Source organism: Pinus tabuliformis, chromosome 4_1 (genome assembly GCF_031772625.1).
Source record: "Pinus tabuliformis cultivar Carrire ecotype Pingquan chromosome 4_1, CPIR1, whole genome shotgun sequence".
NCBI lineage: Eukaryota > Viridiplantae > Streptophyta > Pinopsida > Pinales > Pinaceae > Pinus > Pinus tabuliformis.
Window position 1 is genome coordinate 902,363,944 of NC_142303.1, and position 144,179 is coordinate 902,508,122.

Sequence of the window (144,179 nt, forward strand, 5' to 3'; positions counted from 1 at the left end):
ATTGTAGAGAATTTACCGTAAGAACTAGTTTATCTCAGAACCAACAGTGAGTGGTTGTTGAAGATGAGTGAAGAATAAGAAAGAATTATTAGAGACCTAATAGAAAAGTCCAATCATGAGATAATAGAAACAAGAGAGGATGGAGAAAGAAAAAAAAATCTTGAAAAGAAAATGTATGGAGTTTGAAATAGAAATGTCCTAAAGTGGGGATGATTCAGACAGAACTTATCCAAAAACAGAAAAAAAAAAGGAAGCAAAAAAATAAAGTTTCAAGGGGAGTTTTTAAAAATAAAACTCCCTACTTTTGGTGGCGAAAGGGGGACGATACAGAAGCATAAATCCTCAACGTGACCACGTACTTCTAAGTTTACGAGTATGAGAGCAATTTGAAGGTTAGATTGTCCATTTATCAGCTGCATGGCAAAGCTGCTCTTTGGTGGGAAGAGGTCAAATGTGTGCATACGTTGGAAGAAATGACAGTATCCTAAGAAGAGTTCCAGAAGAAATTCAAGTCTAAATACTTGAATAAATGATATTATGACGATTGAGGAAAGTTGTTTCATGAGTTAAGACTGGGACAATTAACTATGGATGAGTCTATGGCTAAATTCACAATTTTTTTAGGGTATGTCCCTTATATTAAAGAAGAAAAACCAAGGTACAATGATCTTTGAGCTAGCTACTAGTCCCTTACGAGGAAAGGATTGAGCTCGATAATCCTAAAATAATGGACGAAGAAATAAGAAATGAAATATTGTGTTATCAAAAATTTAAGAATAGGGGAGAAGGTTCAAAACCTTGGCAAGGTGAGGATAGAAATAAATATGCAATGGGGTCAAAAAGATAGAAAATTGATTATCTTAATTTTTTTTGAAAGGGTCACCAACAGTAGAAATTTGGTAATGGAAATTCAACCGAGTCGACACAATCTCAAACTACATCAAAACCCATGGATTTTAAGATTAAAAATACAAGTGGGGTCAAAGACAGAGAACCACTTAAGTGTTAGGGGTACAGTGAACCCCATTTGTTGAGGGATTGTCCACATAAGATGAGTTATATTCAAAACATTCAAGTTGTCCATGAGGAAACAACTGTGAATCATATTTCAAAAAACATACCAAGAATAAGTGCAACGCTGAAGGATAGATAGCTGAAACACTAATCCACTATAATCGAAATTGAAGGTTCCATTTCAAGCCAATATTTTTCTACCTTAATTAATCTACGGGGTAGTTTAAGTCACATCAGTCCTAATATTGTAGAAAAATGTAAACTAAAAATGGAAAATTTTAAGACTGCAATGTTGGTACAATTAGCAATTGACACAAAGAGTAGGGTAACTAGCCAAGTGAGATAGTGTCCCATCGATTTAAATTGTTGTTCTGCATAATTAAATTTAAATATACTTCCCTTAGGGTCCTACGATGTATTAATAGGCATGGTTTGGTTGGAAAAACATCGAGATCTCATAAACTATTTAGAGACAACAATAAGTTGTGTAAGGCAAGGGGGACAAACATAATTAATCAAAGGCATACCAAAACCAATATCAGTTAGATAGATACCATTGTTACAAATGAAAATTAGTGCAAGGAAATGGTGTTAGTTGTTCATGGTTCAGGTTGAAGCCAATCAACAAAAAAAATAAAATTATAGGACCTGCCCATCCTTAGGGAATTTCAAGATGTTTTTCTAGATGAGATCATCGGTTTACCTCCCCATAGAGATATAGATTTCTCCATTGATCTAGTACCATATGCAACGTCAGTGTATAGAGCCCCTTATAGAATGAGTATACATGAGTTGCTAGAGTTGAAGATGTAGATACGAGAACTACTGGATAAAGGCTATATTAGACCCACTTTGTCAACGTGGGGGGCTCCAATGTTATTTCTAAATAAAAATGATGGCATGTTTAGAATGTGCACCGATTATCAAAAATTAAACCAGAAAACCATTAAAAGTAATTACCTGGTGCCTCGTGTTGAAGATCTGTTTGATTAACTAATGGGGACAACCATATTTTCAAAAATTGATTTGACGACTAGGTATCATCATTTGAGAATAAAGGATGAAGACATTCATATGAAAATTTTTAGAAAAATATGGTCGCTACAAATTTGTAGTGTTACCATTTTTCCTTACAAATGCACCAACAACCTGTATGTGCTTAATGAATGGTGTACTCAATAAGTACCTTCATAAATTTTTGTTAGTATTTATAGATGACATTCTAGTGTATTCCAAGAATGAAAAAGAACACAAGGATCATATGAGATTGGTGCTACAAACTTTAAGAGAACATCAATTATATGCTAAGTTTAGTAAATGTCAGTTCTATAAGGAAAAAATACAATATTTTGGGACATGTTATTTCAAAGGAAGGATTGTTTGTTGATCCTGAGAAGGTCAAAGACATTTTGAATTATCCCATACCTAAGGATGTGTTATTTTTCCACTCATTTATGGGAATCACAACATATTACTGAAGATTCATTGAAGGATTCTCTAAACTGGCCTATCCTGTCACATCCTTACAAAAGAAGGGAAAAAAATTTGAATAGACAGACAAATGCAAGGAAAGCTTTGACAAATTAAAAAAATTACTTACAGTGGCAACTATTTTAAAAACTGTAGACTTGGATAAAGAATTTTTTGTTTTCACTTATGATTTTTTGGAAGGTTTAGGAGGAGTTTTAATGCAGGAAAGTTCAATAGTGGCTTATGAGTCTAGAAGGTTGAAACACAAATGGAAAAAATTATGTTGTATATGATTTAGAATTGGCTATTGTAATACAAGACTTAAAAATGTGGAGACACTACATATTGGGAAGAAAATTCACCTTGGTAGTAGATCATACTAGCTTGAAATATTTTTTCAGCCAACCAGATCTTAATGATAGATAGGCTAGGTGGATGGAAATATTTGTTAGTAGTCTTAGCACATATTTCATCTAGCATATCAAAAATTCAATAGAGGAGAATCATGATTATTTGGAAATTGACCATAAATTACAGTAGACAGAAATCTCAGGTTATGCTTAAAACTCAAAAACGTTGTTAACCTATAAAAATATATTGTATGTTCCAAATGTGAGTGCTCTAAAATAGGTAATATTAGATGAATATAATAAGAAACTAGATGTTGGACACCCAAGATATCAACATATGATAACTGCACTAAGGAAGGAATTCTACTAGTTTGGCATGAAAAAGGAAGTAGCAGAATATTTGTCTAAATGTTGACAATGTCAATAAGTGAAGATATAACACCAACATCCAACAATATTGTTAAACCCACTACCCATTCTCGAATGGAAATGGGAATTGATTTCATTGAACTTTATCACACTAAGAAAAAAAGAACACTTTATACCAGTACAATCTACCTATGGAACAACTCATATTGCAAACATTTTAATGAACGATATTTTCTGACTACATGGAATACCAAAAATCGTAGTGTCCAACATGGATGCTAAACTCACTTCCAAGTTTTAGAAATCTTTGTTTGGGGGTATGGGGATATAACTAAATTTCAGCACTACATATCACCCCAAAAATGATGGGAAAATGGAGAGAACTAATGAGGTTTTAGGGGACATTGTAAAAATGTATTACATGGACAAACCTGTTAAATGGGAATATTTTATGTATTTAGAAATTTTTTCCTATGATAACAGTTATCAAGATTCAATAAAAATTAGTCCCTTCAAAGCCTTTTATGGAAGGAAATGTCATACACCTCTTAGTTGGCTCTAGACGCTTTATAAGAAATAGAATATGTGGTGTGGAAAATTAGATAGAGCATAAAAATTGCACAGGACACCCTGAAAATTTATGTTGAAAAAAAGAGAATTCACGAGGAATTTAAGATTGGAGATCATGTATACTTAAGAGAGAAACCAAGAAAAGGTACCTTAAGGATCGGAACTTGTACAGAACTAAAAGCATGGTTATGTGGGACTTTTGATATTTTGGACAAGGTTGGATGAGTAGCATATAGCTGGAATTGCCCACCCATATTAAAGTGCACAATATTTTCATGTATTTTTGTTAAAAATTATATCCATGATAATTCTCACATAATTTATTAGAATTTGATACAGGTGGAACTAGAAGGATACTTCTTGGAAGAGCCACTTCACATATTAGATCAGAAAGAGATCTTGCTCTGAAATCCAGCCATTGCTTAGGTTAAATTCTAATGGAAGCACTTTACACCTACGGAGGCTACTTGGGAGCTAGAGGATAAAATGCAAGAGATCCAACACTATTTCAGAAAGGAAGCAATTGGATAATGAGCACCGAGGAAAACCATGTTGGGTTTGAAATGAGTGTGAACAATAAAGTTGCCATCATTTAATAAATAGATTTTTATTAATAAATAAAAAGTTGGAAATTACTTGGGAAAAAAACACTAGAGTTAAGAGATTCTTTCCAAGATTTTGGAAACCATTATTGGTGGATGAGATAAATATAAAGCTACAGTTAAATCACACCAAAAAATCCCTAGGAGGTAATAAATAATATTTAATATGACGGAAGAGAAATATCTATTTAATATCTTAGTTAGAGAAAGACACGAAGTATGGGTGGAATAAAGTTTCACAAAAGAGAAAGGTGGGCTTTAAATGAAAAAAGGAAAAAAAAACCTTTTTCAGAAAAAAAAAAATAAAGAAAGAAAGCCTACGAAAGAGGGTGAGAAGACCCAAAAATGGGACATTGCTAAAATCTGGTAGGGAATAATATTTATAAAATACATTCCTTAAGATCCAATAAGTTTTTTATTCCACTGGAAAGCATATCTTGACTCGAGGGGAACTCGTGGATACAGTTCATGGTTTGGAGGATGGTGTGTTCTTCCCAAGTGTTCTGCAATTGACACGAATAGGAAATCTGATTACATCTACATTATAAATGTATTGGTCGAACTAAATTCTTATATAAGAATTCAATAAATGCATGTTTGCAAGTATACAATAATAGAGAGTGGAACAACATGTGACTGATGAATATGTTTTGTTATAGGATTTTATTCTTGGTATTTTGTCTGATCAATATGTAGATCTACTTAGCCAATCTATGTTTATGTTAATTAAATGCTTAAGTTTAATTCTATATTCTAGTATTATATATGATGAGGCTCATCAATGGGTAAAATATATGGACCTTAATGCGCCTCCATATTACTAAAATCATCTCTTCTCATAATTTTTTACATGTTTTAATTACATTTTTCTTAATGAGGTGAGTAAAAGTAAGATGTCATGTCTAGTGGTCTAATGTGCATTGGTTGTAGGTTTTGGGAGAAAACTGTGGCTAATTAGGATGCAGGAATTCAAATGAGACAATCAGGAGAGATTATAGGAGGTAGGATCTCCCTCCTCAACTCCTCACTCACTTGAAGATCCTTCAATCAAATCAGACCAACTCGGAATTGCAAGTGGTTGAGTCATTAGGATCATTGGAAGCCAGTTAAGAACCAATTGATCTCAATGTTGGGAGCCAAGCCTCCCTAGATTTAAGGAAGTTCTTGGCAACTTCAATTGTATAAATAATAAGGCCTAGAGACTCATTAGGATTTGGATTTTTTATGTAAGATAGCTAAGCAGTTTTCGAGTTGAAGGATTGTGACCAAACACTTTTATGTATTTTTGATATGTTAATGAAAATGAGAAGCATTCCCTTGATCCCGCACTAAGTTGACTCAAGGGGCTAAAGCTCTTGGGTTAGGGCCCAAACCTAGTAGCAGAGGTTCCTCTTACTGTATATGCATGCTTAGGTTATCTAATAGTTAGTTGTTAAACTGATTTTGGTGTTGTTAATTTCCAAGTACTGGTATATTTGATTAGTTTTCTTCCATTTGTAAATAGCTCTAACAGTAGCATTATAGAGATAAGATAATATTTAAAAAAGGCTGACAACAAGTGGATCCTACCTCATTCATCCCTTCCAGGGATCATGGCTTGAGGAACATTTCCCATTCAACCCAAAAAAGATAGAATTATGGTTTCTTATTAAATTTAAGGTTTTTCTGCTAATTAGGTCATCATCTTTTAGTTTTATAAGCTAGGTTGCAATCGAAATTTCTGATAACTTAGGTTTTGCATTGATTCCATGTTTTCTTTCATAATTGTTTCAAGCATTCTCATGGATGAACTTGGCAAATGAATGATGGAAATTATGATTTCTTCTATTTAAGTAAACCATTCTTGTTTTGAGATGAATTTATGGATAAATCCCAACAATGATGTATATGTTGTAGGAGTTTCTACATTGCAAGAAGACCTCATATCATTAGCCTCATCCAAACCATATCCACCCATCATCGCCAAAATCCACTAAGGTCTCAATTTGAATCATCGTTTTACAAGGAAAACTTGCCATGCTTATTGAGAAAATTCAACCATCGTAAAGTTTTTGTTTGAGTTCTGAGTGAGTGCCTACCACTCCCTTGCCTTATGTCCCCCTTACTCACCTCTTCCAAGCTCCATCCCACCTTTCAAACCACTCCCTATACTTTCATACTATTCTTGTAGGAAAATAAGAGATCGTGTAGATGAACTAGGACATCTTGTAGAAATCCTGTAGGAAAACCTGTAGTGGCTTCTTTTGAGCCCGAATTGTGAAAAAAGCATCACTAAAGATAAGAATAGACCCCTGCTTGTCTTCCAAGCCATATGAACAATTCCACTCATCTACCTCCACACCCATCTCACCTGCCACGCAACCAAGAAGTATCAGCATTTACATTTTTACAAAAAGATAAAGATAAAAATCTCTTTATATTTATTCATGCATACAATAGTTAAGTGCTTGTTTAGATCATACTTCATGCTTAGACTAGTTAAGACTTCACATGTGTTAAATTAGAGTTCTTTTGCAAGCAAGGTATGTTAACAAATAACTAGATGAGTTATGTTGTTTTTGTAGGCATTTCTTTCAGTCTTTCATTACTGCACTAAGTAGCATTTCAATTCTCTCAATTAGGGTAAAATTATCCTCTCTAAATTGGTAATCAAACTTCTTCTAATCAATAGAAAGATGGTTTGAGAAATCCTAGTGGTCTACACCCCAGGTTAGCAGTAACAAAGAGTGGAGCCATTACATTTATTTGTGTATACAACATTATCACCTCCAAGCTTGTACGAACCTCGGGTTGATGAAGTAAAGTCGGTAGCCCCAGGAGTTGCAACTTCCTTGCTGCAATATTGGTTCTCATCACTTTTTGAGAAAAAATATGTAATGGGTCATCAACTTTAGTTCATCAACCCAGGGTTTGTACAAACATGGAGGTGACATTGTTGTATACACAAATAGATGTAATGGGTCCACTCTTTTTCACTGTTCAGCTGGGGCGACAGACAACTAGGGTTTCTCAAACTAGCCTTCTATTGATTAGAATAATTCTAATTACCAATTTAGAGAGGAGAATTTTACCCTAATTGAGAGAATTGAAATGCTATTTTACTGCATTAATGAAAGACTTAAAGAAATGCCGACAGAAACAACATAACTCATCTACCTATTTGTTAACATACCCTTCGTGCAAAAGAACTCTAATTTAGCACATTTTAAGCCTTAACTAGTCTAACCATGAAGTTTGATCTAAACAAGAACTTAACTGTTTCATGCATGAATAAATATAAAGACCTTTTTCTCTTTATCTTTTTGCAAAAATGTAAATGCTAATCCTTCTTGGTTGCATGGTAGGTGAGATAGCCGTGGAGGGAGATGAGTGCAATGGTTCAAATGGCTTGGAAGGAAAGAAGGGGTCTACTCCTAGCTTTAGTGATGCATTTTTCACAATTCGAGCTTAAAAGAGACTACTACATGTTTTCCTGCACGATGTCTATACGATGTCCTAGTTCAACTACAGGATCCCTAGTTTTCCTACAGGTATAGGCTGAGAGCATAGGGAGTGTTTTAAAAGGTGGGATGGAGCTTGGAAGAGGTGAGTAAGGAGGAAATAAGGCAAGGGGTTGGTAGGCACTCACTCAGAAATCAAACCAAATCTTCAAACTATATTTTCTCTATAAGCATGACAAGTTTTCCTTGTAAAACGATGATTCGAATTGAGACCTTAGTGGATTTTGGCGATCATCGATGGATATGATTTGGATGGGGCTGATGACATGAGGTCTTCATGCAATGTAGAAACTCCTACAACATATACATCATTGTTGACATTTATCCATAAATTCATCTCAAAACAAGAAGGTTTTACTTATATAGAATAAAATAGATTTTCCATCATTCATTTGCCAAGTTCATGCATGAGAATCTTGAAACCATTATGAAAGAAATAGGGAATCAATGCAAGACCTAAGATATCAGAAATTTCAATTGCAACCTAGCTTATAAAACTGAAAGATGGTGACCTAATTAGCAGAAAAACCCTAAATTTCATAAGAAACGAGAATTCTATATTTTTTGGGTTGAATGGGAAATGTTCCTGAAGCCATGATCCCTCGAAGGGAGGAATGAGGAAAGATCCACTTGTTGTCAACCTTTTTTTAATATTCTCTTATCTCTATAATGCTATTGCTAGAGTTATTCACAAATGTAAGCAAACTAATCAAATCTTTCAATAATTACAAATTAACAACACCAAAGTCAGTTTAACAACTAACTATGATATAACCTAAGCATACATATATAGTAAGATGAACCTCTGCTGCTAGGGTTGGGCTCGAACCCAAGGGCTTTAGCTCTCTCTATGAACTTAGTGCTGGATCAAGTGAATGATGCTCATTTTCATTAACATATCAAAAACACATAAAAGTGTTTGGTCGCAATCCTTCAATAGGAAAACTGCATAGTTATCTTGCACAAAAAATCTGAATCCTAATGAGGCACTAGGCCTTGTGATTTGTAAAACTGAAGTTTCCAACAAATTCCTTAAATCTAGTGAGGCTAGGCTCCCAATATTGAGATGAACTGGTTCTTAACGGTCACTGGCTTGGCTGCCAATGATCTTCATGACTTGGCAGCTTGCAACTCTGAGTTAGTATGATTTTATTGAGGGGTCTTCGAGTGAGTGAGGAGTTAAGGAGGGAGATCCTATCTCCTATAATCTCTCTTTCTTGTCTCATTCAAGTTCCTACACCCTAATTAGCCACAATTTGCTCCCAAAACCTGCAATCAATGCACATTACATGAATATACATGAAAACTTAAGTTTACTCATCTCACTAAGGAAAATATAATTAAAATATGTAAATATTTATGAGAAGAGTTGATTTTAGTAAGCTATAGGTGCATTAACGTCCATATATTTTACCCATTGGTGAGCCTCATCATCACCCCCTACTGAAAGTGTTTCCCTTCCTCTGAGAAACTCAATCTATGTCCATGTCCTTCATTTCTTTGGTGGCCTCCTTGACAGTCCATGCTTCTTCTATAGTCTCATCCTCCTGTGAATAAAACCATGCATTCTTCTCTATCTCCTCCCACTGATTCCTTTATTCTTCTTCTTTTCTTCCTTCCAACATATCTAAAAGCAATGGTGCATTGAGCTTCAAGCCAATCCAATTGAGTCTGAGTCTTTGTAATTTTTTCTTATATGTTGGGGTTCTATTTATTTCCTCTCTCATTTCGTCAGGAGAATGATATTCTCTGATTTTTAGGTTGTAAGGTAAGGTGTTCCATCTCCTTTGGCAGGCTTTCTAGCTATCATCTCCTAGAAATATTAGCATGTCTTCAAAATGAGTGACCTTCGTGTTCTTGTACAACAAGGTATCTTGGTGCAAGCTTGGGATCATTTTCAATGAGGTTGTGAGTGTTGATGACATCCATTGGGTTAGATTGTTCTTCTCTGATCATAAGGGGTTCTACTTCTTCTTTTTCCAATACCTTTTTCATTTCTGTAGCTTTATCCTCCTCATGACTCATCCAAGATGCCAAGGCCATTAATTGTAAGTCTCCTAGCTTTGGATTTGGGTCCCGCATATCTAAATATTTCAAAGCTAAATTGTGTTGGTAGAACTCAAATATATTTTCTCTAGACTCCAAGGTGCTTTCGTCACAAAGTTCAACAAATTGTCTATAGTCTTGGAAAGGCATAGTTCCTCTTTGTGCAAGGGTCTTTATCTGGAATTGTAGCCATTGTTCCTTGAGGTATATTGCATATGATTTTGCTGGAATCTTGCATTAGATTGCATCCATGGATAAACTGGCCATAGTTCCCAATTAGCCTTCCTTTTCTTGTAGATTTTTCCTTAGCCATGTCTCTCAGCCTCTAACTCAGATTTCATTATTGCTTCCCTGTCTCTTATGCTACTTAGTTCTTTGCCCATTTCTTGCAATTTTTCTTCTAGGTGGCCTACATCCTCTACCCCTTTTGATTTACAAATTTGCATCCACCTATGTGTCCTTGCCCTCTCTTTTCCAAGTTAAAAGAATAGAGGAATGGAAAAATTTTGTGGTATCACCTTACCTCCCTCAATGAATATATAGGAGGAGTTGAGGTTTTTCTACGCACTAGGTTCCTTCAGTTCTTGGGCCTCTTCCTATATTGCTCCTTGAGTAATTCCTTCTTGGTCTCTTTTTTGTGTTTCCTGTAGGTTTAACAAGGTTTCCTGTAGGATTGTTTTTGCTTCCTGTAGGTCTAACTGTGTCTCATGTAGGACACCTTTTCCTTTTATTGAGGTTTACCTAGTCACAGGCCTCCTAACATAGGTGATTGGAGACTTGGGAGAAGCTTCTTTTGTTGTTCCTTCTCCTTCCTTTTTCCCTACGGGGACTACTTTCTCTTATTGTTTTGGTGAGTCCTCTATGACAATTACAGTTTTTGTAGGGGTTTGAGGTCTCCTTTGTCTAATCCTGGTGCTCTTTCTTGACCTGGAGTAAAGTGGAGTTTGTCTTTGTCTCTTTCCATTTGATTTGATATGTGTACTTAGGGAAGTTAGAGCAGTTGATGCCTCTTTCTCTGTAGGCTCTGGAGACAGTCTTGGTGATTCTACTTCTTCCCTACTCTAAGTTGCAGACTTCTGTTCATCCTTCTATCCTTCATCCTCTTTTAGACTTCCTTTTTCTTCCTCTTCTTTGTATCCTTTTTCTTCTTCTTTGTCTTCCTCCGTTCCTTCATTTTTCTCATTTGTTTCTTCTTTTGTTTCCTCCTTTGTTTCTTCTTTTGTTTCCTCCTTTGTTTCTTCTTCATTTTCCTCCTCTATTTCTTCTTCATTTTATTCCTTTGTTTCTTCTTCCTTGTCATCCTTTGTTTCTTCCTCTCCCTCACTATCAGTAGGGCTTCTGTAATACTCAATGGCTTGAATTTCTCCTTCTTCCTGCATATCTGCGGATGTTGAACATGCAATAGGGATTCTTAAATTGCTTAGAGCATCTTCAAGGATGAGTTTTATCAACCCATGATGGTCTAGTTGCTAATGTTTCCCTTATTTTACCTTGATGCTCATGTCTATCATGGTTTGTAATAGAAAATAGAGTATACTAAGTCTGTTATGAGGAGGTGTGTTCTCTCCAAATATCAATTCCTGGAGGAGTCTAAAGTGGTATCCATACACTACACTATATCTACCTTCACATGAAACATATTTGATGATGTGGTAACTGACTTCATTCCAAGGGTATGGAATTATTTCCCTTCTAACCCAATTTTTTTCTTCAATTGGTGCTTCTCCTTCCAAAAATATTTTTTTCTTTTCAAGGGTATTGTTAGTCTTGTCCTATTTTCTCCATTGCAATCCTAGGGGGAGTGTAGTTACCCTCCTTATAACGCTAGGGGTGATTTCTACTAACAAACCTTTCACTACAATAGTGACACTGGCTCTAGTGAGGGGTATGAGTGACATGGAAATTTCTCTGGCCACATCATCATCGTATCCTCTCATCTTCTCAAAGAACCCCATACATTGATGCCTTGTATAAAATTTCACCACAGAAGGATGTTGGTGGATTCTTGTTGTGTTGGTGGGTTCTATTTTATTGAAACCTCTTATCATATTTCCCTGGTAATTCTTGAGGTTTTGGTGGATACAGTTCAAGAATTCTGGTAGGTGAGGAAATTTTTGAGTTTAACCTTTATTGAGATGCAAATAAATCTTTCTATCCTTATATTCACTGCAAATTCTTAATCAAATTGAGGATTTATTATTTTTAAATTGAAAACATATAAGGTATGGAACCTACCTCTCTTTTCTATGTTTTGGTGATGATAACCCTTCACTCAATTTCGTTTAGTGCCCACTGATAGCTCTGTATGCTAATCTCCCTGTATCTTGTAGGTTTCTTGTAGGTTTCCCGCTTACTGTAGTTGCGGACTGTTTCTGTAGGTACTATTTCAGGAATGCTGAGAGTAACCTCTTGTTTTGATGACTCATCAAAGTTTCCTCTGCCTTATTCATATGGGAGTCAGTGTTTATTTCTATTTATGGATGATTATGTTGGGTGATGTGCTGGCTAGATGAGTACGAGTTCCTTCTTTTGGACATTGGTCCCACTATCAGTTCATCATATCACCTAGCTTCGTAATCATCTCCCACTCTTATCCTATGTAACTTAACCATTTTTGGATGCATTCCCATTTTCCCTTTGATTTGACCTTTCCACATGTGTAGTGGACTAACCCTTTTCTTCTCGTTATCTGACTGAGGGTGGCCAAGTTAACTGGCCACCTTCACTTATAAAATCAACTCCCACATTATTCCTATAGTTTAATCATATCATACTTATGAGGGAGTATTGGTAAGATGACATACCTATGGGTACTTTGCTTCGTTCATGATGCATGCTGGAGAGTGGTGCAAATTTGATGTTCTTTTCGAGCTGCATATTTTTAAATGTATATTTCCTCTTCTGATGACTTGTTCCTTTGATGATGTATAGGTGCTGAACCTTGTTGCTGCTAATCTTCCTATTGTTGTTGAGCTCTAGAGGAGCTTTCTCATCCCTGTAGTCCCTGTACTGAAGATGGTTGCAGTTTCTGTGGTCTCTTTTGTTAGATAGGCTGCTACACGATTTCCTACAGGATGTCTATAGGATGTCATATAGTTTCCTTTTCCTTAAACTTTGACAATTTTCCTCAGCTTTGAAGTAGAAGGGGTGATGAAATGAGTCGAAGATGGGTTTATGGAATGGAAGGTGAGGGATGCTACTTTTGTTATGCCTCCTCTTTCCATTTTTTCCTTTATTTTCTCATTTTTTTTTTATAATTTCTCTTCTTTGTTTTTTGAACTTGATTTCTTTGATGGATATAGAGGCGACATGGTTATGAAAGGTAGTGGCTAAGGTTCGGTGAGGTAAATGGTTTTTTTGTTTTGTTTTCTTTACATTCAAACACAGGCTTGTGTCACCACGTCTCCATTGGACTCCTCTTGTTGTAGTTTTCAAGACCTCCTGTAATTGCTACAACAAACTCTTGTAGTATTACAGGGAATCCTGTAGAAAACACAAAACTGCTTGAAATGATCTAGAGTGGAGTATATATGGAAGACTAGGGGGATAACAGAGGATATGATATGCGGGAAGAAAAAAATATGTTTTGTACAACCTATTTTCCTCTATATGTTGTGCTTATCTACCTCTTGTAGACCTTCAAAACAAAATTGTCATTTTTATATCTTCTTCTCTTTTCTCTTTTTTTTTATTTTATTTTTTTGAAAAACAACTAGTCTGCCTCCAAGGAGGTTTTCATCCTAGTTTCCTTCCCTAGGTGCCTCAAAATAAATTTTCACCCATATCTATATATATATATATATATATATTAACACTCTTGGGCTGCCTCAAGAGGTTTTCAACCCAACAGTTGTACTCAGGTGCCTCATGGAGGTTTTCACCTTAGTCTCTTTATTTTTGGTATTGTTTTCAAGGACTTGGTGGGGTGGAAGCTAAGACTTCCTCAACCACCATCACCATCTTTTTTATGTTATTGATGAATTCCTGCTTTGAAAAGGGCTTTTTGTAGATTTTAAATCTGTACCCATTGATAACCAAAGGGATAGCCTCTGCATCAATGGTTCTTATTTGAACAACACCATTATCATGACACTTTTATATTACATAGGGCCTTAACCATATAATCCTTAACATGCCTTTGGAATCTTTGTACTTGGAATCATACAACAGGGCCCAATCTCCTTCTTGAAACTGCTTTTCTTTTATACTCTTGTCATGACAGATTTCCCTTTATACTTGAGTCACTTTTGTGTACAGGAGGGCCTGCATCCTCAATTCATCTAACCCATTTAGCTGGAGAAATCTTTTCAGTTGTGCCCTTGTGATATCTAGATCCAGTTGTGATTCCATCCTTAAGGTGTTGTATTCAAATTAAATGGACAATAGGGCTTTCTTCCCATAGGCCAAATCATAAGGAGTGAAGTCAGTGGTGGTCTTCCAGGTGGTATTGTATGCCTAGGTGGCCTCATCTAATATTTCTACCATCCTTTTTGTTGTTGCTAATCACCTTGGTGAGAATGTCTTCCAATGCTTGTTTGGTTACTTCCACTTTCCCATTAGCCTGTGGGTGGTAATGGGTGGATTTTATGTTCTTGATCTTGTGCTGGCTTAATAGATTTTCAATCATATGAGATGTAAATTGATTGCTTGATCAGTGACCAACTCTCTAGGGTACCCAAACTTATAAAACACATTCTCCCTTAAGAATTCAACCACTTTTTCTTCTATTTCTACTTTTACTGCTTTGGCTTGAACCCATTTTGTTAAGTAGTCAGTTCACACATTGATGTTCTGCTTTTGTCTGGATGGAGGGTCAATGGGCTCAATGAACTCCATGTCCCACTTGTCAAATGGCTCAAGATTCACTTGAAGTTGCTGAGACATTTCATCCCTTGGGGTAGGTTTCCCCATCCTTTGGAACCGATCACATTGGTTGGTATACCTCCTTACATATTGGTAAAGAGTGGGCTTGTAATAACCATATTGTAGTACCTTGAATGTTTTTATTTTGGCTGCAAAGTGACCTCCACAAGGCTCATCATGACAGGCTAGAAGGATGTCGAAGACTTCATCCTCCCTAACACATCTTCTTAGAATTTGATCCGGACCTAGCTTGAAAAGATTGCCCCCAGTCCAAGTGAAGGGGGAACTTTTTCTTATGATTCTGCTCTTTTCCTTGGAGAACAAATTTGGAGGGAACTGTTCAGATACCAAATAGTTTGCTATATCAGTGAACCATGGAGAGAGAACTACAATGGCGAATAAATGTTCATCTACTACCTGATTGTTGTTGGGAAAAGTATCCAATACGGAATGACCCTATCCCACTCTAAGGGTGATAGTACCTCAACAACAATCAAAGCAAAGCTATTTGAGATTACTTCTTTATGAGATGTAAAAGAGAGGAGGAAGAGATCCACTAACCGATGTCTTCCGCTAATGATTGATCCAATCTTCTCTCTTTGCTGCTTGCTCCCAGCTCCTTGCTCTTTCACTGGCCCAGCTACACCGAGATCCTGCAAAATAACAAGAGAGGGAAACTACAAGAAGCATACATTCATAATTGATTCAAGGATTAGAATAAATCAAATACACAAGTATAACAACACATCATTGAGACACATGCATATAGAAGAACCTCAAATGCTTTATTAATGGAAGAAGTAAAGTTCAGGAAGTGATACAACCATAAAAGGCCCAATCCAGCATCACCTCCCAGCAGAAAGAAATCTCCTCTTCACCTCCTTCAAAGCAAATCACCCAATAGTTCTATACTCAAACCAATAGCACTTCCTTACATTCACAAGATTCCAGCCTCCTTAGACCTCATGAGAGAGCTCTATATATAGGAGATTTGGAGAAAGGATGAGTCAGCTTGTAGCTGGCATGAAGCTGACTAGTGTCCTCTCCAACTTCAGTTATTCTTCAGTTCTTGAGTCCACTTGGAGGTTCTTGCTTCCACTTGGAGATCTAGACCCTCTTACTCATCACCAGTCGAATTCCCTGATCCAAGTGTCATTTTGGAAGCTTCCTGGGCATTGACACCTTGAAGAATGACTGTGCCACTTGTCCCAACTCGCCCAGTGCAGGTAGCCTTCCTTGCAGTTGACATTCAGCGCAGGTACACAGTGGAGCAGTTGACATGATCCAGAATTAGCTTGTTTTTGAGTGTTTTCAGGTGGAGAACTGATATTCAGTGTTGTGGTTTGCTGACCTTGTTCCTCTAGGGGTAGGAACAACATGTTTAGGGACTTTGGATCCCTTAGATTATTGACATTTCATGCTTCATGCTGTAAGGCACAAAAATGTCTATAACAGTTGCCCCCTAAAGTATGAGGTCGTTTATCAGGTGAAATGCTTTATCAGGAGGATCCGAAGTTCATTCAATCGTTGAGAGGTGACCTGTAATAAAATACAATACAATACATTATTTTTCATTCTTCTTTCATGATCTAGCTGAGGCGGGCATTCCCATGCTCAACTTTATAAATTCATTTTGGTACATAGATCAGACGATCGTCTGATGGTAGACTGATAGTTCTCTGCTGAAATTATCATCCTTTGAGCAGGATGATCATCTGCTGCAATGATGTACATGTCAAATGTCTTTATATTTCCTGAATATATATCGCAGCCCGGATGGATGAAACTAGATCCGGGGTCTTCAAACTCGTTCGATCTTCACTCTAAGTACAAGTCGATCCATGTGAGAATTGCGCTGAAGTCGAACATGGAAAGACATCGCTTGATTACTGGTCAATAATGTAAACCGTTAACAAGTGCGAGAGGAATCACCGATAATGATAATGACCCTCAAGGTACTGCAGTACAATTCACGTGGTGTGAATAAAGGACTTGGCGTCTAACACCACGCAAAATCTTCTGGTCGAAGGTCATTGATGTATACATGTCGCCGGAAGTGAGAAACTTGCCATTGAGGCATGCAAGCTTCAAAGTACTGAGGGGGGTGTTCCTAGATCAACTTCTTGGATAATGAGCTGAAGTCGACAAGAAGCGATCCGTCAAAGGAGGGCCTTAATGAATCCCACATCAGTGACACGGAACGGAGCTAATGATTTTAGTGGAGGTGAAAACAATCTGTGAAATATGATTCAGGGTGGCGATCATGGGTGGATGAAGGATAATGTATGGCAGTGGATGGGACACGGTTGACTCTTTCTGAACGACATCTCTTGAACATATAACGACACTGATGCGACGGATCGGTAGCATTACCCCAAATGTGGATGGTTTGGCGAAGACCATGGTGATGAGACCGGTGAATGAAACAACCCAACCCGATGTGATACGGAAGAAAAGTGTCATGTTCAAGAGCGACTTGCTACCATTAAAGCTTTGAGGTTCTCCCAATTTTTCCCCAGTCATTTCTGACCAGTACCTCTTTATTTTTGTCACACTTGAGGAGGATAACATATGCTTGTTCTATAACCTGCCCTTCGGGCAAGCCCATCGCTATGTTTTAACGAGCCTAGCGATAGGGAAACTCGTTCTCGTCTAAAGACAAGTTTGTTGCTATTCAATCATTTTAACGAGTCTAACGACAAGGAAAACTCGGTCCTTTTCATTTTTATAGAGTCTAAAAAGGTACATAAAGTTAACTCCAAAATTCCTTTTTCGTCATCTAATCCCTTAAGTCCGAAAAAGTATAAAACAATACAGAAGGGATGAGTTTTCGATAACTTTAACGAGCCGAATAAAACAAGTGCTCGACCTTTTTGTGTAATAATCCCTCAGGTCCAAAAAGATTAAAATCTAAAGGAGGGATAGCTCTTCCGGTCCTTTTAACGAGCTGGCAGGCCAGAACTCGGAAAACTTTTCATATTTTATGAGTCAGATGAAAAGAGCTCAAAGAAGACTCGTCTTTTGAGGAACGAGTGATAAACAGGGATAGCAGGAGATTCCAGGTACAGGTTGGAATTTTCCAATCACGGCAGTGTCACAAGGATGGCTAGGTGAAATCACTCTTCGCAGCTGTTCCTCAAAATGGATAAACAATCATATGGAGGTGAACGATTGGCCAAATGGAATGGAGGTGGCAAGTGCAAAACACGACCAAGGCTTTTTATGGCTAATAAATTTACGATCACAGAGATTATTTACCAGGGTATGTTCATTTTTTAATGAGCTTGAATGCTCAATCTTATGTTTATTTTTTAACGAGCATGAACTATGTACTAAAACTGCTCGGATCTCACTTTTCTATTTTTTAACGAGCATAAATTCCGCGGTAAAACTGCTCGATATACCAGTCATAAGATAAGAATGTCTCCTGTAAGATCCCATTTTTTATAGAGCTCGCGCCTTACATAAGCTATTATCCCTCTCATCCTTTCTTTATGCAAGTTCGGAAACGGCTAATCCCAAAAAACAGATAAATAACCGCTCTTAGCTTGCACTCCAAAAGGTTTGCATGCCCCCAGGTATAAAGTACAATTTCAAGGCTGCCCCTACTTATCCGTTAAAACATTTGTTTTAAAGGGTGAGGCTTGCCTCTTTCTGGTTACCCAAAGATTGTTTCATTAACACCTTCAAACTAAAACATTTCCTCGGCACTGTCTACTGAAGTAGACAATGGTGAATGACCTTTGTCAAACAAGTAACCTTGACAAAAGAATCCTATTCTAGAACAACCCCTCTTCCATCCACGGACGGGGTATGGACTAGTCATATTCTTTCGCGGAAATTCTACCTTATACCCAGGGTTTCCTCTGCCCGAAGCAGACCAGGATGCATGCCCCCTGGGTTCCAGTCCTATATTTCCGAATCACTCGCACTCATCGGGAAGGAGGACTGGGGGTGGAGACATTTCTTGATTGAATAGACCATTCAGGGTTGGTATGTGACTATTTGCGATGCGTGATCCTGGAAATGAAAGTTGGTCTACGAGCTTGACCACCCTTCCTTCGTGTGGAAAACACATTACTCTAAAGAGTGAGGAGACTATAGCTCCCATGCAATATATATAGTCTTGTCCAAGGAGTAGGTTATAATCCAAGGGTCCTTGAACGACCATCACGTTCATTTGAACGGTCTTCCCTTTCAATGTAACAGGCACATTGGGGAGGATCCCTAATGGTCGACTGGTTCCTTTATCAAAACCCGAGAGATTTCTTATCTCAGGCAAAAGCGCCGGGGAACCCAGTGCTTTCCAAGCAATAGAGGAAAGGATACTCACAGATGACCCTTCATCAATGATAGTGCCAGCCATTACCATTCTATAAATTTGGACTATGATTCTGAATGGTATACTGGCTGGCAACCGGGTCTGCGTAGTTGGTTCCAATCAAAGGAGACAACCAGGTTGCTTGGTGGTGGGACCGAATACACGGCCGGATATGACCCTGACGATGTTCCTTCCTGCGATAAAGGAATGGCCGCATTGCCCTGATGCTCATCAGAGTCGGTGTTGATGAAAAGAATCTGGATGGTGTCATCCTTATTCTCTTCAGTGAGGGTGTCATTTGAAGATGAATCTTCATTGACGGTGTCATTTGAAGATGAAATCTCTGAAGGCAGAACCGGGTCAACTGCCATTTCGACCTTTGGACTTTCGTCCAGTCTGGATTCAGTAGGTTCATTTTCAATGACTGACGCTTCAGCTGACCACTTGAGCGGGCCAGCTGTATTTTCAACCAACGAAGGACTTGGCACGAGTTTTTTGTATCCAGGAGGAAGTCTCAACGGTGAAACCGGACGATCTTCCAAAACTCTCTTCGCTTCGTCTAAGAAGGGACAACGGTGGATGGCGTGATCGCCTTCACACAGTCTGCAGGGGGATCTTGCTCCCCCTCTTTGTCTTGAACCTTCACTTTCGCTGGTTGACGGTAAGCATTCAACATGACTATCAGAGGTTGATGCTCCCGAATTGTGCAAACGAGGGGACCAGTCCCTTAGTATCTGAGGAATACAGGGACAATCTCTATGGAAGTGGTCTCCTCTACATATGACACATGGCGATTTAGGCCCGGTCTGTGCTGTGTGTGTATTTTTGTCAGATGTCTTTTGCTTGCCCCCAGTCGCCTTAGGCTCCTTCTTCTTCTTCTCTTTCTTCTTCTTTTCCTTCTTCTCCATGGGAGCTTGGCTTTTGCCGGCTCTACCTTGCGAAGATGAAGGATTGGAGAAAGAGTTATAGGAAGTAGAAGGCTGGTGGGCAGCTCTAGACTCATCTAACTGTTGACTCGACTGTTCAGGAACCATGGTGTTCTGAACTCCATTGGTTGAGAATAGCCAAATTGGCAGGCCAATCGTCAATCCTGGAAGCGACAATGTGGCCATGTGGGGCGCACCAACTTCTCCCCAAGAGGAGAAAGGACTAGGATTTCCATCATGTGGAATTCCTTGGTTGGGGCATTCCATGTTCTCAACTTACAGATCAACGCAGGAATAGGAGGTGATTATGTTCCGTTTAAAATAAATTTTATAACGACGCTTTAGACACAACTTGCTTTTTCACTTTTTAAGAGTCGAGAAAAAGATAAAGATGACTCTAGTCTCCTTCGATGTTTTAACGAGCCCGAAGTGACAAATGCTCGGATGGACTTTTTCAGTTATAGAGTTTGAAAAAGGCCAAAAGAAACTACTCTGGAGTTCTAGGCAGAGGGTGTGCCAAACTTTTCGCAAAACCACAGAATACGTTTTACGGTACGAGTGGTCGATCTTCGTGAATGCTGTGTTCACTGCATTGCGATCAGTAGGGCGGCCGACACGGTTTCCTATGGATAAAGGCTTTGTTCCTATAGGGGTCTCCCAATATATACGCGACGATACGTGGGAGCACAAGTCCATATTGATACTTATCGCTTCACCGTGGAGGAATCACCCAACCACTCAACGCTAAGATATCACGTTTAACGACGCCGGAACACGTCTCTAGCTTAGAACTCTATGTGTTTGCGTTATGTTTCAATGCGTTGTTATGTAAATTCAATTTATTTTAAGGTTGATCTTGTTTAGCAGCTTGCCTTTATGGATCACCACGAGATGTATAGTAACACTCCTAAATGCAGTCTAAGATGATAAGCAAGCTTTTCAATCTTTCAACTTTGAAAATCTTAACTACTGAGGGAAAAGAAAGACATCATCTTTTCACACAGATCATAGAGCACACACTAATGCACCTTTTCCTAAATCAACATGCAAGCTGTCAAAATGCACATGCACAATGCAGGTATTTCTTTTCTCTTTCTTAATGTTGATGTAATACAAAAAGAAAGCTGTTGTATAAATTTGAATTCGATTTCAAGTGAAAGCAAACAAGCTTGTCCAAAATCAAAAGACAACTTAAGATTTACTTGTTTCGACACTAGAAATATATAAATTCAAACCATACGACGAAAGCAAAAGCTCAATCAGCTATGAACAACAAACAAACTAACTCTTAAGATCAAAACGACACTTATCACAGGTCTAGATCTAAGAGGTCACAGCAAGACTAGTTCACTTTTCGTTATGGGAAACTGCAAATGATATAAGAAATACACAAAGAACAAATACAGTTTCTTTATACAACCGAGGCGGAATAGTGGCAAGGAAAGTTGGTTTCAGATAGGTACATTGACTGATAACAGGCTGCAAAAACAAGGGTGAAAACAGGGCAATAAACAGGAGGGAACCCCAGTAGCACTAGGCAAAACTGGTTCAGCGCAAGTAGTACATTGGCAGTTTGACCTTCAGCGCAGGTAGCCCCTTCGGGAACTGCACTGAAATGTAGACTGCCTGCACTGAAGAGATAAACTTTCGTTTTTCTCAGTTTCCGGGTCACAGATTGCTTAAAAATTCACAGTTTTTGGCCAAATTAGAAGCTATCAATCAAGTACACACTAAGGGATGAAAAGGAGGATGAAAAGCTATCACTAAGAGCTGTTCAGAGTCCTTGTGGATCAGCTCTTCAAATCATAAACATGCCCAGAAACTGAGCTAGAGTAGCTGCCCTCTACTTTGCATCTGAAAGATTCAAATGCAGTTTGATTCGGTACTCCCTGTGTTTATGAAATGAATAGAAAAAACACAAACAACCAACAAGATACGATCCCCAGCGGAGTCGCCAATTTGTTGTTGGGAAAAGTATCCAATACGGAATGACCCTATCCCACTCTAAGGGTGATAGTACCTCAGCAACAATCAAAGCAAAGCTATTTGAGATTACTTCTTTATGAGATGTAAAAGAGAGGAGGAAGAGATCCACTAACCGATGTCTTCCGCTAATGATTGATCCAATCTTCTCTCTTTTCTGCTTGCTCCCAGCTCCTTGCTCTTTCACTGGCCCAGCTACACCGAGATCCTGCAAAATAACAAGAGAGGGAAACTACAAGAAGCATACATTCATAATTGATTCAAGGATTAGAATAAATCAAATACACAAGTATAACAACACATCATTGAGACACATGCATATAGAAGAACCTCAAATGCTTTATTAATGGAAGAAGTAAAGTTCAGGAAGTGATACAACCATAAAAGGCCCAATCCAGCATCACCTCCCAGCAGAAAGAAATCTCCTCTTCACCTCCTTCAAAGCAAATCACCCAATAGTTCTATACTCAAACCAACAACACTTCCTTACATTCACAAGATTCCAGCCTCCTTAGACCTCATGAGAGAGCTCTATATATAGGAGATTTGGATAAAGGATGAGTCAGCTTGTAGCTGGCATGAAGCTGACTAGTGTCCTCTCCCACTTCAGTTATTGTTCAGTTCTTGAGTCCACTTGGAGGTTCTTGCTTCCACTTGGAGATCTAGACCCTCTTACTCATCACCAGTCGAATTCCCTGATCCAAGTGTCATTTTGGAAGCTTCCTGGGCATTGACACCTTGAAGAATGACTGTGCCACTTGTCCCAACTCTCCCAGCGCAGGTAGCCTTCCTTGCAGTTGACATTTAGCGCAGGTACACAGTGGAGCAGTTGACATGATCCAGAATTAGCTTGTTTTTGAGTGTTTTTAGGTGGAGAACTGATATTCAGTGTTGTGGTTTGTTGACCTTGTTCCTCTAGGGGTAGGAACAACATGTTTAGGGACTTTGGATCCCTTAGATTATTGACATTTCGTGCTTCATGCTGTAAGGCACAAAAATGTCTATAACACTGATCATCAACCATTCCTTCCTCCCCTACAGGCAAAGTCAATCTAGGTAAAAAAATATACAACTACATTCTGGTTGCCAGGCTTATCAATAATAGTAAATCAAATTGTTGCAATAAAAGTAACCATCTAATAATTGGGGAATTTACATCAGGTTTATTCATCAATTATTTAATTGCATCATTATCGGTATGTAGAAATGTCTGATAACGAGTAATGTATTGTCTAAATTTATTCAATGAATGCACAACAACTAGGAGCTCTTTTTGATTTATTGTGTAGTTTAACATGACTTTTGACAGATTCTTACTAATGAAGTAAATTTCATAAGGTAGTTTGTCATCTATCTGGCCTAGAGCTGCACCTATAGCTTTGTGAGAGGAGCTGCTCCTATAGCTTTGTGAGATGCATCGGCATTGATTATGAAAGGGAAGAGCCCAATTTGTGCCTCGGAGAATAGGTGCAGTAGTCAACTTGTCTTTTAGGATGTCGAGGGCTTCTTGGTAGCTTTCTGACAATAAAAATTTGGAGTCTTTGGCCAATAACCCAAATAAGGGAGAAGCTAACTTGCTGAAATATTTTATAAATCTCCTATAGTATCCGTCTAAACCTAAAAATATTCTGACATATCTCTACTTCTATTGAGTCGAGATCATTTTGATGATGGCTATCTTATTTGGGTCTACCTATAGTCCTTCCTGGGATATTGAATGGCATAGAATAGTCCCTGGAGTCATCAACAACTCACATATTTTGGGACTAAGGGATAAATTCATTTTAATGCATTTGTTTAGCATCTTGCCCAGGTTAGAGAGAGCCTCCTGGAAATCACACCCATATTGTGCGCAGTCATCCATATAAATTTCTCCTACAACATGGACTAGCTCTGCAAAGATACTTAGGACTGCTCTCTGGAAAGTGGTAGGGTGATTCCATAAATCAAAAGGAAGGACCCTATAAGTGAAATTACCCAAAGGATAGGTGAAGATGGTTTTATTCTGGTCCTCTTGGCTGATTTGGAGCTTATTTTACCCGTTGAATCCATCCAAGAAAGAGAATAACTTCTTTCTTGCCAGAGCATCTAACACTTGGTCAATGAAAGGTAGAGGACAATGGTCTTTCTTTGTGGCTTTGTTTAACTCTTGATAATTCACAAAAATCCTCCACTTTCCATTTTTCTTTAGAACTAGTACGAGAGGAGACACCCACTAACTGTTAGAGATAGGGTAAATGAATCATGCATCCAACAGCTTCTAAAGCTATTCTTCGACTATATCTTTAAGAGCTGGATCCATTATCCTTTGGGGTTGTGTTGTGGCCAGCAACAACCCTCCTTCTTATTTAGTGTTATTACTAATAGTAAATAAGTGGGCACCCTTAGTCAAAAAATTTTAAAAATCAATTAGTTCTTGAATTTCCTTTTTCAATAAAACTTACCTTCATAAACTTAGGAGAATACCCTTGGAAAATCTAAAAAATCTTAAGTTTTATGATAAGGTAGAATAAAATCAGTCCTTAATAAATATCACTTCGCAAAAAGGATAATGGATACCTCCTTACAAACACAATTCTAAGGTTGCGAGATCGCGATGCGAAACTTCATCGCATTGCATGCATCAAATATCACTTACGCTGAAAGACCTCAAACTGTCGATATGCGATGGTGCATATCGCAAATCGCATTTCACGGAAAACACATTAACGAATGATTGTCATATGTTACACTCCAGCGATGTTGCGATATTGTGATATTGTGATAGAGCGATATTGCAATGTTGCGATGTTGCGATCTGTGATATTGCGAAGAAAATCACAAAATCGCTTCATCACAAATCTTTCAGGCTTGTTGTTCAAAAAATTATTTTCCATAAACTGAGACCTGATTATGCGCTTTAATGCTAATTAATAAGTTAGTTTGCAATCATTAATGAAATAGGGTTTCGTGCTTATCGAAGAGCCATTTCACGTAAGGTGGTATATTTTATATGTCTTCGGCATTTAAAGCTTTCATGTCACCTTTTCCTTATCATGATTCTCACCTCATATGTAAACTGTAGGAACAAAGAACAGAGAATTATAAAGAGCAGTATTCAGGGTACTATGGGAAAGAAAGGCAAAGCTCTGAGTTCTGAAGATCAATAAATGACGTCGTTGTATATAGACACCGCCTGTAACAAAGATGCTGGTATTACTACTTGGGAAGGCATGTATAGTCTACTTGAGGAAGAGAATCCCAAAGTAATGGAGGTTACAGCTACTTCAGGCTCACACGGGTCTTCTGAGGCGTCTATTATAGAGCTAGCTTGCTTATTCGTACACCGAATAGCGGTGAGGCCCAAAATTCTTCCATACACGGACATGGTTAAATGGGTACTGAACAGCGCTGACATCACAAATAGACAACTTAAGACTCAGTGTCAACAACTTACGGAATCATTATTTTCACAAAATTTAAGCTTTATATCCACTAACAAAAAACACGCAAGAGGCAAAAAATTGCACTAGGGAAGCCAAAATCAAGAAACAGAGGCAGTTTCTGATGCGCGATTAGTGCCTAGCGCTAATCGTGCATCGCTGAGCAAAACCTCTTGAAAGGGAAAACCTCTAATTGCTCAGTCACCTGTAAGCCCAAAAATTTGTAAGAAAGCAACGCTAGAGGTAAAAATAAAAAAAATGGTAAAACTTGAATCCTAAAACCAGTGGTATTTGTTAGAAATATCTTCAAAATGGTATGTATATATGCTTGGAAACTACAGACAGGTTGGAGACAGAAGGCTCAAGAAAAGGCAGAATCAATCAAAATATTGACTAAGTTGAATTGGGGTTCTTACTGGGCATATTTGGTAAAACCACACAGTCAGTGCATGACTCTCAAATGTATCATCAACTCTGCCGAGAAGATGGCGCCAGCTCTTGCTGATGTCGTTTTTGTAGGATAGTTAAAGTCAGAAGTTGGCCAGCCGACTCTTCTCAAACAAATGCTGAACGCTTGCAATTTGAAGGAACAAATATAGAAATAGTTAGTTGTTAGTTTTAATTTTAGATTCAATGTTAGTATTAATTTTGCTTTATTTTTGCCTGAAATGAGGACGATCATTTAAACCGTATCCTACATTTTTGTAATAAGTTATTTTTAGATTTAGTTAGTAGTATTTAAACCCTTCTCATGCATTTAGAGAAGGGTCCTGAAATTTGTCAAAAACTTGTCCTCAGAACATGCACTTTTGCACCCTCCGAGGAGGTTTTGATGAATGAATGGAACAAGATTTATTGATATCTACATTTAATATCTCCTACTGATGTTGCACTTATGTACTCTTAGTGGATGTTGGATTAAGAATAGATAAATCATTATTGCTTGAAGCTCATGAGTAGAACTAGTTATAAATGGTACTTCTATCTCTTAACTATTTCTGCCTTTGTGTTAAAGTGGCATTTATGTTCAGTTGTTTATATATTGATGCGTGAATGCTTGAGTTATCATTTGGCACTTATGTACGGTGATAGCTATTTATTTATGCTTAATGTATCAGTTGCTTATTATGCGATATTTTTTTCACAACTGTTTCGCCTAACTTTTTATACGAAGTGGTTTATCTCTATTGAATTATTTTCTCATAACAGTTGAATGATCTTTATTACCAATTGTTATTTGAAATCATTTTAGATTGCATAACGGAAAAATTACACCACGGGTTAGTGTAGAATTAGATATTTCTGTTTATTAGAATACAATTGCATGTTATTATATTAGAGTTAAAGTAAAAGAATTTCATTTAGGAACTTTTAGAAAGGAAATATCAAATCTCAACACACACAGACACACATAAATTGGAAAACTGGTCCCATATCCCCAGTCGGACCCACTATACCAAACGGAAAAGGAGCTGCTAACCAAGGTCCAGACCGGGTGGGTATCCCCCTTTTTGTAGACCCGATTTTCAGGGCTTCAACATATTTGGTGCTAGAAGGAGGGCCTTGAACTGTGAATGGAAAGTAAGTCTAAATATAAATACCATTATGAGTGTAAATTTCCTTCACCATCTCCCCCGACTTCTCCATCGCACTTAGAATCTTTAAATCTAGATCCAGAAGTCAAAAGAACAACAGCCGCTGCTACAAACCCTGACATTTCAGAACAATCTACTATTGAGCCTCTTGAAGTTGACTTCGCAATAAATCTCAAGGCAGCATGACTTCGTAATATAACCCTGCTCATCCTCTTACTAGATTAAAGAGTGAAAAGTTTGGTGTTCAGCCAACTGAGTTACCTCTACCTACAAGAAAGAGAGAAAGGAAATCACCTAAAGGGTTCGATAGCGAGACTCTTTCATCATCATCATCCATCTCCACCTCTCCACCGTGAAGTCAGCCATCCACTCCTACACTTCAGATTATTGTCCATCGGTCCACAGAAACTTCCAAACCTTTTTCTCAATCATCTGGAATCGTAATATCCTCATCTTCTCAATTGCAGGGATCACCTTATGCACTTTCCTCTGTTAGTAGTTCAGCGATGGCCCAATCTCCATGGAATAACCTAGGGGTAGTCTTAATGCCTGCGCCCTTGAGTCAGATACTGGCCCATCCTGAAAAATGGCTGCCTAAGTTTAATATTGAAGCTAGCATGCTAGCAGAAAAACATATAAATAACTTTATGTTATCCATAAATCTCAATGGAGTTACCAACGAAGATGTTGTCGTCCGACTTTTCCCTTATACTCTGCAAGGAGCAGCCGGATCATGGCATTTCTCATTACCATATGGATCTATCACTAGTTGGGATATCTTCCAAGAACAATTCTTGACTAAGTTCAGTGATGATAGGTCTAAAGCGACACTGATCAATGACCTGTCTAACCTTAGGGTCGAGTCAAAGGAACCTATCAAATATTTTAACTCACGTTTCAATAAACTGTTAAATAAAATTCCTACTGCTTCCAAATCTAGTGAAGAAGTGCGATGTGAGTGGTACATCTCCGCTTTACCGTCAAACATAGCAATCTTCATTGATAGGGCTAATAAAACAACTTTAGCCAACAATATCAAAGAATCAATAGTGGTAGAGAAATGTATCATAGCTCTAGAAAAGAAAAACATGATAGAAGAACAAAAATCCAAGAAGGTTACTTTCAAGGAAGACCCCAAGAAAACACAATCGAAAGATCTGTTCGATTTAGAAGGATTACAAAAATTTTTGAAAACCATGTCTAACGAAATGGTTGACATTAAGAAACAAGTGGAAAAAACTTCTTCTAAAAGGTCATACAAGCCTTATAGAAGAAACCCTCCAACCGATTCAAAACTGCCAAAAGCTATCACAAGTGCTGAATCGGAAGAAGAAGAAGAGGAAATTGCTACTGAAGAACATAATGATGAACAAGAAGTTGTAGAGGTACAAGGCATGTTGGACTTCATCCTCCCAGATGAAGAGGATCAAGAGGCATCCCTGGTTAGTACTCAAAGTAGAAATCAACTTGATCCTCCTCAATCTACTCCTAAGCCAAAGTGCACAAGCTCAATGACTAAGGATAAAGTCGCATCTAAGAAATGACACCTAAAGTGACTCAAACCGGCCCAGTCCAAACAGATTCATCAACTCCATAAAAAACGCTAATCGTTTCAGATGAAATGGAGTATAATATCATAGAAGACATGAAAAAGACTAAGGCTAACATCACTTTTTACGAATTGAGCAAGTTGAAACACCAGCAAAAGGTACTTTTGAAAGAATTACATGTTGTACCAGTTGCACCTTTGCCCGCCGCTGTAATCTCTCAAGCTTCCCATGAAATGGGAAGACCTCCAACTAACGTGATTAATAAAGTTGATCCAAATGACATCACTTTAATTGGAGGAAGGTCGAGATCTCATACTCCCCAATTTCTTCTTACTTATGAAGTTTTCAATAAAAAATTGCATAATTTCTTAGTGGATTCTGGAGCTTCATCTAATATTCTACAAAATAAATATGTGCAAAGTTGAACATTCAACCGCAAAAATCTGCTGTGTGTATAGTTCAGCTAGATTGATCGCAAGTCGAAGTGATCGGTGAATTAAATTAGGTTACCATAAGGCTGTCATCTAATCCAAAGGTATGTCAAGTTATTGACATTTTAGTTGCTAATATTCTAGAATTTTATGGCTTAATATGAGGCTTTAGTCCAAGGATTATACAAAGCAATCGGATTAGACATCAAATATCTTCAAGTTTTTGGAGATTCTGAAATTGTAATCAGACAGGTACGCAATACTATACATTGTTTATCAGGTCATTTAAAGCATTACCAATCTTTAGTTCAAGATCTAACTGAAGACTCTATAGCATTCAATATTTCATCAATTCCCAAACTCCAGAATGCTAGTGCAGACCTCCTAGCTAATGTAGCTTCCAAGCTCATTCCTTCAGAAGACTATAGCCCTAATTGATTTTCAATCGAATTAATCTTTAGACCTTCAATTCCTGATAACATTACCAATTGGAGGATTTTTAACGACGATCCTGATATTGTGAGCTTTCTCACATCTGAAGGATCTTACACCAATTAGATAATTGATGAGCACCAACATGACAAACAATTGCAACAAGATAGCACTAATAATGCCATGCCAAAATCAGTAGTCAAGTTAGAATACCTTTATGATTTGAAAGATTGATTCAAAGGATCTACCAATTCAAAACTGCAAAGTTCAACTTTGAAATATGAATTAGTAAATCTAGGAACTGATGCCAAATCACAGAATATCAACTTAGGCCTTGGCCTAGCTCCTGAAGAAAAATTAGCATATATTCGTCTCTTGAGACAATACAAAAGTGTCTTTGCTTGGAACTACGATGAACTCAAAACTTATGAAACTTCTATCATCCAACATACTATCCCAATGCTAAACAATGAAAAACCTGTCCAACAAAAGCTGAGAAAGATCCATCCCAATCTAGAAAACCAGATCAAATATGAACTCAATAAGTTATTGAAAGCCAAAATCATCTTTGCCTTTCGACATTCCAAATGGGTTTCCAATATGGTTCCCCTTAGAAAGAAAAATGGAGTCATTAGAATTTGCATTGACTTTTGAAACCTTAACAAAGCCTATCAAAAGGATAATTTTCCTTTACCTCCCATGGAGCAAATACTGTAGGCAGTCGCAGGATCAGAATTAATGTCCTTCTTGGATGGATTCTCAGGATACAACCAAGTGTTGGTTCATCCCGATGATCAATTAAAAACCACATTCAGAACCAAATGGGGCACTTACGCATATCAAAATATGCCCTTTGGTCTGATCAATGCTGGTGCCACATTTCAGCGAGCCATGGACATTGCATTCTAGGGATTAGTTAACAAATAAATGGTAATCTACTTGGATGATATAACTGTATATTCCAAGAAACGAGGAAAGAATCTTAGAGATTTAAAACAAATCTTCCAACGTTGTCAAAGGTATGGAATTTCACTTAACCCGAAAAAATCCTTTTTCGCATTAAGTGAAGGAAAACTTCTTGGATTCATAGTGTCAAAATCTGGAATTGATATTGATCCTCATAGAATCAAGGAGATTTTTGAAATACCCCTACCTCACACCAAGAAAGCTATGCAATCTTTCCTTGGCCAGATTAATTTTGTAAAGAGACTTGTTCCAGATTTTTCAAGAATCGTGTCTCCTTTACAAGAAATGATTAAAAAGAACTCAAACTTCAAATGGGGCCAAGGTGAATATGAGGCATTCAATCTAATCAAACAAGAAATTGTTAACGCTCCATCTTTAGCAACTCCAAATTTTTCTGATCCTTTTATTTTATATACATTTGCCTCTGATAGATCATATGTTGCGATACTCGCTCAAGAAAATCAAGACAAGGTAGAAGCTCCAATTGTTTTTTTAAGTTCAAATTTATAGGGTGTTGAGTTAAGTTATTCAGATGTAGAGAAACAAGCTTATGTTGTTTTCAAAGCAATTAAATATTTCAGACCCTTTCTACTTAAAACCCATAAAAAAATCATAGTATCGTTTCCAACAGTAAGAAATCTCTTAGTACAAAAAGATGTGGGTGAGAAAAGAGCCAATTGGGTTACTGCATTACAGGAATATGACATAGAAATCAAGCCAGCAAGTATTGTAAAAGGTCAAGGCTTTTGCAAAATGCTGGCTGGAGCATCGCTTATTTCCGAAATACCATCTATAGAGATACAAATGTATGAGGTAAGCCTAAATGATGTTGAATCATTATACGCTGATATCATATTTTATCTAAAGAATGGATATGCTCATTCAAACCTTGATCATACCAAGAAAAGAGCTTTAAGGTTGAAGGCTAAACAATATCAGCTCATGAACAATGTTCTTTTTAGAAAAAATTATGATTCTGTTCTCCTTAGATGTCTTCAGAAATCTGAAGCTGAATAAGTCTTGCAGGAACTCCACGATGGGCTAGCCAGAGGACACTATGCTGGAGACGCTACTGCACATAAAATCTTACGCGCAGCTATTACTGGCCCACATTATTCAAAGACTCACATCACTACGTAAGGAAATGTCAAGTTTGTCAAACCAATGCAAGGAGACAAAAGAAACCATCATTGCCATTGCAACCAGTCAACATTGACCAGCCTTTTGATCAACGGGGATTGGACATAATAGGTGAGATCGTTCCTCACTCCTCTAAACAACATAGATATATCCTTACAACAATAGATTACTTTACTAAATCAGTAGAAGCAGTTCCTCTCAAGACGGCTAATGCCGAACACATCATTGAGTTCACAGATTAGTTCATAATCACTAGGTTTTGGTTGCCTTCTGCTTTAATGTTTGATAATGCATCATATTTTTCTGGTAATGCGATGACTGAATTTGCACTCAAAAGGGGTTTCAAGCTTAAATACTTTTCCAATTATTACCCACAAGGGAATGGGTTAGCTGAATCTACAAATAAAAACTTAATCAGAATCATTAAGTGAACCATTGATCAAAATCATAAAAATTGGCACAAGTCCTTAATATATGCTTTATGGGCAGATCGAATAACGCAGAAAGCCTCCATTGGCACTTCTCCCTTTAATTTAGTTTATGGGAAAGAAGTGGTTCTTCCAACTCATTTAGTAATTCCCTCTTTGGCCTTAGCTCAATATATCGATGAAGCACCAACTTCTTCCTTAAAACTAAGGCATCTGGAAATAATTAAGTTAGAAGAGAAACGCGAACAGGCCAAAATAACGGATGCTCATCACCAAGCATTAGTAAAAGCTTCTTTTGATTCAAACATAATATCCAGGAAGGACTTTCAAATGGGAGATCTAGTTCTAAAATGGCACAAGGTTCATGAGGAAAAAGGGAAACATACAAAATTTCAACAAATGTCGCTTGGCCCTTTTCAAATCGCAGAAGTCATAGGTCCATCTACTTTTATGTTACAGGATTTAACAGGAAAAAGAGAATCTTTACCTATTAACGGACAGATCCTCAGAAAATATTTCCATAGGAGATCATTCTTCTATCTTGAGATTAGTTTTTTTATTTTACTTTTTATTTTCGTAATAAAACCAGTTGTAAATGGTTACACTTGGAATTCACGAAAAGGACACAAATTCTCTTTTAGATTTTGTTTTTTCACTTGTATAAATAGAATTCTTTTAGAAAATTGATCGTTATCACTGAAAGATACAGTCAAAGGCTCTAGGCCTAGAAATGATACTAGTTTGAACCTTGTAAATTTTGATGAAAAGTGACCTTTAGTGGGAAATTGTTTTATATGAGTCCAATGAAAGGTATCAATAACAAAACGAAGATTCTCTATAGAAGAGCTCTTTCCAAAAACTCTACCATTATCGTCCAGAGCTATCTTAAGGAAACAATTACTTCCTACCCACCTAGGAAATTACATCGTTCAAGGAATAATCCAATGATGCACTTTAACTTAAAGAGTAAGAGGTCTCACCACGAGCCGACTTATCATGATCATAGATATTATAGCTTGCTGACTTTGCCTATACTGCGTATCACAATATGGCAATGACTCAAAGATTGTTACAATCAGAAGACAAGGGGTCTCATCATGAGCTAGCTTGTTCATCAAAGTTATACATCAAGTGAATGACACTGTCATAAATTGGCTACCAAACCAAGACATTGTTCTTTAAGGGTAAAAATAAAAATGAAAGCAATAAGTGTGAATATGGATTTCTCTTTGAAACTTGTATATTTTTCTAAGTGGGATATAGGATCATTGCTGGGTAACAGGGAACCCTGTCGAGGCTATAAATGCATGCTGGCAGCAGAGGCTCTACCTACAATAAATGAGCATATTTAAAACCGATTTACAGAGAAGGCTTTATTTTTATCTTTATAAACCAAGTAGTGACTGATGTAGATACAAGGACTAGCTTGAGGGAGTAAATAATCAAAATTAAAAATAGAAGGAACGAAATATCATTGATAGGTAAAAGCATAATGTAATTTGTCTTTCTATAATAAAGTTTGATTTTTTGGAAAATTTTCTGTTTTGGAAGTTTAGAAAATACAAAAGAAAAGTAGAGATAACTGGTTCTTCCAAGTGAATCGCCAATTGTTGTGGCCAGAAACAACCCCCCTTCTTATTTAGTGTTATTACTAATACTAAATAAGTGGGGAACCTTAGTCAAAAAATTTAAAAAAACAATTAGTGCTTGAATTTCCCTTTTCAATAAAACTTACCTTCATAAACTTAGGAGAATACCCTTGAAAAATCTAAAAAAGCTTAAGTTTTATGATAAGGTAGAATGAAATCACTCCTTAAGAAATATCGCATCACAAAAAGGATAATGGATACCTTCTTACAAACACAATTCTAAGGTTGTGAGATCGCGATGCGAAACTTCATCGCATCGCATGCATCAAATATCACTTACGCTGAAAAACCTCAAACTACCAATATGCGATGGTGCATATCGCAAATCGCATTTTGCGAAAAACACATTAATGGATGACTATCATATGTTATGCTCCAGTGATGTTGTGATATTGCGATATTGCGATAGTGCGATATTGCGATGTTGTGATGTTGCGATCTGTGATATTGCGAAGCAAATCGCAAAATTGCTTCATAGCAAATCTTTTGGGCTCATTGTTCAAAAAATTATTTTCCATAAACCGATACTTGGTTATGTGCTTTAATGCTAATTAATGAGTTAGTTGCCAATCATTAATGAAATAGAGTTTCGTGCTTATCAAAGAGCCATTTCACGTAATGTGGTATATTTTATATGTCTTCGGCATTTAAAGCTTTCCCATCACCTTTTCCTTATCATGATTCTCACCTCATTTGTAAACTGCAGGAACAAAGAACAAAGAATTATACAAAGCAGTATTCAGGATACTATGGGAAAGAAAGGCAAAGCTCCGAGTTTGAAGATCAAGAAATGACGCCGTTGTATACAGACACTGCGTGGAACAGAAACGCTGGTATTACTGCTTGGGAAGGCATGTATAGTCTAATTGAGGAAGGGAATCCCAAAATAATGGAGGTTACAGCTACTGCAAGCTCACACGGGTCTTCTGAGGCCTCTATTACAGAGCTAGCTTTCTTATTCTTACACCAAATAGCGGCAAGGCCCAAAATTATTTCATACACAGACATGGTTAAATGGGTACTGGACAGCGCTGACATCACAAACAGACAATTTAAGACTCAGTGTCAACAACTTACGGAATCATTATTTTCACAAAATTTAAGCTTTATATCCGCTAACAAAAAGCGCGCGAGAGGAAAAAAATCGCACTAAGGAAGCCCAGATCAAGAAACAGAGGCAGTTTTTGATGCATGATTAGCGCCTAGTGCTAATCGCGCATTGCTGAGCAAAACCTCTTGAAAGGGAAAACCTCTAATTGCTCAGTCACCTGTAAGCCGAAAAATTTGTAAGAAAACAATGCTAGAGGTAAAAAAAAAAACGGTAAAACTTGAATCCTAAAACCAGTGGTATTTTTCAGAAATATCTTCAAAATGGTATGTATATATGCTCGGAAACTGTAGACAGGCTGGAGATAGAAGGCTCAAGAAAAGGCAGAATCAATCAAAAGATTGACTAAGTTGAATTGGGATTCTTACTGGGCATATTTGGTAAAACCACATGGCTAGTGAATGACTCTCAAATGTATCATCAATTCTGCCGAGAAGATGGCGCCAGCTCTTGCCGATGCCGTTTTTGCAGGACAATTAAAGTTGGAAGTCAGCCAGCTGACTCTTCTCAAACAAATGTTGAACACTTGATTTCAAGGAACAGATACAGAAATAGTTAGTTGTTAGTTTTAATTTTAGATTCAATGTTAGTATTAATTTTGCTTTATTTTTGCCTAAAATGAGGACGATCATTTAAACTGTATCCTACATTTTTGTAATAAGTTATTTTTAGATTTAGTTAGTAGTATTTAAACCCTTCTCATGCATTTAGAGAAGGGTCCTGAAATTTGTCAAAAAATTGTCCTCAGAACATGCACTTTTTCACCCTCCGAGGAGGTTTCGATGAATGAATGGAACATGATTTATTGATATCTGCATTTAATGTCTACTTCTGATGTTGCACTTCTGTACTCTTAGTGGATGTTGGATTAAGAAGAGATAAATCATTTTTGCTTGAAGCTCATGAGTAGAACTAGTTATAAATGGTACTTCTATCTCTTAACTATTTATGCCTTTGTGTTAAAGTGGTATTTATGTTCAGTTGTTTATATATTGTTGTGTGAATGCTTGAGTTATCATTTGGCACTTCTGTACAGTGATAGCTATTTATTTATGCTTAATGTATGAGTAGCTTATTATGCGATATGTTTTTCACAACTGTTTCGTCTAACTTTTTATACGAAGTGGTTTATCTCTATTGAATTCTTTTCTCATAACAGTTGAATGATCTTTATTACCAATTGTTATTTGAAATCATTTTAGATTGCATAATGGAAAGATTACACCTCGGGTTAGTGTAGAATTAGATATTTCTATTTATCAGAATACAATTGCATGTTATTAGATTAGAGTTAAAGTAAAAGCATTTCACTTAGGAAGTTTTAGAAAGGAATATCAAATCTCAACACACACACACATAAATTGGAAAATTGGTCCCATATCCCCAGTCAGACCCACTATACCAAATGGAAAAGGAGCTGCTAACCAAGTTCCGGACCAGGTGGGTATCCCCCTTGTTGTAGACCCGATTTTCGGGGCTTCAACAGGTTGTCAGACTGGTTTCCAACCTTCCTTGATGTAAATGTGGTGAGTAAACACCTAGGGGTGCACTCCCTTCATTTCCCTTTAATTCCAAGCAAAGGCATCCAAATGCTCTCTTAGTATATTACATAACTCTTCTTCTTGGTGTACAAAGAGAGAGGGATTGGTTTTAAATGCTCTTTCAGTGCTGAACTTTATTGTCTTGGCACAAGTAGGGTTTGAGTCAGCTAAGCATAGATCGATCTGATGGTTTTCCTTGGTTTCGTTCACTACTTCCTCCAAAGACATGGTGTTGAGAGTTTGATTTTGGATGATGTGTTCAACCAAATCATCTTCATCAGGTTGTCATCCGCCTATGGAAGTTTCTAGGGTATAGATTTGGGAGGAGTAGACTTCATTTTCTTCCTCCTCTTCTAGCCACAAAGGTAAGTCATGTTTTAGATATGTCTGAGAATGAGGGTATAGGACCAACTGCTTGTATATATGCAAATTTTTTATAGTCATATTTCCAGCCCTGCAGCTTATGTATCGGTAGTGGCTAAGAAAGGCCTCCCAAGGATGAGAGTATAAACATTAAATTTGGTCTTAGGCTGGAGAACTAAGAAGTTCGCAGGGTACACCCAGGAATCAATGGAGACCATCACATCCTCAACAATCCCCTCATGGGCTACTGTGGATTGGTCTGCAAGTTGCAAGATTGTCATGGTCTTCCTTAATGATCCCTGGAGATTCAGCTTGAGCATAGTGTCCTTAGTCATTATGTTGATGGAAGCCCCAAGATACATCAAGGTATGGGAGACAATGGTGCCATTGATGTGTACATCTACTACAGGGCTCCCAGGGTCTAAATACTATGGGCAAACTACCCACCCCAGTATTAAGTCAGACATCTACCCAATGAAATTAATGGTAGGGGTGTCTCTTTTTCGCCTTCCTGGATGTTTGAAACAACTCTCTTTAATCATCTTGTTGTAAATAGGTAAATTTTTAATAGCTTGGAGAAGTGTGATTTTGACACATATATTTTCCAACTCACCTAGAAGTGTAGTCTCTTCTATGGTATGGTGGACTGGAGGGGTTAATCTTTTAGGAAAGGTGGAGATGGAAGAGGGTTATCTGGGAGCACTCTCCTAGACCTAAGGTTAATTTCGTTAATTTCCACAGCTTAAGTAGGGTATGGTGTATCTCCACTATAGGCCTATTGTGCATGTCTGTGGTTCTCGTTCGGGTTTGGTTGGGCAGGCATATGAGGTTGTTTATGTGGAGCAGGGTGCAAAAGTTGTGCTTGATATGGAGGTTCAGGCAATAAAGCTAGAGCATTGTTGTATGGGTCCTCCACCCTTGGGGTGGTGCATTCCTTTGAGGTTGTGGAGGAGTATATGGCTGAAATCGTTAGTTGGCCAACTAGGAATGCTATTGAGGTGAAAAATACCGGGGAGAAGGTGTAGACCAGGAGGGATGAGGAGGGGGGCACAAAGAGGGAATGGATGTGTTTTGATTAGGGTTGTAATATGAAGAGAATGAGCCTCACATGCCTTGCTAGTATGGTCGAGGCCCATGAGGCCTCCTTCAATTTATGTAGCATAGTTGTTCAGTCACCCTTTCAATTCCATGATACATAGCTTTTAATCTAGGTAGAGAAGGGCACTTATCTGTGGAGTGGTTTTCCTCATAGATCGAGTAGATTTCTATAAGGTTAAATGGAAATTCATTCCTAGGGTACCTCCTTCTGCATCTAGGGTAGAATATGGCTAATGCTCTCTCTTCTTCCTTCTGCTTCCTCTCAATTTGCATAGTGTCCATTCGCAGGGAAAGGATTTTCAACATTTCACTCTTAAAATATTCCAACGTGTTCCCAATTTCACTTTTTATAGATGTGTTCGAAGAGGATGAGCAGGCCAATATTTGACTAACCCTACCCCTTTTTCTAACTTCCCTAGAATGATTCTAGAAAACTTTCTTGATATCATCATAGGGTAGTTGCTAGATGTCGTCTCCTGATAGTAGGTTTAGGGTTTCTAGGAGATCATCCCTAAGCCCCATAAGAAGGACTAACTTAAGTGACTCAAGATCAAGTGTGTACCTGGCCCTTTTATAGCTGAGCTGGAATCTTTCCTCATAATCCTCTAAGGACTCATCATGTCCCAAAGTTATTCTAAAAATTTCCTCTTCGGTATATTTGGACTTGCAGTATTCCCTATACTTGTTCCTGAAAGCTTGTTGCATCTAAGCCCAGGAGGTGATATTATCCCCAGGTAAACCCATGAACTAGCTCAGGGCTGTGTCCTTCATAGTCGATGGGAATAATTTCAACTTATGATCATTACAGGTGTAATCATAACTTTTGCATATGGCAGTAAATTCAAAAAAGAAAGTATCTAGATCTTCTGAGGTCAAGCCATGGAAGTGAGGAAGAGCAGAGGGGCTTACGTTTCTCATCTTGCATCCCCATTAGTTTCTCTGATGGGAAAAACACCCTCAATTATTTCCCTATATCCCATTTCATTTCTATTTTCACCCATTATGTCAATTGGAATGCTTTCTTCTTCTTCCCCTACAGACTCTTCAAAAATCTCTAGTTGTTCACCTAAGGGGTCCTCTAACTCACAACCATCGAAGAAGAGGGAAGGTTGGTTGTTTGAAGTGGTGGTGGTATTTGGTAGAAATTTTCCTAAGTTATCCATATTCCTACGAGTCATGAAAGGAGTGATTTTGTTCTTTTTTCCGATATTTAAGAATGACTATAAAATTGAAAAGACAAACTAAATTGAAACTAACTACTGAATGGGATCAATTGAAAAATGGAAAGGAAAGCAAACCAAATTATAACTACTTTGCAGAATGGAACTAATAGAAGAATGAAAGAGATAAGAAATGGAAGAAATAAAGCAGATGTCACATCTACTCAAACACCTCCCGAGCAACGACACCAAAAATTTATGAGCACTCGTATTGCAGCAAGGATGTTGCAACTCCTGGGGCTACCAACTTTACTTCATCAATTCAGGGTTCGTACGAACTTGGAGGTGACAGTGTTGTATACACAAACAGATGTAATGGGTCCACTCTTTGTCACTACAGAGCTGGGGCGAAAGACCACTAGGGTTTCTCAAACCAACCTTCTATTGATTGGAAGAATTCTGATTACCAATTTAGAGAGGATAATTTTACCCTAATTGAGAGAATTGAAATGCTACTTATTGCAGTAATGAGAGACTGAAAGAAATTCCTACAAAAACAACATAACTCATCTAGATATTTGTTAACATACATTTCTTGCAAAGGAATGATAATTTAACATATGTGAATTCTTAACTAGTCTAAGAATGAAATTTTATATAAAGAAGCACTTAACTATTGTATTCTTGAATAAATATAAAGACCTTTTTCTCTTTATCTTTTTGTAAAAATGTAAATGCTAATTCTTCTTGGTTGCATGGCAGGTGAGATAGGTGTGGAGGGAGATGAGTGAAATGTTTCAAATGGCTTGGAAGGCAAGAAAGGGTCTACTCCTAGCTTTAGTGATGTTTTTTTCACAATTTGGGCTCAAAACAAGTCACTACAGGTTTTCCTATAGGATGTCCTAGTTCACCTATAGGATCCCCTTTTTTCCTACATGAACATGCCGAAAGCATAGGGAGTGATTTGAAAGGTGGTATGGAGCTTGGAATAGGTGAGTAAGGAGTAAATAAGGCAAGGGAGTGGTAGTCACTCACTCAGAACTCAAACCAAATCATTACGATGATTGGATTTGCTCAATAATTATGGTAAGGTTTTCTTTTAAAATGATAATTCAAATTGAGACTTTAGTGGCTTTTGGCGATCATGGATGGATATGGTTTGGCTGAGGCTGATAATATGAGGTCTTACTACAATGTAGAATCTCTTGAAACATATACATCACTATTGGCATTTATCCATAAATTCATCTCAAACAAGAAGGGTTTACTTAAATAGAAGAAAACAAAATTTCCTTCATTTATTTTCCTAGTTCATGCATGAGAATGCTTGAAACCATTATGAAATCAACATGGAATCAATTCAAGACCTAAGATGTTAGAAATTTCAATTGCAACCTAGCTTATAAAACTAAAAGATGATGACCTAATTAGCACAAAAACCCTAAATTTCATAAGAAACCAAAAATCTATCTTTTTTGGGCAGAATGGGAAATGTTCCTCAAGCCATGATCCTTGGAAGGGAGGAATATGGCAAGATCCACTTGTTGTTATCCTTTTTTGAATATTCTCTTATCTCTATAACTCTACAGTTAGGGCTATTCACAAATGGAAGCAAACTAATCAAATCTACCAATACCTGCAAATTAACAAGACCAAAATCAGTTTAACAACTAAATATGAGATAACCTAAGCATACATATATAGTAAGAGGAACCTCTGCTTCTAGGGTTGGGCCCTAACCTAGGAGCTTCATCCCTCTGAGTCAACTCAGTGTCGGATCAAGGGAATGTTTCTCATTTTCATTAACATATCAAAAATAGATAAAAGTGTTTGGTCACAATCCTTCAACTTGAAAAATGCTTAGCTATATTGCACAAAAAATATGAATCCTAATGATTCTCTAGGCCTCGTTATTTATACATTCTTAAATTTAAGGAGGCTTGGTTCCCAATATTGAGATCAACTGGTTCTTAATCATCATTGGCTTGGCTGCCAATGATCCTCATGACTCAGTTACTTGCAACTTCGCACTGGTGTGATTTGATTGAGGGGTCTTCAAGTGAGTGAGGAGTTAAGGAGGGGTATCTTATCTCCTATATTATCTCATGCTTCTCTCATTCGAGTTCCTACACCCTAATTAGCCACACTTTGCTCCGAAAACCTGTAATCAATGCACATTAGACCAATAGACATGATATCTTACTTTTACTCATCTCATTAAGCAAAATATAATTAAAACATGTAAAGAATTATGAGGAGAGTTGATTTTAGTAAGCCAGAGGTGCATTAAGGTCCATATATTTTACCCATTGATAAGCCTCATCAATATGACTATGACTGTGCATCATTAAAGAAAATATAAGAAGAGGTTGTACTATTAATTATATATTATTCCTCTAGAAAATTTCGAGTGTTAGAAACAGATTGAACATACCAAAACTAGGATGAGAGTGTCTAGTATAATTTTTTTTCAGTATTTATTCTTGTTAGGCTGTATTCACTATCTTGAATTTTTTTGTGTTCATTGTATAATACAAAACGTAGCTGAAGGACCAAATTTCTAACCAGTAGATTGGCATAAAGAGTTGCGGAAAATGACCCTGGTAAGACCACCTAAGTTGAGTATATCTAGGCAAAGTATTAACTGGGATATTGGAGAATAAATCTTGAGTCGTAGATGAGTTTGAAATGTGCCCTTCCAACATATATAATGGACTTCTCACTAAGTGAGAGATTATAAACCTGGTGGATTATGTGAAAAATATATATATCACTAGGGATGGGTAATTATATATTATTTACTAATCAATATTAATTATATATGATCAAGTACTTTGAATCTCAGCCTGAAAGAATTACAAAGTCTATGTGAAGGAGTAGTTAAATTTGGTTGCAGACAAACTTAAATTCAATACAAATAGAATACAGTATAAAGATAAATTTTTTTGTAAGTTGAATGGCCTCTCTAAATTCATGGATGATTACGAATAATGAGAAATATGAAAATTACATATTTAGAGTAAGACAGAGTTGATGAAAATACTCTCATAAGTTAAATACATGATTACTTCATTATAGCATCACAAACTTCAAGAGCTAAAGCTTGTAAAAGCTCGGACTCTATTGACAAGCTAATATCAGAATATAATTAATACAAATCAGTGGGTGGAGTAGATCAAAACACAATGTCCAATTTGACAATAAAATAGTCGATTTCAGTTATACACTCTAAAATTTAAAATACAAGAGACAAAACGAGATGTATGGGCGAAGCCCTTTCAAACAGAATGTTATACCATAACAAAGGTATTCACACATATAATTATACAAGATCTTGCCACCATGAAAATCCAATCATACTAACAACATATTCAAACTAAATATAGTAGCCTATGTATAGAGTCCCAAAAATAAACAAAATCAAACATTTATACATTCAAGAGGAAATTTGGACCTATGATTTCTCATAGGTGGGGGGGGGGGGGGGGGGGGTGGGGGTGGTATATCCCAATAAATAACACCTACAAAATTAATTGGAGATATAAGTAATTTGCTTAATATGAGTTCCATTAGGGAACCAAAATCGAAGCAGTGACTAGTCATCATAGAAAATCAAAAAGGTGAATGTCCAAAATGTGATTTCTGACCTAAAACCTACATCGAGAGGAAATAAATTACTCCACTGTGAAGAAGCAAACAACTCTTCAATGCACATAATTGTGAACCAAATTATCCAGTGTGTACTTGAAAGAAGAAACAAAAGGAATGAGGGTTACATAAACTAGTATAGGACAATTTAATTCAGAGAATTGGCAAAAGTATTGTAAATAACCACAAGTTACATTTAAGGTCTTCTTGGTGATCACTCCACAAGGGTTGTGAAACACACTGAAACCATAGTCAACATAATGCATAATTAGAAGGATACACTCCTTCAAATTTTTACCTATAACCTTGAATTATCATAAATAAATAGGAGTACATATTGATAAAGGAGCACCAAAACATAATAGATATGTTCGACAACAAAAAAATAAGGAGGCAACATGTAGCCTCCTACATCCCTACAGGGAGTAATTAGGATTGGAAATGTCATATAAAATAATTCGAGTAGCACATACGAGTTGAGTAGGTGAGAACAATAAAAGAAGAGAGGTTACTTGAGGGGAGCAACCGAAGAGGCATGGCCTTGGAAAACTTCTACTGAGATTCCAAACCTTCCCACCTACTCTGGAGAATAGGTGTACCAATAAAAAAACAAAGTAAGTACTTGTAGGCTTCGAACCTTTCTATCTCAAATAATATCATCATTAAAGAGTCATACTAAATAATGCAAAACATATAGAGTCACAGATATCAAAACAAAAAAGAAATACCTAATGGGTTAGGAGACAAGAGAAATCACAAGAATGCCTTCCTTAACAAATAGAAAGGAGAAATTTGGTGTGAAGATAGAAGCTTGATAAGAAAGAAAGAAAAATTTGTCAAATCCAAAAGAAAAACAAGCAGTGTGGCATTAGCCTCAAAGGCCCTAAGAAAAAACCTCTTGAGGAATCTCTATTATGAGTAGAGAGGATCTCTAGACTTCATAATGTTACTATAAATAAATAGAGTATAATAAAAGAAAAAAAAGAAAATTTTTCATCCAATACTAACAAACCTAAGGAGAGGTGAAAGATACTCCTAGGGGTATAGGTGTTGGTACCAATATCTCTTTCCAGAGGGAAGAAGGCGAGTGTCGATAGACCACCCCATAGTTGAAAGAAACCCTCGTCAATAGTAATGGTTCTCTACATAAAAATAAGGTTGGACAAAGAAAAGTATGGCAAAGAATATAAATTAAGGTTAATTGAAACGCCAAAAACATTCCCATCCATTAGATTGATGTTGATTAATTTCCAATGTCATATGGGAACCAAATTAGCAGAGAAAGTGATGGTCATGTGAAGAGCAATGTTATTCCTTATGAGAAATCAACATGGGTTATCTCATACTATGGGGGGGTGGTGTTTACTGTAATCCATATAATGTCGAAACACAAACTCAATGTCAATACTAAATATGCCATAAATATTCTAGAACATGAGAGGTGCCAAACTCTTGGGACATAAGTTAGGTCTAGATATAATTCAATCACAATGAAACACATTCCAAGGTCCTCATAACATTAGGCTAGTGGTGATAAATTAAATTTTCATGACATAGGTTCACTATGGATAATGAAACATGTTACTAACATTTTTTCATACAACTAATTAAACCATCAATTATTCACCATGTTCCATATTAGGCTATTGTATGAGGTAGGAATTATGTAGGTATATAGTTGGAAAACACAAGTACCATGGTATTCAAAGACATAATAACAACCACATTAAGTGTATTCAGAATGCGAGCTAGATTGTAAAGGATTGTTGAGCACTTCAAATAGGAAAAAGAGTTTCCTTATTGTTAGGGAAAATTTTAGGGGCTAATATTCATAGGTGGGCTATTTTTCCATGTTTTTTCCAAAGGAAAGATTTTCCAATTTCCATTTGTTTTTAAAATAATTCACCCACATTTTATAGTATAGAATTGTTTTAGCTTAAAAATTGCCAAAATTTTATATAGACTTATATAAAATCGTTATAAATCTAAATATTTTCTCAAAAATAGTTACAAACTTTTGACAATTTTCATATTATGGACTAGTAACATTCACCAAGGTTTCGAAACTTTAAGATAAACTTCCACCCTTAAATATTCCCTTGCTTATTGTACAAAGCGAGGGTAAAGCAATGAACACAATTAGTACAAAGCATATATATATATATATATATATATATATATATATATATATATATATATATATATATATATGTATATGTATGTATATGTATGTATATGTATGTATATGTATGTATATGTATGTATATATATGTATATATATATATATATATATATATATATATATGTATATGTATGTATATATATATATATATATATATATATATATATATGTATGTATATATATATATATATATATATATATATATGACAAGTTTGTGACAATTTCAAACATTCCTTCATCGTTATGTGCTTTATTCTATCGTGAAAAAATTTAACACATTTTAGAACTTATTGATTTTATTATCAGAGTACTACCTTCCTCCCTAGGTATGCTCGAATATGAATTAATCCATATTTCTTTACTCTATATTTTAATCTTCACCACCAAATAAAGAATGAAATGTTGACATTTAAACTTCCCTATTGTAATTAATAGGTTTTTGTTCCATACATATTATATATCTTGTACCATATTCTTTGTTACGAGACTTATGTCACCACTTACTTCAATTACATAGTATTATGAGGGAACATACTTGTTGTAACATCATGTATAACAAAGTAGTCGAATGATAAATTCTCATTTTATGCATATATATTTTTTACATCAGCTAGAGAAATCTAGTATAGTAATAATTTGATATAATAGTAGGTCTTAAATCACTTCCAACTTATAGACTACCTGATACTTAATTTTCTAACAAACTGATCTTATACCCCTTCTTCCTCCCTTGTTTGGATTTTAGGTTGAATTCATTCAATAATATATTATCGCCAACTTATATGAGCTTCCTTGGATTTCCTTCAACAACTTGTATTTGATTGTTCTTTGTACTATCGTTACATTTAGAATCAAGATTGGAATCACTTCTTCTATTCGTTAGGGGAATTTTGAGGTCCAAAATGGACCTCCTAAGAAAAATTTACAACCAAAATAAACTTTATAAAAACCAATGAGCTTTAAGATGATGATGTCAACCATGGGGTATGATTCACCATATTTGGAGTAAAAAAGTAGAAAGATAAATAAAAATAATAATAATAATAATAATAATAATAATAAAACTCCTTTTTCAACTCGTATTTTCAACTTATCTCCTTAAGGTTTTACTCAAATTTCAAGTGGGAGTACTCGTTGGATGAAAAATTTAATTTCTCATCCAAGGAGTACCCATGTTGCATACTTTCGAAGGACCCTACTACATGAAAAATGAGAAATACATGAAAATGCGTGATTGCAATCACATTGTTCATGTATTTCTCATTTTTCGTGTAGCACGGTGCATCGAAAGTATGAAACATGGATACTCCTTGGACGAGGAATAAAATTCTTCATCCAAAAAGTGTAGACACTTGAAATTTGAGTAAACCTATAGGGAGATAAGTTGAAAATATGAGTTGAAAAAATAGTTTGTTCTCTTTTCCCTCTAAAATTTGATGATGTAATCTAATCTTATTTTATTGTTTCCACTATTATTTTATAATTTCCTTAGGAGGCCGATTTTAGACCTTAAAATTTCCCTAATGTATTATACTCTACTCACTACATTTGTAGACTCAAGATGGCCTAAAGAGGTTTTATCTTTTGTACAACAAATTTGTGTATGGGGGAACATTATTATTACGTTATTGAGTTTACAGTACTCAATACTAAATACAAAACATTTGTGCATAATATTTGGACAATATTTGTATACTCATTCCATCTCTCATCTATTATATAATGATATTTCATTCCCTTTAGATCTATTTAGTTGAGCAGTTTGTTTCTTACTACGTTTTTTTTTCAATCTACTTTCCTTACTACATCTCACCCTACTAGGGTTCCTTTCTTTCTTTTGAATATATACACTTGAACTTTTAATAAAATTTGTTTTAACAAGTCATACCTTAACACAATTCTTGCATCCTAGTTGTAGAGATGGAAAGTATCATAATACTGACATCTTCTTTCCTCAACCTATTCAAGAATTGTTTTGCTACTAGGTGGGTCTAGTTTTTCAGTTCATTTACTCCTTCCTACAATTATATTGCAGAATTTGACAATTTATCTTCCCTTTACACTTATGTTTGATTTAGAAATAGGAAATTTCTATATTATAGTTGTGGGTTGGCCATAGGCATCAACATTGAACCTACAACTCTGATACAATATGTAACATACCTCCTCATTCGCAACAATTCCTTTTTTTCCTTTCCAAAATTAGAAATAATGATCATTATCCCTATAGTTACGTGTGGTTTTCTTTCAATAATTAAAGGGAATTAATAGTATACTTATATTATAATGATCATATTTTCCTGGTCTACTCAAGATAGAATTATTGATTATTTTGTTTTTAAATTTCAATCTATTATTCTTATTTAATGGTTCTTGGGAATATACATATAGACCCATTATAGCTTACAACACTAATATATACTTTTATGAAGTTTGTGCCCTTTATTTCTCTTCTCCTTTGATGTTATGCTAGGTGTGAATTTGATTTTCTCTAATGTGAATTCCTCATTCGTGCACCATTTCATTAATGTACGCAAATTAACTGGCCTTTCTAATTATCTCATATGTATACTTTTAATAGTGGTTTCCAACATAGTATTATATTCATTAAATTAAAATTTAATGTCAGTGATAGGGATACAAGGTACGACTATTATAATATATGTATTTACATTAAAATATGTCCCTTCCATTTTCTCTGTTTTAATGCATTTTGACAATAACTGTGCGGTTTTTTCACCCAGGCATTCTCCATACGTGTGGGTCCTACGATTGTATGCCACACTTGTAGCTTCCATGTCAATATCACATGGGTCTGGTACTTTGGTTACCAATGATCTTGATCTGGTTGATGCATCCAACGGCGAAGGTGGTGAGGGTTTTTGGGTGATTAACCCTACCCTCCTTTGGTTTTCCTTTGACATTATTTCCCTTGGCCACCAGGGTTTGGCATCGTCGGGTGTCACTATTACAAATTTCTTGGGTCGCTTTCACAAAGAATTACTTTTCCACTTGTCATTATATAGGTGGTTTCAGGTATACACTACCCATTCTATATATTTTTCTTTCCTATTAAGTTGTTTAGTTTTCTTTCTAAATTGGCTGAAATCGATGGCTTATTCATGACCCTACTAATGTTTCTTGATATTTTTGTGTTCTCCCAGTTTATTTATTAGCTTTTCTTGTAAGATCGTCAGTTTGTTGGTCTACATATTTTCATTTTCCACATAAGGATTTGTTGGAGTATGACTCAATCCTACTCAAGTAAAAGTGCCCGTATTTATTTTTCTTTTTTTTCTAATTTGACAGTTCATTCCTAACCCAGATGGGTATGAGGGTATTGTATCAAGAGACAAGCCTTCTAACATAGAAACCCACCCTTTATTTTCTACCTATATAGCTTATGGTAACGGTAGGAAACTACTATGTTGTTTGCTTTTCTTCAAAATTTTGAAATGGGAAATTCTTCCTTCATTTTGGGAAATCTACACGCATTTGGAGTTTTGGTATGACACCACTATCAAATTTATAGGGTTCCCTAAGTTATAACACTAAAATATTTGTACCCATATACGATTTGTTTCTTGATTTGATTGAATTTTACTCAGTTGATGTCTTTGTCTAAGTTGGGGAGACTTTCTATTTTTTCATGACCCCTATTCATTCTATACTTATGATTTTATTTTCTACAGGGCCTTCGAGAGGGTAAGGGTCGATCACCACCTAGGTGATAAACTATCTCTCCCGTTACACCTTTATTTATCCATATTTTCTTTTTCCTTCTAGTTTTAATAGTTGTTGCGTATTGTATGCTTACAATGTATTTTATTGGGTGGAATCAAAATAAATTTTGGAGTGAAGTTTGTAGATTTTTTTCTGTTTGAGCATTGAAGTAATTCATTTGTTCTCAACCGCACTTAATTTCCAAGTCAAAACTTTGATTCACATTTACTTTTGTTTTCAAATAGTGTACATTCTCCCTATTCGTTCCTTGTGCAAGGTAACCACATTATATGGAGTGATTAAATTTAGGACAATAGTGTGGATTATTTTTTTGATGTATGTTCTTCAAAATAAAATCCCTATAGTTTTTGTATTTACTAAGGTTTTACTTAACACTCAACATGTGAGAATTTTATTATAAGTCATGGAAAAAGTGTTAAACAACCTAGTGAACTAGATTATCTATTCAGTATTTTCCCTGAACTAAATATGTATAGTTGTTGCTTTTTCATTTAAGAATTTTTCTATGTGATTTAAATTTAAGAAACTATATATTACTCTCATGTGTGATTCATTTTTTCATGTGCGCCTTCATTCATGGGGGTATTATATCACCTTTAGTTTTGAGCACTGTAACTTTTAGTTTATTGATTTTTCCTACCTATGTTCATTCTGTAATAATATTGGACTAATTATTTAGAATATATTATTTGTTTGTTATGTTTTTAGATGGATGGTTAAATGTATTCTTACAGTTCTTAATAAATAATCCCTATCCTTCTAAAACAATACAACAAGAAACACTCATACTAGACAATTTTTAATGTTTCTATTAGTAAAATTATTTCCTTCAGGCCTTCGTCTTGCACGAGCTTCTTGAATTTCCACTTCTTTATGCATTATGCCTTCCTTATAAACATATAATAAATAATCCTGATTCCCTAATTATTTACATATAAAGTGCTTGTAGAGTTCCTTGTTCAGTATATTAATATATAGTAGCGATACTCATTCATATATAACTTAGTTAATTGCATTCCTTATCTACTCATATACTAAGGAAATTAATTGCCAGCAATTTTATCCCTTTATTCAATACATACATATAACCATACAAATTTGAACTACTTCCCTCTCATAATTTTTATATCTGGCTAAGAAATAGTTACAAACTCATTTCTAACAATAAATATTGACTTTACTTTTGGAAATAGAATTATCCCTAACAACTTCTGGAAATTACCCAATTTCTGACTTTCATGCATAAAAATCTAATAATTAAATAGAAATTTATAATATACTTTGTAGGTATACATAAGGAACTTCCTGGTTTTTGGCATTAACATCGTATATATTTCTACTGAAATGTACCAAATAACATATTTATACTTCTACAATATACCTTGCTTCTGTTAATCAATGGCATACACATCATTTAGCAGTTTGATACGAACAATAAAATATATGCATAACGAGGAAGATAATCGTAACTACTGCTTGGAAACATACTCTCGGACCGAGCACATTCCTCCCAACCATGAATCACCTCTTGTAGTTAACCTCGACATAAGATCTTCCTACCACTAGAATCAACAACCTCTTTGATTCCTAGGTGGTTTCTTTTATAGATTTCTTCCCAAGAGATTTTAGCAGCATCCTTCTTTGAGGTTTGCCACCCTTTTTCCTAGGACTTTTTGTTTTAGTTTTTTTGGAAAAATATTATTTTCTTTTTTGTTAAATCATGTCTTTCTCTCCCGTGGTGCTTTATTCTAGCCCACTTAGTAGTTTTCTGCAACTAAGTGATTAACATAATCTTTCTCTCCCATTATGTTGATCTAACTTCTCTTAATTAGTTTCTCCTAGGGATTTTTAGGAGACATTTAGGGAAGATCCATCATATGGACTGAACCACCAATAACTCTTTCTAAGTTGGCAAGAAGTATTATAATCTCTAGTGCTCTTTCCTGAATTCTTTCCAGGCAATTTATTTATTAAATCAAATAATAATAAAATAATTACATCATCACATAAGTTCCATCATGGCTTCCATCACCATTAAATCCAATAATAGTTCAATGTCTAAAAATAGAAATGTTCAAGAAGTAAAGCTATAAGGGTGTTACATCTTCCCCCCCTTTAAATAAACAGTGTCCTCGATGTTTCCTCAATTCCATCTTTTCTAAAGATGGGAAGGAACTGCCTCCTAAATTTCTTATTTGATTTCCACAATATTCTCTTGAGTACTAATATTCTTCCATCATGCTTTATTTTGAGCAATAACTCAGCATGAGAGTAAAAAATACTATTTTAATCCATTCCATGCTCATTTTATAGCATGGTTTTATACATGATGAATAAATTATTTCCATTTTCCTTCTTGCATCACACCAAAGGATCATGAACTGCCACCCAACAAAGATAGACACATGCACCCAACAAGGTCAGCAACATTAGTTTAGCATCCAAAAATACAATGGGTCCTTTTGTATATTTATTCATAGTTATGCTAGTGACATGGATGCCACTTAATGTGAAATTCAAAATATGGAATTTCTAGTGAAATTCAAAATATGCAATTGATAAATTCATTTCATATCACTTAAACAAGGGAAATAACAATTAAAGGACTACCTGCAACATTTTATTTTCTATTATTATTTTGATACCATTATATGAAATATGCAACTGTAATGCATACTTAAGTATAGGACAAGCTACTGTCTCTGCGACTTTCATGGTTGTTACATTATTACCAATTCGACTCCCAAGTGGACATAGTGAAGTCCATCCTAATTGTTCTACCACTTGTTTCCATACCTTTCCCTAAGGAAATAAAAGTATGAGAAAAAAAAATAAGGAATTCACAATAAAAAAAAGATAATATAGGGGTATCTTGACACACTTAATTTTCATAGTCAAAACAACAAAAAGTAACTTCCAAGATCTATAACAATAATTTTCCTTTTTACACCTTATCCACTACTTACCTCAAACTCACTCCCTTGAGTTTTTTCTTTTCTTTTATTTTTTCAATTTGGCCTACATTGCAAGTTATTTATGAATATTGTGTGCATATTACTCTTCTTTATAACGATGGAGTCTTTTCCCTTCTCATTTCTATGTGTTGTTGTCTTAACACAACATGTTAGTATAATTGTTTTTATTGATTCTTAAAATCTTTGCACACACACATATGTGCAAATACATATCAAAACAATACATCAAATGGAAAAGGTTAAGTTTAGGGACTTAAGAATTCATAGTGTTGGCCACACCATTTAGCTAAAAAATAATATTTTTTTTATTTTCACTATGTTATGCTACTCTAGGAATTTTGATTAGTATTCTTAGTTTATCCAAATTCATAATTCCAATCAACCACTTTTATGCTCATTTTGGTCCAATAAAAATATAATTTCCAAAGTTTCTAACGAAAAAAAATACTGATCTCTAATCCCATACAAATTTTAGACCATATTATTATTTAAGAATGATTCCATTAAAGGATTTATTTTCCCTTTTTAGAGTCTATTACAATTGATCTTGGGGGATTACATGGTTTCACTCTTTATTTTATCTTTGATCCATTTAACTCTTATCCATTTTTTGTAAAGTTGATGGTTTCTCCTTCCTTTCTGCACAATTTGTGAGTTCCTTCATGTTTTTCTAGTTTATTGAGGAAGTTAAAATCCCATTATTACTATTATTTTCAACTTCATAGTCTCTAACTACTCCATACTTTGTTATTTTCGTGATTTTTCTTTTTCCTTTTAACCACAATTTATGGTGTTGTCTTATTCCTTCCCACATATACATTATATATTTAGCAGGTACTTTACATATGTGATTTTCCACATTTTCCTAAAGTATCTTCCTATCAACCAATCCTTATCTTATATTATATATACGTCCAGGTACCATTTACAGACTTGATTTAGACACTCTTACCTAGTTATTGAAATACATCCATTAGCTTATTTACTTATCAATAGTTTGAAAACACCCCCAAATCCTAGTACAATACACCTTTTTAAGCTGCTTGTGTTTGGTTAACTACTACATGGTTAGCTATAGGACTTGAGCTACGATGGATGTTGGTATGAATGTGCTTCGGGCTTTGAAGTTTACCAATCAATAATGTATTTTACCTTTCCAGGGCCATTGTAATTTCCTCTTAAGTATTTTCATATATAGATATATATATATACATATATATACATATATATTCTTGCTTGGATTTTTTCATCGGTCACACCTTGTGCTTCAATCACTGCGGGTCTTCAAATATCTGAACTTGAAATTTCTCGTTCACAAGGGAATCAATTCCCAAGATCCTAAGATCATAAAAGTATTTATATATCATAATTTCCTTCATAACTCTTATAAGTCCAATAGAAAAAGCATGTCCAAGACATTAATGGCAATTTGATTCTCAGTCACAAGGGTATAAACTTTAGCATACATGTGTTTTCGTTCTTCTAGTAATATCTATTTTCGTGCTATAAATGTTTCAGTTGTCTTAATATTAATATTAAATATGTTCAAGGAAACTCCTTATTCAATACCTATTGTATTGTGTTACACCATATTTTGCGAATAATAGCTCTTAATCCCTCTTTTAGGCAATTGTTTGTTGGTATTTATATATATCAAAATGTCTTCTATTTTATGTATTCACTTCATACTCTTAGTTCCTAGAGTTAAAACCTTTCTTATATGGTTACATGTCAATTTTGAATCTCAAGAGTATATGTGCACAATCCAATTTGGAGATAATTTGTACATAATAATATCCAATATCTCAATTCATAATTTGAGCTCTTGGATTCTTATAATACTCCTCACACACCCACTCTTATATATATTTATATATTTACTCATGGATATGTTCTTATCACAGTATCACAAATTTTTCCAGAACATTCCTCCTCTTATACATAAAACAAATTGAACCACACTTCATATGGAAAAATTCGTTATAAGGTTTTTATACCACTTTACTCTCGATATTTAGCCTATAAAACTTACCCAAGCCTCTTGTAGTGAGACTATCTACTAGATTTCCCTTCCACTATATCTCTTACATGAATATAGAAGTTGTACACATCATGATTACATGCAATTATGCATCTTACTTTCATACCATTATAAATACATACTTAGTTATTTATCTTATTTCCAACATTCCATCATCGTTATGTGCTTAATTCTATCATGAAATAATTTAATAGATTTTAGAACTTACTGATTTTATTATTAGAATACTACCTTCCTCCCCAAGTATGCTTGAATATGAATTACTCCATATAGTTTCTAACAACTATTTTTTAATACTTATTCTATTCTTACTCTTGTGATACTGCCGTTTTATTTATGTACTCTATATTTTAAGCTTTACCACCAAATAAAGAATGAAATGTCAATCTTTAAACTTCCCTATTGTAATTAATAGGCGCATGTTCTACACAGGTTTTATATCTTCTACCATATTGTTTGTTACCATACTTATGTCACCAGTTACTTCAATTACATAATATTATGTACGAACTTTACTTGTTGTAACATCATGTATAACAAAGTACTTGAGAGATAAATTCTCACTGTATGCTTATAGTATTGTTAATCATTTTGTTTCTAAATTTCAATATACTGCTCTTATTTAATGTATTTAGGGATATACATATAGACCCATTATAACTTAGATCATTGGCATAGACTTTTATGAATTTCACACCCTTTATTTCTCTTGTCCTTTGATGCTATGCTAGGTGTGAATTTTATTTACTCTAATGTTCATTCCTCATTTTTGCGCCATTTCTTTTATGTACTCAGATTCACTGGCCTTTGTAATTATATCATAAGTATACCTTTAATGGTGGTTTCCAAAACAGTCCTCCATGCATTAAATTCAAGGTTAATCCCATTGATAGTGATAGAGGGTGCGACTATTGCAATATACTTATTTACATTATAATATGCACCTTTCCTTTTGTCTGCTTTAACGAATTTTGAAAATAGTTTTGTGGTCATGGCGCCCAAGAATTCTCCATATGCGAGGGTCATATTATCTTATGCCACACGTGTAGCTTCCATGTGATTGTCACATGGGTCTAGTATGTTGGTTACCAATGGTCTTGATCTAGTTGATGCATCCAACGGAAGAGGTGGTGAGGGCTTTTGGGTTGACTAACCCTACCCTTGTTCGGTTTTGCTTTTTTCATTCTTTCTCTTGGCCACTAGGGTTTGGCATCGCCTGGGGTCACTATTAGCAATTTCTTGGGTTGCTTTGAAAGAGAATCCTTTTTCCACTTTCCATTGCAAAGGTGGTTTCAGGTATACACTCCCCATTCTATATATTTTTGCTTCTTATCAATTTGTTCAATTTTGTTACTCCTTCTTTTCTTCACAGTTTATTTATCGACTTCACTTTCAAGTTTGCCGACTTATTTGTCTACATATTTTTATTTTGTATGGGAGGATTTGTTGGAATATGATCAAGTATTACTCAGGTAAAGGCATTCTTTTTTATAGTTTTTTTTTCTAATTTGACATCTCATTCCTCACCTAGTTGAGTATGAGGGTTTTTTTATCAAGAGGGAAGCCTTCTGATACAATAACCCTCTCCTTATTTTCTATATATAGAGCTTATGGTAATGGTAGGAAACTACTCTAATTTTTTTCTTTTAAATTTCAAAATGGGAAATTTTTACTTCGTTTTGGGATATATCCATTCATTTGGGGTTTTGGTATGACACGAGTATCAAATTTTCAGGGTTATATAAGTTATAAGGCTACAATATTTGTATCCATATACGATTTTTTCCTTTATTTGATTGAATTTTACTTGGCTGATTTTTTTTTGTCTAAGTCGGGGAGATTTTTTATTTCTGGTATGACCCTACTCGTTTTGACTATTTTCTTTTGTTTTGTACACGGCCTTAGAGAGGATGATGTTCTCTCACCACCTAGGTGACGAACTATCTCTCTCGTACACATATTTATTTATGCATTTTTTTTCCTTTCAATTTTAAAATTCGTTGCTTCTTCCATGCTTATAATATAATTTATTGGGTGGAGTCAAAATAAAGTTGGAAGTGAAGTTTTTAATGTTATTTTTCCCTTTGAGCATTGGATTAATTCCTTTTTCCTCAACTACACTTAATTTCCAGGTTGGAACTTTGATTCGCATGTACCTTTATTTACAAATGGTGTACATGCTAACTACTCATCCCTTTCTCAAGGAAAACACATTATAGGGAGAAATTAAATTTAGGACTTTACTCTGGATGAATTTTTTTATGTTTGTACATAAGACATAAATCCCTATTATTTTTGTGTTTACCAAATTTTGACTTAATACTCAATATGTGAGAATTGTATTATAACTCATGGAAAAAGGGTTGTACAACCCAGTGAATTGGATTCTCTATTCGATAATTTCCCTAGACTGAATATGCACAATTGTTTTCTCATTTAATAATTTATCTATTTCATTTAACTTTAAGTCACTATATAATATTATGATTCATTGTTTTCATGTGTGCCTTCATTCATGGAGGTATCATGTCACCTTTAGTTTTGAGGACTGTAACTTTTAGTATGATGATATTTCCTACCTCTTTTCATTCTATAATATTATTCGAGCAATTATTTGGACCATATTCTCTATTTGTTATGTTTTTAGTTGGTTGGTAAAATGTATGGTTACAGTTCTCAATACATAATCCCTATCCTTTTGAAACAAAACAACCATAATCAGTCACACCAGACAAATTTGTATGTTTCTATTAGTAAAAATATTTCCTTCAGGCCTTTGCTTTGCATGATCTACTTGAATTACCACTTATTTATGCATTATGCCTTCCTTATAAACACATAAGAAATACTAATTCTTTACAGACAAAGCGCTTGATGAGTTCAATACCAAAATTCTAGAATATGGTTATGATATCACTCATTTTTCTTTCTTATGTCTATATATATATATATATATATATATATATATATATATATATATATATATATATATATATATATATATATATATATAACATTTCCCATGTTCTTTACATTGGATTAGAGATCAAATCGCTAGGTTCAACGGTAGTGAAGATCTCAAGTATACTACAAAAAATGATAAATGAGTTTTGTTTGTACTTGGTAAAGTTTTGTGTCATTCGGTCTGAAATTAATTCATAGTAGCTATACTAAGTCAGATATAACTCCATTAATTACATTCCCTATTTACTCTTCTACTAAGGAAATTAATTTTCAATGATTTTATTCCTCTGTTTAATACATACATATAGCCATCCAAATTCGAACTACTACTCTCTCACAATTTTTATATGTGGATAAGCAATTGCTAAAAACTATTTTATAACAATAAATATTGAATTTACCTTTTTTAAACAAAATTATCCCTAACAGCTTCTAGAGATTACCCAATTTCTCACTTCCATGAATACAAATCTAATAATTAAATAGAGATCTTATAATCTACTCCGTAGGTATACATAGGGAACTTCTACCTAGTTAGCATTAACAAGGTATAGGTTTCTACTTAAATGTCACAAATAACATATGCATACTTCTACAATATACCTTGCTTCAGTTAATTAATGGAATAGGCATCATTTAGCCATTTGATACAAACAATAACATATATACATAATGGGCAAGCTAACCATAACTACTACTTGGAAACACACTCTTGGACCAAGCACAATGCTCCCAACCATGAACCGCTTCTACTAGTTCCCCCCGAGCTAAGATCTTCCTACACCTAGAATCAACAACTTCTTTTATTCCTAGTTGGTTTCCTTTATATATTTCTTCCCAACAGATTTTAACATCATCCTCCTTTAAGGTGTTCTAGCCTTTTTCCTAGGCCTTTTTGTTTTAGCTTTTCTGAAAAATATTCTTTTATTTTTCTTTAAAGAACACCTTTCTCTCTCGCAGTGCTTTATTCCACCCCACTTAGTATTTTTCTCCAACTAAGTGATTACCATAATCTTTCTCTCCCATTGTTTTCATCTACTTTCCTTTAATTATTTTCTCCAAGGGATTTTTGGGACACTTGGGAAGGTCCACCATGTTGAATGAACCACCAAAAACGTTTTCTAAGTTGGAAAGAAGTCTTATAATCTCTAGTTCTCTTTCTTGAATTGTTTCCAAGTAATTTATTTATTAACTCAAATAATAATAATAAAATTACATCATCAAATAAGTTACATAATGGCTTCCATCGCCATTAAATCCAATAATAGTTCAATGTCTAAAAATAATAATGTTCAGAAAGAAAATCCATAAGGGTGTTACATCAAGTTAGCCATATTGGAGGAGTATTCTAAGTGTCAAATAGTTGGAGACTATGAATTGGTTATTAGGACCACTTAAAATTTAAGTTAAGGTGCACGAGTGGAAAAATTCTATAAAGGTTGGATCCTCATCAACTATATTTCCCATATTATAATGTTTCTCCTAGGCTCAATTATGTTACCACTTCTCATACCCAGAGAACTGGATATAAAGTTGCATATTTATTGCCCAAACTAGTATGCTCTCAAAGAGGAATATGTTTTGTTGTAGCCAAGTTGTTGGAGGAATATGTTTTGTTGTAGGCTAGCTGTTGGAAATCCAGTTAGACTCGCATAGTAACTTGCATCACAATTTAGAAGAAGACAATGATTCCAAAATAAGGGAGGGGGGTTTCAAATGAAGACAAGACCTCCTTGATGGGGGTGGTACTCAAGGTGAATAGTCAGATAAGGGAAAAATCATGGCACTCAGTTGAGTAAATCTCCCCCCCCTACATGCACAAGCATGTGATCAACTGGTATGAACATTCCCATTGGTTATGACACACAAGTTGCTAAAGTCAATCTAAACATCTAGTTGTAACATCGAGCTAGGGGTAGAAAAGTGTCTCCCATTGTAGGAGGAATTTCTTGAGGAAAGAGGGATAATTTTGAGGTTTGTGAGTAACTAGTTATCGATAATTCAGGGAAATTATTGTTTTTTATTCGTAGAGAGACTTTATAGGGAATTGTTATCATCTTAGCTCTATTCTTTATTTGGTTGTGTGAGAGCTATACACTAGAATTTAGAGGGAGTGGGTTCCATAAGGCTATAAGGAGAGTTGGTTGCACTTTAACAAAGTTTCATTACTTCTCGAGTGCTCCACAAGCAACTTCCACATAAGAATCCATTTTAGTCATCCAACCTTTGTGTGTATTGGCTATGATGACCTCGGTAACTTTGAACTCTTCTGGATATTTTTTTCAAATTATGGGCCTATATTTTTCCTTGATTTTCGTGTTGGTTTGGAGGTAGTCTTGTATGGTTTTTGGATTTGGTGGTAGTCTTCTATCATTCTCTTAGTCACAATAGTGGGATGGTGCCTTTCTTCTACAATGTATCTTCTACCCTGATAACTATATCGTGCATAATCTACTATCATTTATTATCTTAGTACCTTTTACACCTTCTCTTGATTTGGATATGACTTACCTATGCTCTGAGACCTTTGTCCTACTGTCGACTCTGGTCTTTCTTCACTTTCAAGTCTAGTTCCCTTCCATTGTTAATTCACGCGTGGACCTCTAGTACACAAACTTTTTTTTTTAACATGCAAAATCAAAGCATGTGAAGTCGATGTGGAGGGGGAGGCCATGGCCCTAAGGGTCAAAAATAACCCCAACAATATGCCGAGGAAGTTGTTGAATATTATCATTGAACCATCCCCTCGAAAACTTTCAATGAAATATGATAATTGGAAACTCTTGCTACTAATTATAGACATTATTTCTCAAATTCTCAGATAATGGAAGAAGTATCTAACTGGGTTCCATACCTTGGTCATAGTAGGGGTAGAAGGTATTGGTATCTTAATTCCATATCTTTTTACTTGAAAATGAAGAACTTTTTGGGAAGGGTATTAAAGGAAAAGTAAGAATGATATGATACCTTTGTAGGATTGGAAAATGTCAAATGTGTGCAAAGAAACTAACAGGTGTCCTTAAAAGTAATGGACACTAGGTTAGCTCATATAGAGTGCCACCTCTAGTGTGATCCTACTCCCTCAGCTCTTCCAACCTCTAGTGCCAAAGATATGACACCTCTCAATTCCTAGCGTGTAGCGTGTATCGTTTTTTTTTACAACTTGGTAATAGATACTTTAATCATGTTAAATTTGTTAACAGAACTATAAATTTGGGAAAATTACTCCATCGTTAGGTGGTCAAAAATGTTTGGTTTCCCACTAGGCAGATTCATATGACCTATTGAGAAACATGTTTAAGTTGGCTAGTTATGTGATATACTTTGTTTACATGATATTTCGAGGTAATACAATATTAAACCCCCACTGCACACACACATACACACACACATATAAGTAATACCTACTTTAATATCTATATAAATTACACTAACATTATTCTTTTGATTAATTTCAAAAGTTTTATAATTTTGGGTATCTGAGAAGGTATTTTCGGGAGGGAAAACCCATAAAAAGTGATTGATTGGGAAAATTACCCAAACGTCGGGTTTTGGACCCAAATCAATGGGTTTACGACCTAAATGAAATTATTTTTTATTCTAATCGATTGAGAGGATAAAACCCTACGTTCTTTTGGTTTTCTAAATGATCCAAGGGAAAGCATAAATAGAGGAGGAACCAAAGGAGAGGATCGTTATGTGCAAGATAAATCTATATTCACTTTTGCAAAGATTGCCCTAGGAGAGTCGAGTTCTTCCCATGGAGGTCAAGATATCCTTTTGAGAAGATCACAACTCTTGTTCTATTAGACCAAGTCAAAATATCAATTGAGGAATAGGGTTTTGGAGAGATGAGATCAAACCAAGTTTTATGAGGCCATGATCAAGGCTAAGATATGTCCATGATGTTGAACCTTTGAAGGAGGTTAAATTCCTCATCTTTTGTGTACAATATATCTGTGGAGCGTTGAATGTAAATGGTTTCTATGAATGCAAATAGAACCTAAAAATCAAACCATTCTTGTCTGAGAATAATCCAAGAAGAAAGTTGTGTATCTAAAGGAGGATGGATTATGTCTCATGAAGTAGGTTAATTATACTCCAAGTATTTTCTGTTAATCGTATAATTCTTTTCTAAAAGGAGAAGTAGTGGATTAGGCGTCTACTAAATAGGTTGAGTTTTGTCTTTATGTTGGAGGGGGATAAAGCCCTACTTTCTATTACAAGGAGAGCTAAAAGGCATGTGCAATAGATGGAAAGGGCATAATGACATCAGATCCAAATGTGGGAGGGTTGTAGAACTTTTGCAAAGGACTGTAGATAAACTGAGGAAACCGTAGGTAGTAGCTCAAGGGTTGAGAGGACTCAAAAATATTTTGGCATAGGTTAGAGGAGGCTTAGCGATAAGTGAAGGATAGTGAAGTAAGAAAGGGAATTTTTTATTCAATGTAGATTGTTGTTGATTGCAATATTTGAAGTTTATCTAGAAAAGAAACTTTGGAAAGTAGTGTATGAGGAAATATTGTATAGTGGTATTGAAGGACAAATACCACTATGTGTTGTTGATATTTTGGAGCTAGTTATGTAATGAGATGAAGGGGATAATTCACTGTGAGGAGCTGAGTCTATTTAGGCTAGTAAATGTAGTGTATTCGATCGATCAAATGCATTGTGAAGATTTGATGGTACAATGAACAAAAATTACCCTAATCACTATGTAGAGGAGGCAAAGGACCTCTAGAAGAGTGGATAATGAGGAATAAAAGTGCTAAAGGAGAAAGGATTCTCCAACCAGTAAGTCATATAGTTTATTTCTATATTTTATGGTCAGATTGTTGATACACCAAAGCACATCTCAAGCCCTAATCTTGTATATTTTGTACATTAGATGTACTAGTGGTTGAAGGCCATGATGCCTAGTATAGGAGCCACATGAATATTTTATTGATAAAATAATAAAATAATCGATCTTTGGGATCAAATATCTATTTACTTAATTGACTTCACTCTTGAATTTTTTCATCATGCAAAGTGCTAGTAAGTTGTGGGTTCCTAGTGTGTTTGTGTGTGTGATTAGCTTCAGAATAGATTTAGGGCCTAAGGAAAGTGAAACATGGTATCAAAGGTACTTTGAAGAGAATGAGGATCAGATTGTGCTAAGGAAGCAGAGTGATCCAATGGAGGTTGTGTAGGCTTAGAGGGAATCTAGATTCATAGGGAGATTGCGGAAGATTTTCAGCTACCCTATAGAAGTTTGAATCTTCAAACTCTAATGAGACAGAGAATTTTTTATCCCATTCAAGGAAAATCATAGACCATGAAATAAAATTCATGGTGGTGGATGGAAAATTCATGTTGCATGTGAGGACATTGATGCACCATGCAAGAGAAATCTAGGCCTAGTACAAAGAAGATGCGGCACTTGCACGGATATGCATGACTATGCAAGGAAAATCATGGTTCATGTGACAATGATCAAGGGAATGCAAGGAAACTCATGGAGTTGGAAGTGTGAAGAAAATACTTTCCTCACTAAGAGGGAGTGTTATCATTTCGGGTAGCTCAGAAGGTATTTCAAAGAGAGAAAACCCACCAAAAGTGGTTTGTTGGGAAATCTACCCAAATCTGGGGTTTTGGAACCAAATAAATGGGTTTAAGAACTAAAAGAAATAATTATTTATTCTTATGGGTTGAGAGGCAAAACCCTAAGTTCTAGTGTTTTGATAAATGACCCAAGAGAAAGGATAAATAAAGGAGGAGCCAAAAGAGAGTGTGCAAAAGAGATGTGACTTATTTTGTGCAAGGAGTTTCGTACAAGGGTTGAGTTATGATCATGGAGACACAGATATCCTTGTTATAGACATATTTGGGCACTTCAACCCTAAACTTATATGTCGATAAACTAGGGCTCATCAACCCCTAAAAGAGTTGCTTCATACCCTAAAAGAACATGATCATCTGATTACATCATTCTCGAAAAGTTCCACCTGAAAAACCATCCAGAAATGGCCTAAACTGAACCATATTGATTGCTCCACTCACAAAGTGTGATGCATACTAAGTGTTACAATACCAGGGTGCGATGCATACTATTTGGGCCTTCTATAGGGTGCGATGGGCGAGGATGGAAAAATGTCTGAGACATTTTGCTAGGTGGTTGCTCATGGAATCTTCTAGAAACTTCTCCTATGCCATTTGCCTCTCTGAATTCACCTAGGGATGAGTAAGATATCCAAGAAATATCTAATTGGAGCCAATTGTAACAAGTGGAATGACACTAATCAAAACCCCAGATATGACTCACACCCTTTCACACATTTATAAATGGATCCCTCATCTAAGGGATCCAGAGGCAGGAATATTATGAATTTCAAGGAAGTGCTGATAGTTTGTAATTGAGGGAGCATTGTATTGTTGGTGTGATCTTACTATTTCATGAGGTGAACAGGGATTGATGCTGGGAGGGTGATGCTCGATCAGAAAATTGGGTTGTAATTCTCCCTTCTATTTAATAAGGTTCTTCAAGTTTTCTTCCATATCATTGTGCAATTGTGAATGTTATCATTTGTGAATGCTATTGTATGTTCATTATATATCTATTCAGTAATGTTTATGATATAATAGATCAAGATGCTTTGATGGTTCTTTTCTACTGTGTTTCTACAGGTACGCTCCAAGTGGGATAATTACGGAGAGGAGTTGCAAGCTCTGTCAAGGGGGAGAGAGATCGAGCAAGGGATTAAGCGGAAGTTCCAGGTTGGTTCCATTGTCTTTCTCTTATCTATTATACATAGAAGAAATCGTGAATTGCTTTAAACTGATATTTCTAGGGTAGCTGCCAAACCTAGAGGGCTAGTCATTCAAAAAGACACTAGTTTTCCCATAAACAAATTGGCAACTCCATCGGGGATCGAATAGATGTTTTTTTGTTGTTATTTTTTGTTTTATAAACTATAGACAGAGCCTGAAGTCAGCCAGGTAGCCTTCGAACTGCTCTTGCTCTGCAATTGCATAGTAGATGAATGTTGCTTCAGTCAATCTCTAGTTTATTTTATGAATTAAACATTTGACTTACAAGCATTCTAGATGCCCTTTTGGTTGCACAATAAACCTCTCAAGACATTCCTCTATACTTTACTCTTTACTGTCCATCATAGCTCAGCTTAACTCACTTAAAACAACTCCACATCTGAGCCAAAACCCACTTCAGTTGTGCTCTCTGGCCCATCGCACTGTCTGTCACTGTAACCCAGTATGGATAGCACCTCCCGAATGTGTAAAGTACGATGCATCCATGTTTCTGTGAAACCCAGGTGCGATGACTGAGTGAGCTCTTTTTCCATTCTAGAAATTGAGGGTTTCGACCTTGTTTTCAGTTTTGTTTGGTTGTTTTGCTGCTTATGAACAGTGCCTCCTTACTGAAGCCTACTTGCATCAGATAGATCAACCTCCATTAGATTAGGATTAGTAAATTCTTTTGTGTATTTTTTCATCATTTACAATCCTTTGTCAAAATTTGTTTAAATCAATTTGTCTCTTTAGTACAAAAAGTTTTGTAATTGTCGTTTTTTGTCGAAAATAGAAGTGTCGTGGATTCTTCCTTCCTTTGGTAGTTGATTGAACTTTTCTTCATGTATTTGGTTTGATTTGTTTATATTCAAAGTGTTGAAAGAATTTATTTTTTATTCGAAATTGAAAAGTGTCGTTCAGTCTTCCTTTCTCTTTTAAAGAAGAAATTGTTGAAATGTCACTTTGAAAGAGGTATTTCAGATCTTTACTGCATTTAGTTTTTCCTTTTGGCATTTTTCACTTTAAGGAGAACTAAAACAAATACATGCATTTGCATTTTGCATTTTTAGTTTGTGTGTGAAAAATGATTTAGGAAAATGTATTAGTGTGTGCTCTTTGCTCGTTGTTTGAAATAATTGTAATCTTCTTTCCCTGGTAGCTAATATTTTCATTGATAAAAAATAAACAAAGATTATTTATCATTGTAGATTGCATTTAAGGAATTTTAAAATCATCATCACGCGGTGAACCGTTGAAAGGAAATCTTTAAACAAAATCAACTTTAAAATAAATTTCAATGAACTTAACAACGCTTTGGAATGTAACACAACATATCTAGAGGTCTAGGCTAGAGACATGTTCTGACGTCGTAAAAACTAGTAACTATCGTTTTCATTGAAGGTTGGATGATTCCTCCTCCTTGATATGACAAGTGATGGACTTGTGCTCCACATACTGTCACGTATATATTGGGAGACCACAATAGGCATATATCCTTTATCCATAGGAAGCTGAGTCTACTGCCTTATTGATTGCAATGCATTGAACACAGCATTCGGGAAGATTAACTACCGTACATAAGTCCTTAGTAATTTCTGTTTAATTTATCACCAAGGTCTATTTTGCAGTTTTGCGATTCATTTGGTAATCCCTCTCTCTATATTTTCTAGAGTAGTCACTTTCATTCCTTTTCGACTCTTTAAAAGAAAAGGTCCATCTGATCACTTGTCACTTTAGGATCATTAAAAATCGAAGGGGACTAGAGTCATCTTTAACTTTTTCTCGACTCTTAAAAACTGAAAAAGCAAAGTTGTGTCGAAGTGTCATTAAAATTAATTGAAATCGAAATAACACCCCTGTTCCTTAGTTGATCTTAGGTTGAGATATATGGATTCCACCAATCAAGGAATCCCTTTTGAGGGGAATCCTAGGCCTTTTACTTCTTGGGGAAATATTGGTGCTCCTCATATGGCCACATTGTCCCTTTTGGGACTTACCATTGGCTTGCCAGTATGGTTGTTCTTAACCTCTGTGGTTCAAAATGCCGTGATTCCTCAGCAATCGAATCGACCTCTAGTTGATACTGAAGTTGACCCTTCACCTTCTCCTTTGTTTGTTTCTCCCTCCCCCTCTTCCTCTTTGCTTGGTGAAAGTAGTGATGCTAATAACCAGGTGGCTGTGAAGAAGAAGAAAGCAAAGGAGAAGAAGAAGAAGTCAATTCAGCAGGCGGGCAACCAACCAACCATTGCTATGGATGCATCATCTGGTAAAAATCCATACATTAAACTTCCTAAACCCAGATTTCCATGCATAATTTGTAAAGGAGTCCATTTTCATTGAGATTGTCCTTGCTTTCCACAGATCTTGAGAGAATGGTCTCCCATTTCGCACCACCCAGTGTCATCAACCTCTGGTGATCATTTTGGTAACACACCATCAACTAGTGATAGTAAAGTTCATGGACAAAAGGGAAAGGTCAAAGTTCCATGTAGGTAATGTGAAGGTAATCATCCCCTTCATTGTTGCCCTTTTTTGGATGAAGCCAAAAGAGTGTTGGATAACCATCCTGCTTCACCCCAGCGACTTCAATCCGGTTACCAAAAACTCTCCCCAAGTCCTTCACTAGTTGAAAAACTAACTAACTTAAATCAACCATCAGTCGAAACCAGTCTCTCTGAAAGTGAATCTCATGAGTCTGTACCCGACCAGATTCAATAGGTTGAGGTGACAGTTGACCCAAGTCTACCTTCAGAAAATCGTACCCTTCCTGAAGAGAGTGAGAACGATACCGTTCAAATTCTTTTTGTTACTTCAGAATCCGATGAAGTTGGGGGCAATCCACCTGTTCCATCTAGACAAGAGGAAAACCCTTCAGCTCTCGTAGCTCAAAGGGTTGATTCTCCCATTTTTTTGGTACCCCCTCCAAGTTGTCTAGTCACTTCCTTTGATTGGAATCGACTAGCAAGATCCCACCTTCCCTCTTATGTACCTTTCCAAATCATAGTACAAGTTTACAAAATGATCGTGTCTGGCACTATCATAGATGAGGGGGCATCAGTGAGTATCCTTTCCTCAACTACTTGGAAAGCGCTTGGTTTGCCATCGCTTATGCCTGTTACACAGAATCTGTTAGGCTTTAACAAAGGAACCAGTCGACCGTTAGGGATCCTTCCTAAGTTAATGATCACTTTGGGAAGGAAAATCATTCATCTGAACATGATGGTAGTCCCAAGACCATTAGATTACACTCTACTCCTTGGACGCAACTATGTTTATAACATGGAAGTTATTATTTCAACACTCTTCCAAGTGTTGTGTTTCACACATGAAGGCAAAATTGTCACCATGGACTAGCTTTCATTTCCCAGTTCAAACATAGCTCCATGTCAATCATCATCCCTAAATGGTCCTTTTATATCAGTGGTATCTCTTGAACCTTCATTCCATCCACCTAATTGCCATGAGTAGTCTGGTGAATGTAACAAAGTTTAGGGGGCATGCACCCTTGTCTATTTTGCAGACGAACCCAACTGAAAAGATAAGTTTCCCTATAGGTTATGTGATTGGTCTGACACACCATTCACCTTTGTCTATTTTGTGGACGAAGCCAAGGAAGTGTTTTGTCTATTCTGCGGATGAAACCATCCTACCTAACCTCAATAGTTTCCATATGGTTACAAGAGACTCTCCTTTTCATCAATATGGGGGCATACAAACAATTTTTCGATTTCATTTTCAATTTTTTAGTTTTGATTTTTAGTTTTGTCATTTCTAGATTTCTAGTTTTGTCATTTCTAGCTTTTTAGTTTTGTCTTTTCTAGCTTTTTAGTTTTGTCATTTCTAGCTTGCGTAAAAATGAAACTAAAACCGAGCATAGTTCCCCCACGGTTCAAGCTCGTTAAAAAATGAACCCACCTTCAGTCAATAACCTTTGTGATTTCCATTCTATCAGCCTTTTGAGCCTTGGTTGTGTACCTCTCATCACCTCCACTATTTTGGTCGATCATACGTTTCCACTTGGTTGTTTACCCTTTTTGAGGAACAGTTGTGATGAGTGGTCTTGTTAGCCAACCTCTTCACAGAAACCACCATGTTTTGACAAGTTCCAAGCTTACCCGGAACTAGTTGCTACCCTAGACACCACTCGTTCCTCAAAATCGAGTCTCCTTTAAACCCTTTTCAGACTCATTAAATATGAAAAGATTGTTGAGGAGTTGGCCTTTGCATCTTGTTAAAGTGATTGGAAGTGTCATCCCTCCTGTATATTTTAATCTTTTTTGAACTCGAGGGATTATCTCACAAAAAATTTCGAGCGCTTATCTTTTTCGGCTCATTAAAGTGATCAGAAAATTCATCCCTTTTGTATTATTTTATCCTTTCTTGGACCTAAGGGATTATTTTATGAAAAGAGAACTTCTGAAGTTTTCTTTTCATCGCTTTTAAAACTCCATAAACATGAAAAGGACCGAGTTATCCTTGTCGTTAAAATCATTAAAACAAAAGCGACAAACTTGTCCATTCTAGACAAGAATGAGTTTCACTGTTGCTAGACTCGTTAAAACTTAGTGACAGGTTTGCCCAAAGGGGAAATTAAATAACAAGCATATGTTGTCCTCCTAAAGCTTGACAAAAATAAAGAGGTACTGGTTAGCAATGACTAGGGAAAAAGGGAAGAAAACCTAAAGAATTTATCGTAGAAGGTCGCTCTTGAACATGACACTTTCACTTCATCCCCATGATTGAGTTGGGTTGGGTTATTCTGTTCACCGATCATTTCACCATTGTTCTTTCACACCATCCATATTTTGGGGTTAATGCTACCAATTCATCTCAATGTCTTCGACATGTTCAAGAGATGTCATTCAGTAAAGAATTCACCATCCAGTTAATGTCTCATGCACTAAAATACCTTCATCTTTCATGACCGAAATTCCTGAACCTTGTGTCGTCAATCCATTTTCACCTACAGAAATAATTTTCTTCATTTCATGTCGTAGATGTGGGATACATTAAGACCCCCCTACGATGAGCCGCTTCTTGTCGACATTAGCTCATTATCCTAGAAGTTGACTTAGAAACAACCCTTTCAGTGCTTTGAAGCTTGCATACCTCAATGGCAAGTTTCTCACTTCCAGCGAGAGGTTGACATCAATGGCGTTCGGCCGAAATATTTTGCGTGGTGTTCGAAATCGGACCATATATTCACACCACGTAAATTGTACTTAATACCTTGAGGGTCATTATCATTATCAGTGATTCCTCTTTCGTCTGTTAATAGCTTACATTATTGGCTGGTAATGAGGCGATGTCTTTCCATGTTCAACTTCAGAACATCTCTTCACATGGATTCACTTGTACATCGAGCGAAGATTGAATGAGTTTGAAGACCCCGGATCTAGTTTCATCCATTTGGGCTGCGATATATTCAGGGATATAAAACCATCAAATGTACAAAGGCGCTACATAGATGGTCATCCTAACCAGGAATGATGACTCTACATCTGAAGAATCACCAGTCTACATCTGCGGACGACTATCTGATCTATGTACATGAAATGAATTTATAAAGATAAACATGGTAATGCCCACCTTAGCTAGATCATGAAAATTATATTATGATGATGTATTGTATTGTGTCTTATACAGGTCACCTTCCAGTTCGAAACCTCGGATCCTCATGATAAAGCATTTCACCCGACATCAAGACTTACAACTTCATGCTTTAGGGGGAAATTGTTATAGACATATTTGGGCACTTCAACCCCAAACTTATATGTCGATAAACTAGGGCTCATCAACCCCTAAAAGAGTTGTTTCAAACCCTAAAAGAACATGGTCATCTCATTACATCATTCCCCAAAAGTTCCACCTGAAAAACCATTCAGAAATGGCGTAAACTGAACCATACTGACTGCTCCATTGGCAAAGTGCGATGCATACTATTTGAGCCTTCTATAGGGTGTGATGGGCGAGTATGGACAAATGTCTGAGACAGTTTGACAGGTGGTTGCTCATGGAATCTTCTAGAAACTTCTCCTTTGCCACTTGCCTCTCTGAATTCGCCCAAGGATGAGTAAGAGATCTAAGAAATCTCCAAGTGGAACCAATTGTAACAAGTGGAATGACACTAATCAAAACCCCAAAGATGACTCACACCCATGCACACATCTATAAATGGATCCCTCATCTAAGAGATCCATTGGCACGAATATTGTGAATTGCAAGGAATTGCTAATAGTTTGTAATTGAGGAAGGAGAATTGTATTGTTGGTGTGATCTTGCTATTTCATGAGGTGAAGAGGGATTGATGCTGGGAGGATGATTCTGTATCAGACAACTGGGTTGTAATTCTCCGTTCTATTTAATAAAGTTCTTCAAGTTTTCTTCCATATGATTGTGAAATTGTGAATGTTATTGTATGTTCATTATATATCTTATTCTATAATAGATCAAGATTATTTGATGGTTCTTTGCTACTATGTTTCTACATGTACTCTCCAAGCGGGATAAGTATGGAGAGGACTTGCAATCTCGATCAAGGGGGAGAGAGATCGAGCAAGGGATTAAGCGGAAGTTCCAGGTTGGTTCCATTGTCTTTCTCTTATCTATTATACATAGAAGAAAGCATGAATTGCTTTAAATTGTTCTTTCTAGGGTAGCTGCCAATCCTAGAGGGCTAGTTGTTCGAAAAGACACTAGTTTTCCTAGAAACAATCCTCAGGAGAAGACCACAACTCATATTCTATGAGGTTGATTCAAAAGACCAGTTGACGAATGAGGTTTAAGAGTGTTGAGATCAGATCAATATTTCTTATTGCTTGATGAATTCCAATTTCAATCCATGTTGCTAAACCTTTGAAGGAGGTCGAATGCCTCAACCTATGTGAACAAAATATCTATGGAGGGTTGAGAGAAAATGGTTTGTATAAGTGTAAATATAACATAAATAGTAAACTATTATTATGTGAGAATAAGGTAAGAATAAGATGCGACAAATCTAAATGAAGATATTTTGTGAAGGAGATTGAGTATCCTCTAACTATTTTCTTTTTACTGTATGGGTTTATGTTAGAAGGAGAAATAGTGAATCTGTTTTTTGTTTTCTAGGCCTGGTTCTTTGTTTTTGTTGGAGAGGGTTGAAGCCCTAGTTCCTGTTATAGGGAGGGTAAAATGGGCTATGTAATGGTTAGAAAGTGCCAAAAGGTCTTCGATCTAAATCCAAGAGGGTCGTAGACCATTTGATAATGGTCAGAGACCAAATAGGGAGGTCGCAAGTGTTATAGACATATTTGGGCACAACAACCCAATCACATATGTCCATAAACTAAGGGCTTCTAAACCCCTAAAAGTGTTGTTTCACACCCTAAAGGAACAAGGTCAGCTGATTACATCATCTCCTAGAAGTTCTCCATGAAAAACTATTCAGAACGGTTCAAACCTGGACCATACAGGCTGCTCCATGCACAGGGTGCAACGCATCTCACCTATTATACACAGGGGGTGCAATGCATACTAGAAAGCCCTTCTGTAGGGTGTGATAAGTGAGAGTAGACAAATGGTAGAAGCAGTTTGCTAGGTGGAAACCTGGAGAATCTTCTAGAAACTGCTCATATGACACTTGCCTCTCTGAATTCGCCCAGGGATGAGTAATAGATCTGAAATCTCCAAGTGGAACCAAGAACTATCAGTGAAATGACACTAATCAAAATCCCAAAAGCTGACTCACTCTCCTGTAGACATCTATATATGGATCCCTCATCCTAGAGATCCAGGAGGCTGGAATTTTGTAACTTGTAAGGAAGTGCTACTAGTTTCTCTTTGAAGACATTGTTGGGTGATCTTGCTTTGTATGAGGTGAAGAGGGCTTTCATGCTAGGAGGATGATGCTAGATCAGACAGCTTGGTTGTAGTCGTCTCTTCTACTACTTCTATCAATAAAGCTATTTGAGTTTTCCTCCATATGCTTGTATATCTCTAAATATTGTATTTGTATATGCATTTATATGGTTAATGTACATCTGATCCTACATTGTTTATGGTTATAGATCTCTATGCTTTGATGGTATTTTGCTGCCTTGACTCTGCAGGTTTTCTTTGAAGCAGGACAAGTGCGAAAGGAGTGGCGAAAGCTCTATCGAAGGAGAGAGGAAACGAGCAAGGAGACTAGCGAAAGACTGAGGTTGGTACTCTCTACTTCTCCCTCGTCTATCTCTGACAAAGGAAAACACAAGTGATTTTAGTTTGTTTGTTTCTAAGATAGCTACCCGTCTTAGTGGGACTAGCAGCTCTGAATGGACACTAATTTTCCCGATAACAAAATGGCGACTCCACTAGGGAGTGAATAGCTTGTTTGTTCTGTTACTGTTGTTTGCTTTATAAACTATAGACGGAGCCTGAAGTTAAGCCAGCTAGCCTTCGAACTGCTTTTTCTATGCAAATGCAAAGTAGATCAAAGCTGCTTCAATCAATATTTGGGTTGGTTTATGAATTGAACATCTAGCTTGCAAACATCCTAAGTGCCCTTGTGGTAGCTCAAATAACCTCATTAGATCAGCCCCTATACTTTTTGTTACTGACAATCATTAGCTCAGCCTAAATCCCTGAACTTAACTGCAAACTGTGAGTGAAAACCAAGCATAGTCTCATCCCTGGACCATCGCACTGTCTGTTCTTGCCAACCTGGATGAATCACACCTCCTGTGTGTTGCAGGTGATATGCATCCATGTTTCCCTGTGTTACAGGTGTGATGATTGACTAATATTGTTTTTGCCTCTAGATTTTGATTTTTTCTTCATTATCTTCAGCTTTATTCAGTAGTTTTACTGTCTATGATTAGTATATCTCTGTTGAAACCATCTTCCTTTGCATTATTCAGCCTCCATCAGAAGGAATTGTGAATGTTTTTTTTTATGTATTTTTCATCAGTTACAGTTCTCCTTTGCAAATAGTAGCTTAATCAAACTGTCGTCCTTTGATTTGAAAGTGTCACAAGTGTCGTTTTCAGTCAAGAAAAAGAATGTCATAAAGCATTCCTCTTTTAGATATTTGATTACACTTTTTCCATTGTATTTGATTTGAATCATTAGTATTTAAAGTGTCGAAAGCAGTTTTAAATTCAAAATCGCAAAGTGTCGACCTGAACTTACTTTTTTTTTTTGAAAGGAAAATTGTTAGTACTGTCGCTTTGAAAGAATATAGTTCAGATCTATACTTAGTTTTCTTCTTATCATTCTCACATTAAGGAAACTGAAAAACAATACATGCATGTGCATTTACATTAAGACTGCATGCTGAAGTTGATTTAGGAAAAGTGCATCTAGTTTGTGCTCTCTGCTCTATGTTGAAAGAATTTCATTTATCTTTCATTTAGTAGCTAGGATTTTCATTGCAAAAAGAAAGTAAACGACTGTTTATCATCTTAGATTGCATATTTAGGAATTGTATATCTACATCACACAGTGAACCTTAAAAGAAAATTTCTTAAGAAAGATCAATTATAAAATAAACTTCAATGAACATAAAAATGCTTTGGAACCTAACGCACAACATTTAGAAGTCTAGGCTAGAGACGTATTCTGGCGTCGTAAAGCCTAGTAACTATCGCTTTCATCGTAGGTTGGGTAATTACTCCTCTTTGAGACGACAAGTGCCAGTATGGACTTGTGCTCCCAAGTACCGTCGAGTATATATTGGGAGACCACAATAGGCTACATCCTTTATCCTTAGGAAGCCATGTTTGCCGCCGTATCGATCGCAATGCACTCAACACAGCATTCAGGAAGATTCATTGTCGTACCATAAAAGGTATTCTGCAGTTTTACGATCGGTTTGGTAATCCCTCTATCTAGATTTCCAGAGTAGTCACTTTCATTCCTTTTTAGACTCCCTAAAAGAAAAGGTCCATCTGAGCACTTGTCACTTCAGGCTCATTAAAAATCAAAGGTGACTAGAGTCATCTTTAGCTTTTTCTCGACTCTTAAAAATTGAAAAAGCAGGTTGTGTCAAAGTGTCATAAAATTTATTTTAATCAGAACAATGTCACTATTCCCTATTGGTCTTAGGTTGAGAAAATGGAGTCTACCAATCATGGATTTCCCCTTGGGGGAAATCCTAGCCCTTTCTCTTCTTCGGGAGATGTTGGTGCTCCACATATGGCTGCATTGTCCCTTCCACGACTCACAATTGGCCTGCCAGTATGGATTCTCTCAACCTCTGTTGTTTAAACCACCACAATTCCTCAGCAATACAATCAGCAACTAGATGAAGTTGCTCCCCAACCTTCCACTTCATTTGTTTCTCCCTCTCCTTCTTCCTCTTTGCTTGGTGAAGCTAGTAACGCTAAAAACCGAGTAACTGAGAAGAAGAAGAAAGGGAAGGAGAAGAAGAAGAAGAATCCAATGACGAAAGGGGGCAACCGTGCATCATCTGGCGAAAATCCACACACTGCACCTTCCAAACCTAAATCTCCATGTGTCATTTGCAAGGGAGACCACTATCATTGAGATTGTCCTTGCATCCCACAGATCTTGAGGGACTGGTCTCCTCGTTTGCACAATCTGGTGTCTTCAACTATTGATGATCATGTTGAGAGCACACCGTCAACTAGTGAAAACGAAGTCAATGGATAAAAAGGAAGATCCAAATTTCCATGTAGACTGTGTAAAGGCGATCATGCACTCCACCATTGTCCCTTCCTAGACGAAGCTAAGAGAGTCTTGGATAACTGTCCTGCTTCACCACAATGGCTTCCTCCTGGATACAAGAAACTCTTGCCGAGTCAATCGCTAGTTGAAAATCCGACTGACTCACCGTTGTTGTCGGTCGAAGCACCTATCATTGACGATAAACCCTCTAAGTCCACATCGGACCAAATTCAACGGGTCGAGATGGCAGCCGACCTAATCTTTTCTTCAGAGGGCCCAGCTTTAGATGATACTGTCACCAAAGAGAATGAGAATGACACCGTTCAAATTATATTCGTAAACACAAACTCTAATAAACATGGGCGAAAACTACCCATTCCTTTACCACAGGAAGGAAGTTCGTTAGAGGTTTATCCGACTGTTTATTCGGTCCCACCTCCAAGCAATCTAGTCATTTCCTTCGATTAGAATCTACTAGGTAGACCCCGCCTACCATCTAATGTACCATTCTGAATCATAGTACAAGCTTATAGAATGATCATGGTTGGTACTATCATAGATGAAGGGGCTTCTGTGAGTATCCTTTCCTCAACTGCTTGGAAAGCGCTTGGTTCGCCATTGCTTCTGCTTGAGATTCGAAATCTGACAAGCTTCAACAAAGGAACCAATCGACTGTTAGGGATCCTTCCAAATTTGCCTATAACTTTGAGAAGGAAAACTGTTCATCTAAACTTGATGGTAGTCCAAGTACCTCTAGATTACAATCTACTCCTTGGGTGTGACTACATTTATAGCATGGGAGCTATCGTTTCCTCACTCTTCCAAGTGATGTTTTTTCCACATGAAGGTAGAGTGGTCCACCTAGTTGACCACCTTTCATTCCCTGGTTCAAATGCAACTATTAGTCAAATGCCATTCCTAACTAGTCTTTCTGCACAAGGAATGTCTCATCAATCTCCAGTCCATACACTTGATGATCGCGAGTGGTTCGGTGATTGTGACTAAAACCTAGGAGGCATGCACCCTGGTCTGCACAAAACCATAGGTGTGTCCGCCCAACCTAACATAGGGTCCAAAACCAAAATTTTCCGCGGCGCTGCCACGGACCCCATAAAGTGGGGTTACGGGTGCCCCTCAAACCCCCTGTTAACTACGTGGAAAGAATATAACACAGCCCAACATTCTCCCACTTGTTGTTTTCTTTCCATAGGGGGCCACAAGAGAGCTTAGTCATTTTTCCAAAATGCTCATTGTCTCTCCACACCAAGAGAACTTCTCAAAGCTCACAGATTTTGTCAATGCATCTGAAGTATTCTTCAAAGTGTCCACCTTTACCAACAACACCTTTTTGTCTTCGATCATATCCCTCACGAAGTGATACTAAACATCAATGTGCTTTGTCTTTGAATGATATGCGGGGTTCTTTGCCAAGAAAATTGCACTTTCGCTGTCACAGTCTATCCTTATAGCTTCCTATACTAACCCCATACTTGAACACAATCTCTGCAACCAAAATGCTTCCTTTCTTGCATGAGTGGCTACCATGTATTCTGCCTCTGTAGTTGACAGTGCCACTACAGATTGTTTCTTACTCATCCAACTGACTGCACCTCCAAATAGGTTAAACTCATACCCACTTGTAGATCTTCTCTGATCTAGATCTCCAACCCAATCTGCATCAACAAATCCATGAATATCCAACACTCTGTCCAATCCTGGTCCTCCTTGGTAGCACAAACCATAATCACTGGTTCCACGCAAATACCCGAAAACCCGCTTCAATGTTGTCTAGTGCTCCTTCCTAGGTTTTGACATAAACCTGCTCAATACTCCCACAGCATGTCCAATTTCTGGTCTAGTATAGACCATTGCATACATCAAGCTACCGAATGCACTTTCATATGAAACATGGGACATGTCCTCTTCCTCTTCTTGTGTCTTGGGACACTATTCAGCAGATAACCTCACACCTACAGGAATAGGAACCTTCACCAGTTTACTATCCTGTATATTAAACCTCTGCAATATTGTCTCCACATACTTCCTCTAGTTTAACCAGAGCTTCCTCTTTGCCCAATCTCTTTTAATTTCCATGCCCAAAATATAGTTTGCAGCACCAAGATCTTTCATGTCATATTTAGAGGACAACTGGGTCTTCAAATCCTGGATAACTTCTTTTTCATTTCCGACCAACAACATATCATCCACATACAAGAACAGATAAATAACACAGTCACCAATTAATTTAAAATACACACAGTGATCTACTTTGCTTCTCGTGAAGCCAAGTCGCCGTATAAATGTATCAAATTTTTGATACCACATCCTTGGTGACTGTTTTAACCCATATAGAGACTTCTTTAACTTACATACCAGTTCTTTCTTACCCTTCACTGCAAAGCCTTCAGGTTGCTTCATGTAGATCTCCTCTTCCATATCCCCGTGAAGAAATGTTGTCTTCACATCCATCTGTTCTACCTCAAAATCAAAAGCAGCAGAAACAGATAAAAGTAATCTAATAGAAGGTACCTTGGCAATAGGAGAAAAAATATCACTAAAATCAATTCCTGGTACCTGGGAATAACCTCTTACTACCAACCGAGCTTTGTATTTCTCCACTTTTCCTTCTGCATTTGTCTTCTTTTTGAACACCCATTTGCTGCCAATGGGTTTCCTTCCAGCCGGAAACTCCACCAGATCCCAAGCCTCATTTTTGTGTAAAGATGCCATTTCATCAACCTTGGCCTCTTTCCAGAGTTTTCCATCCTCTGAATCCACTGCTTCCTTCACAGTTCTGGGATCATCATTAGTAACAGACAAAGAAAAATTTGAACAAAAATCAAATGGACTATACCTTTCTGGCTGCCTTCTTTCTCAAATTGATCTTCTCACAGCCGTAGTTTGTGTCTCTTCATCTTCTGATTCCTCCTCTACTGTAGAGTCTGATTCTTCCTCCTTTAGCTCAAACTCTATCTTGTCAGGTTCCTTTGGTTGGACTTCATGATTAATAACATCTTTCACCTCTCTGTACACCACATCTCGGCTGTACATAACCTTCCTTGTTACTGGGTTCCAAAGCTTATAACCCTTTAAACCATCCTTATACCCAATAAAGATGCACTTTTCAGATTTACTATCCAACTTCGTTCTTTTCTCCTTTGGAACATGTACATATGAATCACATCCAAATACCGTCAGATGTGAAAGAGATGGTTTCTTACCAGTCCATACCTCTTGTGGAGTCTTATCCTCCAATGCTGATGAAGGTGACCTGTTAACCAGGTAATATGCAATATCCACCACCTCTGTCGAGAATTCCTGTCCTAGCCTGGCACCACTGAGCATGCTTCTTGCCCTTTCCATCAACATCTTGTTCATTCTTTCTGCAACTCCATTTTGCTGAGGTGTATATGGAGTAGTCTTATGCCATGCTATACCACACTTCTTGCAGAATTCTTCAAATTCCTTACTGCAAAACTCTCCACGATTATCTATCCTCAGCACCTTTATCTTCTTCTCTTTCTGGTTTTCCACTAGAGCTTTAAATTATTTAAACCTATCAAAGAAATCAGATTTCTTCTTAAGGAAGTATATCCATGTATTCCTTGAGAAGTCATCTATAAATGATAGATAGTACATAGACTTACCTAGTGATGGAACCTTCACAGGTCCAAACACATCACTGTGTACAAGCTCTAATATATGTTTTTCCCTCTTACCACCAGAGGGGAAACTCACCCGATTCTGCTTCCCATATACACAATTTTTAGAGAAATTAAAATCCAAAGAGCTATTACTCATACCTTCTACCATAACTTTACCATGAAGTATTCGAAGGCCCTTCTCTCCAATATGTCCAAGCCTTTGATGCCACAGCATGGTCTTTTCTCCAGAGACCACCAGATTTTCTACTCCATTTTCAAGAACCACAGAACTGTTGCACCCATCAACAATAGTGCTACCTTGTAGCTTGTACAAAGTTCTAATCCGAACTCCCTGCATCAATACCAATGCTCCCTGAACCATCTTGCAAGTATCCTTCTCGAACACTATTTTTACACCTGCATCATCCAACTTACTAATAGAATCAAATTTCTAGCTAATGCAAGAATATGTAGAACACCCGGAAGTGTTCTAACCCTTCCACCTTGCAACTTCAACTTTAATTTTCCACGACCAATGATTCTAGCCTTCCTGTCATCCCCCAAGAAGACATCACCACCATCATATTTCTCATACTCACAAAACCACTCTCTATGGGGAGTGAAGTGAAAGGATGCACCTGAGTCAATCAACCATGCCTCATGATCTACATGTGTACTTGAAGAAGCCAAATACACATCCCCACATTCATCTGAGGTGGTTTTCGCCTCTGTAGAAGGAGCCTCATCAGATCCCTTTCCTTTGTTAGGAGCTTTAGATTTACAATCCCTTTTGAAGTGACCTTCCTTTCCGCATATCCAGCACATCGCCTTTACAGGTTTTCCTGGAGATTTAGATCTCCCACTTGATGACTTATTTTTGTTTTTATTCTGGGACCATCCTCGTACAGACAAGGCATCACCATTTTGGTTCTCCATATTTTTCCATCACATCTCCTCCGTCAACAAGGGTGAGACTACTTGATCAAACTGCAAGGCAGTTGCATTGCTACCTATTGCAATAACCAGACTATCCCACAAATCTGGTAGAGAACACAACAAACTAATGCACTTATCTTCATCTGAAATTTTAATATCAACAGATTCTAACTGACTTACCACAGTACTAAATGCGTTCAGATGCTCTGTCACCGAGTCTCCATCTTTCATCCTCAGGTTATACAGCTTTTTCTGCAGGAACAGTTTATTCACCAGAGACTTAGATTGGTACAAAGTCCATAACTTGTCCCACAGAGCCTTTGTTGTAGCTTCCCCTGATACATTCAGCAATATTGAATCCGAGACACACAATTGTATTGTGCTCTTTGCCTTCCGATCCAGCTTCTTCCATTCTTCATCGGACATTCCCGTTGGTTTAGGACCCAGATCTGCCGTGATCCACTAATCTTTATCCACCAACAGATCCTCCATCTTGAGTTTCCACAACTCGAAACTCTGACCATTAAATTTCTCAATCTCTATCTTTCCACTACTCGCCATCTTCTTTCACCACCAGAATCGATCTCGCAGATCTCCCACTGAACAAGGTCTACCACAGGCCCAAGCGAAACCCCTCAGCAACAAAGGTGTCCCCTTGAATCCAAAACTGCTCTGATACCAAATGTAGGTTTTAACCTCGTACAGAAATTACCTGCATATGAATTCTAAAACACAGAAAATAAATAATGCGAGAGCATAACACATAAAACACATATAAAAAGAGATTTTCCCCTAGATCACAAAACCGAGACTACGAACTTGATTTTTCATTATGTTCCTTTCAATGTTACAATACATATTTATTCATGCCAAAGCATCCAATACCATGGACCGAAAACCATCGCGTCCAATACCATGGACCAAAAACCATAACGTCCAAAAAACATGTGCGAAAATCATGCACAAAACCATAAGTGTGTCCACCCAACCTAACATAGGGTCTAAAACCAAAATTTTCCGGATAAAGTGGGGTTACGGGTGCCCCTCAAACCCCATGTTAACTACGTGGAAAGAATATAACACAACCCAAAAATGGGAGCTATCGTTTCCTCACTCTTCCGACTGATGTGTTTTCCACATGAAGGCAGAGTGGTCCACCTAGTTGACCGACTTTCATTCCCTGGTTCAAATGTATCTATTAGTCAAATGCCATCCCTAACTGGTCTTTCTGCACAAGGAATGTCTCATCAATCTCCAATCTATCCTCCTGATAATCGTGAGTGATTCAGTGATTGTGACTAAAACCCAGGAGGCATGTGCCCTAGTCTGCTTCGACAGGAAAACCCCAGATATAAGTTAGGTTTCCGCGTAGGAATATGACAAGTTTGATACCCCTATCTGTTTAGGAAAATGGATTTGGACTGGAAAAGGATTCCCCCATCAAAGGTTATGTGATTGGCACTGACAATAGTCACCTTTGTCCATTTCGATGGACATCGCCAAGGAAGTGCTTTGTCTGCAACGCGGATGGAACAATCTTGCTAATGCAAGAACTTCCATATGGTGACTTGGAAACTCTACTTTATACCTGGGGGCATGCAAACCTTTTTGCATGCGAGTCAAAAGAGACCATTTATTTTCTTAGTTTGTAGGCTCTTAACCCTTTAAACTCATAGGTTGGTCATTCCTAGCTTGCATAATGAAAGGCTCAGGAGCAAAGTTGCGAATGGGGCAAGCTCCCTAAAAAATGAACCTACTGATGAGACATCCTTATTATATGATTGGCATGAGCATTTTTACACGGAGTTCAAGCTCGTTAAAAAATAAACCTATCCATGAGCAGTTTTACGCAAAGTTCAAGCTCGTTAAAAAATAAACCTAACAATGAGCAAATGTTCCCATAGAGTTCAAGCTCATTAAAAAATGAACCCCACTTTCGGTAAATAACCATTGCGATCGCATAATTATCAAGCTTTTGAATGTTGGTCGTCTTCTTACCATCACCTCCACTCTTTTTTAGCTAATCATACGCCTCCATTTGATTGTTTACCCCTTTTGAGGAATAGCTGAGATAAGTGATTCCATTAGCCACCTTCTTTACACTGTCGTGATTGAAAAGTTCCAAACCTTACCGAGAACCAGTTGCTATCCGAAAACATCACTTGTTCCTCGAGAAAGAAAACGAGTCTCCTTTAAGCTCTTTTCATCTGACTTGTAAAATATGAAAATATTGCCAAGCAATTGGCCTCTCTGGCTCGTTAAAGCGATCGTAAGTTCCATCCCTCCTCTAGATTTTAATCTTTTTTGACCCGATGGATTATTACACAAAAAGATCGAGCACTTGTCTTGTTCGGCTCATTAAAACCATTGAAAAAGTCATCCCTTTCGTATTATTTTATACTTTTTTGGACTTAAGGGATTACATTACCAAAAAGGACCACTGGAGTTGCCTTTTCGTCCCTTTTAGACTCTCTAAAATTGAAAAGGACCAAGTTATCTTTGTCTTTAAACTTGTTAAAACAATAGCGACAAACTTGTCCATGCAGACAAGAGCGAGTTTCACTGTCGCTAGGCTCGTTAAAACATAGCGACAGGTTTTCCCGAAGGGAAAATTATTGAACAAGCATATGTTATCCTCCTCAAGTTTGACGAAAATAAAGAGGTATTGGTCATCAATGACTGGGGAAAAAGGGAAGAAAACTTGAGTAGCTTCATTGGTAGCAGGTCGCTCTTGAACATGACACTTTCACTCTGTCACCATGATTGAGTCAAGTTGGGTTATTCCATTCACCGATCATATCACCATTGGTCTGTCGTACCATCCACCTTGGGGTTAATGCTACTAATCCATTTCAGTGTCGCCGATATGTTCAAGAGAAGTCGCTCAGAGAATTCACCAACCTAGCTAATGCCTCATCTGCTGCAATACCTTCACTCTCCATTTTTCATAACTGCCACCCTGAACCTTATATCATCAGATCATTTTCACCTCCACAAAATCATTTTCTCCATTCCGTGTCGTAGATGTGGGATTCATTAGGGCCCTCCTACGACAGGTCACTTCTTGTCTATATAAGCTCATTATCCAAGAAGTTGACTTAGGAACAACCCTTTCAGTACTTTGAATATTGCATGCCTCAATGGCAAGTTTCTCACTTCCAGCAACAGGTTTACATTAATGGCCTTCGACCGAAAAATTTTACGAGGTGTTCGACATCAACTCATGTATTCACACCACGTGAATTGTACTACATTACCTTGAGGGTCATCATCATTATCGGTGATTCCTCTCGCGCCTGTTAACAGCTTACATCATTGACTGGTAAGCAGGTGATATCTTTCCATGTTCGACATCAGAACATCTTTTCACATGGATCGACTTGTACTTCGGGTGAATATTGAACGAGTTTGAAGACCCCGGATCACAGCTGCACAGATAATCATCCAAACTAAAGGACGATGGCTCTACCAGAATCATCACTCTGCCACACAAATGATTTTCTGTCTTATGTACATGAAAATGAATTTATAAAGCTGAGCATGGGAATTCCCGCCTCAGCTAGGTCATGAAAATATTATGAAGATAATGTATTGTATTGTATCTTATTATAGGTCACCTTCCAGTTTAAAAAACCTCAGATCCTCATTATAAATGATTTCACCCGACATCAAAAGATTTACGACCTCATTCTTTAGGGGGCAACTGTTATAGACATATTTGGGCACTACAACCCCAATCACATATGTCCATAAACCAAGGGCTTCTAAACCCCCAAAAGTGTTGTTTCACACCCTAAAGGAACAAGGTCAGCTGATTACATCATCTCCTAGAAGTTCTCCATGAAAAACTATTTAGAACTAGTCAAAATTGGACCATATAGACTGCTCCATGCACAGGGTGTGATGCATCTCACTTATTATACATGGGGGGTGCGATGCATACTGGAAATCCCTTCTGTAGGGTTTGATGAGTGAGAGCAAACAATGGCTGAAGCAGTTTTCTAGGTGGAAACCTAAAGAATCTTCTAGAAACTACTCATATGACACTTGCCTCTCTGAATTCGCCCGGGATGAGTAAGAGATCTGAAATATCCATGTGGAACCAAGAACTATCAGTGAAATGACACTAATCAAAATCCCAGAAGTTGACTCACTCTCCTGTAAACATCTATATATGGATCCCTCATCCTAGAGATCCAAGAGGCTAGAATTTTGTAACTTGCAAGGAAGTGTTGTTGGTTTCTCTTTGAAGACATTGTTGGGTGATCTTGCTTTGTATGAGGTGAAGAGGGCTTTCATTCTGGGAGGATGATGCTGGATCAAACACCTTGGTTGTAGTCCTCTCTTGTACTACTTCTATCGATAAAGCTATTTGAGTTTTCCTCCATATGCTTGTATATCTCTGCATCTTGTATTTGTATATGCATTTATATGGTTAATGTACATCTGATCCTACATTGTTTATGGTTATATATCTCTATGCTTTGATGGTATTTTGCTGCCTTGACTCTACAGGTGTTCTTTGAAGTGGGACAAGTGAAAAAGGAGTGGCAAAAGCTCTATCGAAGGAGAGAGGAAACGAGCAAGGACACTAGCGAAAGACTGAGGTTGGTACTCTCTGCTTCTCTCTTATCTATCTCTCATAAAGGAAAACACAAGTGACTTTAGTTTGTTTGTTTCTAAGATAGCTACCCATCTTAGTGGGACTAGTAGCTGTAAATGGAAACTAGTTTTCCCGATAACAACAACTTGTAGCTTGAGGGAAAATATGCCTCACAAATCTTTTGTCACACATTTGAGTAGCCTTAGAGCTAAGTGAAGTCCAACGAAACAAGAGTGGGGCTCTTTTCTTCAGTGTATCATGGTTGTTGAGCGCAAGACTTGAATTTTATCCAGAAAAGGAGCTTTCGATAGTAGTTTATGAGGGAAGATTATACATTAGTGTTGAATGACAAATACCACTAGGCATTGTTGATATTTTCGATTTTTTTGAAAAGTGAATTGAAGGGGCTAATTAACTTTGAGGAGTTGAGATGGTTTGGGCTCATAAATTCAGTGTATTTGATGGATCAAATGTGTTCTAAGAATATGATGGGATAGTGATTAGAAAGGACCCTAATCATTATTTAGATGCGGAAAAGTAATGCGAGAATAATGAATAATGAGGACTAAAAGGGATTAAGGAAAATGGCTTCTCTATCAAGTAATTTATGTTATTTATCTCTATATTTGGTGAGCAAATTTTTGATCTAAAGAAGTAGATCTAAATCCATAATATTTTATACTATGTATACTAGTTGTACTATTTATTAAGGGTCATGATTCGTAGTACGAAAGCCCCATGATTATTTTATGGATAAAATAATAAAAAAATTCGAGCGTTTGGCTCAAATCCCTCTGTATTTAATTGTTTTCCCTGCTAAATATTTCCACTATGTAAAGTTCTTGTAAGTTGAGGGTTCCTAGTATTCTTGTGTGCATGATTAGCCTTAGACCAAATCTACGGCCTAAGGAAAATTCAACAAAAGGCAATACCTATTTTAACATTTATAGAAAATCCTCTAGTATAGGTGAACGATGAGAAAAACCCATGCTAGGATCCTCATCTCTATGCAATTTCCACCTATGATGATCATAGTTGCAATGTTTGATGATTGTGATACATGGACATATGGTGAGGTTAGTTTCCACACGTGTTAGCTAGATGAAAAGAGTCGTTAAAGGTAGTCAGTTCAATTTCTCTTTACATGCTCCAATGACCATCCTCACACATGAACATTGTTGTAACATGGCATGGGAGCACTCCACAATCATGATGGTTATCATTTTGAAATTATGAATTAATAGTTTTAAAAACTTTCGGACTTTGGAAATACACTATGTTATATGCTTCAATTAGGTAAGTTATCTTGATTTTTCATGGGTTTTTTCGTAGTTTCCTCTTGTGTAATACATATCACATGTTGAATCCATTCTTCATGAAAACTCCTTACTCTCTCTTCTTGACTTCATCCCTACACTATTGTTTTACAAGTCTTCTTGACTTGTTGATGCAGGAGCATTCTTCAAGGTTTATAAGACCTAGGAGTCTTATTGCACATTTACTAAAGGGAGTGGGTTCCATTAATTATTTATTTATTTTCCTAAGTTTATTTTTAGTTTTAAGGAGATTGGAATGTAATTTGATTAATAGGGAATATCTCATGAGTTGTAGAGATCTTAGGAATGAATGAGTAATCCTAGGAATAGTGAGGATTTTAGGGATTTGAAATATCTAATTTAGGATTTCGTTGAGGGAAAAATGGAGCTAAAAATATCATTTAGGAGAAATTGAGAGAATTGTGTGATCAGAACTGAAATGGTTCATGAATCCTTTTCTTTTATATATTGTAAGCTTTAGAAACATTCGGGAGGTTTTTTCAATAAAGAGTTCTTCCTTTTGGGAAGAGAATTGGAGGTTAGGTATATGTTAGAAAGAGTAGTAGAGGGATTTTATGTAAAAGAATTGAAATAGTCGAATGTGACATTTTCCTCTATAAATATTTTATAAATACCAAAACAGTGTGGATTTGTATATATCTGTGTGACAATCGGGGTTTCTTCGCTCGAATAGCTGAATTTGTGCATCGGTAGTGAGAGTTTGTGATTATTAATCTCCTAATTGGTATCTTGCTACATCTCATTAATTTATACGCATGAATAGTCAAATTCTGACGGATTTAGATTCCTTGTGAAATGATTGAACCTGTGCTCCTTCTTTTTTGAACTCACACGAGTTTGTGTTCGATATGTTTTGATTCTGTAATAATCCTTTTGGTGATAGAGGTTTATGCTGGTAACTACCCTTGGCTTGGTGGTAGGATGTTCTGTAAACTCATGTCTGGTTATTGGTTAGCCGCAAAGGAATAATCATGACAGTCTAAAATCTGGCGGACTGAAGAGAATCAACAGAAATTGTGTGAATTCAGAGGAGTATTGTGGCTGCAGAGTGTAGACTAGAGTCAAGGAAAAAGTGGCAGATGAGAAAGAAATTTGGTAGACTACTAAAATTGATGGAAATTGCGGGGAAGCGGTGATCGTCTAATCAGAGGAGATCGACGCATATCGCATTAGAACATGCAACCAAGTTAACATTTTAAATGGACATGATGTGGTTATTAAAAGAGTTTAAGGTTCAGAGTGATCAGACCATCCGTCTAATGGGTGATTGGATGCATATCACTTCCGAAAGTGCGCACAGGTTAACGTTAGAAATGGATGTGATAAGGTTTTATACAACGAGATTAAAACCTTGTTGAGTTTTGGCCATCAAGATCGTTCGTTGGTTGATTGATCAGACGATAATCGTGCATGAACATGTGCGTTGGTTAACGAACCTACTATGACCCGATATGTTATTAAAGAGGATTAAATTTTATTTGAATTCTGGTCATACAAGTCAAACAATCGTTTCATTCCTATTGTGTTTAAGCATATTGCATGCGAGAAGAGTCACACAATTGTGTGAACTACGATATTGTGAAGGACTTTTGTGAAGGAAACCATGGGCCACCGCAACGAAAGCATCTCACGATAAAAAATAACCATATAGTGGGCCCATAACCCACCAGCTGAGGATCGGGTCGCGAAAGATGCGGCTTTGATGCATCATTTTTGGTATCAGAGCAGAGACTAATGCTCTATGGAGATTGGTTGAGGGATTGAATTTTATTCTCAGCATATATATAATTTGCATTGTAATGGATCCGATATAGAGGGAGAACAGGACACAATGATTTATGCATAGAAGAAACGTGAGATGTTGCAAACAATGAGGACTTCAGCATTTCACCAAAGGTAGATCGTGGAAAATAGTGGGCCCATAACCCACCAGCTGAGGATCGGGTCGCGAAAGATGCGACTTTGATGCATCATTTTTGGTATCAGAGCAGAGACTAATGCTCTATGGAGATTGGTTGAGGGATTGAATTTTATTCTCAGCATATATATAATTTGCATTGTAATGGATCTGATATAGAGGGAGAATAGGACACAATGATTTATGCATAGAAGAAACGTGAGATGTTGCAAACAATGAGGACTTCAGCATTTCACCAAAGGTAGAGGTTTTGCTGGTTTTAAAATTTCAATGATATATATGAGAATGCAAAGTAACAACAGATGTTCCAGCAAGTAGTTGTGACAAAGAAGCGAATGAAGAAATTATAGAAAATGAAGTGAATATGGACGTACTCAGTAATAAAAGAAATTTAGTTGAAAGAATAATTGAAGTACAGACAGTGAAAAGAAAAGCAACATGTGTATTTCCCAAGCCAATGAAAGGTTAAAGAGATAGATCATTTGAATATCTCTCAGGTATGAGTTATATTTTGATGTCGATTTCATTTGAATTGTTTTATAGGGAAGAGAGTGATAGCAGCAACACACAGTAGCAGACTGTGTAAAGAAAGAGAGGAGTTGTGTTAGTGGCAGTGAACCTAAATATTCCAGTTAAAAGTTGGACAGGGAGGACAATTAAAGTGTTCTCAAGAGACGTGAGTTGAGGATATAAGCCTAAAGAGAGTAAAAGAGAGTGCTCAAGAGGTTCTAGAGATAGAGAACCAGTGTTTACCAAAAGACCAAGTCCAGAGAGGGGATTGGTGAGGTAAATGACATCAGGGAGGACTAGATGTTGCAAGAGGCTTAGTGCAACCCATAATGAGTAAGGAACTCATAGAATGAGATGAGAAAATGACTACTGATAGTCAGAGCATGGGTTCAGAGAGAAGCCACAACAGAAGAAAGAAAGGTGTCAAGGAAAATGGCATATGGAAGTAGTTGAATGATGAAGAATATGAGAGGGAGAAGGCTGAGATAATAGTTCATCTTGAAGTACTGATGGAACTATTACAGAGGAATGAGAAAGACCAAAGGTATGGTTGGACTATGAAAAGAAAGAAAATAAAATGGAAGATGTTGTAGAGATAGATAAAGAGGAGAATGTACATCAGATTAAGTGAGGAACTCAGAGAAGCTAAGTTAGAGGTGAAAGATAACTATTGTAGACCTGAGCAAGAGGTTTACCTTGCTGAGGAAGGAATCATTGATGATTTTCTGAACTGTTGGACAAGTTCGAATCAGCAGAGAGATGTGATGATTGAGACATCAAAGAAAGAGGAGCCTAGTGTTTTTGAAACTGATGATTTGTGTATGTATGCAGGTAGTAAAAAACCTTTAGAAGATATGTTTATGCAGGTTGCTGAAGAAATGAAGTCGTTAGAAGAGATGGTCGGAAAGGAACATTTTTTAATTGAGCATGTGTTCAAAGGCACTGAAGATGGACAATTGTTGAAGACTAACATGGAAGTTGAATATGATGAGTCAAGTAAGACTTGGAAAAAATATGGCAGACAATCTGAATACAAAAGAAAATCGCAGATTGCAAAAGGAGAAGTAGAAAAGAGGTATGAAGATAACCTTATGACAGGAGCAAACAAGAGTATATGTGCAGTACAAAAACTTGAGGTAATGGGATTATCTCTTCAATTTTTATTCAAAAATTATGAACCTGTATTGATAGTTAATGGGAAAGAAATTGTCTTGGGAGGATATAATGAAGCATTAATGGAAAGGACTCTTATTAAATATTGCACTATGGAAGATGAAAAAGCAGAAATTTATAAGGGGAATTCAGTCCAAGGAGGTATAGTTAATCCATTAAAGGCTGTGAAGAAGAAAGGAAAATAGGACAATCAGGAACTTAAAGAGAGGTTGGTAAAGACTGATGCACAACAAAAAATTGAAGACAGTGTTCTTGGTACAAATTGCAAAAAGAGTAAGGGTGAATGTAATCATCAACTTGGAAAGAGACAGACAATCTCAGAGGATGAAGGCAAAGATACTTTTGTGAACTATGCATTTCTAGTAAGCAACAAAGGAGTTTAGTGGAATGTGATATTCATGGTGTTGATAGTAATTTTTACTTTTGTAAAAGGGACTTTACACTGGAAAGGAAAATTTGTTGTATATGGTGATTTTGTTTCCTGTATAGAAACAAAGAGAACTTTAGTTTCTAAATTCAGAGATTGGTATATTTTGATTTAAAAGAAAGAGGAATGGAAAAAGAAACTTAGTGGCTTACAAATTTGTAAAGAAGAAACATGAAGAATGAAAAGGAGTGTGAAAGGAAGGAAGGCCAAAGAGAGGAGCAAAGAATAGAATCCAGAAATTAGACAATGTTCAGGGTAAAGTAAAAACAAGGAAGACTATTTCAAAATAAGACAATATGGAGGAGGATATGACAATTTTGACATGTCATATGTGCATCAGGAGGATGACAAATTAGAGAAACTATGGAGTAGAATTAATGGAACATGTAATGCATTTTCTGATTTTGAATTATTAATTGTTGAATGTGGTTTTCAAGATGAAGGACAAACTTCTCTTGGAGATATGTTTGCACAAGTAAACATAAATAAGTATGTAACTTCTGGAAATGTGGAAAGACAATTCTCATTATGGAAACAAGAAGATGAGAGTAAGCAACTGGTTGACTCAGAAGTTCGGGATGAAGGAAGGAAAGTTGGCATAGATCTTAACCAAGTCATTGTAGAAGAGAAATAAAATTACAAAGGATGTGAAAGTACAGTCCACAAAAAGATTTTGTTTTTAATCCGAAGAAGATTTGAATATCGAAAGTTTATTTTGAATTTGTAATTGAAAATTGGGATGAATAGTTCAGTTAAATTTAATATGAATATGGGGGAAATTGAACAAGGTTCAATAACTAAAATATTTTCAACTGATGGACAGTATGTGGTTGAAAGGTTATATGTTCTTGTATCAAACAAGAACAAATATTCTTTTGAAATTCAGAGGGTTCTACTCAAGCTATTCGATAGGTGGATGATGAAAACTACAAAGGTGATGAACATGAGAAATTGTCAAAGTCAACAAGTCAAGGAAAGATGGAAGGATATATAGGACAACATAAAGGAAATGGTTTATAGATAGAAGAAGATGTTGGTGATTGATTCAAAAATCAGAATATACAGTCAAGTACAAGACAGTGGAAAATACATAAAGTTGGAGCTCAATTCTATTGAGATTATGACAAGACAGCAACAGAGAAAGGAGCAAAAATTTATGTTGTTTGAGTTTATGCAGGATATCAGCATCAAAACACTATGCAGTGGAGATGGTCATGACAGTAGAGCACAAGGACATCCACAATACAGAGTTTGGCATCCAGGAGAAGGAGAGGATGCAGCAAAAGCACCTACAATTGGAAAAGGTCAAAAAACCAATTGGGAGATGAAATCTGATGAAGTTTACGATATAGGAAGTGGGAAGACTCATGAACGAGTCCATGAATTATTTCAACCTGGGGAGTTTGATGCAGGAGAATTCTTCAAGGTTTATAAGACCTGGGAGTCTTATTACACATTTACTAAATGGAGTGGGTTCCCTTAATTATTTATTTATTTTCCTAAGTTTATTTTTAGTTTTAAAGAGATTGGAATGTAATTTGATTAATAGGATATATCTTTTGAGTTGTGGAGATATTAGGAATGAATGAGTAATCCCAGGAAGAGTGAGGATTTTAGGGATTTGAAATATCTAATTTAGAATTTTGTTTAGGGAAAAATGGAGCTGAAAAGATACTTTAGGAGAAATTGAGAGAATTGTTGGATCAGAACTGAAATGGTTCATGAATCCTTTTCTTTTATATATTGTAAGCTTTAGAAAGATTCGGGAGGTTTTCTTCAATAAAGTGTTCTTCCTTTTGGAAAGAGAATTGAAGGTTAGCTATAGGTTAGAAAGAGTAGTAGATGGATTTTATGGAAAAGAACTGAAAGAGTCGAATGTGATGGTTTCATTTGTAAATATTTTATAAATACCAAAACAGTGTGAATTTGTATATATTTGTGTGGCAAACGAGGTTTCTTCGCTTGAATAGTTGAATTTATGTATTGGTAGCGAGAGTTTTTGATTATTAATTTCCTAATTGGTATCTTGCTACATCTCTGTAATTTATACGCATGAATGGTCAAATTTCTAGAGGTTTTAGATTCCCTGTGAAATGATTGAACCTGTGTTCCTTATGTTTCAAACTCACACGATTCTGTGTTCATTATGTTTTGATTCTATAATAATCCTTTTGGTGATAGAGGTTTATGTTGGTAACTACCCTTGGCTTGGTGGTTGGATGTTCTGTAAACTCATGTCTAGTTATTGATTAGCCGCAAAGGAATAATCGTGACAGTCTAAAATCTAGCGGATTGAAGATAATCGACAGAAATTGTGTGAATTCGGAGGAGTATTATGGCCGTAGAGTGCAGACTGGAGTCAAGGTAAAAGTGGCAAATGAGAAATAAATTTGGCAGACTGCTAAAATTGATGGAAATCGTGGGGAAGCAGTGATCATCCGATATGAGGAGATTGACGCATATCACGATAGAACATGCAAGCAGGTTAACATTTTAAATGGACGTGATGTGGTTATAAAAAAGAGTTTAAGGTTCAGAGTGATCGGATCGTTCATTTAATGGGTGATTGGATGAATATTGCTTCCGAAAATGTGCACAGGCTAACGTTAGAAATGGATGCGATAAGGTTTAATACAACGAGATTAAAACCTCGTTGAGCTCTAGCCATCAAGACCATTCGTTGGTTGATTAATCGGATGATAATTGCGCATGAACATGTGCATGGGTTAATGGACCTATTGTGACCAGATATGTTATCAAAGAGGATTAAATTTTATCTGAATTCCAGTCATACAAGTCAGACGATCGTTTCATTCTGGTTGTGTTTAAGCATATTGCATGCGAGAGGAGTCACACAATTCTGTGTATTGTGATATTGTGAAGTATTTTTGTGAAGGAAACCATGGGCCACCGCAACGAAAACTTCTCACGATAAAAATTAACCATATAGTGGGCCCATAACCCACCCGCTGAGGATCAAGTCGCGAAAGATGCGGCTTTGTTACATCACTTGTGTCTCTCATTCTTTACATAGCTCGTTCTCAATCCCTTTTTTCAATTCTATTCCTCTTAAGTGGTTTCTTATAAGGTAGAGTGCTTTGATATTGACTCCACAAGATAACCTTTTTCTATATGCATCTTGTTCCTATTTTTATTATTTCCATGCCTCAACATGGTATTTTCAACAATTGATGGGGGAGTTGAGGAAGGAGGGAGCTTCCCTGCTCATGAGCTGAAGCCAATGTTGAGAGCATACATATTGTGCAACTAGAGAGGAGATGGGCATGGTTGAGTAAAAATCCAACGTTGAATGACAATTTCTTATTTATGTCTATCTAGAAGAGAACATGTGGTAGTGGATTATAAACACTTGGAACACCCACTCTCATCAAGCTCAATGCATGTAGACATGATATCTACATCCAAAACAAAACTATCATGGTAAAAGTTTTGGTAGAGCATAGTTAGGCCCAATGAGAGTAGAGAAAATTTTAGGGGCTAATATTCACAGGGGGCTTAATATTCCATGCTTTTTGTAAAAGAAGGATTCACCAATTTCCATTTTTTTAAAACTAACTTCGATCCAATTTTATATTATAAATAATTTTACCATAAAAATCGTCAATATTATATATTGTCTAATATATATAATTAGAAATCTAAACATTTTTACAAAACTATCATCAAACATTTTAAAATTCAGATAGTAGGGACTAGTAATATTCGAGGTTTCTAAACTTTAAGATAAACTTAAGAAAAACGTCTCGGTGGTCACCAAGAAAATTGGTGATTTAGACTTCCATAACAGTGACAAAAAAAATATAAACTAACAACCACTCAAGTGGACCCCCTAATTGCTTAAATGATGATTATAATCCTAACTTTTATGTCTTTTGTGATTGCCTCGGTGCTAATTTAAATCCTAGGTTAATTATAAATTTCTCTAATAAGCTTAGACTTTATTATTTATATAACTACTACATCATAAGACTTAATTATTTATATAAACACTACAGTATGATAGTTTCAAAAAAAAAATATGTGTATACTATTAGTTTAGTTTCTCAAATTATCTCTCATAAGCTTAGACTTAATTAGTTTTTTAATATATATATATATATATATATATATATATATATATATATATATATAAAATTTATATTACATTACATGACAAGACAGGATAATTTTAACCAAAACAAATAGTGTTTTTATTATTGATGTAATTTCTCAGATAACAAGTTAATAATTATATGCTTATAATAATTTGTTTAAAGCAATACTTTTTTGAAAAAAAAAAATTTAATAAATAATTATAATAAAAAGCTTAATAATGTACTTGTTCAATGTAATAAGAAAACAATAAATTAATTATACCTTAATTGGTTTGAAGCCATACATTTTTTAAAATAAAATAAAAAAGTTGTACATAAATAATTATAATAAAACCTTAATAATGTACTTGTTCGATGTAATAAGAAAACAATAAATTAATTATACCTTTATCAAATTTAATAAGAAGTGTTTTCTCATTGATTAATAATGACAGGGAAAATTTATTTTAAGAGCCATGATGTAACATGCATTTCCAATAACAATCTTATTTGTGTTTATTTTTAAAATAAAAAAATATATATTAATTTTTTTATTATTATTATATTAATATTTTTTATTATTATATTATTTATTGGGAATTGAATGGGGAGAAAAAAATAACAATTAACAATTATAGATATATAGATAAATATCTATATATATATATATAATCAAAATTGTTAATTCATCTTAACCAATAAATTTAATTTATATTAAAAATAAAATTTAAAGAAAATATAAAATTATTATAAAATAAATATTGTAATTTATTATTTAGAAAAATATAATTATATTTTCCTCCATGTGAATATGTAATTGCAATGACTTTTTCTGCATATAAATATAAATATGAGAAAATGCAAAATTTACTCTATTTTTTTATGTTTTTGGATGTGGTTGACTAACACTTAGAGATATGTGAGACTACTTGGATGGATCACTTTTTTAGAGTCTCTAGTAAAAGAAAATTGAATTTGTGGTTTCTCAATAACAAATTCTTTTAATTATGGAAATATGGAAACTCGACCAATAAAACTAATCCTTAAAACTTCTTACTCTATATTCTTATATTAAAATAAAATAAAATAAAAATTTGTTGGACACCTAACCCTCTAAGAGTTGGTGTGGAAGTTGAACATCAAACAAGAGTTCAAGGGACCACTTGGAATATAAAACCAAGAGTCACTCATATGTATTATAAATATGTATCATTGTGACTAAGATATGAAATTCATTGATTTATTATTCAGATTCTGTTAACATTCCATGTATGTGCAAAATTTCCATCACTCTTATTTAAATAAAATAACATTATTTAAAAAAAATCTGTTAAATTACATGAAAGTATTTTTAAATTTTATTTTAAAATCAAGTAATAATTTTAACCTAAATAAAATTTATAATAAAACACTTATTTGTTAGTCAATTAAAATTATTTTTAGAATTTTTTCCTAAAATAAAATAATAATTTTAACTTTCCCCAAAAAAAAAAATATCCTTGGTATCCCCTGCAAACCGCAAATAGAAACTCTTACCATGGGTATCTACTTTGAGAACTCTAAAAATTCAAAGAGCATCATAAATCCACGTCAACATCTCATCAGTGCCTAAGTGTGCATAGCACCTTTGTGTTGGAGAAGCATTTACCCACCGACACCGACGTCATGACCTTTACTCCCATAAGTTCGAGCGACCATTCTGGCCAACAACATGTCTACTCTCCCTGATCAACAACAACCCCATATTTTTAACTACCACAAATAAGTATGCCTGCGGCCCACCTACTTCTTCCACGGTATCTAACACATCAATTCTACCTGATTCTCCCTTCCTCTTTTTTCGTTAACGATGTTCTTTGTGATTCGATGCTCACGCAATGGTTTCGATGTCATATGTCTGCTTCGTAGTGGGAAGAGTTGCAGGCCGAGATAGATAAATTGTCCAGTCGCCCATCTTTATGATTGTCAATCTATTTGGATTCAAGATGCTCATTCTTTATTTTCGTATTCCCATTTTCAATAGTAGGCTGATCATCTAAGTGGCCCGCTAATCGACGCGGCTGTGAAGGAGGACGTAGTTAATTCCCAGCCAGGCTAAACACTTTGGTCAACCCATATTTACAAGTATATTGAGCCATTAAGAGGGCAGCATAGGCTCACAGTCATTTAGTGACAGGCATATACTGCCCCCTTATTAATGGCTCAATAGACTTATAAATATGCGTGGCCAACACACTCTTGCATCCCTGAAAACCCTACGCTATACGGATTCCAATCTGACCCTACACGGATTCCAATCTGAGAATTTTTGGTGTAAATATATTGTGATATTCTGTGACCTTTTCTTGTGCACGATGGGCGTAAAATTTATTGTGAAAGAATATTGTTCTATTATGTAAAATAAATTTAACTGTTTCTTCGTTCGTGAATTTATTTTTGTATAAAAACAACTTGATCATATTGTATGCATTATAGGGTTATAACTATAGATTCATCACTTTGCAAAAAATATTAATCTAAAAGAAGTGTCTTTTGCTGATGGTTTTAATTTCATTGGGTTCATGATGATAGATCGAGAATTAAAATTATTTTATATTGGTTTTTAAGATATATGTATGAGAGATAGCCGTTTATCTTCTTTATTTTTTCCCTAAAATAATTATTGGTCACTCTTTACTTTATAACAAGTTAATAATTTGTATTTAAATTTATATTTAAAGAAATAAAGAAATAATTATTTTTAATTATTTATATATATTTAGTTTAATTTATATATGAAATTATTCTTTCTTGATTATTTTTTTTGGGTCAATCTTGATCATAATTATAAGTTGGTTAATGTATAAAGATTGAGTGTCTTAAGAGCTTTTCAAAGGACTGAATCAATTTATGCATTAAAATGTCTATTTTAAATGATAAAAGATGACATATTCTAAAAAAAACCATGTCTTTTATTACTTCGACTTATATATATATATATATATATATATATATATATATATATATATATATATATATATATATACTCATCGTGATATGAAGTCTTTGTGAAGCTTAAGGTTCAAGGTTCAAAATTTCCTATGGGTCATGAGTGGGAGTGTTCATCGGTTCACCTAAACTTTATATTATATTGGTTGCAATTGCCCATGTCACAAGAGCATCAAATCCTAACCCAAGCCTAGCCCAATTATCAATTCCTCTCTATATAAAAAAATGTATATGTTGGAAACTAAAAACAATTAATTTGTGTATAATTGTTGCTCAACATTTATTCATTTCCTACTAGTACTCAACATTTATTGATATAGTTGCTAAGTTATGAAACTACAAGGTGTGTGGAACACCTAAGCGAACATTCTCTCTTTTGGCATATACCTTGCAAGAGTCTAAAGGAGAGGGTTACTTGGACTTATATATATATATATATATATATATATATATATATATATATATATATATATATATATATATATATATAGACTGGCAATCATCGTGATATGAAGTCTTTGTGAAGCTTAAGGTTCAATGTTCAAAATTTCCTATGGGTCGTGAGTGGGAGTGTTCATGGGTTCACCTAAACTTTATATTATATTGGTTGGAATTGCCCATGTCATAAGAGCATCAAATCCTAACCCAAGCCTAGCCCAATTATCAATTCCTCTCTATATAAAAAAATGTACATGTTGGAAAATGAAAACAATTACTTTGTGTATAATTGTTGCTCAACATTTATTCAATTCCTACTAGTACTCAACATTTATTGATATAGTTGATAAGTTATGAAACTACAAGGTGTGTGGCACACCTAAGCGAACATTCTCTCTTTTGGGATATTCTCTCTATAAGACCTAAATACTCATAGCACCATTCCAATTTATCCATTAGTTTTTTTGTCAACACATCTATAACATTCTACAAAGTGTCAATTTTTTCATTGTCGCCTTTCTATCCACTACCATTTCATGAAAAAAATGGCATTGGATATCAATATATTTTTTCTTTGCATGAAAGGTCAAGTTATTAGCCAAAAAAATTGCACTCTTGCTAGCGCATTGAATTGTATCTCTCTTTAAGTTAGCTCTACATATGAACATAGTTACATAAGCCAGTTGATCTCCTTGTAGGCATGAGTAACTATGATATACCATGCCTTTGCAATGGAAAAACTAGCCACAACATGTGACTTGTTCATCTAACTTATTGTTCCACTAAGTAGTAAGGAAACATATATATGATAAATATTATTCTTTATACATCCTTTACTTTATCATAATACACATAACCTTTTATATCGACTAAGTTTTATTGACCTAAAGCATCACTATGATAACAAATGGAGCATGAAAATTACCTCACAAATACTTGAATACCCTGCTTATTATATCCCAATCTTCATGTCCAAGATTGACCTTGAATGGACTCAAGGCCCCCACTTCTAAGGGAGTTTCTAATTTACTATAGACCATAGCATGTATCAAAATATCAATTGCAATAGCATAATGAACAAAAATATTATCTCTAATCCATTGGTGTTGTATGGCACGACTCAACTGAAAACTTACATCCCATAGAAATGGAACACTTAATGTTGTAGAATCTTCCATGAAAAAACACTATAGCATAGAGATTACATACTTACTCTTACTTAGATAAAGCTTTATATTCCACCCATCTCTCATAATATACATTCTTAAGATATATTTCCAATGGTCCTTCATGTCAAATTATGTTAAAAGGAAAGACTTCAAATCATTACCATTATTAAAAAATAACAATCATCTACATACAAAGTGATAATGAGGAAATTACCACCATAAATTTCATAATATACACCATCGTCTAATTTGGATTTCATAAATCCCAACCCAACATAAACAAAATCAAACTTTCAATCACATATTCATGGACAATGTTTATTTGTAGGCCAATGACTCTCTTCGTTTTTCAACATAACGCTTTTTTTAGGTTATATAGGTCTCCTCCTTCAAGCCACCATTTAGGAATGTGTTTTACACATCCATCTATTCTATTTTCTAGTTTAAATTCCATCACTATATATAACATAGACATGGTTGATGCTAGCTTAGCCACTACAAAAAAATCCTCACCAAGTTCCATCACCTCAACCTAGGAATATCTGTATGCAAGCAACCTTGCCTTGGGCATTTCCATGTTACCATATGAACTAATTTTCCTTTAGAACACCAGCTTACATTGATCAAGTTTCTAACCATTAGAAAATGGTACCAAGTGACATGTATCATTAACTCTAATACCAACCATCTACTCATCCATGACCAATCTCTGAGGATCCTTATGATCCCCCTTCATTACCTCTTTCAATTTTAGACTCATTAGAGTTAGCGAATAAAGCTAATGTATACATGAAATTTGGTTTATTATAATTGTACATATCTCATTCCCTATCTTTTCTAAGAAGGCCCCCTTAATGTTTTAGGTGGAGTTTCATCTTCCTCTTCCAAATTCTAAGAGCCCCCTCCTCACGAAGCACATCATCAACATATTGCTCAACTTCTATTTTAGAGTTATCAATATTGGGAAGGAGTTGAACAACTAACTTATTCCCATCCTTTTCTAGTTGCACCAATATGAGAGAAAAAATTACTTCTCTATAAATAACATGTCTACTATGCAAAATTTTCCCATCCCTATGATACCAAATTTTATACCCTTTCACACTAGTCCATAGCTAATGAATATACTTTTCATTTCCTTTATTGCCCAACTTCATCATTTCATCTTAGGTACATGATTATATGTGTCAGAAAAACAAAACATGAAGATGCTAAAGTGTGATCTTCATTGTTATCTAGAGCTCCATAAGGGTATTATCCACAAGATTTTATTTGGGAGACCTATTAATAAATTAACATGCAGAAGAAACCATTCATTTCTAAAAATTCCTCTTTAAACCTACTGCACTAAGCATACTCCTAAGTCTCCCCATCAAATTTCCTATTCATTAATTTTACAACATCATAGTTCTAATGGGTATATTGTGTTGTATTATGTATTTCAATGCCCTTCTCCATATGAAACTTAACAAATTGTATGGAAATACATGTCAAACATGTATTTCCCTTCTTTGTTTGTTTATGGATATTCTTGACTTATGTCTCTCATTTTGTTACATAACTCAGTCTCAAACCTCTTTTCTCAAAGTATTCCACTCATTTTGTTTCTAGCATGCTAGAGTGATTTAATATTTGCCCAATAAGATGGCATTTCCTATAACCCTCCTACTCCTTTTTTTATTATTCCAATGCCTCACCATTGTTTCTTTAACACTTGATACGGAAGCCAAGGAATGAGGGAACTTTGTTGCTCATGAGCCCAAGCCAATGCAGAAGCCTTGGGCACCAGTTACTGAGAACATACCTATCGTGTAGCTAGAAAGGAGATGGACATGGCAGAGTAGTAAACCATAGTTCAATGTCAAGTGATTTTCTATGTTTATCTAGAAGAGAACATGGGGTAGTGGATTCTAGACACTTAGAACACCCGCTCACAATAAACTCAATATATGCAGACAATGACATCTACTTGTAGATCAAAACGATCATGGTAAAAGTTTTGGTAGAGCGTAGTTAGGCCCAATAGGAGATGTTAGTAGCGTAAATGTGCTATATATTCATGTCACTAAGTTGGAGAACAAAGTCTTAGTGCTCAACAAGAAAATTGGTGATTTGGACTTCCATAGCAGTGACGAAAAGGAACACAATCTTTACCCATCCAAGTGGACTCCTAGACTTTTTAAATGGTTATTCTAATTTTAGGTTGTATGAGTCTTTTTTTCATTGTGTCAGTGATAATTTAAATCCTATTTTAACTATCAATTTCTCTAATAAGCTTAGATTTAGTTAATTATAAACACTACATAATAATTAGTATGATAATGTTGGCAAAAAAATATGTTTATTATTAATTTTATTTCTCAAAGAACAAGCTGATAACTATAATTGTAATACTTTGTTTAAAGAAATCCACTTTTTCTATTCTCTTTTTAATTATTGATTAATCTAATAAACTTAGTCTTAATTACCTTTATATATATATATATATATATATATATATATATATATATATATATATATATATATATATATATATATACCCAAAAAGAAAATTTATATTATTAAATTGCTCCCAAGCAACAAACTAATAACTATGTACCGATAATAAATTGTTTATGTACTTTAGAAAATAATTTTACATTAAAAAATAAAAACCATAATTCTTATAAATATTATTAAATTACTAATAAAATTTAAATAAAAAATAATATTATTATAAAACTTAATATTAATATTGCCAAACAGGTTGAAATAAAATATAAAATTATTATAAAATAGATAGTGTAATGTAATATAATGTTATGTTGTGTAAACATTTTGGCTCAAATAAAATAACAATATAAATTTGTTGTTGTTGTTGTTGTTGTTGAGATAAAGTTGACTTGATAAAATTATTAGTGGTTTTTGAGCTAGAAGATTATTTGAACCTATGGTATGGACTTATGGTATTCATGTGGAATATAGACTCTTTAAAATGAAGAAATTAAGCGAGTCTAGATCCATCACTCTAAATATACTAAGTCTCAAGAGGGAACAAATATCTTAAGATGGAAGCCACTTTTGAAGTGAAGAGAGATGTAATCCCTCTTAAATCCGAAATTAAAATGAATCTACTCTAATTTAATATTTTAAAAATTTTAATTATAACTTCATCCATATATATATATATATATATATATATATATATATATATATATATCTTAAATTGCAATTATCTTTACTCTATATAAAATATGAAAAACTTATCTTATTTTCTTATATTAAATATAAAAAAATAATGTATAATAAATAATTATAAAAATCACACAACTTTAATATTTAATTAAAAAAGTAAAGTTTAATATAACTTATTTTTAAATTGTAAATATAGGTTGTTCCATCAATTTATATAAAGTAGCATTATATAAAATAACTGATTATTAATTCATATAGAAAAGCTTTCACTTTTAATAAACGCTGTGATGCTATATTATTAATTTAATAAATTTATTTTATTACATGCTTTTGATGCCATATTATTAATTTATTTTATTATAACTAGCATTTTAATTAGAAAAAAATAGTTTAAAAACAATTAGTTTTAAATTTTATTTTCAAGTGAAATAATAATTTAATCGTAAATTAAATATTTCATAATCAATTTAAAATATTTAAAAAAAAATCAAATAATAATTTTAACCCTGCCCCCAAAAAAATATCTTAGAAACTTATAGCGTGGCTATTTACTTTGAAAACTCTAAAAATTCAAAGAGCATCACAAAGCAACGTCAACATCTCATTACGGCCTATCCTTTTCATAAATTGTCTGTGCCCATAGCACCTTTCTGTTCAAAAAAGCATTTACCCACCAACACCTACGTCATGGCCTTCACTCCCATAAGTTTGAACGACCATTCTGGCCAACGACATGTCTACTGTCCTTGACCAACAACACCCCCCACATTTTTAATAACCACAAATAAGTATGCCCGCTGCCCACCTAATTCTTCCTTGGTATCTAGGCATCAATTTTGCCTATTAATATCTACAAGGCTAGAATGCTAAAGTAAAGGTCATTTAGGGTTGGAATTTGGATTTTTTTTTAGCTATTTATACAATTTTTTTATCTTTTTGATTTTTGTATTTCCCATCACTTCTACAATAATGGTTTGATAATAAATTAATTTTTCGCTAATAATATTTTGATGAAACAAACCTATTCTTCACCATGTGGTTATATATATATATATATATATATATATATATATATATATATATATATATATATATATTTTGATCAAACAATTTCCTTTCAATAATACAATTTTTTATTAAAAAAATTCCCTTCCATAACACAACTATGTTAGAAAAATTCACTTATTTATTATAAGAAAAAACCATAATAACTATATAAAAAAAAATTTATTGAATAGTGAATCTTATTCTTATAATTAATAATGATAGCTTATTTTCTATTTTATTTATTTAATTTTTTTATATCAAAATTTCTTAATAAACAAATTAACCATCAAATTGAATTTAAAATTAATTGTCAAAAATTAAAAAGTGATTGAATGTAAATCTTTTTCAAAAATGTTTATATATAGTCCCTCATAGAAAAAACTGTGGAATAGGCTACTTTGACAATGTTGTTATAATTTTAAACTTCAAAAGAAATTTTAAATTAAAAATATCTTTGTAGAGGAGAAGTAAAACAGTGCACATAGTGCACATATTGTAAAAGAATAATGGATAGCGATTTCCCCTAGTAAACAAACATAAAACTAACTTGTTATTATTGAGGGGTGAATACAAAATGTACTCTTAATCACTCACGGAAATAGCAGACAATACTAAAAAAGAAAGTGAAATAAAGAGTTAACTTATGAGTGTTTGGGAGTGAGAGTTTGTCCAACCTCGGCATAGTTGCACTAGACACTAGCAGTTGGATGCTTATTTCATTATCCGCAATGTATAACCAATATAATTGTTCAAGATACCCTAATGATGTGGGTATATGCCCATTCAATTTATTTGAATTTAATGCCTTCACAATAGCAACATGGCCTCTTAGGACGATAGGCAAGGTGAATTCGTAATGACATTTAAGAAAAAGAATCTAGTTGAATCTAGAAAAATGCTTAAGATGAAACTACTCGGTTCTTATGCGAAAGTTAGATTTTGCAAAATTCCTAACTTGTTCAGGTTTGGTCTAGTAAACCTACAACCAATCATGATTCCAGTAAAGCTATAACCATTCATGATCCTTAAAACGCCCAAAACCAGTGATATCACACATATTAAAAGACATGTGAAAAAACAATAATTATTGATTTTTTTAACAAAGGTCAGATTGAATGGTCATGAATGATCATGATTCATGACCAATATTCAATTTTTGCAAATGAATTTACCATAAATAACTTACAAGGTGTCTAGGTGAATCAATTTACATATCATATTAGGGATTACTCCAATCAAACCCTTGTTTTACAATAAATTTGTATTAAGACCGAAAATCCCTCTAGCGACAATTTTTTTTCAATAACCTTATAATATTATATATATTAATTACATTTTCTCTGAATAGTAAATCTCACCGGTTAAATTTAAAGAAGTACAAAATCCAACCATTTATGCTATGCAATCAATACGGCTTCCTTTCTAATATTTTTTGACGATGTTCTTTGTGGTTCGGTGCTCAGGCAGTGCTTTTGATGTCATACGTCTGCTTCGGTTTTGCATGGTGAGATGGATAAATTGTCTAGTCGCCCCCCTTCGCTTAATTTTTTTCGTTAACGTATTTGGATTCAAAATACTGATTAGTTTTTTTGGTGTTCCCATTTCCAGTCATAGGTGGTCTCTCATAGCTGGTAACGATATGGCTAGTCTCGAGATCCTGAGAGCTCCTCGAGCTGTGAATTTTTCAGTTGAAAACAAAAGTTAACCATACGGCTAGTAATCTTCGGAGAAAGCTTATCAGCGCGGAAGTCGATCCCCTGAGGCATCGTCCAATTCAAAAGAATTGTGGCCAAACCCTAGGGGGCAATACCAAGGTAATGAAAACGGATTCCAATCTGACCGTACGGGCCAATACCAAACTAACAAAAACGGATTCAAATCGGAGAATTTGGGGTGAAAGAATATTGTGATATTCTGTGACATTTTCTCGTGCACGATGGAAGTAGAATATTTGGTGAACGAATATTGTTCTATTATATGACATTTTACTGTTTGTCTGTTCGTGATTTATTTTTAGTATAATAACTTGATGATGTATGATAAGGTCCAAGGTATCAAAGCAAATTGATGGTCATTTATTTATTTTAAAACGCCTATTTTCTAGGATGGATTTGGTTTATGATGAATTTATATTTTTTTTTGTATATTTAAGAGAGATTGTCACTTCTTATTAACTCTATGTTTCTGATAAAAGAATCACATATCTTCCCTCATCTGACTAACACATCATTAAAATATTTAATTATTAAAAATATATATTTATATTATTTTAGATATAAAATTGAACCATTAAGTTTATTTAATGTTAATATTGTATATGCTTATACTTATATGACAACTATATATTCATATTCAATTTTAGCTCCTTGACCTTTTTTTAAAATTAATATAAAATTATATCACTTTTAATAAAAATTAAGTATTTTGTTATTAATATATTTTTAAAACATTATATATCATTTCAATATTGATGAAATATATTTTAGAATATAAAGTGTATCTCATTACAGGATATGAATATATTCATTATCATGTTTAGCATAATTTTTTAAAATTATTGTTATTTTTTAAATAAATTTTAAAATTAGTTTAATTTAATTTTAAAATTAATTGTTAAAATATTATTATATTTAAAGATAATTTTATAAATAATTTAAAAAATATTATTATATTTAAAACATTATATTTATAAACAATATTTTTGAAAAAAATATAAATAAAATAATAATAAATATCTTGCTTAATAGAGAAGAATTGAAATAAGAATATGATTTTCTTGGGAATTGGATACATTTAAAATATGATTTTCAAAGCGAGTATGGATGACCTTAAACCACTAGTTGGTAGTCTCTTTAACTATTTAACTATCATTAGTAGTAATTCCATTTAAATACATTTTACAATATAATTCCACATAAAATATTTGAAATTTAAATTTGAATTTGAACAAATTTAAAATGTTAATTAGATTATTTACAAATTATAAAATTAGAATATTTTTAATTAATAATGTTATATTTTTATGAATTAAATATAAAATATTTAGTTATTTTAAGTTAAATAATTTATTAGTGAAAATTATTGACCATGACCTGAGTCACACCTACTTCTTGAGCCTAATCAATACAAGCTAGAGCATGCATCTAGAAACGTGAACCTAGGTAGATGGGATGGCAAGCCACAATCCCAACCAGTAGAGGTAAGAACCATAGGAAAATATTTTTTGTTTTTCCTAGGCTGACACCCATGGGGGATTTGAACCAATGACCTATTGCAAGGAGTGCCTTAACATAATGTAATAGTAAATTAAGATCTCCCTCGATTCCTCCTTACCCAAGCACTTATTAAATGGACATAATAAAATTAAACAAAAAGCTAATTATGGTTTTTTAATCGTACATGTTGGAATCCCTAGAGGTAGCTTGATTTGTGATTGTAATATGAATTCTTTGTAAAATTTGAGGTTCAATATTTATTATTTCCTCTAATTTATGGTGTGGGTTGTGTATAGAAGCGCTTATGGATTCACCTAGAGTTATAATGTTGTGTTCAGAATTCAGTTATAGCTTATAGTATAGTAGGAGGAAACAACCCCATATCAAGAAAGTATGAGCCTAACCAATTGCAGATTTCTCTATATATGAAAAGATAAACTGTACTTGTTGAAAACCAACAACAATTAATTTATATACTACTTTTTCTCCATATTCATTCATTTTCTACTACTTCTCAACATTTATTGAGATAATTACTTTGCTATGCAACTAAAAAGCATGTGGCACACCTAAGCCAAAATTCTCTTGTTTGATATGTAACATGCAAAAGTATAAATGTTGAGGAATCAAACTATAAGCTAGGTGCTAAATGTCATAGGACTCAAAGAATTATAGCACGACTCCAATTTATCCATTTGTGGTTTTATCAACGCATATACAACATTCTATATAGTGTCAGTTTTTTCAGTGTCACCTTTCCACCCACTACCATTTCTTGAACAATATGGTATTAGATACCAATATGCCTTACCTTCACATCAAAGGTCAAGTTCTTATCCAAATTATTGTAATGAATTCAACTTTCATTAAGAATGGTAGACATATAAATAGAACATTTAAAATGTTGGATTCAAGTTTCAATCTTAGACTTCTATTAATTATTCACCATAACCCTAACATATCAGGTTTGCAACATTCTCCCCTTAATCAAAAGGGGTGTATATGAGTCCAAGAGGAGAGATAAAGTGCAGAAATGCATGGAAACCAATGGTTGAATGTGCTCTTTGAAATGGTGGTTTAAGGAAGACCATAAACAAAATAGGGTGGGAGAACTCAATGAATTTACCAGTGGCGGTTTAATAATGATTACGAACTTTGGAACTAAATATCGAAGTAGTTCCTGGAACAATTCCAAGTATGGCTACAAGATGAAGTCTTCTACTAGTGGATGTGCTCCCTAATAATGATTTGAAAATGACCACAAACTGGTGTTGGTTTGAAGATGGGCACAAACTGTTGTAGAAGAAATTGAAGTCTTTTGCAAGTGATTGTTTAAGGCAGGCTACCAACCAAAAAACATGCTTACAAAGCATGAATTTGTCTCTAGCTACAACTATGAATCTGCCTATGGTTGACTTTGGCTCTATGTCGTAGCGACTTGTTGGCAGTGTTGCCATTAATGTCAAATGGTATGTCATTATGTCGTCATTGATGTCGAAGGTATTCAACATTAGATTTATGTGTTTAGTATTAGATGTATTCAGTAAGTATGTATTTCCACCCCCATATATGTATCATTGATCATGTAAATTTGTGAGTGAGTATGATGCTTGTGATAGGTATAGACTTGCAGATGTTGTAATGCAAATTCTTACCGATGTTGAGATGTAAATGATTGAATTTTTTTTTCCTTGGCTCATACAGTCATTAAAGTGGATGATATTAATATTTTAATATTATTTTAGGATTATTAAAAAAAAAATCAATATTCATATCTAAAAAATATGAAATGAATAGATGGAACATAAAGAGTGAGCCTTTTTCATTTAAGATTCTTGCATGCAATATGAATAGTCAAAAGGTTATGTACATAAAAACATATGCTTTGTTGAGAATGCAACAAGATGATGGAGCTTAGTGGAAAGAAGTCGCCTTCACTAAGTGGGCCCACAGGGTATTTTTGGCGCAAAGTCTATTTTTAGACAATGTCTATTTTTAGACATATGGATCATGGTCTAAGAGTTGTAGGATGCTATTTATGGATGATTGGTCATGTTGGGAAATAATAGATGGAATTCTATTTCTGGTTCACAGCGGAGTGATCAGAGTCTATTTTTAGACTACCAAGCTAAAAATAGAAAAGTCAAATATTATTGTCTCATAATAATATTTAGACTATAAACATTATCGTATCCTCTTGGAGCACTTCAGCTTGAGCTATAGATGTGGCACATGCAGCTGTCAGAAGGAAATACAGTTTTCTTGTGAGTCAGTTGAGCTATTGCATGCAGGACTTCAGTTATAACTCATGTTGTTGAGTTTGGTGGAGTTGATTGTAGAGTTGATGGAGTTGTGTTCAGTTTGACTTGGTTAAACTAGTTGTAATTAGTATAATTGCAAATAGACTAGTGATGAGTGATGTAAATTAATTGATTAAATTAATTCACTAATTATTAACTCATAATTCAACTGAAGAATACATCAGTTAACTCAGTGCATGTACAGTTCAGTGGAGACAGGTATTAGAGGTTGAGATTGCTATTAGTTGTGACTATAGTTGTGCATGAGATCTTGCACAATCAATGGATTGAGTATGCCTGTGAGGATTGCACAGTATATGCCCAGTGAAATAGCCTGTGCTCATGTGATTTTCACTTGGTATTGTGCAATAGAGGTAGGAAAAGCAGCGGAGGAGATTTGAACCTGTGACTTGTTCGGATGTGAGCTAGTTTTGTGTGTAACAGGTGGAGATAGTGCTGGATACTTGTGAGGAGTATTGTACTATGTATTGTTACATGTTCTCAATCATTAATATATAGATAGTGTGGGGTTTTCAGTTGTAAGCTTTCCCCGGGTTACATACTGTGTTAATGTGTGCATGCGCTTGATGTTTCATTATTTTTGATGTTGCTAAATTGATGATCAACGTAGAGGAGATTATGTATTGTGCATGTATTCCACAATAGTGTATAATCGGGACAAGTTTTTGAATAAGTGTTTATTATTCAAAATTTATACATGGTATCAGAGTTGTTGATCATCAGATCTATTATTCAAAAAGTGTTTACATCTTATTTCTTCAGGCAGAGTCTGTAATCGAGTGAGGTAGCCTCTAGATTCATCCTTCCTTTGGAAGGTGAGATATCCGGTAAAAGCCCATATAGTCAATCTCTGTACGAGAAATAATTTGTTCTCACGAATTCTAGATCAAAGGCGGTTGAGTTTGGAGTTGGTGGAATTCGAATTTGCAGTAGTGTTTTCTTGGTGTCAACGTGGGAATGTATTTCAACGGATTGCGATTGGAGTATGCTATTGAGGGCAGCTCGAACTATATTTCATGGAAGGACAGGATGGAGGCGGTATTGGATGATAATGGGTTGAAGGAGTTCATAGAGGCTGAGGTCCCAAAGCCTACTGATGCTGCCAAAGCTGAGGTTTGGCAAAAGAAGACAGCAAAGTGTCGAAAGATTCTGTTGGAGGGCGTGAAGGATCACATTGTGTCCAGCCTGCATGGAAAGGCTTCTCCATAATTGATGTGGAAAGTGTTGACAAATCTATTCCAAAGCAAGAGCGATCAGAGGAAGCTGGTGCTCAAGGATAAACTCAGAAACATCAAATGTGAGAAGGGAGACAGTATGCCCAAGTATCTCACGAAGTTCACTCAGTGCAGAGATGAGCTGGGAAGTTTGGGGGTGACTGTCGATGATGAGGACTTGGTGAGCTTGGCTCTCCTTGGTCTTCCGAAGAGTTGGCATTCCTATCAAGACTCTGTCAATGGTCGGGAGAAATTGCTAGGATGGAAGAGACTTTGGTCAGATCTTGTGCAGGAGGAGATGAGGGGGAATACCAGGGACGGATCTTCATCAAAGAGAACTGATGAAGAAAATTGCACTTTGGCTGCCAAAGAAAAGAAGGGGAAGAGCAAGAAAGCTTCTCAGTCTGGTGCGAAAGGAAAGAAGCAGGACATTTCCAAGGTGAAGTGCTTTCACTGTCACCAGCATGGACATTTATCCACAAATTGTCCACAGAAGAAGAAGAACAAGCAAGCTGCTAGATCTGTAGCAGGAGAGGCTCTAGCCTTGCAGTTTGAGCTTGATTTTTCATTGATCACATGCTTGGTTTCAAGTGTGATGGGATCGGTGTGGTTCTTGGACAGTGGTGCGTCTTTTCACATGACAGGAGATCGAGATTTTTTTCTGATCTGGAGGACAAAGATCTTGGAGTGCACATCGAGATGGGCAATGATGGTAGATACAGTGCGACCAGTATCGGTACCATTTCCTTTGAGAGGGAGTCTGGTAAACCCTTCGTATTAAAGGAAGTGATGCATGTTCCAGGATTGAAGAACAATCTTATCTCTGTGGCAATTTTAGAAGACAAGGGATATGATGTTGTTTTCAGCTTCCTGTGCAGCAAGACAACTGGAGAAACCCGGAAAATAGGGGTTCGTGTGAGGAACCTTTATCAGTTGCATGTAGATGGATGCGTAGAAATGGCATGCAAGGTAGAAGGATTTGTGAGCCGGGATGATGGCGAGCTGTGGCAGAGGAGATTGGATCACCTTCACCATGGAGCCTTGAAGATACTGCAACAGATCACTAGAGGGCTTCCTAAAGGCACTCTTGCGTAGTCAGATCAGTGAAAGGGGTGTACTTTGGGAAAGTTTGTGAAAACCACCTTTCACGAGAAGGATAGTCGCGCCACGACGATCCTTGAGAGAATTCACAGCGATGTGTGTGGACCTTTCTCAGTAGCTTCGACAGCAAAACACAGGTATTATGTGATCTTTGTTGATGATTTCTCTCATAAGTGTTGGATCTTCTTCATGCAAAAGAAGAGCGAGACATACTCAAAGTTCTGTGAGTTCAAAGCACTGGTCGAGAAGGAGTCGGGGAAGAAGGTGAAGGCTCTTAGGAGTGAAAATGGTGGTGAATACATCTCTGGCGAGTTCAAAGACTTTTGCAATGCAGAAGGGATTCGAAGAGAGCTCATAGCTCCCCATAACCCACAACAAAACGGGGTTGCTGAGCGGAAGAACAGAACGATCGTGGGTGCTGCATGGGCAATGTTACATGATCATGGCCTACCCCTTCACTTGTGGGAGGAAGCATGCAATACAACAGTATATGTGCAAAACCGTTGTCCTCACAGGATACTTGGCATGAGTACACCCGAGGAGGCTTATTCTGGAAAGAAGCCTGATCTTTCTCATTTGAGGATTTTTGGTGCTAACGTTTACATGCATGTGACGAAGGATGCCAGGAAGAAGTTGGAGCCGACCGCAGAGGTTGGGATATTTGTGGGGTACACTAATACACCCCACAACTATCGTGTGTATTTGTCAGACAGTGGTAAGACTGTTGTGCGACGGGATATAAAATTTCAGGAGGAGAAAGCCATGAAGTGTTCGCTTGAGAGGGAGCCACACTTGCATGGAGATGAGGAGCTATTAGTGTTGTTGGGAAAAGTATCCAATACGGAATGACCCTATCCCACTCTAAGGGTGATAGTACCTCAGCAACAACTAAATACAAAGCTATTCAAGATTACTTCTTTATGAGATGAGAGAGAGAAGAGAAAAGGGATCCACTAACCGTTATCTTCCGCTAATGGTTGATCCAATCTTCCCTCTTGTTGCTTGCTCCTAGCTCCTTGCTCTTTCACCGGCCCAGCTACACAAAGATCCTGTAAAAGCACAAAGAAAGGAAACTACAAGAAGCACACATCCATAACTGATTCAAGGATTAGAATAAATCAAATATGCAAGTATCAATTCACCATAGAGATACATGCATATAGAAGAACCTCAAATGCTTTTATTAATAGAAGAAGTAAAGTTCTGAGAGTGTTACAACCATAAGAGGCCCAATCCAGCAACACCTCCCAGCAGAAAGAAATCTCCTCTTCACCTCCTTCAAAGCAATCACCCAATAGTTCTATACCCAAACCAACAGCACTTCCTTACTTGCACAAAATTCCCGCCTCCTTAGACCTCATGAGAGAGCTCTATATATAGGAGATTTGGAGAAAGGATGAGTCAGCTTGAGGCTGGCATGAAGCTGACTAGTGTCCTCTCCCACTTCAGTTATTCTTCAGTTCTTGAGTCCACTTGGAGATTCTTGCTTCCACTTGGAGATCAAGACCCTCTTACTCATCACAAGGCGAATTCCTTGACCCAAGTGTCAGTTTGGAAGCTTCCTGGGCAATTGACACCTTGCAGAATGACTGTGCCACTTGGCCAATCTCGCCCAGCGCAGGTAGCCTTCATTAGATTTGACATTCAGCGCAGGTACAGAGTGGAGCAGTTGACATTCAGCGTAGATGCTCAGTGGAGCAGCTGACATGATCCAGAAACAGCTTGTTTTTGAGTGTTTTCAGGTGGAGAACTGATTTTCAGTGCTGTGGTTTGCTGACCTTGATCCTCTAGGGGTAGGAACAACATGTTTAGGGACTTTGGATCCCTCAGATTATCGACATTTCATGCTTCATGCTGTAAGGCACAAAAATGTCTATAACAGTTGCCCCCTAAAGTATGAGGTCGTTTATCGGGTGAAATGCTTTATCAGGAGGATCCAAAGTTCATTCAATCGCTGAGAGGTGCCCTGTAAAATACAATACAATACATTATTTTTCATTCTGCTTTCATGATCTAGCTGAGGCGGGCATTCCCATGCTCAGCTTTTATAAATTCATTTTGGTACATAGAACAGACGATCGTCTGGTGGTAGACTGATAATTCTCTGCTGAAATTATCATCCTTTGAGGAGGATGATCATCTGCTGCAATGATGTACATAAAAAATGTCTTTATATCCTGAATATATATATCGTAGCCCGGATGGATGAAACTAGATCCGGGGTCTTCAAACTCGTTCGATCTTCACTCTAAGTACAAGTCGATCCATGTGAGAATTGCGCTGAAGTCGAACATGGAAAGACATCGCTTGATTACCGGTCAATAATGTAAACCATTAACAAGCGCGAGAGGAATCACCGACAATGATAATGACCCTCAAGGTACTGTAGTACAATTCACGTGGTGTGAATAAAGGACTTGGCGTCGAACACCACGCAAAATCTTCTGGTCGAAGGTCATTGATGTATACCTGTCGCCGGAAGTGAGAAACTTGCCATTGAGGCATGCAAGCTTCAAAGTAATGGGGGGTTTGTTCCTAGATCAACTTCTTGGATAATGAGCTGAAGTCGACAAGAAGCGATCCGTCAAAGGAGGGCCTTAATGAATCCCACATCAATGACACGGAACGGAGCTAATGATTTTAGTGGAGGTGAAAACAATCTGTGAAATATGATTCAGGGTGGCGATCATGGGTGGATGAAGGATAATGTATGGCAGTGGATGGGACACGGTTGACTCTTTCTGAACACATCTCTTGAACATATAATGACACTGATGTGATGGATCGGTAGCATTACCCCAAATGTGGATGGTTTGGCGAGGACCATGGTGATGAGACCGGTGAATGAAACAACCCAACCCGATGTGATACGGAGGACAAAGTGTCATGTTCAAGAGTGACTTGCTACCATTAAAGCTTTAAGGTTCTCCCAATTTTTCCCCAGTCATTTCTGACCAGTACCTCTTTATTTTTGTCAAGCTTGAGGAGGATAACATATGCTTGTTCTATAACCTGCCCTTCGGGCAAGCCCATCGCTATGTTTTAACGAGTCTAGCGATAGGGAAACTCGTTCTCGTCTAAAGACAAGTTTGTCGCTATTTAATCATTTTAACGAGTCTAACGACAAGGAAAACTCGGTCCTTTTCAATTTTAGAGAGTCTGAAAAGGTACAGAAAGTTAACTCCAACATTCCTTTTTCGTCATCTAATCCCTTAAGTCCGAAAAAGTATAAAACAATACAGAAGGGATGAGTTTTCGATTACTTTAACGAGCCGAATAAAACAAGCGCTCGACCTTTTTGTTTAATAATCCCTCAGGTCCAAAAAGATTAAAATCTAGAGGAGGGATAGCTCTTCCGGTCACTTTAACGAGCTGGAAGGCCAAAACTCGGCAAACTTTTCATATTTTACGAGTCAGGAGAAAAGAGCTCAAAGAAGACTCGTCTTTTGAGGAATGAGTGATAAACAGGGATAGCAGCGGATTCCAGGTACAGGTTGGAATTTTCCAATCACGGCAGTGTCACAAGGATGGCTAAGTGAAATCACTCTTCACAGTTGTTCCTCAAAATGGGTAAACAATCATATGGAGGTGAACGATTGGCAAAATGGAATGGAGGTGGCAGGTGCAAAACACGACCAAGGCTTTTTATGGCTAATAAATTTACGATCACAATGGTTATTTACCGAGATGGGTTCATTTTTTAATGAGCTTGAATGCGCCAAAACACTGCTCAAAAGCTTATGTTTATTTTTTAACGAGCATGAACTATGACGCTAAAACTGCTCGGATCTCGCTTTTCTATTTTTTAACGAGCATAAATTCCGCGGTAAAACTGCTCGAAAGCTTATGTTTATTTTTTAACGAGCATGAACTATGACGCTAAAACTGCTCGATATACCAGTCATAAGATAAGAAATGTCTCCTGTGAGATAGCTATTTTTTATGGAGCTTTATCTCACAAAGCTATGCTCCTCATTTGGCAAATTTTGAGCTTTGCCCCACATCCTTTCTTTATGCAAGTTCGGAAATGACTAATCCAAAAAACAGATAAATAACCGCTCTTTGCTTGCACTCCAAAAGGTTCGCATGCCCCCAGGTATAAAATACAATTTCAAGGCTGCCCCTCCTCTCCCCCACCTTTGTTTTTCTTTGGGTGTTCACAGCTACTTGTCGTCTTGCTAGTCTAATGTTAACGATACTTGTCTTCTCGTTATTTTTAATGGGTCTTACGCGGTACTTGTCTTCCCGTCGGCCCAACTTTTGACAGCTCTTTTGCAAGATCGCAAGAGAACATTTACTTGCAACAAGAGAGCAGCTACTTGCGACAAGAGAAGAACACTACTCAAAGACAAAACATTAATGTTATTGAGGGAGGCTTGCCTCTTTCTGGTTACCCAAAGAATGGTTTTATTTGCTGCCGCAAATGAAACTCTTTCTTCGGTGATGTCTATCATTAGGTTACTCAAAGATGGTTACAATTTGTTGCAGCAAAGGAATCTCTTTCTCTGGAGGCTGCCCCTACTTATCCTTTAAAACATTTGTTTTAACGGGTGAGGCTTTCCTTTTACCCAAAGATGGTTACAATTTGTTGTCGCAAAGGAATCTCTTTCTTTGGTATTGCCTACTTATTTAGACAAAGGTGAATGACCTTTGTCAAACAAGTAACCTTGACAAAAGAATCCTGTTCCAGAACAACCCCTCTTCCTTCTTTCGGACGGGGTACGGACTAGTCATATTATTTCGCGGAAATTCTACCTCATACCCAGGGTTTCTTCTGCCTGAAGCAGACCAGGATGCATGCCCCCTGGGTTCCAGTCCCATCTTTCCGAATCACTCGCACTCATCGGGAAGGAGGACTGGGGGTGGAGACATTTCTTGGGTGAATAGACCATTCAGGGTTGGTATTTGACTATTTGCGATGCGTGATCCCGGAAATGAAAGTTGGTCTACGAGCTTGACCATTCTTCTTTCGTGTGGAAAACACATTACTCTAAAGAGTGAGGAGACTATAGCTCCCATGCAATATATATAGTCTCGTCCAAGGAGTAGGTTATAATCCAAGGGTCCTTGAACGTCCACCACGTTCATTTGAACGGTCTTCCCTTTCAATGTAACAGGCACATTGGGGAGGATCCCTAATGGTCGACTGGTTCCTTTATCGAAACCCGAGAGATTTCTTATCTCAGGCAGAAGCTCTGGGGAACCCAGTGCTTTCCAAGCAATAGAGGAAAGGATACTCACAGATGCCCCTTCATCAATGATAGTTCCCGCCATTACCATTCTGTAGCTTTGGACTATGATTATGAATGGTATACCGGCTGGTAACCGGGGTCTGCCTAGTTGGTTCCAATCAAAGGACACAACCAGGTTGCTTGGTGGTGGGACCGAATACACGGCCGGATACGATCCTGACGATGTTCCTTCCTGTGATAAAGGAATGGGCGCATTGCCCTGATGCTCATCAGAATCTGTGTTGACGAAAAGAATCTGGATGGTGTCATCCTTTTTCTCTTCAGTGAGGGTGTCATTTGAAGATGAATCTTCAGTGACGGTGTCATTTGAGGATGAAACCTCTGAAGGAAGAACCGGGTCAACTGCCGTATCGACCTTTAGACTTTCGTCTGGTCTGGATTCAGTAGGTTCATTTTCAATGACTGACGTTTCAGCTGACCATTTGAGCAGGCCAGCTGTATTTTCAACCAACGAAGGACTCGGTACGAGTTTTTTGTATCCAGGAGGAAGTATTACCGGTGAAACCGGACGATCTTCCAAAACTCTCTTCGCTTCGTCTAAGAAGGGACAATGGTGGATGGCGTGATCGCCTTCACACAGTCTACAGGGGGATCTTGATCCCCCTCTTTGTCTTGAACCTTCACTTTCGCTGGTTGACGGTAAGCAATCAACATGGCTATCAGAGGTTGATGCTCCCGAATTGTGCAAACGAGGTGACCAGTCCCTTAGTATCCGGGGAATACAGGGACAATCTCGATGGAAATGGTCTCCTCTACATATGACACATGGCGATTTAGGCCCGGTCTGTGCTGTGTGTGGGTTTTTGTCAGATGTCTTTTGCTTGCCCCCAGTCGCCTTAGGCTCCTTCTTCTTCCTCTCTCTCTTCTTCTTCTCCTTCTTCTCCATGGGAGCTTGGATTTTGCCGGCCCCACTTTGTGAAGATGAAGGATTAGAGGAAGAGTTATAAGAAGTAGAAGGCTGGTGGGCAGCTCTAGACTGATCTAACTGTTGACTCGACTGTTCAGGAACCATGGTGTTCTGAACTACATTGGTTGAGAATAGCCAAATAGGCAGGCCAATTGTCAGTCCTGGAAGCGACAATGTGGCCATGTGGGGCGCACCAACTTCTCCCCAAGAGGAGAAAGGACTAGGATTTCCATCATGTGGAGTTCCTTGGTTGGGGCGTTCCATGTTCTCAACTTAAGATCAATGCGGGAATAGGAGGTGATTATGTTCCATTTAAAATAAATTTTATAACGACGCTTAGACACAACTTGCTTTTTCACTTTTTAAGAGTCGAGAAAAAGCTAAAGATGACTCTAGTCTCCTTCGATGTTTTAACGAGCCCGAAGTGACAAATGCTCGGATGGACTTTTTCAGTTATAGAGTTTGAAAAAGGCCAAAAGAAACTGCTCTGGAGTTCTAGGCAGAGGGTGTGCCAAACTTTTCGCAAAACCACAGAATACGTTTTACGGTACGAGTGGTCGATCTTCGTGAATGCTGTGTTCACTGCATTGCGATCAGTAGGGCGGCCGACACGGTTTCCTATTGGATAAAGGCTTTATTCCTATAGGGGTCTCCCAATATATACGCGACGGTACGTGGGAGCACAAGTCCGTATTAGTGCCACCGACTCTCAGGAGGAATCACCCACCTTCGTCGAGATCGACAGTCACTACGTTTAACGACGCCGGAACACGTCTCTAGCTTAGACCTCTATGTGTTTGCGTTATGTTTCAATGCGTTGTTATGTAAATTCAATTTATTTTAAGGTTGATCTTGTTTAGCAGTTTGCCTTTATGGATCACCACGATATGTATGATAACACTCCTAAATGAAGTTTAAGATGATAAGCAAGCTTTTCAATCTTTCAACTTTGAAAACCTTAACTACTAAGGGAAAAGAAAGATAACACCTTTTCACACAGATCATAGAGCACACACTAATGCATTTTTCCCTAAATCAACATGCAGACTGTCATAATGTATATGCACAATGCAAGTATTTCTTTTCTCTTTCTTAATGTTGGTGAAATGCAAAAAGAAAGTTGTTGTATAATTTTGAATTCAATTTCAAGTGAAAGCAAACAAGCTTGTCCAAAATCAAAAGACACCTTAAGATTTACTTGTTTCGACACTAGAAATATATAAACTCAAACCAAATGACGAAAGTAAAAGCTCAATCAGCTATGAACAGCAACCAAACTAACTCTTAAGATCAAAACGACACTTTATCACAGGTCTAGATCTAAGAGGCCACAGCAAGACTAGTTCACTTTCGTTATGGGAAACTGTAAATGTACAAGAAATACACAAAGAACAAACACAGTTTCTTTATACAACTGAGGCGGAATAGTGACAAGGAAAGTTGGTTTCAGATAGGCCCACTGACTGGTAACAAACAGCAAAAACAAGAGTGAAAACAGGGCAAGAAACAGCAGGAAACCCCAGTAGCACAAGGCAGGACTGGTCCAGCGCAGGTGGAACACTGCCTGTTTGACCTTCAGCGCAGGTAGCCCCTTCGGGAGCTGCGCTGAAATGCAAACAGCCTTTGTACAGCCTGCACTGAAGAACGAAACTTTCGTTTCTGGTGGTTTCCGGGTCACAGATTGCTAAAAAATTCACAGTTTTTGCTCAAATTAGAAGCTATCAGTCAAGGACACACTACGGGATGACAAGGAGGATGAAAAGCTATCACTAAGAGCTTATTAGAGTCCTTGTGGATCAGCTCTTCAAATCATAAACTTGCCCAGAAACTGAGCTAGAGTAGCTACCCTCTACTTTGTATTTGAATGATTCAAACACAGTTCGATTCAGTACTCCCTTTGTTTATGAAATGAATAGAAAAAACACAAACAACCAACAAGATACGATCCCCAGCGGAGTCGCCAATTTGTTGTTTGGAAAAGTATCCAATACGGAATGACCCTATCCCACTCTAAGGGTGATAGTACCTCAGAAACAACTGAATACAAAGCTATTCAAGATTACTTCTTTATGAGATGAGAGAGAGAAGAGAAAATGGATCCACTAACCGTTATCTTCTGCTAATGGTTGATCCAATCTTCCCTCTTGCTGCTTGCTCCTAGCTCCTTGCTCTTTCACCAGCCCAGCTACACAAAGATCCTGTAAAAGCACAAAGAAAGGAAACTACAAGAAGCACACATCCATAACTGATTCAAGGATTAGAATAAATCAAATATGCAAGTATCAATTCACCATAGAGATACATGCATATAGAAGAACCTCAAATGCTTTTATTAATAGAAGAAGTAAAGTTCTGAGAGTGTTACAACCATAAGAGGCCCAATCTAGCAACACCTCCTAGCAGAAAGAAATCTCCTCTTCACCTCCTTCAAAGCAATCACCCAATAGTTCTATACCCAAACCAACAGCACTTCCTTACTTGCACAAAATTCCCGCCTCCTTAGACCTCATGAGAGAGCTCTATATATAGGAGATTTGGAGAAAGGATGAGTCAGCTTGAGGCTGGCATGAAGCTGACTAGTGTCCTCTCCCACTTCAGTTATTCTTCAGTTCTTGAGTCCACTTGGAGATTCTTGCTTCCACTTGGAGATCAAGACCCTCTTACTCATCACAAGGCGAATTCCTTGACCCAAGTGTCAGTTTGGAAGCTTCCTGGGCAATTGACACCTTGCAGAATGACTGTGCCACTTGGCCAATCTCGCCCAGCGCAGGTAGCCTTCATTAGATTTGACATTCAGCGCAGGTACAGAGTGGAGCAGTTGACATTCAGCGCAGATGCTCAGTGGAGCAGCTGACATGATCCAGAAACAGCTTGTTTTTGAGTGTTTTCAGGTGGAGAATTGATTTTCAGTGCTGTGGTTTGCTGACCTTGTTCCTCTAGGGGTAGGAACAACATGTTTAGGGACTTTGGATCCCTCAGTTTATCGACATTTCATGCTTCATGCTGTAAGGCACAAAAATGTCTATAACAATTAGTTCCTAAGTATGAGCTTCAGGACGTGGATTAGCCATAGGACGAGGTTCATGGAGTAGAAGAGACCACTCATGCAGCGCCAACCATCAGAGGGCGAAAGCGCTTGACAAAAGCTGAGCGACTGGCTCAAGATGCAGAGAAAGTTGTAGGACCACCTATAGCCCAATGCAGGCAGAGACAGTCACCTGATCGGTACACTGGATACATGGCTCTTATGAGCAAATGTGTTGTGACTGAGCCATCCTCTTTCGAGGAAGCTGTGGAGGATCCCGCATGAGTAGACGCCATGGTGGAAGAGTATGATTCGATTGTCAGAAACAGTGCATGGGAGATTGTTCCTACACCGAAAGGGAAATCAGTGGTGGGTTCGATATGGATCTACAAAGTTAAGCAGGTAGCTAACGGGAGTGTGGAGAAGTATAAGGCAAGATTTGTTGCCTGAAGATTTTCACAGATAGAGGGGATCAATTATGACGAGACCTTTGCACTTGTCGCAAGGTATTCTTCCATACAAACGATTCTTGCTCTCTCAGCGTAGATGGGATGGCACATTCATCATATGGATGTGAAGACTGCATTCCTAAACGGAGTCATTGAGGAGGAGGTGTACATAGAACAACCCGAAGTTTTTGAGATCTTCAGCAACGAGTCACATGTGTACAGGCTCAAGAGAGCTCTGTATGGGTTGAAACAACCTCCACATGCTTGGTACACACGGATAGACAGCTATTGCATTAGACTTGGATTCTCCAAGAGTGAGGCGGATCCTAACCTATACCAAATTGTGGTGGAGGGTAAGTTTCTTATCATTGTACTTTATGTAGATGATTTGATTCTAACTGATGATGACCTGTTGATACTTTCATGCAAGGATGATCTTGCTAAGGAGTTTAAAATGAAGGACTTGGGCCTCCTTCATTATTTCCTGGGATTGGAAATTTGGCAACGCAGTGATGGACTATTTGTTTCTCAGGGTAAGTATGCTTGGGAGATACTGGAGAAGTTCAACATGCATGGCTGCAAGCCTATTGATACTCCTCTTCCTGGAGGTTGGAGGAAGGAGGATGCCACCTCGGCAGAAGAAGTGGATGCCATTGTTTATCGACATTTGGTGGGGTCACTTATGTATCTGGTCAATACACGACCCGATATATGCTATGTTGTTAACCAGCTTTCACAAGCTATGGTTAAGCCAACCAAGCTCTTCTGGAAGGAAGGCAAGCATGTATTGCGTTATTTGAGAGGCACATCAGGATATGGTTTGTGGTACAGACAGGAGGATGAGGTGAAGCTATGTGGCTTCACGGATGCAGATTGGGCAGGGAGCCCAATAGACAGAAAGAGCACATCAGGAGGGGTCTTCAGTATCGGGTCGACAGCAGTTTCTTGGTACAGTAGGAAGCAGAGATCTGTGGCACTCAGTTCAACAGAGGCCGAGTATATGGCAGCAAGTTTGGCTGCATGCGAGGCTATATGGATGAGGAAGATTCTGGTCAGTTTGTTCGGTTCTTACTTGGAGCCTACTGTGATTTACTATGATAACCAGAGTTGTATTAAACTCTTAGCTAATCCTATATTTCATGATAGATCTAAGGATATTGACATTAGGTACCATCATATCAGAGATTGTGTGCAGCAGACAATCATGTTACTTTCATACATTCCAACGGAGGATCAGGATGCTGATATCTTGATGAAGGCGCTCACCAGGAGCAAATTCGAATACCACCAAGGCAGGATAGGGGTTGCTGATAATCCATATCTTGTTGAGAGGAACTGTTGAGAATGCAACAAGATGATGGAGCTTAGTGGAAAGAAGTCGCCTTCACTAAGTGGGCCCGCAGGGTATTTTTGGCGCAAAGTCTATTTTTAGACATATGGATCATGGTCTATGAGTTGCAGGATTCCGTTTATGGATGATTGGTCATGTTGGGAAAAAATAGATGGACTTCTATTTCTGGTTCACAGTGGAGTGATCAGAGTCTATTTTTAGACTGCCAGGCTAAAAATAGAAAAGTCAAATATTATTGTCTCATAATAATATTTAGACTATAAAAATTATCTTATCCTCTTGGAGCACTTCAGTTTGAGCTACAGATGTGGCACATGCAACTGTCAGAAGGAAATACGCTTCTCTTGTGAGTCAGTTGAGCTATTGCATGCAGGACTTCAGTTAGAACTCATGTGGTTGAGTTTGGTGGAGTTGATTGTAGAGTTGATGGAGTTGTGTTCAGTTTGACTTGGTTAAACTAGTTGTAATTAGTCTAACTGCAAATAGACTAGTGATGAGTGATGTAAATTAATTGATTAAATTAATTCACTAATTATTAACTCATAATGCAACTGAAGAATACATCAGTTAACTCAGTGCATGTACAGTTCAGTGGAGATAGGTGTTAGAGGTTGAGACTGTTATCAGTTGTGACTATAGTTGTGCATGAGATCTTGCATAATCAATGGATTGAGTATGCCCATGAGGATTGTGTAGTATATGCCCAGTGAAATAGCCTGTGCTCACATTATTTTCACTTGGTATTGTGCAATAGAGGCAAGCAAAGCAGCGGAGGAGATTTGAACATGTGACTTTTTCGGATGTGAGCTAGTTTTGTGTGTAACAGGTGGAGATAGTGTTGGATGCTTGTGAGGAGTATTGTACTATGTATTGTTACATGTTCTCAATCATTAATATAGAGATAGTGTGGGGTTTTCCGCTGTAATCTTTCCCCGGGTTACATACTGTGTTAATGTGTGCATGCGATTGATGTTTCATTGTTTTTGATGCTGCTAAATTGATGATCAACGTAGAGGAGATTATGTATTGTGCATGTATTCTGCAATAGTGTATAATCGGGATAATCTGTGTGAATAAGTGTTTATTATTCAAAATTTCTACATGCTTTTGGATTGTAGAATAGTTGGTTATTTTAGAGAGAACACTGATTTTTGGCAAACCTAGTTCATGCGTTACGTGGCACGAATACAAAGAGGAAGAGGAACATATGTGATGCAGAAGTAAGGATAAGGAGCAAGATATAAGCAATTGTAAAGGGAGAAAATAAAAAAGTAGAAAATAGAGATAAAGAGATGGAGGTATTGAGTATTAAATCCGAGGTGAACTAGCACATTAAATATTTCATGTGTGAGGAAATTATTTTTTCCTTCTAGGTAGTATCTTGAAAAAGAGTAGGTTTGAGCTTGCAAGTGGATGCGGGTGCTTCCACAAGTTGTAACTTTCCAAATCGTGGTATGATCCTCTTATAGGTAGAATCTTGCAGAAAATTGATGTAAGTGGAAGTGGGTGCTTGCAGCAAGTTGTAGATTGTGAAATATAAGAGAGGTTTGAACCTCCTGTAGATGGGTTCGTACAAAAGTTGATGTAGAAAGGGAGTGGGTAATTTCTTTAGATAACAACAAAAACAAATTCATGTTTTTTTCCCTTTATGGGTTCCCACTTATATCTAGTGTCCACATGTGCTGCTTTTGTGTGTTGCTTCTTATGTTGTAGTTGAATGTCGTTCACATGTTAAATATGTTTTTCATATGATGTAATGTTTCTCATTTAATATGTCAGAAAACTATAAGAAATAAAAATAAAAGAAAAAATTTGATGACCATGAATCCACTATATTGATTCAACCCCCCTCTCAATATAATAAAGTTTCCAACACAACTGACTCTGGTTCAGGTTGTGGCTCATGCTCACTCGGTAAATCTTTGAACCAACTAAATATGGCTAACTCTAGCTCTAGGCTCTACAAGTTGGCTCTAGTTTAGGTTGTGGCTCAAGCTTGCTTGATAAATCCTCAAATAAAATAGCTAACCATCAATTCAATTCCATGCTTAAGATTTTCATAATAATGGTACCAAGATATGTAGGAAAATCTGGTTCCAAAATAAGAAATTTATGCCAAATTGTCTTGGTTTCTTTCTTATTATATTTCTCATTATATTGACCTCCCTACATTGCAGAACCAAATGCCATATCATATTGTAGCTATTGACACGACTAACCTTTAGTATAGGGATATACAATGCATCTTTAATCTTTTTTTTTTCTCTGCCATATCATAATCAGTTGACAGGATGTCATCAAAAGAAATAACATAGTGGAAATAATGAGATAAATAGTAGAATTACAAGATCATTATAGAGGATAAATCCAAATATTGATGAGATGAAAAATATAGCCATTATTTAAATAAAAATGATGGTGCCTCGAATTGTTTGAAATAGTGAAAATGAAAAGCTAACAAACTGTTAAAATAGTCTAGGGAACTTGGCCTTGTTGTTAATGCATTTTCTTATTGTTCCATTTTTACCATGTTGGGAAATGTTGGCCAAATAAAGGAAACGCAGAAAGCATTTGATGAAATTTTGTGAGGGGATGTGTTCGGAATGTGCACTTCTTTAATGTGTTTATTGTTGGCCTTTGTAGGGTAGCAGAAATGGATATTGCATCGCAGTTATATGTGATATGAAGAAGGAAGGCATTAACAAATGAATTTTATATGTATTATAAAATAAAACCAAGTGTTATAGTGCCAAAAACAGATGAAAATTGGCCATATTCAATTATCAAGAGAGAATGGAGGCTTTCCTAGGCTATAATTTTAATGAGAATGAGAGAAAATCACATATTCTACTAACACAACTAGTAATTGTCATTTTACAGGGATAAGCTTCTATGAGGTGATTGGTATCCAGACATAATACGTTATTTGAAGGCCACCACTTAATCATTTCTTCCTATTACCCTGGTTTGAGAACTCGGTCATGTAGTTTCTTTATGTAAACTCAACGAAGTCTTAATGTTATTCCTCCTTCTGGAGGCACATCCAATCATCTAATTTTGAAGTATTCAAACAATTGAGGAATGTCGAAAGGATAATTTGCAGTGATATCTGTGAATGACTATCTTGACCAAAAATGTCTGAGTCATTGGGCCTCCACCATGCTTCAACCTCCCTACATCTCATAGTTGGGTACGTAGAGCCACGAACCAATTTTAATGAAATGTCTAATAAACAACTAGAGATGACAACTAAATGTAAAGAGGAAAGAGTTATTCATGGTAATTAACATGTAAAAGTAATAGAGATTCACTACTGTTTCCAACCCAAAGTCTAACAAAGTAGGAGTTCCCAATAAGGCCACTAAACTAGTGGCTCAAACTATTCAACAAGGAAGGCCATGAAACGTGGCTCAAGCTATTCAACAGGGTAGATATACCACTACTCTCATACCACTATTGGAATGCATTCAAATTTCATTAAGTATGATATACATAGATATACATATTTAGACAATTGGATTGAACTTTGAAGGTTTCTTGGACCTCTAGTAATTGTTCACCATAACCATAACAAAGTAAGTGTCCAACACAAATAAATAGAATTATTACTATCACATTAAATTGTATTGTATCTTTAAGTTAGATCGATGTGTGGGCATAGTTCCATAAGCCAATGATCTTCTTTAGGAATGTGTAACTACCATATACTCTTCCTTCTCCACGGACAAATTGGCCACAACATTTCACTTGTTCATCTAACTTAATGTTCCATAAAATAGTGTGTGTGTGTGTGTGTGTGTGTGTGTACATACATTCTTCTTTCTACATCCTCTCCTCAACCAAAATACACATAACCTTGTGTATACACTATGTGTTGGTCACCTAAAACATCACTATGATGACACATGGAATATTTAGAATTACCTCTCAAATACTTGAATAATCTCCTTAGTATCTCCCAATGTTCAAGTCCAGGATTAGCCATGAATCAACTCAAGGCACCCACTATTTAGGTAAAGTCTAGTTTAGTATAATCCATAGCACGTATCAAAATTATAATTAAACTAACATAAGAAACACAAATTATCTCTCAAATCCATGGATGTTGTAGGTCATTACTCATTTGAATTCTTACAATCCATAGAAATGGAACACTAAATGTTCCCCAATCTTCCAGGCAAAAACATTGTGGCATATAGTTCATATACATACTACAACTCAAGTAAGGCTTTATGTTATATCTATCTCTCCTAATCTACATTCCTTTGATATACTTGAAATAGTACTTCATGTCAAATTATGTTGAAATATAATACTTCTAATCATGAATCATATCCTTACCATTACTCTACATATAAAGTGATAATGAGAGAATGATAACCACCATGTTCATAATATACATGATGATCTATTTTGGATCTCACAAATCCCAATCCCAACACAAAAAGAATCAAACATTTGATCACATATTCAAGAATACTATTTCATACCATATAAAATACTTTTTTAATTTGTAGGCCAATGTATCTTTACCTTTTTCAATGTAATGTTTTGGGTATGACATATAGATCTCATCCTTGAAGTCACCATGTAAAATTATTTCCTTCACTTCTATGTATTTCATCTCTAAATTAAATTCCATTTCTATATATAATATGAACATGATAAATGCTAACTTCATAACTAGGGGGAAATCTCACGAATTTCCATCCGGTCAACCTAGGAATATCGTTTTGTAATTAATCTTGCCTTAAACATTTCAATGTTTCCATATGAACCATAATTGGGAGAGAGATTTCTTAATAGAGGTGTGGGGGAGGGAAGGATATCATGAAATTTATGAGAAAATAGGAGAAGACTATCAATAGTGCAAAGAAAGGCACGGGGACAATGAGGGATGGGTCATGGCAGTTGAAACATAAAATAAGTGAGAAATAGTAAAGGAGGTTGTTAGAGAAACAATAAATCCGATTAAGATCCAAAATTAATGGCTTGTTTCAACTGATCAATATCACACAAATTTTCATTATTTCTATGACCATGGTAGTTGCAACATGTGAACATTTGTTTGAGTTCAGATGTCTCTTTGAGTGGACGTGGATTTAATAAAAATCCTGTGCTAGAATGGAAGATGGAATTCTTTCTTTCGAAAATTATAACATTTATATTTATTAACAAGTTCATTTTTTTCATATTAGAAATAATATTATTAATATGAGGGTGAAAAAGAAAGAGAGTTACAATCACAAAATCAAATGGTAGATGCTCTTGCTATCAAAAACTACACTAGTATTTTTGACCTATTGTGCATGCACTCTGCTAGCCCCCGCATTCCCCCATTCCTTGTTGCCTCGGCCTTGGCCTCCTCTTGTAGCTATGGACCCTCTAGAGCCTCCTCCAAATGGTGACCTCCCTCCCACTTCTTCTCAAATGGCTCAACACCCTCAAGAAAATATTACAGCCTTGGATTCTCTGTTAACTTCTCTTGATCCTCCTACATCCATACCTTATGTTTCCAAGTTTGTTAAAAAACTAGATTATACCCCATAAATCATTCTTCCTCCCTCCCTTCCTTGTCATGCATCATTCCCACTCTTTGGACATGGATTGGTGTGACATTTTACAGGACTTTGGCCTTCTCCTCGATCGATTTAGAAGTGGGTTGAACCAAACTCATCGTCTTCAATCAGTGGAAAAATCTTGATTATGTTCTATGGAAGAGGATACTACACATTCCATTTTGAAACAAAAGAAGATAGAGAATTGATATGTAGAAATGACCCATAATTCATGGACACTAGGGGCCTATATTCAAACATGTGGACTCTTGATTTCGATCCAGAGTTGGATGTGCCAAATGATGCACCAATCTGAGTGTGTCTCCCTCACCTATGCCTTCATTGTTGCGGAGATGAATCAATTAAATAAATGGGAAACACAGTGGGAAAATACATCGACAGAAACAAGCGAAAGGAGAATATGCATGCGTGTGCAAGGATATGTGTTGAAGTAAACCTAGGAAAAGGCCTCCAGGAAGAAGTGAAGACCAAAGTCAACAATTCAATGCACATTCAGCAGCTGGACTATGAACAAATCCTATTCAGGTGTAAGGTATGTCATGAATACGGTCATTTTTCTAATAGATGTCTGAAAACACAAGAAAATGAAGAAGTGGAAGCTCAGGATCCAAAATGGGAACAAATAAACATGAAAAAGACAACTAGTAAATAACCTTCTTTGCCCTCATAATTCCCTCAAACTCCCTCTCATTGAGCCCATATTCTCTCGGCTCCCCTCCCTACGCCCTCTTCTCCATTGCCTCCTTTCATCCCTCCCCTTCCTTCCTCCAACCTTTTTGTCTGTAATCCTTTCGGTCCTCTGAAAGAACCTGCCATTCCCTCTTCTTCTCCTCCCACCTCCCCACATATCCCTTTTCCTCCCTTTCCCATCGCCTCCTCCCCCAATCTCCCCCTTAGCCCCCTTCCCCCCTCTTTTGATTGAATTGTAACAAGGAACCAGTCCAAAGATTCATTATCCTCTCTTGACCATACAAGAAAACAAGGAAGAAAGAAAAACAAAGAACTAAGAGATGAATTTGTAGCAAAGGAGATGGCTATGGGTACTCAACAACCTATGGATTCCTTCCTCGAAAAGAACATAGGAAATAAGGAGAAAAACCCAATCTTTCCATAGGGAAAGGACCCTCCAACCAAAATAAATAATGAATCTGGTCTCCTAGAACGGACGAGAAATGGGAAACCCGTTGAAATTCAATGTAATTAAAGAATTATTAGCAATGGAAAATCCAGACATCCTCATGATAAATGAGAGAAAAATAAATTAACAAGAATCTAGGAAAATGATACAAAAAATAAGGAACTATGAAGGCTCATCTCGCCAAGCAACATGGGCCTCGGGAGGTATCTGCACTAGAATAAAAGTAGCCTAAGAAATAAAATCATTGATGAGCAATACTGCATGATTATTATCAATGCGCCAAGTCACTATAGAGAGAAAGAATTATGTTATAATTATCTCAAAGATATCTTATCCCAGGTACAAAAAAAAAGCATCATAGTTGGACGAGACCTCACCTTATTCTTGAATGTTGATGAGAAGTTTGGAGGATCCTTTCATTCTGATCCATCAAGGGAATCCATTGAAAACATTGTTGAATCATATAATCTATTGGATATTCCTCCCAATAATGGAAAATATACATGGAGAAATAAAAGAATCGGAAAAAGAAATATAAAAGAAAGGTTGGACCGCATCCTAATCTAGTATAACATCTTAACAAACTTCAGCTCAATCGTTTCTAGAATAGTTCACACTTCAACATTTGATCACAAGCGAGTGGTAATATCCCTAGGGACTATGGGGAAACTGGGACCTATACCATTTAGATATTTCCCTTCATGGAATAGTAATGAAGAAGTTAAAAAAATAACATCAGAGTTATGGTCCCAAAAGATTACATGTTCTCCAAATTTTGCTTGGGAAACAAACTAAAAATCTTCAGTAAGGAACCCAGAAAAGGAAGGTCGAATAATCATAAAGAAACCCAAAAAAGGAAGGTAGAATTATTAAAAAAATGGAAACACTTGAAGAAACAAAAGAAAACCTAGAAGAAATGAAAGAAAGTCAATTTCAAGAAAATAAACTTTATTGTGATATATATAGAGAGAACATAGCAAAGGAATAGGAATGGAGATTAAAATCTTGCAACCTCTAGTTGAAGGCGAGAGATAAAATCACAGCCTTCTTTTGCAATTCAACAAAGATGCATAGAATCGTAAATCAGATTAACAGTATAAAGGTTGAAGAAGATAGAGAAATCAGAGGTCAAGAAGCATTGAAAAAGGAAGCTTACAGCCATTTCAAAAATCTTCTAATAGAAGATTTAGCAAATTCAGACTATGGAACCTTCATCCAGCATATTCCCACTATAATAAGTGAAGAAATCAACTTTGAACTCACTAAATAATTCAATAAGAATGAGATCCAATTAGCTATGTGGGACCTTCATCCAGAAAAAGAACCTGGCCCTGATGGATTTTCCATTGCATTCTATTATTAAAATTGGCACATTATCAAAAAAAAATTATAAGAATGATAAGAAATGTTTTTAGGAAAAAACAGTTAGGAGGTTTCACCAACTCTTCTTTCCTTGCTCTTGTCCCAAAAGAGGCAAGGCCCTCCACATTCAATCGATTCCAACCGATCTCCTTGTTTATTTCATCTTATAAAATAATCGCAAAATTCTTGGCCAATCAAATAAAGCCTCTCCCCCCGTAATCTAATCTCAAAAAACCAAGGAAGATTTGTGCCTAACATACAAATCCTGGAGAATATTATGCTAGTCCAATAAGAACTACACTCAAGTGTATCAAGGAAAGAGCACAGCATCATTATAAAATTAGATATGGAAAACACATTTGATACAGTTATCTATCCTTCCTATCATAAATCCTCAAGAAATTTGAATTCTCAAGTGAGATAATAGAAGTAATCAAAGCTTGCACAGTAGGACCATGGATCGCCCCTCTCATCAATGGAAGGCCGAGTGAGTTCTTCAAAATTTCCCGGGGATTGAGACAAGGGTCCCCCTTATCTCCATTTCTTTATATAATAATGGAAGACTTGTTGAGCACAACTTTTGAAAATTGCAGAAGAGAATGCACATTAACTAGCCTCTCTATAACCTCTGGAGTTAAAATCATCAATCACTCATTATTTGTAGATGATACTATTGGGTGTGGAGCCTGATTATCTTATTTATTCATAGGCATAACCGCATTGGACCCTAGTTCGTACCATGGCAGCAATTCCACCCGTAAAATGTACGATGCTAGGGGGATCCAAGGGGGGGCGATGAAAATTATTTGGAGCCCCCCCTGGCGGGGGATCAGGAGCAATGCCCGTGAAGCTAAAAATAGATGTAAAATTTTCTTGTAAAAGGTTGTAATTTCGTAGTCAATCTAGGTTGTTCATTAGGCGGATATCTGACGGTAGAAGTTATGTTTAATTTAGGGTTTTTTTCCCTAGAAGGAAACCCCTCAGTATATATGAGGGAATTGTATTGTGTCTATGTAGATCTGTATTCTAAGGGACAAAGAGAGAGGAGATTGTGTGAGAGGAAAGAGGGAATTACAGCGGATCTATTGTAGGTTGTATGTCTTCATATTTCTCAATAATATGGAAAGAAGGATTGGTTGTTTCCTTGTGGACGTAGCACAAATTGGGTGAACCACGTATATCTGTGTCTCTCTTGTTTATGTATTTTATGTGTTTATATTTCCGCAATATATTTTATGTGTTCCATTTCTCTGTAATATATAATGTTCTAACAAATACACTATTTATGGGAGGGGCTTCTTGCACAGTATCTTGAAGGATAAAAAAAGTGATGAACATTTCATGTAGGTTTCAGAAGGACTACTAAGCAACAAAAAATGTAGAATCTATGGTTGGAATGCACCTCCATGCAGTCTTCAATGAATATCTTTGATTTTGGACATTCCCTTTCAAGAAAGATGGGTTCATTTCCTCTATCTAGGCCTCCCTATATGTAAAGAAAGCTTGAAGATAGAACTTTGGAACAACCACATTGAGAAAATGAAAAAGAAAGATGCAAAAATGGGTGATGAATTGGTTCAATTTAGCATGTAGAGTAATCTTAATTAAGTTAATGTTCACAACTCTCCCAATCTATCAATTTGCAGCAATTTTAGCACCAGCTAGCATACACAAGCGAATAGAGGTAATAATAAGGGGATTTTTGTGGCAAGGAGGGAAATATGAAAAAAAAAGTTCAGCTTAGTAAAATGGGATCATGTAACATTGCCATATTAAAAAAGAGGTGTGTCCATACGACTCCTTGCCATATTAAATTGTGTTACCAGTTAATTAAAGAAAACATATTTACAATGTGGTATATAGATTTCAATAACTTATTATAATGTATTAATGGTGTTTAAGGATATTGAGTTGTATTTTTTTAATAATATTTTATTTTATATTAAAAATATTTTATTTTTATTTTTTATGATTTATTATTAATTTTATTATATATATATATATATATATATATATATATATATATATATATATATATAGATATATATATATATATATATATATATATATATATATTAATTTTATTATTATATATATCAATATATATTTAATGATTTTGGGGAGATTTAGTTGCAGTTTTTAATAATATATTATTTTCATGTTAAAAATAACCTTTAGCATATATTTTATGATTTTTTGCTAATACTATTATATTTTTTATACACATTCCTATATTAATTGAGATTTGAATGATTTTTTTTGTATCTTAGAGGAACCCAATAGTTTTCCTGACGCGAAACTACTAGTAAAATTCTAGGGGTTTACGACTTATCATCCTTTTCGTAAACTAGGACCATTTTAGGGGAATTTGAAATTAGGTTTCCTTGCTTCCACTATTTTACAAACATTGAACTAACCAACTGAGTTGCCCCCAAGGACATTGAAATTTCTATAATTATTTAAATGGTAAAACAATATTTTTTTTACATTATAGTTATTAGTTATGGTTATTAAAACTTTAACCCTTATCATTCAATGATATCCATATGATGGAAAAAAAATTCCCAAATACAACTATATTAATATCAATGATAGCATTAAAATAACATTTATCATGATAATTATAAACTTATTTTTTATTTAATTTAAAAAATAATACTTAATTATACGTAGAAGTAGGAAATCTTTTATTAGCCGGGTATAGAGGGTTAATCTGGGACCTAGAGCATAGTGTATTAGTTATTTATGTGACTAGTTGTGGCATACGTAGAAACAATGAAGAAAAGTTCTTAGCTTTAGAAAGAGGCCTGAATTTGAACATATCCACAGCCTATTAAAGCTTCAAATAAATGGAGACTCTCAAATAGTTATTAAGACTCCTTAAAATTTAATTCAAGGTGCACTAGTAGAAAATCTCTCTAAAAGTTGGAGCTTCATCAACCTGATTTCCCATATTAGAATGTTGCTTCTCTGCCTCAATTATGTTACTGCTTCTTGCACCTTCATAACTAGAGATAGAGTTGCATATTGATTGGCCAACCTAGAATCTACTTAAAGAGTAATATATTTTGATGTAGGTTGGCTTCCAGAAATTTAGTTAAAATTGCACAGTAACTTGCATCGCCTTTCTCTCAGTCCTTTTCCTCGAGGATGAAACTCCCTTTAGTACAAAAAATGTGAATATCATTTGAAAATTGAGTATCTCTTTGGACTAGCTAAATAGGGCTTCATAAGATGATCATAATGACATTATATATTTCATGAATCACATTCAACAAAACCTGTGGAAGATAAATTTTAAAATGGTCATTATATGGAGAGGCCATCAGTGCGTCCAGGAAAGGATTAACTGTATATAAACCAGGAAATCTCACATGGAGGAGCATATTCATTATGACCTCAATCCCCACCACCCCCTGGCTCAGGCCCAGATCACCCTATTTCTGTAAATCTTGAAGATGCTTAATGATTGTTGGTTTCCTATTGGTCTTGCTAGTTTTTTGGCATATTTTTCCTGTCATTTTGTGTAAACCCATCTCATTTTGGAGTTTTTTCTTTGTATCTTAGTATGCATCTATTGGACAATAAAACTAGTAAGAGTGAGGCTAATAGGTTTTTGAGAAATGCATCTAGAAAATGTAATCTTTTTATTTAATTTCAAAATAATACTATATATATATATATATATATATATATATATATATATATATATATATATATATATATATATATATATATATATATATATATATATATATATATATATTACCACTAACCTTTTCGTTTTAATTAATTTCAAAAAATACCTACCTTAACATTTACATAAAATCTTGTATTATAGATAAATGATAAGAATACTACATGCTAGGATCCCAATCTCTATGCAGTTGTCATTTTTTATGATCGTTTCCACCCCCTTTGTTGATCATGATACATGGGCATAATTTGAGGCTAGTTGGCACACTTGTTAGCTAAATGGAAGGAATATTTAAAGGTAGTCATTTTAATTACTCCTTACATCCTCCAATGATCATCTTCGCACATGAACATTATCACAACCTATCATGGGAGCACATCGCAATCATTATGCTTATCATCTCAAAATTATGAATCCATATTTTTAAAAACTTTGGAACATTGAAAAGGCATTATGTTCTATGCTTCGATAGGGTAGGTTATCCTAAGTTTTCATGGATTATTTTGTAGTTTCCTCTGGCGCACTAGTGATCTCATGTTGAATCCAGTCTTCATGAAGTCCCCTTAATGTATGTTCTTCAGTTGTCCCCTTCTCTATTTATTTCCAGATCTTTTGGACTTGTTCCTCTCATTTTTTTTTATATATGAGTCTCAATCCCATTTTTTCAAGTCTATTCCTCTCAAGTGATTGCTCACACACTAGATTTCTCAAATATTTTCTCAATAGGATGGTATTTTATATACCTCTATTTCTCCTATTTTGGTTCTTTCCATGCCTCATCATGTCTTCTTTATCACTTGATGTTAAAGCCAAGGATGGAGAGAGCTTCCCTGCTGATGATCCCAAGACAATGCAGAAGCCTTAACCACCATCTACTGGGAGCATACCTATCATGTAGTTAAAGTGGAGATGGACATGGATGAGTAATAAGTCATAGTTGAATGACAAATTTTTTTAATGTTGATCTAGAAGATAACAAGGGGAGCCATATTCTAGACACTCGAAACACTCACTCTTAACAAACTTCATGCATACAGACAATGGTATCTATTTGCAGATAAAAATCATCATGGGAAAACTTCTAATAGAATGCATTTAGGTCCAATAGGAGATATTACTAGCATAAGTGGCCTAAAGATGCAACTCGCTAAGTTGGAGGAAAAAGTCTCAGTTCTCACAAGGAAAATTTGTGATTTGGACTTCCATACAGTGGCGAAAAGGAACACAATTGAACACCCATCCAAGTGGACTCCCCTACTACTTAAATTATGATTCTAATTCTATATTTTATGAGTTTTTTTTGCCTCATTGTAAGTTTAAATCCCATTTTAATTATCTGTCTTTGATAGGCTTCGACTTGGTTATTTATATAAACACTACATGATAATTAGTATGATAATTTTGATATAAAAAGTTATGTTTATATCATTGGTTCAATTTCTTAAACAAAAACAAAAAATCATTAGTTAAGTTAAATATGCATTTATCTCGAACATTCCCTTTGATCCTTGAGTTATTTCATTAACCGTTGAACTCTAATGTATCTCTAAACCCTATTTAAATTTATATGCACTATTTTCTAATCGTTCTGCTTTTTTTTTCCCTGAGGATGGGTGGAGTGTCCACCCAAACTCTTGGAGACAATCCTTTCACCGTGCACATAGTAACAACCTCGAGAAATAACACTACAACAATGTGAGGACCCAATCAGGTGTCCTAGAACTAGTACTACATTCACAGAAATAAATTTCACAAAAAAAGAAATGGAACAAGGAAAAAATCATTTTTATCAAACAACATCCCTAGCATGTACATAAAATTTGATCTGCAACATAAAACTTTATTTGCAACATATTATACATTTCATTGTAAAAATTTGCATAAATAAAATAATAAATTGAAGAATACATGATCCATTGACTCGGTTTTGGATTCTCCTGTTTGGTCTACCCAAATGAATTTATCTCCTAGCCAAATAGGAATGACTTCCTAGCCCAGGGAACCTCCACAGGTTCCCTATCACTCTGAGCACAAGTCCAACAAGTTATAATGTGTCAAGGTTAGATATATATCCCACCCTCTCCAATAAATCCAATAAATCATAGTTTGAATTTTCCCTAGTATCTCTTTCACCCCACTCCAAAATCCCCTAGGCCGACAAAAAAAAATCCCCCCGAAAAAACAAGAGCCCCCCTCTTCCATCCCTCCTTCCTTATTTTATCCTTCGTTCATCATCTATCCCCACTTCCCCTCATGAATGCCCCCCATCCTTGGCTTTAATGTTATTGACTTGCACCCCCTTGACACCTTGTTAAGGCCCCCCCTCCTTATCCTTGCAACTACCCCTTATCCCTGCATTAACATTCAAGTGGTAAATTCCCCACCCACATTTGAATAATATTATTTTAGTAAAATATCACCATTCAATAATTAATATGATTTTAATAAATGTTACCATTAAGTAATATTATTTTAGAAACGTTATTCAAACTTAAGGAAATTTATTAATTTAATAGTTAAATGAATCATGTTTAAAATATAATTATTAATTATAAATCATATTTTAAAGTTAATGAATTACTAATCATGATTAATTTTTTCTTCAATCATCCAACACTTTAGCTTTAGAATACTAGTGTATTTGTGCGAGGTGTGGGTATGTATCTAGCGTATGAATACCTTATACATATACCAATAATACTTACTGTAATTAAGTACAAAAGTAAGTCACTCAACAAGTAAGCTAATAAGATAATGTAATATAATAGGATCAAGTAGGGCATTACACACACCCCTCCATAGATGCTTTGTCCTGAAGTTAGACTTAAAAGGTTACCAGTAGTCTTGAAGCAATATGACAATAAGGTACATCAAAACAATAAGAGATATAGTAGTCAAATTAATTGAGTCAAGCGAAAATTGCACTTCCTCTTTGGAGTCTCTCGCTAACATAAAGCCTCCTATATTTCCTAACCTACTTCCTCTCCCATCCTATCATTCATCCATGGTAGAATACTAAGGAATCAGTTATATGGATCTAACCAATTATAGAACCAAGATGTTGGAAGCATCGAATATATCGACCTAACTTCCCTTGCAAGGAAACTGGCAATCGTGATCACACGTCTCCACCCCTCTTCAAAACTAGGGTCAACACCTTAATATGGACCACACTATGGTGTTGGTTGGATACTTATCATCAAATAACCCAGTCAAGAAGTCATGTCACCTGTAACCTGCACCTTATGCATGTTATAATAGTGCATATCAAGTAGATACAAAATGTAATAGAACAATGTACATCATACCATTCCTCATTGGATGTCTTAGCATCCCCGAGTCACTAGCATAGATATTTGTTATCATATAGTTCTTTCCAATATGCAAGTTAGTTCTCATCCATACATATACATAACAACAAAATATATATAAACAGGTGATCTTTAATCATAATGTTAATATGTCGGGTAACCACATACCCATCTTTTAATTAATATTAACATACTAGAACTAAATCTTATATCAAATAAATCATAACTTCGATAAGCCATTACTAGATAAATTTTACCCAAATAATCCATACATCAAACAAATAACAACTATGATTCTTAAAGGTGAAAATGTGAATTTGGGAAACACTTTTAGCTTGTTTTTTTACATACAAAATTGTGTATTTTTATGTTTTTTCAACTTCAATTGCTAGAAACTCATATTTTCTTTGAGAATTTTGCTTTGTGTTAAAAACAAGATTTCTAGAGCACTGTCTTGCCTTGATACTTATATTTTAAAAAATAAGAAATTATGGACATATAGCTTGAGAAATTTGGTGGACACTAAATCTATATACATGAAATTTCAAGCAAGTATAATAAGTGACTTCAATATCCACCATGGTTTGTAGAGATTATAACTCATTTTGGAAAAAACATTATATCATCACAATCTACACGAATTTCACTTGAACCTGGACTATTTTTAGTGAATTTTTAGATTCAATCACTATTTTTAGTCATTTAATGAAATAGTGTAAAGACAAAAAAATGATGGTTTTTCAACACTTCGAGCGATCCATCAATTTTCATTTTAATGTGATCATCAACGAGTCTTCTTAAAATATAGTTTTGAAGAAGAAAAAAAGCGAAAGTATCAAGTGAATTTTCAAATGATTTGGTGTTTCAATTTTGCAGTTATATGTTTTTCATTTTAGATAATTTTTAGAAATTAAAATGTAGTGACAGATTAATATAAAATTAATAATAAATATTATTTCTTCATCAAAATGAATAAAACTTATATCATTTGAATCTAACTAGATTCAAAGTTGAATCCAATATTACCAAAGGCATCAGATAATTCATAAATGTGGCAAGGACTCAAATCTTATGAAGTAGCTAATTCCTAAAAAAATTCCGAACATTTTCTAATTTCCCTTGACTCACAATTCTTAGCCGAGAAAATCTTTCCGCCAAGAGTTGCGAAAATTTTTCGGCAAAGAAAATTAAAACTCCTGGCCAAGATATTTTCGAAATTTTGGTTTTTGTTAAATGCACGGAGTTAAACATTTAAAAACTCTCATCTGATAAATTATAAAACACTCGACCGAGAGGTCTAGCAAAGAATTTTCCCTTTCATAGCCTCTTAGCTGAGAGTTTGGGTAGAGAATATTTATTTTCATACTCAGTCAAGAGTTATATAAACTCTCATAAGAGACTTTTGCTCCGAGAAAACTCTCTGTCAAAATATTTATAAACTCTCATCCAAGATTTTGGGAGGAGAATCTTTTTACCGGCTGACGCAATTATTTTATTAATCGATGCACCTTCTAATGTACAATTCTTTCAGTCGAGAGATGTATAAATACTCGGTCAAAAGTTTATATTGTGACCAAAAAAATCAACTTGCGAAGTATAAAGTGTGAAATGCCAAGTTCACGAAGTTCATCTTTCGAGAAAAACGACACGTTCCTCTTTAGAGAAAAACTATATTAAAAGTAAGATTCTTTTATATGTGGAAAAAGGAGATGATTTTTATTTTTAATTATGGAAAATCAAGTATTATTATTTTTTGCTATGGAAAAAAAAATCTTATAAAAGGGATATTTTGAAAATTATATTCGTAAACATACAAATTGATTAGAGGAAAAAATAGATTCAATATATCTCTATGGCAAAAAAGAGATTGATTATATATATATATATATATATATATATATATATATATATATCCACACAGAATGGGAAAATGAATCATTTCGTGGGGAGAAGGAGCCTTGTTTTATTATTTTTCTATGGAAATTAAGTATTAATATTTTTTTATGAAAAAAATTATTTGAATTTTTTTCCCTAAAGGAGAAGATATATAAAAATTTATTTTAAATTAAATTATCAATCACCATACAAAAAAAATAATAAAATAAAATAAATTATGCATAAGATATTTGAATTTCTCTTGAATTATAAACAAAAGATGACCGCATTACAACTGATTTAAAGGAAAAATGAGAAATTAAATAGAAAGAGGAGAGAACTAAGAAAAAATAGAGAGATAGAAAGGAATGTGGATATATCAAATAGATAGTCTAAAGGAGATGTGGAGGTACCAAATAGAAAGCTTGAACGCTATGTTGGTACAAAATAGGGAGTTGAAGGAAATATGGATTTACATGAAAATGATGAGGAAATGAGAGATGTCGAGGAATTTGTCAATGAGAATACCGAGTACCAATAGTGACTTAATTAATGTGTTAAATTTTGAATAAATTGTAATATTTATATCAAATTATATTTCAGAGTCATCATTATGATATATTTTAATAATGTCCAATGTACGTAAATGTCAAGTAAAAGATACAAATTTATATATCTTTTTATGCAGGGACAACATGTAACCCACAATAAGACTCTACCACATATAGAAAAATAGGGAAATTATTTGGAAGATACAAGAACATTGCCTTTGATGAAAAATTTCTGGAAAATATGGATCCAACTATAATGGAAGAAATTGGGGCACAAATGATTGAAAGGAAAATTTGAAATAAATTAATAAGGTGATCATTTTTTTTTCAAGGTAAATCTATCATATCACAAGCTCAAATGTTACATAGACTTTTCCAACACCAATCTCTAAGAGATGAAGTTCAATTACTAGGCATTAGAGATTCCAAAGAGGTGTGAGCAATTAAGTTGGTATCAAAAAATATAGCATCAACCCTTGGCACACCTACAAAAAATTGATCTCAGGATGGAAAAAATTATCATAGAGCACTGTTAATAGGTATTGTCGAAAAGGAAATGCATCACATCGGTTGTTGTCAGTGGAAGAAAGAATATGAAAAACATCAATAAAAGGTCTATTCATGCATAACAAATTTAGGTTTCAAGTATATGAGAATGATGAACTTTCATGTTGGGCTAATATATGTAGGTAATCCTATCAAGATAGACTTCCAAATAATGTGAGAGACATGGTGAAAGAATTTTGGAATTTTAATTCTCAATTTTTATCAAATGAAAAGAGAGTTGTGAAACATTGTATATCTATAGGGAATTATGAAGATAATCCCAAACAAATAACAGAGGTCAGTCAAGTGGATTTATTTCATAATTTTATGGAGAGTAATAGTGATGTGAATATTTCCCTTACCATATTTGTGAATATTAAACCATGGTACGTCAAGCCTGTGACTATTCATAACACATGTTGTTCTTGTTACCATGTAGAATTCCAATTATATTATGAGGTATTTCTAAAATCTGCCATAGATTATTGGTCCAATGATCCCCCTCCTTCAAGTGTTCATGAATTTTATCTAATATATTATGTCGTTGAGAAAATGCACAAATATTTTATAATAAAAAATGTGTTGGTGGAAGAAAATGCAAAGAGTGTTCTTATTCGGCACTCTTTGATGCTAAGAATCCCATTGATCTAAATGATTCACAATTTCCAAATGGAACTCTGAAGTGGAGAAGATATAAATATGTTACATACATTATCCTTGCAAATTAAACATTATCATCAAGAAACATTAATATAATTGAAGATGACATTTTTGTCACATCTCTTATGGAAAATATTAGGGAGTAAATATATAAATATATTAAGCACTCTCATACAGTGAAATGGCAAGACATATAGTTCAAACAATCATGTGATGTGTTCCTAAAGGGAACAATATTGTTGGTTGTTGATTTTGATAATAATTACACATTCACTTAACAAATAGAAATACAAAGCGAATATTATAATTCTGACTAGGAATTTATAATCAAGTGGATTTTTTATAGTCATGTAGAGCCTGATATTAGTGGTTCTAATAGTCATGAAGATAACCATGAAGTGATTAAAGAGTGTCATTTCTATACTAGTGATGATCAAACAGATAATACATGTTTCGTTCAAAATTATTTTGATATTCTTTATAAAGAACATTGGGTATGGTCAGATGGTTGTGATAGTCAATTTAAATCATCATGATCATTATTCTAGTTGTCTGGCCTTCATAGAAAAAACTGGCATTCAACATACATGTAATTTATTTGAGATGGGGCATGACAAACAAAATCATGATGGGACATACATAAAATGTGCACTTAGGAGTCATAAATTGAATTGACAAGCTTCTTGACTTGTAGATTCAAATGATTTCATTAACTAGTGCACTCAAAATTTAATCCATGTATCGAATCCAAGGATGGCTCATGTGCATAGGTAAGAATATATGTAGTTGTATATGTGTGTTTGTGTGTGTGTGTGTGTGTGTGTGTTACATGTGTTTTTCTATCGAAATGATATATTTAAAAATAACTAAATTTCACTTACATGATATTTTTTGTCAAGAAGCTACTGTTGGAATATTTCGTTGGGTGATGCTAATATATCAATGCCATATAATTGTCAAAAAATCCATGGAACAAGAGGTTTGCACTCCACTAGAAGTGATAAAATGATAAAAATATTCTCAATTAAAAAACGAAAGTACTTTTGCTTCTATTCTGCATTTATTGATGATATGGACTCAACCATTATGTGTGTAAACCATAATAACAAATATGTCAAACCATGGATACATGAATAACTAATACAATTTCCCACACTTCCAAATTTTAATGATGAGGAGATGGACAATGAAGTGGGTATTATTGACAAAGATTCTGATTGTCTTTTTGATATGGCTAGAGAAAGTGATGTATTTGTTGTCATCTCACGAGAAGATAATCTAGAGAAACCACATTACTATTTATTGTGATCCACTAAGTTGAAAATCACATTGTTATGAGAGTATAAAAATCCTTCAAATTATACATATCTAGTTGGTTCAGTGGTGTTATTGGGGCATTTCATTGAATAAGTAAAGAAATGTAAAGACCATATTATTTTTCAAGGCTACCATCCAGATGTTATATGTTCCTAATATAATCATTTGGTCATAACAGATCCATTACAGTTGAAAGAAGTGAAGAGTAGAAAAAATCTATGACAATAGAAATTATCGATAAAATATCATGATACTATTATTGAAAATTTGCCACTAATGCATTTCATGTGAATGGAACACATGACATTATATTTAATGTAGTTATTTTTTCCTAGATAGTCATAATATTGGACGATAAATTTATAGCCTATGTATTATATTGTTTTGAATTTAAGAAAACAAAGACTTGTACATTTTTGAATTTTCTTCTTATGTTTATCAAAAATATATATATATGGTTAATTAAGATTTGTTGGATTATATTTCTTGTTATATCATTGTATTGTTATTTTTATCTTATATATACTGTTAAATTGTTAAATGTTATATTTCTTTTATATTATTATATTTCTTAAAATTATGGTTGTATATTTCTTATATTACATTATTCTATTTCTTATATTTCTTATTATTATGTCATGTTATATGTTGTTATAAATTACATTATATATTTCTAATATTGTTATGTTATTTGTTATTGCTATGTTATGAACTATATATTGTTATGTTATGTACGCTATGCTATATTAAACTATGTTAAATCGTTATGTTATATATTATTATGTAATATATATTGTTATATTATTGAACTATTGTTACGTTATATTGTTATATTATTTTTACTATTATGTATTGTTATGTTTAATAAACTATTAGAGAATTCCAATCTTGCGATTGTAACTCTATGGCTTTTAGTTATATAAATTGGCTAATGTACTTATAGAATCATATTTATAATCTAACAATTCTTTACCATTCAAACGTAATTCTAACTAATTCAATGTCATTAATACTATCTTTTAAAAAAATTGCAAATGACTAAACAAGCATGTTATCTAGCATGAACAAACAAAAAATTAGTCAAATTTTCCAATATTTTTTTGTTTGACTCATTAATTAACATGTTCAATACAAAAATATCGAGTGTACAATTTCGTTAAAATATAGAACGAGACCCCTAAACTCTCTTTGGAGATGAGCTTGTTTGTTAAGGAGGAGAGTGATGTTCCATATGATCAATGAATTTGAGGGTTGATTGGTTAATGAACCTATGCCCAAATATAAAATAAGAATACATACAATTTTATGGTTGGCTTTCCATTGTCAATTTTATTCAATCAATTCAAGGAGAATGTAGCCACATATAAAGAAACATTTCAAATTGTTTATTACAAGATGGTAATTATGTTAAATTAACATAGATACAAAATTATATTTGTTGAAAGATTCATTCCATAATAAAAGAAAAAATTCCTCCAAATATGTTGAATTGGTTGTCTAATGGTTCAATTCATCAACATTAATAAAAAAACTAAATATTGAATATAATACAATGCTGTTAAAAAAATTAAACCACATAAATTATTAAAAACAAAACCATAAACAGAGTTAACCCCATGTCCAAATACACAACTGTATGAAGTCAAAATTTTCCAACAATCCATTCTTTCAGAAATGGTAGCACATGATATTGAACATATATATAATGGAACTTGGGGACCAAAACTAGAAAATATGGCACCTCATTCTGAAGGTACATAATAATACCTTGTACTTAAATTAATAAATCCTAGCGAATATACATAATGGATTAATCATTAAAACATATGTTTTCTTCATACAAAAAAATAAAAATAAAAAAATCATTTAAGTTTTAGGTGCAAGACAGAGTGGTGTTGCTTGCATACAAATATAAAAAACCCTAAAATAATATGATGCCTACATACAAATATAAAAATTCATATTATTATTGGTACAGGCTAGATGGTATAACAATATAAAAAATCATATGAGTGCTAGTACAAGCTACATGTTAAACAATAGTAAGAAATAAAATATAATGTAAGTAGTGGGATGTTTATGTAGTTCTGAATTCACATTTATTTTTGGGTAGGAAATATATGTATTCCATTGTAACAACCAAAGACAACAACCAACATTGTTGGAAGAAATCACTAGAATCAGACCCTATATATTGGATACAAATGCATTAAAATAGATCCTCATATACAAAAAAATTACATACTGAAGTGAAGATAGAATAAAATGAGTACAAGTAAATGTGAGCTCAAAATTTCAAAGAGTAGTGAAATATCTATAATCTAATTATATTAGATTTGCATTTACAAGTAAGTTTCATAAAAGACACAACTCTACCTTGGTAGAATTCAAAATATTTGAGAGGGAAAGTTTATTCACAAGACTAAAGGTCATTATTCATGATAACAACATTGTTTCAGAATGAGAAAGTAGACGATGCATGTAAATTATTTGACATAATGTTGTGAATGTGGGATATGTACATAATGGGCTTGTAGAGATATAAGTAATATAGATCATAATGATTATTTTCCAAAAGCCTCCACTAATAACCATTAGGATCTTCTCACATGACACCCTAAATTTGAAATGGGAATTTCCCCTTCTTTTGCAATCCCATTTACAAGGATAAAAACTTGATTTGACTTCTTAACCAAATGATTTTCCTCTCTTTCAGTGAAATTGAAACCTTTTGAAGTGCTTAGAAATGGAACTTGTACTACTGAAACTACAACTTCACAAGTAGAAAATGAAAATGGATCTTATAGAGTACAATGATTGATTCTTTGAATGGTTGTGAAATGGTTTCTACCCTTAATTTTGTAGATGAAAACAATGAAGCAAGAGTAGTTGTTGACGATCCTACTAGCTAAGGATTAATTGACCTACCTACTAGTGAATATGCAGATTAACTATAAGGCAAAGTTCCCATAGTGTGGTCAAATTTATAAGTTGCTCGATATTTCAAAAATCTTGTAAGAGCATAGAGAGAACATGTTGGGACCCACAAATGAAATGGTATGTCAAGATGGCTAAGAGTAGAGCTTGTCAATGGAATAGTATTGTCCATTCGATGATGATACTTACATGTTGAACTATATTTACAATATCATGTTCTCATGTAGAATTGAAATTATGGAAATATATGCTCCATTTTTATATTGGTCGATGGAATCTCGATATAACCATATCGACATGAATAAGAATCTAGTGCCCCCTAAAATTCAACATTTAGTATTACCCATGTTGAATTTTGTGTTGGAAAACACATGCATCAGAGTTCATGGTTAATCCAAAATTTTATTAGTAGAGATCTCAATTGGTTTAACCTAGGTATATTTGTTAGTGGTAAATTTGATTTTATTGATGGTAGACTAGTAGCATTATTACATAATTAGTTATTGAAAATTGAAGGAAATAATTTGATGTAGTTTAGCATCATGAAGAAAGAAAATCCAACTTTTGTATCTAATTATGTGAGTGACATCGAAAACATAAGGTAGAGTGGCAACCATAGGGTAGAGATGTAGAAAAGAAATAATAGACCACCTACCAAGGCCCTTAGTGTAAACATTTGAACAATGTGCACGTGTAAGTTGATGAAAAACCATATATGTTCAAGATTTGCAAGTTTCACTCCTTTTCTTAATGTTTGTTGGAATGCCTCTTTGATGATTTCTATATCTAATCCTATTATCTAACCTCCTATTATTTTTCCTCCCAACATTTCATGATTTTCTCCCCAAATAATTTAGAAGATTTTGTGGATATTGTTTAACATTTGATTTTGTGACTTGACTGTGTCTGAGCATATCTTCATTCTCTCTATCATTTGGCGCATCATTCAATAGACGTACTTAGCCTAATATCTATTCATCATGTTTTTCTTCAAGCTATATGAGTTTTTTCACCATCTAGAATAGTTGA